Below are 144,179 nucleotides of genomic sequence, written 5' to 3'. Positions count from 1 at the left end.
AATGTATTGGTGTCACTGGGGATGTCAGTGACAGCTAGTCAATTCCCCCCCAGTGTCAGAATGCCCGCTGTAGTCCTGCAGTCCCTCTATAAGTCACTGATCGCCGCCATTACTAGCATATAAAAAAATTCCAGTATATATACCGCCATTTCTACACGCCATAACTTTCATGTAAACCAATTTATTTACACGTAATGGGATTTTTTTTTAGCAAAGACATGTAGCAGAATACATTTTAGCCTAAATTTTGTGACAAAATTAGATTTTTAAAAAAAATTTTACTGGATATATTTTATAGCAAAAAGTCAAAAATATTGTTTTGGTTTTTTTTCAAAATTGTCTGTCTTTTTTTGTTTATAGAGCAAAAAATAAAAAATGCAGTGGTGATCAAATACCACCGAAAGAAATCAATATAAAAGTGTAGTGCTAGACATGTGAAATAGCTAAAATTTTCAATAAATTACACAAATAAAAAAATAAACAGTATACCGGTAATTATTGCAAAATTCCAGGTGAATAAGACGCTTAATCAAGCACAAAAAGAAACGTGATGATAAACAGTTTTATAGATAAGAGGTATTCAAAAGTAGTGCAAGCTTGACTTGGTCAGGTCAGCAAATATGTGCTTCACTTTAAATCTTCATAGGTGCCTCTCATTATGAAACCCGTGTGATTAAAATCTGTGCTCCTACGTATAAAATGCGCACTCACCAGATGCACATAGGTTATGCGCATTAAATCAATATGACTCTGAGGGGAGCCCCTTTAGTTGGAACTGTCAGCCAGCCTGAAACAAGGATCCCTCCTCTGGACACCAGCCCCACCTGCAGCCACACTTCCTCTGGGGGTCTCTGTGGTCTTAGCTCAGATCAGAGCCAAATGATATGAAAGCTTCATAGTGTAGTATAAAAGTATTTCTTTTATTAATCCATAATCATCCAATATAAGTTAAAAATGAATAACAAAAGACTCCAGGTGAAATAAAAATACAAGAACTTCCTCATCAGCACATGTGGCTGATCTGCCAATATCCAAAATGGCTGTCAGACCTGCGTGCGGCTCCAGCAGCATGACGTGCCAGGCTCCTCCCTAATGCGTTTCGTGCCAGTGTACGTTCTCAAAAGGGTTGTGCCTAACGTCGGATGACCATCTATTCCTTTTATACAAGCGGCACGCACGCACATGCGCATTGCGCGGGTGCCATTTTGTTGGAGGTGATAATCACAAGTTCTAAATTCGCATGCGCACGTGCACAGTCAGATCACGGACAGATCCAATGTACCTCCTTAAAAAGTATTTGGGGTGATTGTTCACCAACAAAAGGATGCATAAATATTCATAAAACTATATAATATGCGGAAATCCACACCCATTGTGGGTTCATCTGTATATACTAAGCCATACAATAAGGCAAATTAATTATTAATAATGGTGCTCAGTTAGAATAGGCAAAAGGTCAATTAATATCCAAATAAAAATAATGAAGGGGAAAATATATATATATATACAGTATATATACAGGTGAAACTCGAAAAATTTGAATATCGTGCGAAAGTTCATTTATTTCAGTAATGCAACTTAAAAGGTGAAACTAATATATGAGATAAACTCATTACATGCAAAGCAAGATAGTTCAAGCCGTGATTTGTCATAATTTAATAAAATCTCTTTTCTTATTATCCATAGCTTTTTTAACTTTGGCCGTAAGCCACATAGGTTTGATTTTTAGCCTTTTAAACTTGTTGCCCATGGGAATATATTTTGCAGTGTGTTCACATACAGTCTTTTCGAAGAACTCCCATTTCTGTATTGTGTTCATCGATGCCAATATTCCCTCCCAGTCTAAGTCTTGGAGAGCAGCTCGCAGCCTTGGAAAATTAGCTCTCTTAAATATTGAGTGTTTTTATTTTTCCTGTATGTGCTCGCTGTTTACACCTAACAATAAATGAAATCATGTTATGGTCACTGCTACCCAGATGTTGTTTTATATGGACATTCGTAATAAGCTCTGCATGGTTTGAGATTACCAGGTCCAGCAGAGCATCATTCCTAGTAGGGGCCTCTATGAACTGTACCATACAATTGTCCTGCAGTAGGTTTAAAAATGTTTGCCCTTTAACTGTTCCTGCAGTACCATTACTCCAGTCAATTATCGGGTAATTAAAATCCCCCATTATTATCACTGTTCCAGCCCTTGCAGCCCTTTTGATCTGTGCAAGGAGCTGAGTCTCCACCTCCTCATAACACTGGGAGGCCTATAACAATCTCCAATGAGTGAAAGTCCATTACTGGTGTTCCCTAAAGCTGGTACTGTCCTCCGGAACTCCCGTGTCTTGTGAGGTTACATCAAAGACAAATTCTCCTGCGCTCTAGGACTCAGACAGGTGGCGAATAGATGGAACCAGGCCTGGAGAAATCCTCCACCAATGCATAAAGGGCTGTGTGGCTCCAAAACAAGGCTGGGGAAGCCCGACCAATACTGCAGAATGAAATGAAAATGAGAAGCGCACCAACCTTGCGCATTACCTCAGTAACCAAAATGTATTAATTGTAAAAAATATACTCACAAACAGTGAATGAAATCAGGCATGTAAGTCCTCACAGGGACTTGAAGATAGTGTGAATCCCATCAAGGGAATGGGAGTTCAGTATAACTGACGCGTTTCGAAGTCCTGGAGTATATATAGGAGAGAGCACTCCCAGTTCAGTTAGCTCTGATGAGGAAGGGACTCCCTTCGAAACACGTCAGCTATACTGAACACCCATTCCCTTGATGGGATTCACGCTAATTTCAAGTCCCTGTGAGGACTTACATGCCTGATTTCATTCGCTGTTTGTGAGTATATTTTTTACAATGAATACATTTTGGTTACTGAGGTAATGCGCAAGGTTGGTGCGCTTCTCGTTTTCATTTCATTCTGCAGTTGTGAGGTTACATGCCACAGCAGTTCCTTAGTAGCATCCCATGCGAACTTTCTTTCTCAACTCCCTTCGGGCACTCCAGGGTCTCTCCTTGACCGAGCCTTCCCCCTAATTATGTGTACCATAGGGTGGAAGGTAGGCCCAGAAAAAACTCAAGCAATTGACATCTCAACACTTAACACCCTTTCAGCCTGCGCAGAACCACTATTCTATCTATATACAAAATCCTCCCTGTAGACACCTGGCTACATACGGACACTATCCATGAAACATGTTGAGGATCCGAGAGATAACAGGAACCCCCCCACCCCAACCATTGTTCACATTTTTCTTTCTTCTGGCATTATAGTCTACGTAATCCATCTATCTCTATGTGTGTATTGGTGGGTTTCTCCTGCCTTGATGGAGGGGCAATTTTCTTTTTTTTTTTTTAAATACATGTATGCTAAAGTTATTTTTTTTTATCTGAAATTGCTTATGTAATAAAGTTTGTTCATTTTATTTATTTGTCTGTGAATTTTATGGGGTACCATTAAAGTCCGTATCCTTCCACATCTTTCCACATTTTTCCTTTATTTAGCCTTCTATTACTGGTACCCCAGTACTGATATATGATTTGATGCTGGCCCAATATATCGTATAAAGGGTCAGTAGAGGAGACAAAAATTTTACTGTTACTGGAACAGAAAAGGTAACATTTCCCAATATGGACACCTGTTCTAACCACAAGTCAGAGATGGAATTTCTCTTTACTTTGGGGATACTCTCTGTGGAGACAAGGTTTGAAGACTAATTTCCCCAGTAGGGCCACCAGGAAACCAGGGAAAGTGATGAAAACCTAATAGAGGAACTTACAATCATTCCCGTTTCTACCGAAAGGTGTTTGGTTGTTGTATACTATTATTTCCTGCCCCAGAGACACCAAGTCACGTAGACAAGAAGCAAGAGTAATGAGACCACAAAAATCACCAAAAACCTTGGAGAGATTCTTACTTCCTCTCTCATTCAAAACTATAACAACAGATGTTTTTGAAGGCGTTGGCATTGGTGTCCCAAGCACAACATCAGGTGAATTTGTAATTATTTGTATTCTACTCTCAGTTAGGCTTTGTGCCAGTTGCCTGTTGATCTTTATGTGGGTAGCAATAAAACAGCTGTTAATTAGGGTTACATGATTCTGTTCTAATTATGATAATTAGCATATTAGCTTTTGCAGAGCTCAGAATAAACCAGTTAAACAAGGATCTCCATGTGTTTATAGTGTGCATGTTTTAACATCAGAAAAGTAATGACCGTTAGCCCTGAATTCCTGAGAATGCCACTCAGGCCCATAGGGAGGTAGGGAGGTAAACGCAGTTCTGTAATTTTGTATTTGTCACAGGCATTGTTAAAAAATCAGCAACAGTTATGACTTGATGTCACTGTTGATTGACAAAACAGCAGGGAAGACGATGAAATGGAAGATGAGGGTTGGGCACTAGAGATGGGTTATAGGTGTTCTCCAAACTTTCTTTTGTCCAAACATCAAAGATGCGCTCTTTTTGTCCAATCAGCCATTGGCTGGTTTACTGTCCCACAGCATACATAAACAAAGGAGCAGGTTGTTGCCCTTGTATGGACACATGCCCATATTTAGTCAAAGTTTCAACTAAATATGGGGATGCCAGAGCTTGCCTCTAGTGGTTACTACAGCAAACTCCCTGGTTGTCTGAACTAGCCTTGTTATAGATTCTCCTCCTGATGCTTTCACGCTGCTCTCATATTTACAGTGAGAGAATAAAAAGTAAAGTTAGTGATGGGAAAATGGGAGAAAGGAAAAAGGTTTTGGTCATTGTCGCAACTGCTTTACACCAGAAAAACAGTTAAATACCCAGATAAAATACAATATATTAGAGCTGTTTTACTTGCCAAAAGATTTGTGTAGCCCTGTTCCACAGCTCTGCTCCATCCAGCAGCATGGACTGAGCTGTCACAGTGGATGCTGTTTCTGCCTCCACACTTTCTCTTCCTATCCCAGGCTGCTGGAGAGCTGGAGGAGAGGCTGAGTGTGGAGAGGAGAAAGAGAGCGAGGACACAATGTATGCCTGGAGAGCCCAGTCCACCACCTGGAACAGCAGGGGACATTGCAATTTGCTGCTGTGCAACTTGGGAGAGGACAAAGGCTGCTAGGAACTGCTTGGAATTGTGGGGAATGTAGTCCACAGATACAGATGACAATTAAGTCATTGACCGGATGGGACTACAAGTCTCAGCAGGACAGGGAATGGAGTAGGAGCTAAAAGAGAGAGAAGTCCAGACCTGAGGCAGTCTTATGGGAGACAGTGGGAGGTGACCATCAGAACTACCTGTTGTATTAGAGAGATGCCTGCTGGAATGGTTATCATGGTGTCAGAGGTAGAGAGTGATTATGCTGCCACATCCACATGGAAGTCAGAGCTGTTAGAGATTGCCACAGCCGGGTTCGGAGACTCTGCTGACATAACTGGTTCTGGGAATGATTGTCATTTACCGAGTCCTGAGTTGTAGCCAATGTCACTGGTTTTGGATTCTGAAAAGCAGGAGGAGGCATAAACACAAACTAGTGGTGAGAGCCAACTTATTAGAACTTGCTGCCCAACTCTTAAAGGGACAATGTCATCTTATTTTAGGATATACTGTAGTTTTGATACTTACACCCTGTGTTGTAGGATCCACTCAAACTGAGCACTCCAGCACAAGAACTTTGGGCTTCAATGATTAAAAATACATTGACCAATGGGATTGGTTTGGACAGACTGATGGACCTTTAGTTTCCAGTACTGCTCCTTAGTTAGGACCCCCCTCCCCCCCAATCCCTGGGTGCAGGTACAAAGTTATAAAAACTTTTTATATAATACTTGTGTTATCTAAAACTAGTATGTGTTTTTTTTTCACTGTTATTGTGGTTCTGTTTATTGATTTGCTGAGTGTGTTGCACAAATAAATATTCCCTCTTCAGCCTTGGTGAGAAGGTGGTGCTGCTCAGAGAGTCATTGGCACTGGGAACAGGAGACATGAACAACAGCGGCTTCTTTGGGGGTAAAAGTTACATTTGTATCTCTTTCCATTTAGTCCCCTTCACATCTGGGTGTAACAGAAACGTGTTTCTGGTGTCATTATTTCTTAATGGCACCCCAAACAAAAGGTAGCAATCTCACATTTTGCCACATGTTTTACTACAGCATATGCAGGTTTGTGCCCTTTTCTTAGACTACCCCTTCCAAACTTCAAAGTGAACCTGTACTTTAAGGTACAATAAAGTAACTACTGTCCCTACCAGTTGCACATACTACTTTTTTTTGCTCCCCTGCTACTCCGTGTGGCCACTGAGAACTAATAGGAGACTGTCTTCTAGCTCTTGGATGTACCAAGTACCAAGTGTCAGTGCTGTCATGTTGGAGGATGTTGACTAAGTCACATGCCCTTTTTGTGTCCAGAAGTACCAGGTACTTCCCTTCCATTCTGGTGGCTGAACAAAGCATTGAGTAAGTGAAAGAAAGTATAAGCTGCTAATTGGGCCACCATTAAATTCAACCTGTTGGTTTGCCATTCATAGTGAAATCACAGGTTCATGTTGAAGCAGAACACAGAAAAAAATGGCAGTTGACTAGTGCATTACCGCCTACAAAGTGGTTAATTAAATCCCATGCGGAGTCATATTCACTACAAAAATTTCAATGCAATGTTGTATTTATTAGATCAAATGGATCATAGAAAGGTTGCCATTAACATGGTGAACATGTTGCAATCATAGTAAAATCAAGGAATTAAAATGAAAGAAGCGTTTGGCGTCTTCAAATATGGTTGTGTGGGCAAGAATGGGTCCATATGAGGCAATGGAGTTTCCTTTCTGTATTCATCAACAATAAAGTTCCATATAGTACATCCTAGTGAAGAGAAATTCTTCTTGAACTGTTCCTTCATAAAACACACAGTGAAACTAGATGACCTCCTAGGGATTAAATCATGGAAAAATGATGAATGCTGAGGAAACAAAGGATAGTCACTTTTCATTCACCGAAAAGGATGCACATACTCAAATAGCTATATATAGCTCTCCTTTACCTTCTCATTGGCTGTGCCATCATGAATGTGTAAAAGATGTAAAACCTTCCTGGATAACCACCCCAATTGGAAATGAATCCACAAAAGCAAATGGTTCTAAAAGTGAATAAACGTGAATGGTGAAAACAGAATATCAATGATACTAGATTATATATAATATATAATTATAAAATGAAGTAATGTGAATTACCATAGAGAAGATCAGAAAAAATCCCTCTCACTGAAAATGTGAAAAATTCCTATATTGTGCATAGGGAGGTGAAGATCCAGGGTAGTATACAGTCATGGCCGAAATTGTTGGCACCCTTGATATTTCTCCAGGAAATCATGTATTTCTCACGAAACGTATTGCATTAACACATGTTTTGCTATACACATGTTTATTCCCTTTGTGTGTATTGGGACAAAACAAAAAAAGGGAGGAAAGAAAGCAAATTCGACATAATGTCACACAAACCTCCAAAAATGGGCTGGACAAAAGTATTGGCACCCTTTCACAACTGCGGATAAATAAGAATGTTACAAGCATGTGATGCTCCTGTAAACTCACCTGGGGCAAGTAACAGGTGTGGGCAATATAGAAATCACACCTGAAAGCAGATAAAAAGGAGAGACGTTCACTTAACCTTTGCATTGTGTGTCTGTCTGTGCCACACTAAGCATGGACAACAGAAAGAGGAGACGAGAACTGTCTGAGGACCTGAGAACCAAAATTGTGGCAAAATATCAACAATCTCAAGGTTACAAGTCCATCTCCAGAGAACTAGATTTGCCTTTGTCCACAGTGCGCAACATTATCAAGAAGTTTGCAACCCATGGCACTGTAGCTAATCTCCCTGGTCGTGGACGGATGAGGAAAATTGATGAAAGATTGCAACGCAGAATAGTCCGGATGGTGGATAAGCAGCCCCAAACATGTTCCAAAGACATTCAAGCTGTCCTGCAGGCTCAGGGAGCATCAGTGTCAGCGCGAACTATCCGTCGACATTTAAATGAAATGAAACGCTATGGCAGGAGACCCAGGAGGACCCCACTGCTGACACAGAGACATAAAAAAGCAAGACTACAGTTTGCCAAAATGTACTTGAGTAAGCCAAAAGCCTTCTGGGAAAACGTCTTGTGGACAGATGAGACCAAGATAGAGCTTTTCGGTAAAGCACATCATTCTACTGTTTACCGAAAACGGAATGAGGCCTACAAAGAACAAAACACAGTACCTACGGTAAAATATGGTGGAGGTTCAATGATGTTTTGGGGTTGTTTTGCTGCCTCTGGCACTGGGTGCCTTGACTGTGTGCAAGGCATCATGAAATCTGAGGATTACCAAAGGATTTTGGGTCGCACTGTAGGGCCCAGTGTCAGAAAGCTGGGTTTGCGTCCAAGATCCTGGGTCTTCCAGCAGGACAATGACCCCAAACATACGTCAAAAAGCACTCAGAAATGGATGGCAAAGAAGCGCTGGAGAGTTCTGAAGTGGCCAGCAATGAGCCCAGATCTAAATCCCATTGAACACCTGTGGAGAGATCTTAAAATTGCTGTTGGGAAAAGGTGTCCTTCCAATAAGAGAGACCTGGAGCTGTTTGCAAAGGAAGAGTGGTCCAAAATTCCGGGTGAGAGGTGTCAGAAGCTTATTGATGGTTATAGGAAGCGACTGATTTCAGTTATGTTTTCCAAAGGGTGTGCAACCAAATATTAAGTTAAGGGTGCCAATACTTTTGTCCAGCCCATTTTTGGGGTTTTGTGTGACATTATGTCATATTTGCTTTTCTGCCTCTGTTTTATATTTGTTCCAATACATACAAAGGGAATAAACATGTGTATAGCAAAACATGTGTTAATGCAATACCTTTTTTGTGTGAAATACTTGATTTTCAGGAAAAATATCAAGGGTGCCAACAATTTCGGCCATGACTGTATGTAGGTAGTCCAAAAGGTCATGCAGGCATTACTATACCATATTGTAAATACCCAACTAGGGTTTCCAAAAATTGCTCTTATTAGAGAATTAGTACGGTTCCTAAAGGTGTAGATGAGACTAAAGTCCCATATCACTAACCGTTTGAAATATAGTATATATTATATACCAGCTAGAGTCCAAAAATTTCCCTCAGACTAGGGCTTTAGGCAAAACAATCAGCATTCGGGGTGTAGTTCCCATTAAAATATTGCGGTCTAAAGTGACTCAGCCAAACAGGCTATTACTTGACACCGGTGGAAGTGAGCTGTGTCTCCTAAACCGCCAAAAAGACTCCTTAGAACGGTTGCCTCGTCATATTCTGTATTGCCTCATGCTTATCCAAGATGGAACTGCATTGTTTGCTTCTTCTCCCCTCCTGGATACCGCACCCTATGAAGATGCCAAGCGTGATGATGTCATCACGTTGACACGTTTCGTCCGCCATTCATCTCAGACTTTGTCAGAACTGGGAGGGGACAGAACATCCATTGCCTTATATAGTGCCTTAATTGCGCCTTTTTAAACTGCTTTCGTTGCCCTCTTGTGTTGAAATGTCATCACTACATTAAAATCAAAATCACATAGAAAAACATATGATTGTAGAAGAACATTAAGAAAAAGGCCCAATTTAAATGGAATTACTCAAGATAGTGTTCAAACTGAATTTTTAAATTAAAGTATGTTCCCATATTGTCAAATAGTCTTGTGGACATTTTGAATCAAACAAAGTCTTACTCCTTACTCAATTCAAAAAGACTTTAAAGTTAAGTTCTGTATTTAGGCCATGTGGCAATAATGTACTGAGAGTATAAATCCAATATTTTTCTTTCTGGAGGAGTACTTTATCAAAGTCACCCCACCTTGCAGAGATATTTAACAGGAAAAATCCCTTTACTTTCCGTTCTTCCCATGTGAACATCCCTAAAATGCTGGGCTAAGGGGATTCTCTCTCTCCTTTTCACTTCTATTTTTATTCCCATTTTTAATATCCCTCAGATGTTCACCAATTCTTACTCTTAGTGTCCTTTTAGTCTTTCCTATATAGAGCTTTTTACATGGACATTCAATCATGTAGATCACTTTACTACTGGAGCAACTGATGAAATTTTTTATTTGGAAAGCTTGAGATTTATCCATATTAAAAAATTGGTCCGTTTTGTGTACAAAGGGACAAATTTGGCAATGACCACACGGAAACATACCTACTACCTTATTATTTTTTGTTAACCAATTAGCTCGTGGGAACCTTTTTAAATTCCGACTGAACCGGTAGGTCATTTAGATTGGAAGCTCTTTTTGCTACCATTGATGGCCTTTCCCCTACAATTTGTGCTATTACTGGGTTCAAGGTTAATAGATGCCAGTGTGAATTTAGGACCTCTTTAACCTCATTCTACTGTTGTCCAAATTTTATTATAAATCTCACTGTTGATTCAGTGATTTATCGATTTTCTTGGGATTCACTTTATTAATTAGTTAATTTCTAGTCTTATAGGAAGCTTTTCATTTGGCCCTTCTTAGCACTCTATGTGAATATCCTCTTACCCTGAACCTTTGATAGAGTTGAATTGATTCAACTCTATATTGGTCCTCATCTGAACAGTTCCTCTTGATTCTTTGATATTGACCGATTGGTATACCTTGTTTAAGGCTCTAGGGATGGTAGCTTGTAGCATATAAAAGTGTATTTGCTGCTGTCTCCTTCCTGAATGTTTTAGTGGTCAATTTATTCTCCTGTATTGATATCGAGAGATCGAGAAATGAGATTACTTTACTATCTGCCGTATATATTAATTTTATATTTCTATCATTATGGTTCAGATACATAAGAAAACTCTCCAATTGCTCCATATCACCATCCCAAATAACCAGGACATCATCAATGTATCTCAGCCATTTCACCACATGTTGGTTAAAGGGAATAGATGTATATGTATAACTTTATTGTTGATGAATACAGAAAAGAAACTCCATTGCCTCATACGGACCCATTCTTGCCCACACAACCGTATTTGAAGACGCCGAACGGTTCTTTCATTTATATTCTTTGATTTTACTATGATTGCAACATGTTCACCATGTTAATGTCAACCTTTCTTTGATCCATGTGATCTAATAAATACAACATTGCATTGAATTTTTTGTAGTGAATATTACTCCGCATGGGATTTTATTAACCACTATTTAGGCGGTAATGCACTAGTCAACTGCCATTTTTTTCTGTGTTCCAGTATTTAGGTTTACAACCCACGCTTTTATTTAAGTGAGTCGGAGATATAGTTAAGATACGTTTATCGTATCAACTTGGATGGCATTCTGTTTCTTTTTATGTTGAAGCAGAGCAGTCAATTTAAAACCTGCTAAACTGTCTAGGAGTTAAGTGCCTGCACATACCCTTTGACATATTTGTTAAAGCCCCATGGCCCTCTAATTGGCAAATTCCAACAATTATGATGATTGCTGGCTGGTACAGTGCTGATCTCTCCATCTAGCACAATATTGGTCTATCACTGTGAAGAGTGATCTCTTTGGACAACAAGGAGATGTTTGAAGGGAGAGGGTGCACCTTAGGACTGATGTAGGAAGTATTGGGAAGCACAGGAGCTTGGCTTTTAAGGAGCCAGTGTTCAGAACCCTAGGGACTCTAACAGAGATGTGATTGTACCTAAAGTGTAAATATCAAATCTTTCTTGTGTAGCACTAACCCCCTTGAGGGCCACTGGATTTGGGATTTGTGGATTGGGTCCCCTCAAGCTCTGCACAGCCAGGCAACACACATTTTTCCACATTTCCACACAAAATCATTAAAACAGTCTTTGAGTTTGTTTTTTTTTGTTTATTTATTGAGGGTTAACAACTTGGATAGGGTCTAGGGGTATATGGGATGCCCAAGGAACTATAAAACTTGTGCACAACTTATTAGCTACACTGTAAAAATGTGGGCCAAAAATAGAGTCCCTTTTGGTGTACCTCTTCAGACCCTAGATGAATTTTTCCTTTTTCACCCGGCTGTCCTGAGGGTATCCCTGGGCAAGGGATTCCAAGATCTGCAATTAAGTAGTCCCGGATGAGAACTTGTTGGATATTGCACCTGACCACCCTCTCCATTCTCTGGCCCACAGGGTGTAGAATTACTCACACTGTCCTGTCCTGTTAGCTTGGTGGGTTGCAGCTGCTTTCAGGCCTTATGCGGGGCTAACGCCTTCCCTGCTGACAGGTTGTGCTCCATAGCAGCGGACACAAGGAGGCACCAGCCTGAGTGTAAAGGGTTAATCATTTATTAAAATGCATAAAAGTTGAGAGTGCATCTGTGAGAGTGAGGAGAAACAGTGTATATAAGCCAGCCGCATGTCTGATGGACGCATTCTTTGATAAAATTGTAATGACAAAAACGCGTCAGCAGTGACGTCAGATATAGCCGGAAGTAAAGCGGCGGCCATTTTGGATGAGGTCCGGTGTAAAGAAATATAAAATGCTGATGTACATCTCACGTATGTAAGCTCTTTTTTTACTTAAATAAATCGGATTACTTGGAGTTGTTACGTGATGGTTGTCTATTCTATTTTGGGTTATATATTATCATTGTGGCTGGAGCGATAGGAGCGACACTGCTTGGAGAGGAGTTTATCTGTTTAATGCTTCTGTCCCTTCACAGTCTGGTAAGGTGCATGGACTGAAAGGTGGTGGATTACTCGACTGTCTCACCCAACTGGTGATCACTGGTTTGATTTTAAGGGAGCACTAAGTGGTACGATCTGAAGATTATTTAGTAATATTATTACACTATATGCGATTTAAATTTCTTGGAGGGTTTGATTATCTATGGGAAAGAACTTTTGAAGGAGGAATTCACGAGTCAAGAATTAATTTAGAGCAAGCTATCCATACACTGAGGGTAAGAGTAGGAATTATGGATACTATATGTGGAGTACCACTTGGTTTAATTTCGGGCATATTTTGAACACTATTTTTGTGAGTGCAGTTTAGTTTTGTTAGTCACTAAGTGATAAAGGTAATGCACTATTTGTGGATTGTATATATTTTTGGAGGAATAAAGAGGAAGAGGAGAGTTTCATTTTGAAGATTGGTTGACTGAGAACATAAAGAGCCATGAAGAATTAACAAAGCACTTATGGTGATAAATTGGGACGTTTGGACGCTGAGGAACATTTTATTTTGATTTGGACTTCCTGGGGAGGAAGGAATACCTTGGCGACCAGGGGTACACTATTAATATCATACACATACTGTTTCTTACTTTGGGTTTAGCTGGTTTGGATTTACATGCCTTGCTGATGGTTCACCAGAGGATTGCTTTTACATGCCTTCATACTCCTTTTGTTTGTGAGTAGTTATCAACTTTTATTTTAATGCATTTTAATAAATATATTAACCTTCTACACTCAGATTTGCACCTCCTTTTTTTATCTTCCGCAGAATATTGCTTCGCTCTATGGGGAGCTGCCTTCGCCTGTAACTCTCCCTAGGACTCTTGGGTTTTAATGCCCTTTTTTATCATTTGTATTGTTTGTCACAAACTCCATATGCTCACTATTCTACCAGGATCGCCATAATGTAGGTTTGTGGTACAGTGGATATCCTCCCATCTAGCACCAGCCTCCCTGGGACACTCCAGCACCTTCTCACAGTGAATCTGCCACCTGACCCCCCCCCCCCCGCTTCTCAGGCTATGTCACATTTCCTTACCATTAGCCACTATGCCAGGCCTCCTGCCTGGGATTGGCCAAGTTCCTTTCAGCATGCAAATCTAGGCCTCCACCCCTCTTCTAGAAAGTTCCTCCAGTTTCTAGAAGGGTGGGAGAGCTCCAGAAGCCTTGACCTGTAGAGCCTCCCAGCCTGTCCTGAGGTAACCTCTCTACCTCACTCCCAGGCTTCTAGCAAGTCTCTGACTCACAAAAAAAAATCCTATCTAGCTAAACCTAGAGGGCACTACAATTGTTATCTTGGGTGATCTATAAAGATTGCTGTGTTTACGCTTTCTCTATGGCAACAAGGAGCAAGACAGATTTCTACTATTTACAAAGCTGGTGATTTCATCACTATGCCAATGTCAAAGTGATTAATATAATTTTTATATATACTATAATGGATACACATGGCATCTCGAGGAACAGTTACATTTGTTTTGTAGACACGTTATTAGAGCTATGAAGAATTAAGAAAGCATGTTCTAAAATGTAATTTGTAATAAAATAATAGTGTTTATATGTATCACCTTATATTGTTATACTATTGCAAACTGTCATAAATATAGATCTAATGTCACATGCGATCTGCTCCTCCCAAAACCCACACCCAGAATAAAAGAAGAAGAACCAGATCAGTCATTGCAGTAATAGCCTTTTATTAGCCTATTGTTCATGATCTGTACATATGTGAAGCAACACTACTTATTGCATACAAACACTGGATTGAGTTACCCTGGAATCTTCTGTCCTTTTTCTATACAGGTAAGTTTTTTTTCTTATTGAACTTTTGTGCAGAAGGGTTTTGGGCTCAACTAAGCCTATGCAGAAAGACCACGTTCTATTGACCTAAGTCTGGAACCTATACAAGGCACTCATTTTCTCTATAAGCCAAAGTCAAAAAAGGTCACAAAGGGTTAAAGAGGTCTTAGCACACTACCAATTCAATATAACGTGCCAGAATTCTTGTTGTTTGTGTGGTCACTAGCAAGACATATTATGATCTTTAGCCAATAGTATGTCAACTACCACCAATGTAAACTCTTAGCTCTTGAGGAGCATACCCCTTCACAGGAGGTATGTTTGTTAAGAGATGCTAGGATTTACAAAGAATTCTACAAGCTTCTTCTGAATCCTGTTACCAAGCAATGTCTCCTGATTTTTCTTATTGAATTTGGCTGTATGTCTACCTTCTCCTTATGACCGTCTACCCAAAGCAGTTCAGTTAAGTCTGTTTGAAAGGGAAGGCCTTTTTACTCTACACTGGGCACTTATACTTTTTTTTGCCTGCAGAAACAGTTTTACATATTACCTCTGTTCCCTGCCAAAATATCACTGCACCATTCAGCCCCACCTGCTCCCTAACTTACATCACCAGCACCAATGGCTTTGCATCCTGTGGCACAGCACCAATCAATTACAACCTAAGGCCACATTCATTACACAGTTACTGCTGATGATAAGCACGTTCATGGAGGGTAGAGCTACAGCATTAGCATCTGATTCTCCATGCAGTTCCCCTATACTCCACTGATGAGCCTGAGTGAAAAATTGCCCCCCTATGCAGCAGCACCTAAAACACAGGCTGTGTGACCACTACTACCTGTTTGCTGTCCAGGTATCTAAGAGGCATTGGGAACTTTGAGCTCAGTGGGATTCCCAGTGAGGCTCTGGTTTGCAGGCTTTTGGAAGCTTTCTTAAGAGAAAACTTACTATATCAGATTTCCACAAGTAATTAGTATGGTGGTTCATTATGATTTGATACTTCTTCGGATGATCTCTGGGAAGAAACTATTTTACAGGATCCTTTTAGTTATTTGAGATTGGGCTTCCATGTATAGATAATTTCTCCTCTAAGATCTTCTAAACTATTATAAATATACTAGGTCAATTTATTTATGACAAATTTGACCTATGTGGGGTCTGTTTGCACTTTTGCCACCCTAGTCTGGACTCGCTTCCTGGACTTATTCCTCCAGTCGGGCTTCTTATAACTTCTCCCCCTGTATTGGTGCACAGGGGTGGACTGACAACTCATGGGGCCCCCAGTCAATAGGGGATCATGGGGCCCCTGTGTCCTTGCCCAAACTCAAAAAGCCTATGAAAAAAGTACCAGGGGCATATCATGGGGCCCCCTACTGACCCCGGGCCCTCGGGCAGTGCCCGAGTTTCCAAATGGTCAGTCCAACCCTGTTGGTGCATATTCAGAAATGCTCATCTATCCCATTTATATCTCCTGATGAAGTAGATACATTCCAGGAAACGCATTTAACTTGTGAAATGAAACATGAATGTGCTAATTTGTACATATGTAATGATTAACTAAAAAATGCATTCAATGTAAAGTAGAGATAAGTGATAAAGAAATAACTTGTTCTTATGTGAATAAGATTTTATATGATATGGAATTGAAAATTCCATTAAAAAAATTATTTTGGTATACCATAAACTTTAAGAAATTATTTGGGCTTTAAGTTCTTTTGTGCCTTTAAAGTCCTGCCATGTCAATGCACATTTAGTCTATTTAAATATCAATTTGTTTGTTTATGGTAAGTGAGAGATCTGCTCATCCTATTGCTGAAGGGCCATCTTAATAGCATCATGGGCCCCTTAGCAAAGAAATTCACTAAGGCCCCTACCCGCCTACCCCAATTTACACACCTACTCTCAAGAATTAAAGTATACATACTTGATAGAATTAAACATATATTCATTAGTACTTTCAATCAAATTGAATTTAAACAATAAGAAACATGCCATAAATCGAAGACTAATCAAGGGCACAGTACAGGTGGAGTCAGGAGGGCACCATACTGGGATCAGGAGGGCACAGCATAGGTTCTGGGAATATTCCTAAGCCATCCCAGGAAAGCTTAGTAAAAAGTGTGATTGTCCCAGAAAATCCAACACAGTTGGCAAGCATGATGTACTGGATGGAGCCCCTATGCACCTGGGGCCCCTGGTCAGTGCCCAGGTGTGCCCATGCATTAAGACAGTCCTATATTGCTGAATGTTGCATTGATGAACCTACCATTACTACAGTATTGAACAAGGACACTGAATAACTTTGGGGCACACATGTAAAAAGCATATCTGATAAAAAGTGCTATTTGCCATCAACCCATACAAGCTTTGATTATGGTACAAAGTAGAGGCACTGGTTGAGTAACGTAGAAAAAGTAAGATGTGTATGGCAGCTCTAATGTAGTATTTATTTACAGTCTAGACAGCATAGTATATAAATGCAGGAATGGAGGGTGAAACCAGTTCTACTGGATGTTATATAATTCAACTACCAGCATTACAGAAGCATCAATTTTGGCTTTACTTTTTGTGTCAGTCATTCCATTCACTATAAGATGATTAGAGTATTAAGGTACCATTGCACAGAGGTATTTGGAAATGTCACTCTGCTCTCTAAATCCTTGTATAATAGGTGTGGCTACAATTCTTTATTTTTTAGAAGGGAAGGTTTTTATTGTTGAAACTAACGTTGGGAATTCAACTACCTACATACATTGGAACCCAATAGGAAGATAACCATTGGGTCAAAAATAAATGGTAGGATTTCCACAAATTGTGCATAGGGCCTGTGCAAGGAGGAAGGAGACACACGTTTTCATGATAAACTAGAGGGGAAGGGGAAAGGATAGAGAGAAGGGAAAAAAGAGAAAAAGAATGGCTAGATTTTTGATTGACCTGAATATTTCCATATAGACCTACTTCATGTGATCTGCCAAGAATCAATAAGTATTGAAATCCATGGAATCACAATTTATCATTTATAAAGATAAAATAAACACAAGTCCCTGATGTACCTGGTTTTAAAACTGATTCAAAATTTGCTACCTCTTAGTATGATATTATTATATTATTATAATGTCAGGAATAAGGAAGGATTTATTTCCCTTACTGGAACAAAGGATCATGCTTAATGTATTTTGAGTATATGGAGGTTTGGGTATATGAAGTTTTTTTTTTTTTATGTTTTTTTTTTTCTTTTGGTTGGATTAAATACACTAGTGTCTATTTTCAGTGGAAATATATATCAGTCTCCTGCGCTCAAGAGTTGTGTACGAAGATGTAACTGTGACACATACTCCATGTAATAAAATTCAGCACTGTCCTTGCTGCCCTCTAAGAGTTGGGGGAAACCCACAGGAACCTTCTGCAAAAACAAAGAAAAACAGGGGGTGCACCAGCCTTGTGCATTATCCAGGGTGATAACTTTAATGATCCAAAATAAAATATACTCACAAACATTGTAGAAACAAAAGTGTGTCACATACAATGCAGCCAGTACACAGGATCAGCTCCCAGAATCATTAGGACCCTCTTAAGGATGATGAGTTTCAAGGAGGGATCTCCTCTTCCTCAGAGTTGTTTCTACAACGTTTGTGAGTATATTTTATTTTGGATCATTAAAGTTATCACTCTGGATAATGCACAAGACTGGTGTGCCCCCTGTTTTTCTTTGTTTTTACAGTGTCTATTTTCAACCAGACCAACTATGTAACTATGTAATTATAATACTGGGAAAATTTGCCATTGGGAGTATAACTGAAATAACTCCAGAGAGCAGTCAAGCCAGGATCTCATGAGTAATAAGTTACCAGTTTTTTTGTAGAACAGTACCACAGGGAATAGAAATTGGGAAGGGGGTAGGGGTGAAATAAAAAGTAAAATCACAATTTAGCTTTATTTTATGTGCATTATGCTTCACCCATTTGGAAGATGTGCTTTGCTGGAAACTGGGCCAGACATAGAACAACTGGTTTACTTTCCACACATCCAACTAAATGGCATTTAAATGAATGCAGCCTTATTCATAGAGAGTTCTCCAAATTGTGTTGTCATTTTTTTGGTATCGCATACACTGCGTGATCAAAATCTATTACATTATCATTCTAGGACAAGTTGAGCAATTTACTTTCTCTCTTAAAGGAAATCTTTGAAAGAACTAGATCAGCTGTCATTGCTAAATCCTTTAGAAAAATGTTGCTTGCATGCTCACAGATTCATGGCTTCAAAATGTTCCTTGATGTAAATGTCCTTTAAGCGAAGTAAATATGTATGAACTTTACTACTATTAAACTAAGTGTGCTCTTTAATTTATTTATGACTTGTGTAATTAAAAGGATTATAGTTATACATGATCAAGACTTTATCTAACTGAATTATCTGAGCTAAAATGAAAATTATTTTTTATTATCACATGCTGAAATGCTTTTGCATTTCAGAGGAAACTGTTATAATTATTTTTTCTGTACTTTACAGATATAAGACAACCATGCTGCTGGCTGGCTCTGTGTTGTTCATTGTTCTCAGTTTATCTGCTACCTGTAGTGCAGATAATCCTGGAATAAAGGTCCGAATGACGGAAAATGTATTGGAAGAGGGTAGGTAATAAAAGGTTTTCTTTTGCATGTCAATATTGAAGTGCATCTGGTTCCCTTGACTTTCCCTGCAGGCAAACTACAATTATTTTATAGCAATGTAGTGTTTAAAGTGAACCTTTGGCCAGACTATGGACAATCAAGTGTATATACTTAGCATGCAGTAAATAACCTTTTAAACATGCCCTCACTGGCCTTTGTAGTTGAGGGCACTGTGGAACAATTCATCCTAAACATTCTCAGCAGAAGGACTGATGTTGTTCAAGCTCTTCTCTTATCAGCTCAGCTCCCCCTGCTCCCCTTTCCTGTTATGGCTGGCAGCCATACCATGCCCAATCTGTCTACTGGAGAACACTCCACTGCAGCAGACAGAATCAATCAATGTCCAAGGCCTAGGGAGATTCCAACGAACCCAGACACAGGAAATGGTCAGAGCTCACTACAGCCCAGCTGACAACACTCAATTTAAATTATGGACACTTCAACCTTAAGGTAGTGTCCCTTCAATATCTTTACCAGCAAAATATTGCTACTGTCTTGACCCTCAAAAAGCTGTCCTTGTATCATGTGCAGAGAAAAGGCTCTTAGCTGATTCTCTCCAGGCAAAGCCTGGGAGGTAAGGAAGGTCACTCTGAATATTTATCTACTTCCTTAGCATGCATCACTGGAATAAACCTCTCAGTGATTGGCCAAAGCCAAGGGGCAGGGAGAGGAGTAGAACTGTAGTCCAGCAGCCAGGGCTGACAATGCTGGTTGGGATTTCAGAGCAGAAGGCGCACTGTGTTGTCAGTTCAAACAAGAGGTTGAGGAGGGTCCAAAAAATGTAAGGCTTGCTCAGGCCTAACACTGGCTGTGCTCTCAGTTTACAGTCCTCTAGTCCTCCATTACCCTCGCATACCTGCATGTATGGTGTGCCTAAAACATGATGTGCCCAGTGCACACACTCTCCATACTCCTGGTCCCCTCTGTCACATCATTTCTCTTACACTCAATGCATCAGGATTGATGACATGTATGTGGTTCCAGAATAGGCTTCCACTCCCCTGTCCACTACCATACCCTAGCCCAACCAGGTCTGCTAGTTGGTAACATTGGGAACTACTTCTTTAAGTGAGTACCTCATGAGATGTACAGTCTTGCATACGCTTGATTGACAAAGAAAAAAAAAGGTGTGTACACCCCTTTGAATCTATATCCAAGAAAATGTGCAAAAAGCAAAACGAATAAATAAATACAATACAATTAATAATTCATATTAATATAAATAATTAATATACATATAAGTAAACATTCATAATATCAGTGAAAATTTGGACTTAATAATCGATCAATATTATTGAAAGAGTTATTCAGGACTGGAACCTTGCAATTCACATTATATTTTCAGCCATATAAACCAACAAGGAATAAAGAATAGGAGAATCTTTATAGTGTAGTATGTTTAAAAACAAATTTAATAAAAGGATATTGCACTTACGCCTGTCGGCGTGCATGATGACGTCACAGATACAGCTCCACCTGACAAGTTTCCCCATAACCGGCGTCTTCAGGAAAGGAGGCTCTAAGCACAAGCTTAACAAGACATAATCTCACTTCACAGCAGTCAAGTTACTAAGGATTTATTTCAGACCCATGAAGCGGTCAGAGGCTCCATCCAATTCAACTTTATTTTAACAGTCCAAGAATCCATAGCGTCTCAATTTATTAGGTAACAATTCTATTTTGAGTGCTAGTGTACCTTAGTGTGTTCTATAGTAGGGGTGCCCATCCCTGGGGTTTGGTTGGAAAGAATGATTTCTTATCTCGTGTCCCTTTCTTGGTCTCTTGGCCTCTCTCTTCCCACTAGCCAGGCAGGTCTCCCTGAGCTAAGCTCCACCCCAAATTATTATATGACCCTGCTAGGTGGAAATTAACTCATTCTCCTTCCTGGAAGGATTTTAAAAGCAGCAAATTCCTTAAAGGGTCAACACCTACTTACAAGGCTATAAGCTCCCTGGATTTCTGGCAGATCAGCAGTTATTTTTCTGTACATGGAGCATTTTTAAAAGGAAAGGAGCACCTGTTGGAAAGATGAACTGCCTGCATAATTTTTTCCTTTGTCCTGACATACACTTTAAAGGGGAATCCAGTATGGAAATTGCCCATCCTCTTTTGACTCCTTCACATAGGAGCACCTCTTTTCAACAGCTTTCAGTAGATGGAATAGAAGCTGTATTTCAGGATTTACCACCTATCTGATGTTGTCCTTTAGTCATTACTAATGTCATCACTTTTAACTACTTTAATACTCCTCCTCAAATGTCTACAGCACACTCAGTAACGCTTTTCAATATAAACATTACTTGCTTACAGCAGAACATATAATTCATGCCAACAGAATACTGTCGTGATGGCTATAGACCTCGAGGAATTATTGGATGTGTGCACGGTAAATACACACGTAACATTGTTCATGATGAAATTATAATTTATTTCCTGTAGGTGTGGAATATTTAATTCATACAATGACAACAGAGATCTCTATGTACAATCTCCCAGATGTGAATGGAAGTGCAACAATAGATTCTGATGAAATGGTATATGAACTGACAAAGTAAGCACACTGTCTGTTGGGTCAAATTTACATTTTTTATCTATGTTTTATATGTACTGTATATTAATGCTGAACTCCACGTAGATATAAAAAGACATAAATAAATGCAGCTCTGCAAACATTATTGCATCATTAAATGTTTTATTTCCCCAGCTAGTATGGGAAGGAATGTAATGCAATGCAATGTGCATTGCATTAGATTCAGTGGAGCACAGGGGAGATATCCAGGGTTATTTAGACCCCAGATGTCTCATTAAAGAGAAACTGTCACCAAGAAATCATCACATATGTAGAACTTTTAGTCCCCTGTGTGATGAAAAAAAGTTGAGTAAAAATGTTTTTAAAATTGTAAAAAATTAAAGTTACACCCAAGCATATAAAATCACCCCTCCCCCCCCAGAAAAAAAAAGCAAAATTGAGGCACGGCACCCCCACATATACATATATACATGTAAAGCTTCCTTGCAGTTGTCTGTATATTTAGAGTAAGCCCAGCTTCACTTTAGTTAAAAAGTTAAGGAAATGTTCACTTGGCAAATTGATTTTTCAGTTTAAGTGAACAGTCTCTATGCTTTTAGTAAATCAACTTAATAGAGCAGGGGCGGACTGACCATTGGGGAACTCGGGCACTGCCCGAGGGCCCAGGGTCAGTAGGGGGCCCCATGAGATGTCCCTGGTACCTTTCATAGGCTTTTTTGGGTGTGGTTTGAGTGCGGGTGAGGATACAGGGGCTCCTTGATCCCCTATTGCCCGGGAGCCCCATGAGTTGTCAGTCCGCCCCTGTTATAGAGTGAATATTCTTCCATATTTTTGCATGTTTTCAAGGCTCTTGCAACAGTTTTCTTCATGTTTTATTTTCTTGTAATATCTTGTTTACACAACTTAATAGCTGAAGGTGAACAGGGGAGCACAGTGGGAAGTTGGGAGGGGGGGGTGACACTATGGAACAGAACATCAGTGGAGGTTGGGGACATTATGGAAGGCTGGAAGCATTATGGCTGCAGCTGTGGATATGGGAACATGATACATGTTCCACCCTAAAAATGGGTGGAACATGTAACATGTTCCCAAAGGTGAACTTATCCTTTAAGGAAATTTCAGCTGGCTGGAGGCCAAGGAGAGGGGAAGCCATAGTCTGGTGGTTGAGAACCACTACTCTAGAGAGAGGTCCAAAACCTAGTTGAGCTGCCTGGCAGGGGTGTCTGAAGACTGGCTGAATAGAATTAACAATCCGTTGGCAGATTGAGTTCACATAATTGGGCTGATTTATTAAAATAATTGAATATTCACACAATACATTGTGTGAATATTCACTTCAATCATCCAATCATGTGCAAAACTAAACATAATTTTTTTTCACTTGGTTGGGTGATTGAAGTGAATAATTTCACTATTTATTGTGTGGAGATTCTTAACCCTTTTAGAAAATCAGACTCAGCATATACTGTATGTATTTAACTGTGCATTTTCTCATTTCCCTGGAGCTCAGCTATAGGGTGCATTCACCCAGCTTTCACCTCGGCTATAGGGTGCAGCTCAATGTACCCCCTGTTTCCATGCAGGTTAACCACACTTTCCCATAGACTACTATTAGATTGGACATTTTTGGTGCATTTTCTGAAAGTGCACCAAAGGTCCTGCATGCTACATCTTTTGTGCTTTGTCAGAAAATGCCCCAAAAAATGCCCGATCTAATAGAAATCTATGGGAAACCGTAGGTGATCCACACAAAAACCCTAGATACATTGTGCTGCACCTGTGCTATGGAGAAAAGGCACTATAGCAGTGTAAAAGAGGCCTTAAAGGACCTTGACGTGAGCTCATGCATTATTATTCATATGAGAGAGGGTGGCTATGTTCCTACATGCAGTGGGACCATGGAGAACGAATGTAGCCACCCTCTAACAGGAAGCCAGATCACAGTAGCAAATAAAAGGAATTTGGAGATTTGAAGGAGGCTGAGAGCAATAAGAAAGAATACATACAGGTGAAACTCGAAAAATTAGAATATCGTGCAAAAGTTCATTTATTTCAGTAATGCAACTTAAAAGGTGAAACTAATATATGAGATAGACTCATTACATGCAAAGCAAGATAGTTATTCAAATTTTTCGAGTTTCACCTGTACTTGAATAGATGTTTTCGTTTCTGATATTTTTTTTGAAAAGTGCAGAAAAGAAGTATATTTAACATCATAAAGTGGCTGCGTAGCATTGCCATATCATACAGCTCCATTAATATGTGAGGACAATAAACAACATAACATATGTGGTAAAAACAAGCCTACTAACAGAAACAAGCGCGCTGAGTCTAACCATGTACACAAACGTAGTGAAAGCTTAGTGCCCAGTTCAATGCAAGATTAATGTTCTCGTTGGTTAGAGTGCCTATTCCACCTGTAATATGCGGCTCAGATACGTTCCATCATGTGCCACAGAATTACAATAGAGAATAGTTAAACCATTGAGGAGATATACAGTGCACTAGCAAGAGCTAGATTTCCATCTGCTACTCAGTGGAGGGAGTGACTTCACCTTTCTGAACAAGAGTGGGAATCCCCTAACTCAGGCATAGGAATGTCACTCTCCCCAAAAGATAAACAAATTATCAAGAACAGGGAAAAAAGGAAGGGGGATAAAGAGGGAGGAAAATGAAAGAGTAAAGAGACAGGTGCCAACTCTGTAGGTCCAGGTTGCCATCTAAGCTGAAAGGGTCCAAGCATCCCCTCACAAATACTGGATTAGGTTTGTCATTCAATATAGGAGATATGCGCTCATTAATCATGAGCCAAGTCAATTTATTTTTGACCAAGTCCAGATATATCACTGCCGACCTCCATGATCTAGCTATTGCAAAATAGATTTTTTTTTTAATCCAAAATTTAATGTCACTTTAACTGTACATTTAGCTATCTTTCTGGAGTTCAAATTTAAAAGAACTGTAAGTGAGCCAATGCCTTGTTATTTTCTGCATTTGGAAAATATATCAAACGATAAAAATTTACTGCAAGAATTGGTACCCAATGAAGATCTCAGTCCATATATAAAACCACTGATAAATAGATGTTTAGATAAATATAATGAAGGTAGTTTGGTAATCTTTACCAATTAGTTTGACAAAAGACATGATAAATAAAATAAAAATAGCAATTTCTTCAGAGCAGACAAAAATACAAATCTGCAAATATAAGTGCCTATCGTCTTGTATCTTTACTCTATTGAAGAGCTACAGCCTCTTTCAGACTTCTTAGAATTCAACACTTCCAGGAGTGTCAGATGCCTAAGTTCCCTGCAGCATACTACTGTGTCCTGTTGTGATGTAAGGCCAGAGGATGGAACTGTAGCATGCTGCAGGGGACACAGCCATACTTCTGATTGTGTGAAATACTGAAGAGACTTCAGCTCTTTAACTGAGCGAAGATAGGAGAAATGGCTATCACAGATGGGTGACCCTGCACAATTCTTTTATTTTAGTGACAATTCAAAAGGACACTCAGCCTTTTTAGCTGTAGATTGTAGGCTTCTTTAATTAGCATGCTGTGCATCACATTTCCATTTTTATTCATTTCAGGATACAGATTGTGAATTTCACATTTGAGGACAGTTTCTCAAAGTTTGTCCCAGGAACTGGAGCTGAAATATCACTTCAACGTGGGAATGCTGTAATCAATTGCCAATGCAATTTAGACAGTTGGTTGTTGTAAGTTGTCATTCCTAAAGCTACATTATTTACATTTGCAGCGGACTCCACCCAATATAAGTATTTCTGGTTGGCATGGTTGGCAAGTTGTTTTTCTATGTCCCTGCAATAACAAGACCTCTCCAAATGTATTGCCACTATCTGCAGCACCATCCAACAACCAGAGCCATTACAAAGCCAAATAATGATGCTGTGCCCCTCCCACCTAGATTTCCATAATGGAGAATAAACACTTAATTGGGAGCCCAAACTGCTATGGGAAATCTCAATATTTGAAAAAGAATCACTAGTTCATCCCTTTTTAATTCTTTTAAATATTTGCTTTCAGCTCTGTCTAATTTGTGGAAAGTCATGCCATTTGGGAAATGCAAATTCTTAGCAAATCAGACTGATCTGCATGAATATGTTTAGACAAAAATTGCAAATAGCCATTTGGCCTGCTGTAAACCTAATTTGCTGATAATCTTGCTTTCAAAATGCCAAGAAACAAAAGATGTCTTGGGTTGATTTGACCAATCATTACCTTGCCATGATAGAAATAAAGGGGTTGCTATCACTGACCTCACTCCCCAGGGGGATTTTTGATCATGGGACCACTGTGATTGGCTGTTACAGTGGTCCCATGATCGTAAAGCTCTCGATCACAAGTAGATATTGGGAGCTTTCCATTAGCCACCGGAAACTGTGCTGGCAGCGCTTACAGTGATCGCTCTCAGCACAGCTCTGCTTTTCTTTGGGTACGCATATATGCGGCCTCTCAGCATTAAGGCCCACCCATGAAGAGTCCGCATATATGAGTGTGGCCAGCAGGAAGTAGTTAAAGTGATTCTAAAGAAAAAACAAAAAAAACCAAATATGTTATTCTTAACTGATCTGTGGTTTTGCACAGAGCAGCCCTGATCCTCTTCTTTTTGTGTCCCCCACCAGTGCTCCTGGTTTCTACCCCTTGCCAAGTGCCCCCATAGCAAGCCACTTGCTATGAAGGCACTGATGCAGGCTCGTTCCAGAGCCACGTTCTGTATGTCCTATCACACATAGATCATGGCTCGACCCCACACCCGCTCTCTCTTCATTGGCTCTTTGACTGTGATTGACAGCAGTGGGATCCAATAGTTCCTGCTGCTATACCTAAGTTAATGAGGAGAGCGTGAGACTGGAGAGCCACTGTTTTTGTGCAGATCACTGAATTGAGATGAGGCTCAGGTAAGTATTAGGAGGTCTGGGGGGGGGGGGGGGACTGGCTGAAGAAGGTTTTTTTTTTTACCTTAATGCATTGAATGTGTGGCACTACCCCCTTAAGAGCCACTGGCTTTGGGTCCCCCTTATTTCCTGCACTGCCAGTCAACATGCATTTTCCAACTTGTAGCCACACAGAAAGAAACAGTCCAGACACAAAGAAACAGTTTTTGGTATTTATTAGGGAATTCAACTTTCCATCTTCCACCCGACTCCCCTTCTGGCCAGGCTCTGTCATATTTATGGGCCAGTCTGCCACACTGCCAGACCTCCTGCCTGAGATTGGTAAGACTCCCATAAATATGCAGATCAGCCCCTCCTCAACTCCAGTCACTGACTTCTAGAACCTTCTCCAAGCTTCTAGAGCAGGGGGAGGTACCAGAGGACTGATCTGTAAAGCCCTGCAGCCGGACCTGAGGTAAGCCCTCTGTCTCACACTCAAGCTTCTAGCAAGGCTCTAACTACACTCAACAAACTATCTACACTAGAGGGCGCTACAAATGCGTTAAAGTACAAAGAAACCTTGAGACGTTAGAACCACTTTAAGGACTTTATGTAATTGACCTGGAACAAGTATAGAGATCAGGTAAGTTAGGAAAAAGTAAGAATTCCTCAACTGAATTGACTTAGTGACTCAATGTAGGAAGAAAAAGGGCTGGCATTACAGCCATATTGATAAGCAGAGCAATGCCAGCCATGAATAAAAAGACCAAGTGTGAGTTTTTTCCCTACTAATATGATGATTATTATTTTAATTTCAGAAAAGATAGTGCATTGGCCACGTTAACATTAAAAGAAATATCCATCGTCATGGTCATGGGGGTTCGCCGGATTGATCCTGGAGTGCCATCGTTATTTATGCTCGGCTGCCAATCTGTAATTAAAATGATTGATTTCAAAATGTTCAGTGAAATAAGGTAACTGTTGGCTGTTAGTTACATGTTTATTAGACATTAAAGTATATGTAACTCACATTGTTAAAATAAGCTTTAGAAATGTAAAGTAATTCCAAAAGTCATTATCAGTATTTTAAAATCTGGAGCTTTCATCCTGCCACAAAGATCCTTGTTGGGCTCCTTCCTGGTATAGGCTGACAATACTCTGTCCTTGTCTCCTATTTGTGCTTCTATGTTGCCACTTGTCACAATCTCTCCCAATGGAGGAGGATACAAGTGGTCTTCCTGACACACACACATCACACAGGCTTATTCCACCACTGTCACCTTAAGGAAACCTATCCTGAGAAGTGATGTGCAGCAGTTGCTGCAGTGCATGTAGACAGCAGGTCACTGCAAAGAAGCTGTTGGAAATTAGCAGTGATCATATGCAACTAAGTATAAAAAAAGCTGGAGGCCCACTAAAAATCCCCAATGGGCAGAAAAGCCTGGGAGCTGTAACAGAACTGGGAGGATGTTCCTGAGTCTATTGGAAAAATGCAGACTTTTATAAAATTAGTGTCTGCTGTAGGGTGTTGCCATGCAAGTACACTGAGCAAGAAAAGGTCTAAGGTCAAGTAGTTTCACCACACAGAGTTTTGGAAATTAGAATCCATGACCCGGTCCGTGACAGTGGTTGACACTACAATGTTGTACCATCTTCTAGTGTGGTGGCATAGCTATGGGTTGCCTGTCTGGGTGCAGAAGCAAGACTACCTAACCAACAACTAGCACACGCCAGAATGGGTTGTCTGTCTGGGTACAGGAGCAAGACTACCTACAATGTTGGGGTTACGTTATTGGAAAGAAGTTGTTGTCTCTACCATTCCAGTTCAAGGTCAAGAATACTCATTGTGGATTTGAAAACGTTTGCTTGGTCTTTTGTGTGTTGTGTGTGCCCAGACCTCAAGGACCTCTTCACACGTATGCATTTTTCCCATTTATGTATTTCCCATAATCCATTACAGATAATCTGATCATACACTTAATTAACAAACCATAATTCTACTGAGGTCTTGCCAGTTTGACAACAGTTTCTATTTTTTAGAGATTCAAGAGGCTTGTAAAGCTGGTTTGCCACTTTTGCATTTTTGCTGGATGCGTTTTCACATTTGCAGTCAATGTAGAAACATGTTCATGCTGGACACTTTGTCCTTGTGCATGTTCAGTTCCTGAGCTGCCTAGTGTCTTTGGTTGTTATGGAGCGGGGGCCACCTGTGTAAAAAAAATGGCCACCTAAGGAGGCATCTGCCTAATGCACACCTTTGTTTAGGGCTGTACTCAAGAGTGGAAGAGTTTTGTTGCTTGAAGGCAGATGCATGTGCTCAACTGGAGTAATACAACAGCCTGGAGAGGAAGTCCGGAGAAACCAAGTTCCTCCATGGTGCCCTGGTCTCTGAAGGCAGCATTCTGGTTGGTTATGCTGCATTCAGGTGACCCCCTGGCAGCCATCTTGGGTCAACAGGGCCTTTATAGGTCCCTGCCCCTGGGCTTTGGTGCGCTTTTTGCAAAGTGGTCAGAGTAGGGAAAATTACCCATGTGTCAGGGAAAGTGATTAGCAGTAGAGAAAGGTTTCTGATGGTTAGGGACATGCAATCCTTCATGGTAGCCTCCCCATTGGGACCGGACCAGTCAGGCCCCATTCAGCCCTCTAAAACAGATGACGTTGGTGCATTTTTACCCACTGCCTCTCTGCACTGAACTGTGAGTTTTACCCAATGAAGCTGATATTTTGCAGGTAGAATATTTTATTCAAGGGATTCCTGTAAATGTCTGACACATGGAGTTTTGATGGGAGTTGTTGAATAATGTACTATTGCACAATTAGTTACTTCATGTGTTTTTTTATATTGCATGTTGTTTAGTGAGGGTTTTCTCAGTCAATTACGCCCTGTGTATACAGTATTGTAGCAGCTCTATTGTTTGCTGCTGGTATTACTATGGTCTTATTATTCTCAAGAAAAGAATGTATTGTTACAGTTACACCTGGCTACTGGAGCGGTAACATTTTAATAAGCCGGCTTGTAAACACCCAGCTGCACAATCTTGCCAGCGGGTGTAATAAATAAGTTACACAGTTAATGTACGCAATTTCAGATGAGGCATTACACTATAATTGTGTGGTATGTAGTAATTAGGTAACGTGTGCATGTGATTTGAGCTTTGTGTAAGTTGCACATGCTTCATTGTTGCCTTTTTAATTTTCTGTGGGCTCTTTGGGAGGGATTTACTAAAGTATGTGGAGAAGTGTAGTAAACTTATGTTCACTTCAAAAAGCCAATCTAGTGCATGGGAATTAAAAAAAAGAGAGCTTCCCTTTCAAGATTGGACATTTGAAGTGAATACAGGTTTACTTTGTTGCACGTAGGTTTAATAAAAAGGGTGTTTTATGTTGTGTATGTAACTTATGCAGATTACATAAGAGGCCCTAAGATCTCTTATTGTTAACATCCAAAATTGTGTATGACAGTCTTTTAGTTGAGCTGAAACTCTTTGGTGAGGTTGCTTCCCTAAAACAAAGAACCCCCCCAAACTAAAGAGGAGGTACTGAAGAAAATCTAGTAGATAGCAGTAAGGGTACCATACCAATGGAGATAAAGTCCAGAATAGTTTATTATTAGAAAAATAACAAGATAAGAAAGCCAACACATCTTGGGGGATTCACAAAATTCCCCTTCATCAGTGCTTGTGTTTTATATTATTCCTGAAGGACTTTTGTATATGATAGTCTTATTAACTGAGCTGAATCACTTTGGTGAGGTTACTTCCATAAAATAAAGACCCCCCCCAAAGGAAAGAGGAGGTGCTGATAAAAATCTAGTAGATTGCAGTAAGGGCACCACATCAATGGAGATAAAGTCCAGAATAGTTTATTATTAGAAGGTCATCAAGAAAGCCAACACATTTTGAGGGATTCGCAAAATCCCCCTTTATTTAGGCTTTTATGTTCCGTTATTCCCCAAGCAAATAAAATACAAGACATGAAGGATTTTATGAACCCCCAAAAACGTGTTCGATTTTTAAAAAATCTTGTTAATCTTCTAATAATTTTCTGTACTCTATCTTCACTGGTGTGGCACCCTTAGTGCTACAGTGAAGAAAATAAGTATTTGATCCCCTGCTGATTTTGAATGTTTGCCCACTCACAAAGAAATGATCAGTCTAAAAATCGAATGGAAGGTGTATTGTAAAACTGAGAGACATAATAGCAACAAAAAATTCAAAAGAAATGCATGTCTAACATATTATGCATGTTGCATTTTCATGAGGGAGATAAGTATTAGATCCCCTATCATTCAGCAGGATTTCTGGCTACCAGGGTGTTTTTCCATCCAATGTACCATCCAATCTTGGGTGAGAACCTTCTTCCCTCATCCAGGGCATGGAAAATGGGTCATGGATGGGTGTTCCAGCATGACAATGACCCAAAACACACGGCCAGGGCAACAAAGGAGTGGCTCAAGAAGAAGCACAATAAGGTCCTGGAGTGGCCTAGCCAGGGTCCAGACCTTAATCTGATTGAAAATCTGTGGAGGGAGCTGAAAGTTCAAGTTGCCAAATGTCAGCCACCAAACCTTAATGACTTGGAGAGGATCTGCCAAGAGGAGTGGGCCAAAATCCCTCCTGAGATGTGTGCAAACCTGGTGGCCAACTACAGGAAACGTCTGACCTCTGTGATTGCCAACAAGGGATTTGATACCAAGTACTAAGTCATGTTTTGTGAAGGGGATTAAATACGTATTTCCATCCTGAACATACAAATCAGTGCATAATTTGTTAGACATACATTTCTTTAGAATTTTTTGTTGCTATTCTGTCTCTCAGTGTTACAATACACCTACCATTCGATTTTTAGACTGATCATTTCTTTGTGAGTGGGCAAACATTCAAAATCAGCAGGGGATCAAATACTTCTTTCCTTCACTGTATCTAATATTTTTTGTGCCTCTTGCATAGCACAGACTATGACTAAGACTTTGGCCGAAACACTTTAGTGCATTTTTACTGTATCCTGCTAGGTAGTCAATAAAGAATTGTCACAATGTTACCAAGTAGCTGGCTTCATTGTATCAGAGGATTAATATCCCTCCCCTACCCCTGTAGTTGATATTTACCATCCTGACACACTACTGAAATTAAGTGAAAAAGCCCTATACAAGCTCTATGATAGTCTGGTCACTCAAGCCTCGTGATCGACCACACGTTCTTCCATACCCAGAGGAATCAAACATCACACTTTGCTGCAGCAAGAAAATGGGGTCATTGAGGAACATGAAGAACATATCAATAGGCGTGGGAGGATTTCCAAGTGAACAGGTTACTTAAATGTTAAAAAAGAATAGGTTCACTTTGAGTCAATTACTTCTGATGGAAGGACCCTACTTTTAGCTCTGATATTGCCTTTTCTCAAGTTTGGAGAAGAGTTGGGGCGTTGCCCCAGTTGGGGAGGTTTTAAAAAAGGATGTGGTTGTCATTGTAACAGGAAGACGCTTAACAATAAAATCATTATAAGTTATAAGATAAAATCATTATAAATTAAAAGGGATTCTAACTCCTCTGCACTCTAAACTATACAAATAAAGTTTGGGCTGGAAGTTAACCTATCTTATGCTGTATTTGTATATTGTCAGTAACATTTACTTATTGTACCACAGTATGGTATGAAAATGTATTTTCACTGATCCTATATTTTCTTTTTTTTTAGTTATGTCTATGATACTCTTAAGTCAGAAATAGAGGAGGTTCTTCAAAGAAGTGTTTCTGAGCAGGTACGAGTAAGATTGCACAGTGCTGGTAAAATCTAGAAAATGAATGCATGAAAAGTGCAGCCTCTAAGCCATGGACAATTTTAAAATTGAATTTTGGACAGCCTTTGAAATTACATTCATGTGATCCCAGGACTGGGACAAGGGGTGGGCAGGAGGAACATCTGCGCTGGGCGTGGTGGGGATTTGGGGGTTTGTGCTAGAAGGGGTGATTTTGATGGGAGATTTGTGCTAGTAGGGTGGATTGGTGGGATTTATGCTAGGAGGAGAAATGGGGGGGGGGGTAATGCTAAGAGAGGGGATTTGGGCTGGGAGAGGGGGATGGGGGGGATTTATGGTCAGGAGAGAAATTTGAGGGGTATAGGATTTGTGCTAGGAGGGGATTTTTGGAAGGGAGAGGATTTGAGCTGGGAGGGGGAATTTGTACTTGAAAAGGGGGGATTTTTGCTTGGGGAGAATTTTGGCTTGCAAAGGGAATTCATGCTTAGGGGGTAAGTGTGAATATTAGTGCTTGAATTTTTTTGGGGTGGCAAAAGAGGGTATTTTTGCTGACACATAATGTCCATACATTTTGGGGGGAAGGAGGGGCACCATTTGGTATCATCACCCTGGGTACTACATGACCTAGTCCCAGCACTGTGTGATCTCTCCCATATAGTAAGGATTACATGCTTTTGTATTCTACAGGGGGTATCAAGTAGTGGAATATTTACCTTATTTCTCACTTATTACTCTAGCCCCAGAATGCAGGTGGGCCCTCAACTTCCTAACATACAATGCAGGACCACTGGTCTTGCATTGTATGTCACGATGTCAGCAAACACAATCAGTGAAGAGAAGCTTCTACTTACCTGACAATTCCATCCTGTAATTGGTAGGAAAGAAGTCTTCAGGAGTGAGGAATGAAGTATGAATTCCTCTGCTTTACACCCCCATAAACAAAATGAGCATTTAACCCTTACTATGTGGAGCACACAAAATCCTAGTATCAGTTTTCTGCCCACATCCCTGATTGGCCATTCACAGAACGCTGTGTATTCTGTGAATGGTAATGGGGAGGGGAGATAAGAAAATCGAGTACAGTGCTGCAATCTATTAGAATGCTGACCTTATTTCTTACTTATTGCTAGTCCTGGACTGCAGGTGAGTCCTCAACATCCTAGCGTACAATGCAGGACCGCTGGTCCTGCATTGTATGTAATGATATTAGTGATGTCAACCAGCGAAAGGGAGCAGCTACTTTCCTGCCAATTTCATCTATGAATTGGTAACAAAGAAGCCTGCAGGAGATAGAAATAAGGTAGGAATCCCAATGCTTTACACCCCATAAAATAAATAAGCACCTAACTTTACTATAGGAGTCACACAAATACCCTAGTGTCATTTTTCCACCCCCTCTTACACATTGACCATTCATAGAATGTTGTGTATTCTGTGAATGGCTGAGGGTTAAGTGGAGTAAGAAAAATTACTATAGTTCTGTAATCTATGAGATCTGCAGCTCTCACATCTGGAGCAAAAAGGAAGTACAGCAGGAGCTATTCTATCTGGCATGAAGAAATGTATTGATTTTAAGGTGCAAAGCAATGATCCAACCTTGTAAAACACCTGAGCAGAGGTAGCATTTGTTTACACATCAGAAACTGGCAGCAGCGTTTTGGCCAAAAAAACACCTGACGCTTGTAAAAGTATGTAATGTGTTTAGCTGCATTTACTGCTGTCAAGCATTTGGGCATTAATTAATTTCAATGGCTAGAATAAAAAAATAATTCTGGCTAGGGATGCACTGATACCATTTTTTTTACAACGAGTATGAATACCAATACCTTTTTTGTACTTGCCGATATAATTACTGATACCTGCTGGGAACTGTTTTGTTGACACTTAGCCCAGGTTCACATATATGCGGGCCGCGTTTTGCGCGGGCACAAGAGTACATTCACTTGAATGGACTCCCGTACCCTGGGACACGCAGGGAAGAAGACCCTGCTCTTCTTTGGAAACTGCAGCCCTCACGGGAACCTCAGTTCCCAGTGCAGTTGCGATCTCCAGTGCGGGCTGGGTGCCATTAGAAATAATGGCACCTGCCCTCGGGCCCCCAGTCCTTTGTGCGGCTCTGCAGTGGCACCACCCGCACATATGTGAACCTAGCCTTAAGATGTCAGCTGGGGAATCTCACTAACAGCTGAATGAGTGATTGGTTGTTAAGAACGTGGTTGTTATCCACTTCACCTCTCACACCTGTTCACCCCCTATAGACCAGAGCAATTTTTTATTTCTGCTATGGACCTGCTTATTCAGCGCTAACTTTGCCATTACTTACCATAACAATGTAATACATATGTTGTTTTTTAAGAACAAGACTTTCTTTCTGTGAATATTGCCTTAAAACATGTTTTTTCAGAAACCTTAGACAACAAAATGTATTAAAACTAAAAAATAACTCACATTCTTTTTTTGAGCAGTGGTAGTTTAAAAATAAATAGTGTTACTGCACATAAAAAGTACACATTTTATTCTGTATTATTTCCTTTAAAATTACACTAAAATTATAAGTTTGGTACGATGCATAGAAATAAATGTATTTTTTTCAATTTTGAGCTTTTTTCAATGTGAAACATGTAAATATATGTTAAAGGTGTAAAAATATTAACTAACAAAGCAAACAAAAAAAAGGTTTAATTATTAATAGTTTATCAAATAGAAATTAAACAAAAATCAGCAGGAACATAAAGTTATAGAAAAAGGAGTTAATTAGGGCTGATTAGAGTAAATTAAAGGTTAATAAGGAGTTAAACAGAGGAACATTTAATAAAAAAAAATAAAAAAAAACTTTTTTTCTTACTTGATAAGTTGCTTTTAGCTGACTTCATCTGCAGATGGAAATTCATCCCTGTGATCTGTAGCTAAACAGAAAGATACAAAATGAAACAATGCTTCTTTTTATTTTTCTGTTTTTGTGACTGAGCAATGTTGTTAATAAACATTGTCAAGCTGCTTTTTTTTGACGATTCAATTTGTTTTCACTTCATCTGTGAGCAAGGGAACCCTGCTGACAGCTGGATGAGTCATCGGTTTTTAAGGACACTGCTCCCCTGCTCCTTAACAACTGGGAATTGCTGACTTTTTTTGTTGTTTTTGACAGATTTTTTTTTTAGTTGTCATTTCATCCCTCAGCAGGGAAATCCCTGAAATTATCAGTTTTACATATCAAAGCATTTGCATGGGTATTGATACTCCTGCAAATACTGCAAAAGCTTATTATCAGCACCTATACCGATATCAGTATAGGTGCAACCATAATTCTGGCCACTGAAATACGTTTTTTTATCAAGTTATTTTTATTAAAGTTTTAAGGACATACAAAAGAATGAAAATAAACACAAATCTAAATAGAAAACAATGAAAATCAGATCAACACAAAACACCTAAAGCAGCAACAACACTCATGTCTTGTAAGGAAACAATTACAAGTACATGCATTACATTACACTCTAGCAACACATAATTTCAGGAAAAAAGCAATCCCTGAAAGCATATCTTTTAAATCCAAACAAAATCACAATATAACCCCCAATAAGTAGAGAAAAAAGAAGAAAAAAATGGCAGATAAAAACCACCAGTTTTCAACAATCTCAAACCACTACGCAATAGCCAATATGTACTAGCTTTCCGGTAGGCCGCCATATGGCGTACTCCTGCACATGCGCAGTTTGTGCACTTGCAGAGTATCAGTCCCGTTGCCAGTACTATGTGACCTGCTGTGACCAATCACAGCAGGTCACATGACAGTTGTATACAATGGATGGCTTCATTCATGCCATCCATTGTATACTAGTGTCTAGCTGTGAATGGTCACAGCTAATCACATGCACATGTCATGCTGTGGCCAAATCACAGCTAAGCACAAAAAAAAAAAAACCCTGAATGAATCGATGTCATTCAGGTAAATGCTTGCTTATAGCAAAGTAATTCTTTGCTATAATCAAATTGTGTAAAAAAAAAAAAAAAAAAACACTGAGCACTTCCCCAAACTAGTACAATGTTACTATGGTAACATTGTACTACTTTGGACATAGTGAAATATGAAAAAAAATCTTAAAAAAAAAGAAAAAAAATGTAATAAAAAAATTAAAATAATAAATAAAATTAAAAACAAATTAAAAAAAAATATATATATATTTTTTTTTCACACTGTCACCAGTCAGTGTCCCTGATCACCGCCATGCCAGTTATATGATGACACTGTACTGCACTGGTGACAGTATGTAAAAAAAAAATAGTGAAAATAATTTGTTTTTATTTTTTCATTTTCCGAAAAATTATGACAAAAAAAATACAACTTCAAAAAACTCGCCATGCCTCTTATGAAGTACGTCGGACTGTCTACTCTGCAAAAAGGGGTCATTTGGGGGATATCTGTACTGTTCTGACATTCTTGGACCTCAAGAAATTAGATTGGCTGTCAGTACTTCAGGATTGATCAATATTCAGATCTATACCATAGTTTGTGAACTCTATAACTTTCCTACAAACTAAAAAATACATCCTAATTTGGGTTATTTTCACCACAGACATGTAGCAGAATACATCTTGGCCTAAATTTATGAAGAACAATTATTTATTTGCAAACTTTTATAACAGAAACAAAGAAAAACGTGTGTTTTTTTTTCAAAATTTTCACCCTTTTTTTGTTAATTTAGCAAAAAATAAAAACCTCGGTGGTGAATAAATACCACCAAAAGAAAGCTCTAGTTGTGTGAAGAAAATGATAAAATTTTAGTTTGGGTACAATGTTGTATGACCGTGCAATTGTCATTCAAAGTGTGAGAGCGCTGAAACCTGAAAAATGGCCTGGGCAGGAAGGGGATAAAATGCCCGGTATTGAATTGGTTAAATCAAGTAGAGAGTGATGGAGAGGGACCAAAGGTAGAATCTAATAAGGTAGATGAAAACCAAGGAAACCATACTTTTTGTAATTTAAATTAGCGCTCAAGCGCTAAGCGTGCCCAACATTAACTTACGCTTAGACGCGGTTATACCCGTTTGCATGCATCAAGTTTTTTTCTGCTAAAACTCAGCTACTCCTGGATGCATTGGTAGTGGGTTTTTTTCCTGCCTCTAAACTCTCCTGCCACCAGATACCTCTTAGATTGTATGTGTGTATGGACACATAGGCTAACATGCAGGAGAGTTTAGAGGCAGGAAAAAGAAACGCCAGATGCCCCTAGAAGCAGCTATTACAATATCCAGTATGCACAAGGCCTAACAGTATAAAAACATATATGTATGAACATTTTGTTATTCTTGGTATGAGAATGAAGAGACCATGGCGTGGTGTTTCTTTGCATACGGTCCTAAGTCACTCATATTAAAATAATATATTTTTTTTTAACCATAGTTATGTTCTGCTGTGAGAAGTCAAGTTGCTGGCTGGGACACGTCCTTTAGTAATTTACAAAGTAAGTAATTTGAATACACACTTCACGCACACTGACATGTTGGACATCTTTTAAATGACCAGGTGAGAGGCATTAAAAACAGTCAGTTGAGCAGCAGTTTTATGGCCCTTGACCAAGTTATAAATATAATGACTCTTTCTTTATCCCCTAAAATTATACCTTCTAAAGTGAAAATCTACACATATATAAGATATAAAATTATAACATAATAATACAAGATAAAATATAAATAATGTCCCAAAATGTCTCTAAAGATTCAAATCACTTTCTCTTCCACCTCCACATCATCTCTTGTGATACTGTGTACGAAATTCCAGATATACTGATCCAACGTTGAAAAACCCTATAGAGGTAATAATCCGCTTTTCAAAATAATAGATGCTGGCACCTCCAAACTTCTTGCAATTCCTTTAGGCATACATCCATATCCCTCATAAGGCAAATCAATAGTTAGAGGATCAAAAACTCCAACTTCCAGCTTCTGAGGCAAGTAATCAAACAGTCCTCTGGCAAAAAACACATGTGCCTTAAACAAAGATGGCCGCAATCGCACTTCCGGTAAAACGTAATAGCGTCATACGTCACGTGTCCCGACGCGTTTCGTCACATCCTGGACTTTGTCATCAAAGGGATGTATGCCTAAAGGAATTGCAAGAAGTTTGGAGGTGCCATCATCTATTATTTTGAAAAGCGGATTATTACCTCTATAGGGTTTTTCAACGTTGGATCAGTATATCTGGAATTTCGTACACAGTATCACAAGAGATGATGTGGAGGTGGAAGAGAAAGTGATTTGAATCTTTAGAGACATTTTGGGACATTATTTATATTTTATCTTGTATTATTATGTTATAATTTTATATCTTATATATGTGTAGATTTTCACTTTAAAAGGTATAATTTTAGGGGATAAAGAAAAAGTCATTATATTACTTTCAAGGGTGAAAGTTTTTTTCTCTTTTTTTCTTTTGGGTTGCAGTTATTTAAATTTGGGAGTATTCGCAATATTGGTACCTTGACCAAGTTAATTGCGGTACAGCAAGGGAAAATTTAGACAACAGGCTGTGTTTAGCAGGCAGTAATACCACTAAATGCAACCCATTCAAGTGTATGGGGCCAGACCGCAACCGAGCTGCAGCTGTGCATAATGCCATAAGAAGATGGCATAGCACTTCTGAGCCACCTATCAAATGCCTTTTAAAAGCGATCAACCAAAGGATTGCTCTTCAGAGAGGCAGCAAATATGGGCCCACCTATATGATTTGCTACTACAGATCACTGTGCTATATATTGCACTTTGCTGTTTTAAAGCCTTGTGACCCCTTCTCCTCACCCCTCCATCCCCCCTTTCTCACCCTCCCCACTTGTACCATCTTGCACCACTCTGTGAGGTATTTTTTTTAGGATTCCAACAGCCAATTTTTACTCATTTGATTCTGTCTCTTGCCAGTCCTCTTCCAGGGGTAGAGGCCAGTTATGCAGTACTGAGGTCCTGGTCTGACTGGTCTCCTTGCCACCCCTCAGAATGACCTCATCCAGGGACGGACTGACCATTTGAGCACTCGGGCACTGCACGATGGCCTGGGCTCAGTAGGGGGCCCCATGAGATGCCCCTGGTACCTTTCATTTGCTTTTTCATAGGCTTTTTTGGGGTTTGAGTGAGGACACAGGGGCCCCATGATCCCCTATTGCCCCGGGGGCCCCATGAGTTTTCAGTCCGCCCCTGACCTCATCACATTATGTTATATAGTAAATCGCTGGCCAAACTGTTGACACTATATACATCCTGTATAATAATAATAATAATAATAATCTTCATCTAGGAGTGGGGTATGTTTATCTGAATGCTGAGTGATGATGAACAATCCATTGTACAAACTGCAAATGTACAAAATGTTAGACTTTAGCATAAATTTGGAGGAAACAGCCGCATAGTATGCAAATAGTTATCCTGTAAGTAAAATTGCTTCCCTTATGTCTATGGGGAACCATAGACCCATTCTCAAGGGTTACATTATAACCATAGTAGACCATGTGACAGCAATGGGGCCAGGAAATACAGGAGGCTCAGCACTATCTCCTTTGTAAATGATAGAAGTCAAAATAGCATAGAGAAAAAACATTTAGATACAGTGAATCTACTGTATGTATAATATAAGAGCCTTTACTGGCATAAAAGCAATTGGTATATGGTATCACTAGAGAATTTCCTTTTGGGATGTAAATGACGGCCCCATCATGCATAGTTATGGGCAGTTATAGTTATTTCTCTCAAACAATAGGTGAGGGTAGTCCCATCTCCAAGCACAGTCGCATGTCTCCATCTCCTACCCACCTCCCAGTACTACCCCGTTTAGAGACTACAGAACTAACTATCATTTTGTGGTGCTAAGTAATGTTTTATGAAATGGTTAATGATGCCAAGAAAGACAGCAAAATATATCCTCCCCAGCAACAATAGATGCCCCAGAAAACACAAAACACCCACCAGTTACAATAGATCCACTTAGGCAGCAATCGGCCCTCACTAGCAACAATAGATCCCCCGGCAGCCAGCACCAATAGACCCTCCAGCACCCCTTGCTAACACATACATTCAGCGCTGGAGGTGCCAGAACTGTGTTTCCACTTGTTCTTGCTGAAAATAAAGTCCTGGTTTTGGGCCTTTTTCCATTTGTCTCAGCGTAAACCAGCCTCTCTCAACCAGGGTTACATGCAACACTAGGGTTTCTTCAGGTTATTCTACAGGTTCTTTGAGCAATGAGCAACTTTTATCACTAATGAAACTAATGATGTTTATTGCTATCTGTTAGGGTGGATTCTTCCTACTACAGATGTAAAGAACATTTTTCCCAATTCCCATCATGGTAATGTACCGTACACTTGAGATATAGTACTTAAATTAATTAAATTATTTCAAAGGGTTCCTCCATGTTTAAAAGGTTGGGTAAGGTTGGACCAACCTTTTAAGTTGATGAATCAATCCAGTGAGTAAGTCTATACTGGAACTAAGGTAAAGTACAATAAGTGATGGGCAGTAACATATAAAAAAAGAGTCAAATTTGATCTTTTATCTATGAGTCAATCCATGGTGCTCTTTGTACTTCCCTATGAGAGAAGCCTGTGCTACAAGTACACAATGAGTAAATTGGTGGATTAGTCGTAATACTCCTTCCCATTGGTGTGCATTGCTATATTTTATGTTGTGAAATATTCCTGAACAGCTTGATTTTCTAAAATAGGAAAAACAATAATGCTGTTTCACTCTTTTTGCAGTGAATTTCCCTTTATCTAAAAATATTGAGGCTGATTTGTCACTTACTAATGATCCAGAGATTTCTGAAAAGTATGCTGATCTGAATTTGAAGGTAAGCATTCCAGCACTTCCGAAAAAAACTCATGTGAAGTATACACTATAGTTTTCTGGGTTTCCAAGCAGCATTATTACAGTGCCATATCTGCACTTCAGCCAATACAACTGTCTGTTATCTATCCTACTTCCTGCAGATAAGTGAACAAACCAGTAAAATAACTGGCAAAATAAGGCAGGGAAAAAAACCTACCTTAAACTGAACTCTGGGCAAGCTGTTAAGTACACATTGCAAATATGTACAGTATATGGGACTTGTTTAGCCTGAAAAAGGATTTTTAATTCTGTACAGCCAGTTTTGTGATCCAGGCACTTTAAAACTCCAGCCAGGTCCTTAATCTCTTAAAGCGGAGTTCGTCCCCCCCAATCCCCGAAATTAAGAGCTGCAGTGTAGTGTGAGATACACCAGTAAGTTTAGATGGGCTTTATATACAGTGATTAAAGCAATACTAAACCCAGGACCCTGCATTTACTATATATACTGCATATGTCTCCCACAGTACACAGAACTTGGATACGCAATTATTTTAGTACATATAAACTGCTAAATACCTTTTCTCATCAGCAGTTAGAGCAGTCTTGTGACTTCTATCAGTGTCCAGCAGAGCACTGGTTAAAGCTTGTAGGAGGAGTTTTCATTCTCCCCTGATTGTCCTATAAGGTTGCAGGACCCCTGACCCTCTGTCTGGACACTGCTGATTAGCCCTGTGCTGATCACATGCACTCTCCCAAGAACAAAAAAACTCTCTAGCAATACACACTAAACTAAACATGTGCAGCTTGCCCCCAAGGCTCTGTTCTATCAGCAGATGGATTGAGGACAGTAGAGGAAGGGGAGGATCAGAGAGGACAGGATCAAACAGCCTTTTTACACAATGTAGAGGATTAACTCCTTATGTTCCACAGTGAGTATAACAAGCATGCTTTACTGCATATACAGGTAGAGAAGAGAGACAGCGGCACCACTCTAAGTGTAGAAGGTTTATAATCAGGCAAATTAATGGTAAAATGTACTCACATAGGTAGGTGGCAAGTCAGCATGTCACAAGAATGGAGGTCGGGTGGAGCAGGAAGTCCTTTGCCGAGCTCTGGGAGTATCTCCTCCACTCCGGTGGTGTCCAGAGCTCGGGGAGTAGCAGAGAGGCACAGGGAGGCTCACAGGCATGGCATCACTGCAGGGACCGGGTTTCAAAAATGGCGCACGTTCGGAGCATGCGCGCTCCTTTGTCATTGGCCTGACAAAGGAGCATGCATGCTCCGAACTTGCACCATTTTGGAAACCCGGCCTATGTGGTGACGCCATCCCTTGTGAGCCTCTCTCCTACTCCCTGAGCCCTGGACACCACTGGAGCGGTGAGGATACACCCAGAGCTCAGCAAAGGGCTTCCTGCTCCACCGGACCTCCATTCTTGTGACATGCCGACTTGCCACCTACCTATGTCAGTGCATTTTACCATTAAATTTGCCTGATTTTAAACCTTCTACATTTACAGTGGCGCTTCGGTCTCTCTCTCTACCTGTATCTAGGAGTATCTGCAAGCTCTTACTCCAGGTCGCCTCCTCTCAGAAGCCCAAATATCTACAAGCCCTCCATCAAAGTTGGAATTGGACATTATTTCCACATGGACCTTTCAATAACTCCAACTATCGATGGTCCACCCCCAACCCACACAGGATAGATGTTTTAGTGTTCCCTATCCCCATTTACCTTCGATATTTGCTGCATAGACTGATTTTATTTTTGTGGGTTTAGTAACACTTTAACAATTAATTCCTAACTTCAGCTAAAACTTTTTAAGCTGCTACAGAAACTGTGTTTTTTTTATTTTGGGATAAAGGTTTTACATAAATAAATAAATAAAAGCTGATCATTGTAAGCACCCCTGTCAGTCTTAAATAGTTTGTCTCAACCCTCCAACTGCCACTTTTGCTGGACAGCTTGGTCTGATAAAGGAAGTGGAGAAAAAACAGATCTACTGGCTCGATCAACAGGTCATAAAACTATGTTACAGGGGGGACACAGTAAAAACAAACCCATCGATTTATCAGTTTCAAAATACAATTACAATCAAGGCATGCCGGGAATGATAATGTTCACATTTGCTAGTGTTGTCAACCAAACTCTCCAACCATCAAATGGCTGGTATCATAACTGATTGACAGCTTCCTTGGCTGAAAAGGAGAGGAAGGGTTTGTTTGGCTTTAATGCTAGTGACAGACTGTATCATATATGTAAATTTTGCCCATAGTTCCACTTTAAGGAAAGTTCCTGCTGTTGAGACGGTTGCAAATCTAACACATTTTGTGGCTTTATGCTTTTATGTTACTTTATTTTTGGTGGGCATTTATTTAGAAAACTAGTCTACAAATGTCAATTAAAAATGAATTGCATCCTAATTACAGGGCCAGTTCCGTGTACCTAATACGACTGCGATGAATTATGCTCCAGCTCCATTTACTTTACCAGCCCAGGATTCCTCCAGGTCTTGTGCTGGGATATCAGAGACCTCAGTAAATTCCCTTGTTGAGGCCTTCTACTCAAGTGGATCTATGAATGCCATGCTCTTCGATATCTCAGTAAGTGCAAGTGCCTTTAGACATACCAGCTGGCGGAAATGGACGATAATGTTCTTGACAACTAATGAGATTTTAAATGACTTTTTTTTGGCTTAGGTTAGAAAATGAAAGCCAGAATGTTCAAAGAAAAGCTATTCCTTAATTATCAAAAATCCCTGTATAAGTATTTGTTTAGTAAGCTACCTACACATGCTTCTCCACATATTTAGGCCTCATGCACACTGGTTTAGTCTAAACAATGTTTCTCCCAACAGGAAAAATCAGCATTAAAACCGCACCTAAGTTGCATTTTTTCAAACCCGTTTAGATGTGTTTGTGCATTTATTTATTTAATTGGCCAGAATTTTAATTTATTTTAGCCATTTAAATGAATAATCACTCAAGCATTAAACACACTAGCATTTAAGTGTACCTAGACATGTTGAGATGCATTTACAGTAGGTGCATTTGGCGTATGTTATGCTCAAAAGTTCCTCTTCTGAATGCAATTCTTCTGTGTTCAAGAGAGGAGCTTTGACTGCCTCTAAATGTTGCTGCTCCTAAACTTCTCTAAAAGCCTACGTGTGCATGAACACATAGGGGTTAGACATGTGCATGAACACATAGGGGTTAGACATGTGCATGAACACATAGGGGTTAGACATGTGCATGAACACATAGGGGTTAGACATGTGCAGTTTGTTTTGCTCCAAATCGAAATTCAGACAAATTTTCTGTTATTCAGCGATTCAGATGTATCTGAATACCAAATTACAATAGTAACACATTTAACTGAACCTGAGATAACCAAACAAAAGTTGGCTGAAATTTGAATTGATTCAAATTCGAAAACAAATTCAAATTAGAAAACAAATTCAAATTCCAAAACAAATTTGAAAACCAATTTAAATTTGCAAACAAAGAATAGAATAAAATAGAACAGAAAATAAAGAAATAGAAAATAATAGAATAGAAAATAAAATAATAGAATAGAAGAGAAAAGAATAGATGAAAAAAAACAGAATAGATAATAAAATAATAGAATAGAATACAATAGAAAATAATAGAGTAAAACAGAAAAAAATAGAATAGAAAATAAATATATAGAAAAGAATAGAATCCATCAGAAAAGATTGGAATATAAAATCAAAGAATAGAATAGAAAAGATTAGAATAGAAAAAAAAGAATAGAATAGAAAATAATACAGTAAAACAGCATAAAATATAACAGAAATAAAGGAATAGAATAGAATCAATTAGAATAGAATAGAAAATAATAGAATAGAAAAGAATAGAATAGAGAATCAAATAATAGAATAGAATAGTAAAGAATAGAAAAACAATAGAATAGAATAAAATAGAAAGAATATAATACCTTCTGAAATACAAATTTTTAATGGAATGTATTTGAATTTGAACAGAATACATTAGAATAGAATATAAAATATTAGAAAAGAAGAGAATAGATTAGAAAAGACTAAAATACTTTACAAATCGTAAGCTGCACTATGGTGACATGAGTAGTGATCAACAAAGGCACTGTGAAAATTCTGCTGAAATAGAAATTTCCAGTATGGTCATGCAACTCTTCATATAGCCTATATACCATCAAAAACACATATGGATTGTGGATTATGGATTGTAGCGTTAAAATTATTATCAAATCCATTTGAATTATTTTTGAATCTGTTAGAATTATTTTTGTATTCATTAGAATTGTTTTCAAATCCATTAGAATTATTTTCAAATCCATTTGAAATTTCGAATTCGGTCGAATTTGAATAAACAAAACTAATTTAACGAATCGAACAAAATGAAATTAGTCAAATAATGAATCGAAGCGAAATGAAACAAAGCAAATGACTTAATTTTGCACATGCCTAATAAGGGTTGATTTACTAAAACTGGAGTGTGCAGCTCTGCATTGAAACCAATTAGCTTCCAGTTTTTTTTTTGTCAATGCTTAATAGAGCAAGTTGAAGTTAGAAGCTGATTGGCTGCCATACACAGCTGCACCTGATTTTGCACTGTCCAGTTTTAGTAGGTGAACCCTATAGGCTTTTTTCGAGGGGAGTTCAGGGGCTTAAGCAAAAAAATTCAGAAAGCCCAAAAGATATCAGATATATTTATGCAGTGCTTTACATATATATATATATATATATATATATATATATATATATATATATATATATGGTATATTCACATCAGTCCCTAACCCTCAAGGGGTGTACAATCTAAGGTCCCTAACTCACATTCATTCATACACATACAAGGGCCAATTTAGACAGGAGCCAATTAATCTACCAGCATGTCTTTAGATTGTGGGAGGAAACCAGAGTACTTGGAGGAAACCCACACAGGCACAGGGAGAACATGCAAACTCCAGGCAGGTAGGAGTGCTAGCCATTTAGCCACTGTGCTGTCCCAATATGAAAGGGAGATGTCATACAGAACTTGAAAGATGATATTGTCCTTTAACAAAGTGCAGATAATACAGTAGAACTGCTATTTTATTACAACACTCGCATGTGAACTGATTATAAAAGTTAATACAAAACACTTAAATTATTAGAGAATCACCACTGACTGCTTTATTGTTCCTAAATTACCAATAAGGGCCTCGTAATTTACTCCAAAATGCATACTGAAATACATGGAAAATAGAAACAGAAAACAGAGCACAGCAGATAATGCAAATAAAAACTATTTTAATGAATAAAACAATGGTTAAAATGCACTGCCAATAAAGTGTCTCGATCCAGGTAGCACAAGGAAAACTCATGTGGTGGAAGGCCAGGTCATGTTAACAGTTGTTTAAAGAATTAGTTTGCCTTTACAGAGAAAATGTCAAGATCTAACACCATACACCCCACCTCCCATTCCCCCAGTCTCTGCTGTACTTCCAGGGATGTTGAGCTGTCAGTTCCCAACCAGCAGGTCCAATAATCCAGAGATTTGAAATCCACATTCTTTTCCCTCCTCTCTGACAACCTTTTTGGGTGGGATCAGTGCAATTCTGATTATTCAGCATCGTCACAGAGCATCTGATCAGTCCCGGAGACCATGCACAGAGAAGAAAAAGAGCAGGGATTTCAAATCCCCATATCATTGTGTGGGCACTGACACCTCAGCACCCCCAGAGGTAAGTACAATGGGGATGGGGGGGATGGGAGAGTGTACGTGTTAATTCACCTTTCTTTTTTTTTTGTAAAGGTAAACCAACACTTTAGAGAAGAAGTACTCAAATTGCTTAACACCTATCACTTCCCTGTGGTGGTACATGCACTTTTTCCCATCTTTCTGGGTGCCCTGTAAGGCTAGCTGCTATGTTGGACTGGGCATCCCTCCTCCCAATCACAGCTGACAAGGAGACAGAGGAGACAGGATGCTTTGACAGCCACACTTTTCTCCTAAAATCACAGTTAGCCTTACAAGGCACATAGAAAGTTGGGACAAAATACATGTAGCACTTTGTCCCGTGGCAAGTCAGAGGTGTAAAGAAATTTAGAGTGATACTTCTTCTTCAAAATACTTTCACTAGGTTGCCTGCAAAAGCAGAGATGCAAATAGATATGACAGCTCTGAGGTTTGACATTGCTGGAACCAAAAGAAAACATTGGTGAAAAGCCAATGTAGTACCAATATTAAAAAAGGCTGTGATATACAGTATACCCAGACCCTACAGACCAGTCAGTCTAACATTAATAGTGTGTAAACTATTGAAAGGGATGATAAAGAGCCACATTCAAGAGTTTGCTGACAAAAAATAATGTCATCAGTAGTAACTGTCATGAAAGATCGTTCTTACCGAACTAACCTGTTAATGTTCTTTGAGGAGGTAAGCTGTAATTTGGATAGAGGAAAGCCTGTGGTCGTGGTGTGTCTGGATTTTACCAAAGCAATTGACACAGCTCCCCATATATACTTGTAATAATTATGTAATAATTGAGGTCTGTTAGCACTGACAATAGTGTATATACCTGTATAGAAAACTGGTCAGTCCAAAGGGTCGTGATAAATGGTGTATCTTTTGAATGGCCTGGAGTTGTAAGTGGTGTACCTCAAGGCTCTGCTGTGGGAAAAAATGTAAATTTAATTTATTCATAAATGATATAGAGGTTGATATAAATTAGGCATCACTAAATGGTGGGCCATGGGCCGGATACGGACCAAGCCACTGTCCCATCCGGTTACACCATTTAGGAGCTAGTTCTGTCCCCCAAGTTCTGTTGCTGTGATTATAACAGCAGGGCTGAGATCGCAGAGTAGCGTGCTCTGCCCCTTTACATCCCCCCCAAGTTAGAGCTCTCTGTAAGTTTACAAGCACCCCCTGCTGCTCCATACTTCAGAGACAAGTTTTCTTCTCCTTTCACACTGCTACCTGACAGGTACAGAGCGGTGTTCGGGAGGCAGGACAGATCAAGAGCAAGAGGCACAATAGCTCTGCATGGAGTGCGAGAGCAGGAGTTAATTTTGTAGATTAACTAGCAGGTGATTGGTTTCTAGGACACAGAGTGGTCTTAGCAAACAATCACCAGCTCGGTAATATGCTAAGTTACCTTGGGCAGCTCCCGTTCCTGCATTCCATCCTGTTATCACAAGATCCCGAGTCAGCCTGACCTAGCCTAGAGACTGGCCCCTCCTTGACCTAGGGGACCCTCCCTAGGCACCCACAGTCTCCTCAACACTCCATCTTCCACCCGACTCCTCCATCAGCCTGACTCTCCTATATTTTTGGGGCAGTCCACCACTCTACCAGGACCTCCAGACCTGGGACTGGCCAGGCCCCCGTGAATATGCAGATTAGTTCTCCACCCCTTCCTGCTTACCAACCTCTGGAAGGTTCCATGGTCCTCCAGAGTCAGGAGGCGATAGAGCCACAATCTCTTCAGTCTTCCAGCTGACCTGCAGTAACCTGAACTTAATCACATGACTCACACAACTACCATGAGTCATGCACAATGATTTTGCCCATAACACACTACACTATTTTAGTAGCACACTAGAGGGTGCTACACGTGTATTCCTGCTCCAGTAATGCCAAGTCCCCTAATTGCTTTCTTGGGACAGGAAGAGAGGTGATATATCCAAAGGAGACATAGTGGAAAACAACAACAAAAAAAACACCATTATTTCCAAAACTGAAAATAAAAAAAATTTGCAATGTATGGTCACCCTCTAGTCTAGAGGTCTCCTAACTTTCTAAACAAAGGGCCAACTTGCTGTCCCTGCTGGCTTTAGGGGGGCCATATTGTGGCCAGTGGTAATAGAAAATGCCCCGGTTTCAGTGGGAGTAAACAATGCCCTATCATTGGATTTAATGGCTCATTGTTGGTATGAGTGGGAGGAATAATGCCCTATCGATGGAGTCATTTGGAAGAATAGTGTCCCATGGTCTGGATAAAGGGAAGCAAATGGCCACAGTTTGGAGACCACTGGTGTAGCCTAATAACTGCATGAATAAGTAATAATATTGGTAAAGCCTAAAGTTTAGTAATAGAGAAGCAGAGGTCATGTAAGTACCAGTCAATTAGGTGTAATTACTAATACTTAATTCTAAGGCATTTGCGAGTTAACTAGATTACTGTTTATTTTATATCTTGAACAGAGATCAATGAAATTAACAACAACAGAACTAGCAGCTGCTGTACCAGAGGTGGGCCGCACGTAGATATAACCTTTAAATGATTTTACTGTACATAAGAAATGCATGTCATATACAGCCCAATAGAACCCCAAGTTTATATCACCCAAATACATTCCAGGTGCATCAAAACAAAATGTCTTACAGTTTGTTTTCTTTCTAAAGCAGCTACAGTATACATAAAAATGCCTTGCAACCAGCCACAAAGGGGGACCTTTGCTCTCGGCGAAGAAGCAGTGGTTTCCCTGTAGAGGTCTTAGACCCTTACTGAGTCAGGTCTAAATGAAAGGGATACCAACTGCATGAATCCAGCAGGGATGACCAGATCACTGGGCTACACTTCAAGAAATGTATGGTTAAATAAAGTTTAATAACCTAAATAACACCCTTCCAACACCAACAAACCATAAACAATATAAAAGTGAAAAATATATACGTGATAGTGCAAACCCAGAACAACAACCTAACTAACAAACGCTATGTACAAAATGGAGGGAGCTCATATGAACAGGGCATGATCAGGACTGGGAACAAGGGGAAAAGAGAAGGGTACTGAATGTGGGGAATAGGATATTGGAAACTGGGTGCAGGGCACTGGAAGCAGGTCACAGGATACAAGGCACAGGATCAGGCAGGGTCATAACTCACAGGTAGGACACTGAGGCAACAACATCCATTAAGGCTGTTTTTACACTGATCCGTTTTTCTTCCTCTTTTGCATTAAAAAAGGCAGAAGAAAAATGTGTGGCCTCGTATTTCTATGGAACGCTTCACACTGGTCCTTTGCGGGCCCAGTGAGGTTTTTTTAAATCCTGCTTGCTGTATTTTTGGTGCGGGATTGATGTGGTAAAAAAAACGCACCAAAAACGCATCTTCCCATTGAAATCAATGAAAAACATGCACCCACGTTGCGTTTTTGGTCTGGTTTCTGAGTCACGTGTCCTTTAAAAAAATGCACAGCAAATGCGGCAAAAACACAGCAAACATGCGGAACAAATGTGGCAAAAAAATTGCATATACATTTTTGCTGTAGATCAGCTTGAAAGTAGCCTAAGGAAGGGATTATATACCATCCCAGCAACCAGTATCAGGTGGAGCCTATTAACTAGGCTAAGCTGGTTGCTGGGAGACACCTGCTGGTGGCTACCAGAACTGCTCCCTTTGGCTTTGGGAACAACAGTGCAACCAGCAGGTGATCCAAGTCCTGACAGGAGTCCTGACACTAAAGCTTTGCAATTAGCAAAGTTCATGGTCCCTGCTGATTAGAGCACTGTGACACTGACGTACCAGGGGGTGTGTTGGACCTCTGTTAGGAGATCACTGCTTTCCCACAGAGGTCAAGGATCTAACTATGCAGCTGCAGGCAGCGGACAGGCTTTTCTACTCAGGTTTTGGCTGCTTTGAAAAAAAACAACAAACTGTAAGACCTGGATTACCTTTATGTGCACCTGTAATGCATCTAGATAATTTAAAATTAAGGTTCTTTTGGGCTTTAAGTATTATACAACTTTATTTTCTTTCCTTAAAGATTTCCAAGAATTTCCAAAGTCTAACACCTGCAAAAATCACATGCTATGCTACTAGCTGTCCGAACATAACCCTGAAAGACAAGAACATAACAATGGACTTTCAAGGACTTTTTCAAATTCATGTCAAACCTGCTGAAGGCAGAAGCCAAGTTTTCCTTAAAGCAAACATAGTGAGTGTCTACATTGTTAAAACAAATATTTAAAAGAGAAAAACATGGAAGTTTTGATAATACATTTTCCTTTTCATCATATACAGCTGGCTGTCTTGTATGGTGATGTCACTATGTCAAATACTGAAAGATTCCCAGGTTTAAATGTGAGTGCTTCAATCAGCCTGCACAGGTAATCAACTATGGATCATCTATGTCTGTGATATAGCCATTTGTATTTGTTATTTCCTATAAACGCAAATGAGGTTTAAAGGGAAAATTAGGACAAAAGAGTTAATCTTCTACTAGTGTGTAATATGTACAGTATGTGGGAAGGTGCAGCGTAGTGTGGGCAGCAAACAGTCCGATTGCAACAAAACATGAAACTTGTATTAGGCGGAATGCTGAAGTTACAGACACACTGGCAGGAGAGCCAAACTCACAAGGAAAATAACTCAGTTCAATGTAGTAGAAATGTAGGAGGAGAGGTGCCAACAGTGTCTGTCTCAGAGGGTGAAGGGCAGCCCCAAGCCGGAGGTTCCTTCCAGGATAGTGAGTCCTTAATCTTTCCCTCCTCATCATGATACCTTTCCTACCACTAGTTGCTTTCCTTCACAAGCAGGGTTTCTCTCCCTACACAAGGCACACATCTGAAGCTCGCCAAAACCCAAAGTCAGGGACTTAAATAGACCCTGCTGACCCAAGATGGCTGCCATGGATCACATGGATGCAACTAACCGGAATGCTGCTCTATTGACCCAGGAAACTACAGAGAAACGTTGTTTCTCTTGGACTTTCTCTTCAGGCGGAAGTTCCTCTTGTTGAGTGCCACCTGCAGTGGAGCCAACAAATCGCACCTGCTACATGTATTTAGTATGCCTCCCCTTCTGTAGCACCCTGTTGTTCACATCTTCTGATATGTGAATAAAAGATGATTTTTAAGGTGTACCATATATTTCAGTGGCAGCAATTAAAGTTATCCTGTTATGCATTCTGAATACCCAAAACTAAAAGTGTTGTTTGAAAAGTAACTTCATCTTAGTGAAGTTGCTTTTAAATTAATCTCCCCACCAACTGAGTGTAGTCCATATTTACTATCAGCCCAGAACCAGCCCAATAAGGTTCTCTGTGTGGTTCTGCCCAGCAATGCACAGTCTTTGCAAAGAAAATCTGTGACTGGCTCCTCTTTACACTTTGCATTCATGCTGGAGCACCATTTATTCCTATAGGACGTCTGTAGTAGGACCATTGAAGGCTATCCTATAGGAACAAATGGCTGGATCAAAGCAGAAGGTAAGTATGTTACCGAGTAGGTTGCAGTTATAGGGATAGGGGTATTAACTAAAGAATAGCTGCACCAAAGATGAATTCATCCTTTAAAGAAGGAACTAAGATATGTCTGTTATTACAGACAGTTATATAAAAGCACCTTTGATGGCCCAACATACAATTCTTAGATGATGGCGCTCTAAAATGTCTCCAATTGCAACTTTTTTCAATAGGACATGAACATATAGTAGGCTAGAATCTCTCTTATGCATTTTACATGAAATAATGCTTGACTACACAGTGTCATGTCTTACTAAATCTATAGAGTGCAATATTTTTTTTGTTTTAATTGTGTGGGTTTTTGTAATGTGGACAGGTAAGCACCTCTTTATGCTTCTTGTGAGATACAGACTTTCTATTACTGAGACCAGTGGTGGTCTCTAAATTCTAAATGTCCCATCCAGTGGCATACCTAGCATATTTGACACCAAGAGCAGATTATTGAATAACACCACCAATACAAATGATGAATAATTTAAAATTTATTTCAATAATGCTATAATGCTCACAAAATGAACAAACACTAATAATGGCCAGAAATAAAGTCTGAGACCATACAATGTTTTTTTTTGCAATTTTTTTTATGCTAATAAAAACAATAAAGTTCAGGGTTGAAAATGGGGCTAATAACAGTGACAACTCTAAAGAGGATTCAGTTATGGTAATATGGTTCTCTAAATATCATTGACAATTCTTATAATACATGGGGGTAGATTTACTAAAACTGAAGCGCTCAGAATCTGGTGCAACTGTGCATGGTAGCCAATCAGCTTCTAACTTCAGCTTGTTCAGTTAAGCTTTGGCAATAAAACCTGGAAGCTGATTGGTTTTTATGCAGCGTTGCACCAGATTTTGAACTCTCCAGTGTTAGTAAATAAACCCTGTGATCTCTAAATAATTTACAATACACAAAAACAAACAATCGTTACTATTAATTGGCAACAAATGGGCAATCATATCAACAGGGGGCAGGAAATTGGCTCATCACCAATTAAAATCCCTTTCCTACCAAAGCAAAAATGTCCGCCACCCAGCCTTGTTGAGTACCTGCAAATCACTGTACTCGCTGTGGACAGCTCCCACGTCCCTGCCCTAAGTATGCCACTGGACCCATAAAAGCAAAGAAAAGCCAGCACTTCAGTGTATACTCTGCAATCTTGTGTTTATTGGCGGGTAACAGATGACAGCCACAAGTGTCAATGAGTTTCAGCCAAACTGACTTATTCATGACTCCATTGCCACTGGACCTATCTGAGATTGCGTTACTTTTACTAGGGACACCGTGACTTTGAAGCTAAGCCCTGTCCTTGTTCTAAGTCCCATTCAACCACCAGACTCTGATCTAATAAGAGTGACCCACTATCCAGTGGCAGCATTCTCACTGGACAGATGGCTGACAGGTGGGCAAAGCTTAGAACCAGAAGCATATTGTATTGCATCTCACACCACACTTTGTTTACTATGATTTTGCAAACTCGCCGATATCCCTGGAGTATTTTATGTACATTTTTTTTTATTTTTGAGTAGGGAAAGTTTAAACTATCTATCAGCAGTATACCACTGTGGAGATTTCATTCACTGTCCTGAAGACACAACTGAACGTGAGAGAGATAACTTCCAAAAGTGAGGGAGATACCCTCTCAGACACTTGTCACTAGGATAAATGTCCCCATTACAAAATTTTCCCTCTGTTCCTGTTCTGCTGACAATTCAAAATTTGTGATTTTCCCTCAATTTTAGTCTTTTTAACAGTGGTCACCAGGGCATATAGGGTGGGAGAATCTCCCCAGCAAGGACAGAGACAGCAATATAATCATGACAGGGGTGTCTGCATTTCCACTATTATATCCGAAACTAAGGTTTTAAGCAGTATGCTAGCTTCCCACTGAGCTCACAGGAAATAATTATCTCTTTGCAGATTTCAAATAGACAACATTGAGCCCAAGAGTGAAGAAGGAAAGGTAGGATGAAGAGCTAATTGAGGATTTTCAGAAATACTGACTCGTAATGTCTTGTAGTTGTTCATGACTCACACTACTTGTATCTTTCATATTATGTGTCTTTAAATCCAGTCATAGCTGTGTCATGTGGCTGCAAACCAGCATCTTATTTTAAGCATTGCTATGCCCCGTGAAGTTATTAGGGCTGCCTAGGTGATTGATTTTACACACCTGTAGCCATGAAGGTGATTGGAACACCTGCATCTAATGGTTTGGAGGGGTGTCCCAATACGTTTGGCAATATAGTGTAATCCTAATTGCCCAGCATTAAAAAAAATATGAAAAACACATGAATTAAAAAAAAAAATAAAACAAACATTTGTTAATTTACCATTGTATTATAAAAACAGCTTAGGGTTTTTATTAAAACAGTGTAGCAAATATAGTATTAAAATAATTTCGATTTTCAACCATTTAACCCAGAGAAACCCTTAAAATAATCTTCAAGCCTTACGGAATCCCTGTTTATAATTCTTATATCTACAGCTAACCTATCTATCTACAGCACATGAATAGTGAGTTTAGTTATGAGAATAAACTAACCTCTTAGCATCGGCCGCACGCATATATGCAGCCACTCGGCGTGTGGGCCTTAACACCGCATATATGCGGCCCTGTTATAACTACTTACCATGCTGATAGAGGGCTTCCTGCATGCTCCCAGCACGGTAGTCGGCTGTGATTGATAAGCTTCCAATGTATACTTGCGATCAGGAGCTTTCTGATCAAGTGACAGTTGTGACAGCCAATCACAGAGGTCACATGACCTAAAGGTCCGCTTTCGCCTCCCGGCTTTTAGAACCCTTAAAGGAAACAAAGGGTAAAGAAGCAATGAGGTGTACTTGGGATATTTGACATACAAGGCTATGTGACAAAATTATTTTTGGGAATAATAATGAAAGGAACCAATAATAAAAATAATCATGACTAGAAAAGAAATGCAGACAATGAAAATTGTAGTTTTTCCTCCCATTGTTGCTTACATTGCTTACTTACATTGGCCGTCAGTGTAATGTTTTCTTAGATTGGTGGCCAGTGGAGAGGGGACATCCTTAGATTGCTGTTCCGTGAGAGAAGAGCCCCATTACACTGGTGCTCATTGGAAAAAATGCTCCTTACATTGATGGATAGTGTGGTGTCTACCTACGTTAATGGCCACTGGGAAGAATGGCCCTTACATTGATGGTCAGTGGCCAAAATGGACCTTACATTGGTGGCCATTGGAAAGAATTCCCCTTATATTGGTGTTCAGTGAGAAGAATGCCCCTTTGATTGGTGTTCAGTGGGAACAATGCCCCTTACATTGGTGTTCAGTGGGAACAATGCCCCTTACATTGATGTCCAGTGGGAAGAATATCCCTTACATTGGCAGCCACTGGGATGAATGACCCTCATATTTGTGGTCATAGAAAAGGAAGGTGTTTACATTGGTGGTCAGTGGGAAGAATGGCCCTTCTGTTGGTGGCCAGTAAGAAGTCCACTGTCAGTGGTTGTCTCAGGGAACCCATAGAAAGGTCTAGAGGAACCCTAGGATTAGATTAGTTTAAGAGCTATTTTCAATTAAACCAATGAATGCTGATACTGCTAAATTTGAATCTAGGCATCACTGACCTCTGGTCACGAAAGAGTTGAACACTACCAAAAATGATTCAGACATTGCATTTCCAATTACCTCCAAAGCATCTTCACCACTTCTTTGGAGTCTGATATTTCTCTTTTCTGCAATGAGTATGAGATAAAGAACATGTTCTTAATTTGTGATATGTAAAAGTGTTCTATTCCCCATTGTCTTCTAGGATGCTGCATCAGAGAAGGGCATTCAGGACATTTTTAGTCAGATGTTCTTGCCAAAACTTAATGGTAAGGAAAATACTTCAAGCTCCGATACTCAGATGACTACTCAAACATCCTTCCATGCAATGGAATCATGATTGCATACTTTCTTTTGCAGAAAAGCTGAAGCAAGGAATGCCAATACCTACAGTGATCCTGAAGAATCCCTCTAGTATCAGTAAACCGGTAGGACAGTGTTATTTTATTTATTTATGTGTTTATTTGGTGGGTACCCTCACATTTCTTCTTTGGACAGATATACAGTAGGTGACTGCTTAAAGTGTATGTCCGGCCAAAATAAAAACAACAGTATTATCAGCCCTTCTCAGTTCACTTCTGTGCACCGTAGTGTAGGACATGCTTCCTTTCCTAGGGTGACAACACTTACTCATTGTACTGTATATATAGAAGAACAGTGTTGTCACCATAGGAGAGGAGAGGAAGTGTGTTTCTGGAAGGTACACTTGGTGAAAATAAGAAAAAACAAGCCTTAAAAAAAGAAAACTAAACATCTAAGGACTGGTACACTGCAATCTATTATATTTTTGTTCTTGGGTTTGCATATGTTTTAAAGTAACTGTGAACCTAAGAGTCACAATCTGAGGACCCATACAGTAGGCGCTGGATAACGGCCCTGATGCAGGTAGTCAAACTGTATGGGAGGCTGCCAGTTGCTGTAGCTCGATGGGGAAGTGGTGCGAACATTTAGAACAGTATGCACCCAGGGATGAATGCCTGAAACGCAAACTTCTTGTCTTCTGTACTTTCCTCCCTGATCACATACTGCACTAAATGTTAGTCCCACTAGGTGCACCATCCAGTCCCAGCCACCATAATTTTCAGCCTCTCATAGAGTTTGACAGGCTGGACAGTGCACCTGTGCCCTTCGCTCATACCTAAATACCTGAGCACCATGCACAGAGTTAAAAACACAGTGTACATGGGGCTTAAAAGGCTATCAGATAAAGATATGTTTAACAAAAGCATTCCACCCACCTGGTACTTACCAAGTCCATTAAAGCCTATGGACAGGCGAACTATCTGTAGAGCAGCGGTTCTGGAAGGATAGTTGTCCCAGGGCCAAAAAAGATAATAGCCACTGCTTTGCCCATTATGCTAAAATGTGGAATGAACCTCATATTTATTGGGCTTGAGAGTGAAGATGTCAATGTAGATAATTACTGATTTAAGATGCCAGTACTATGCTCCACACTGGTTTGGATTCTTTGGTTCCATTTATCTCACCTCATCATAATCAGTTTTAGTATACCATCTTCTCATACACATGTAGCAGCCGCATAGATAGATAGGTTTGTAGAATGGTCAGGTGAATTTTGTTTTTGGGCTCCTCTGTAGTCAGTGGAGCAGTGTGTGATTATTTTGGGTTATTCTAGACTTCACTAGCTGCAGGCTTAACTACTTCCCCTGCTTTCGGGTGGAGTGCAATGCTTTGGCCAATCACAATGCACTGTCCGAGCACTGTCAATGCACTGTGGGGCGCAATGGACGGCTAGCCCACCGAACGCCCATACCGTTCGTGTGTTCAATAAACACACGAACGGCCCATGTTTGAGTCGAACTTACATTCAAACATACAGCCCATCACTATCCCACAGCTTCCTGCACCCTATCCCAGTTCAACTTGCAGTAAAGCATCAAAAGATGTGCCTGGCTGCCATTACACTAGCTTCGGGAGAGAACCCAGGACAAATCAGTGGCCAATTTTGGAGGTGTAAATCATAAATAAATAAATATGGTGTAGCGCTAAATACATACTCACATGAGTTGCCAAAACAAAACTCAAATATATAAATGATGAAATGATTACATAATAACATGCCATTTCCTTCTGTACCACCTTCCCCTCCCTCCTAGATTGTAAGCTCGAAAGAGGGCCCTCGAACCCCTCGTGTATTGTATTGTTACTGTATTGTCTCATGTTCTGTCCCCCCCGCTACTGTACAGTGCTGAGCATACCCTGTGGCGCTATATAAATACTGTATAATAATAATAATAATTGCGTCACGATCACCACGTGACTTCTTCACGTCGGTACGTGGTGACAGGACTTCTGGTGCGCGGTGACGTCAGTTCCGGCGTGGGGGCCATCTTGGAACACCCGGAACCATGCATATGCACCCATAGTATGGGGAAAGGCTGGATAATGCTGTTTGACATGTGAGTGGAATTTTTCTGGGTTTATTGGAGCAATAAATTACTGATTTACACTATGGAGGATCTCTATTGGTTTTTGCTATGATCCTGTGTGGGTGAACGACCATTATAAGTACCAGGGGATTGGAGTACTCAGGAGGATTATTAATCTGTGGGATATCCAGGAGGGTCCATCTGATGGTGATGAGGCTATTCCTGGGAAAGCCTGTCTTACCCTAAAGCGAGCTGGCCCTTGTGGTCACTGTAAGGAGGTGAGGGGGCACTTTGGCTGTTTTTGGATTCACGAGTTGTTTGGCACTGGATTCACATTTATTTACATGTGAGTTATTGTTGTGGAGCACTATTCAACATTGTTTGTGCAGCGTGTGGACTTTTACTAGTGGACATTTATATATATATATATATATATATATATAATTTTCACTGAGTGTGTTTTGTGTACACATGCACTGTTATTCTTTAAGGATTATATTGTTCACTTAGTTTGATCCCCTAAATTGGGGGTATCTTTCAATATATATTTATTGTTGTGTGTGCACTATTTCACTTTATATTGATACACATTTATGTTTACATGTTATTATGTATTCATTTCATTATTTATATTTTTGAGTTTTGTGTTGGCAACTCATGTGAGTATTTATTTAGTGCTACACCATATTTATTTATTTATGATTTACACTTTATGGTTGAAGGAAGGTGTTAGCAGCTTAGGGGTAGGGTATTTTCATTTAAGCACAGGGGATTGTTCTCTATTTACAATTTTGGAGGTGAAGGCTACACGCATAACAATTTGACTGTTCAATCTATATTCAATTTCCTTTTAGGTTTGAAAAAAAAAAGGTGAAATCAGAATGTACTTAAGTTAAGTTACGTTTTAGGGCCTCACACGGCATAGTTGTTGATAGATCTAAAGGAGATTGTACAGATTGTAACCTGTGTGGTGAACTTTATTGTAGAGAATAGACAAAAAAATGGAATGCTCCAAAGTAGCTGGGATTTTTAAGGTGTCAATAATGTAATACAATGTGAGATAAAAATTCATAATTTTTATTAATCACTTTTTGCTGAAATGTAACCTTTTTTTCTATATCGCAGGGCTATGAACTGGTGGAAATAGATTTCACCCTGGGCTGATGGAGCATTATCTGAAGAGCTAGCATGCAATGCGTAACCCATGTGCATTTAGGAGAACAAGTCTACAATCTATGAGAATAAGGCCTTCTCTTTTATGTCATTGTGAATATGAAATATATAAAATTTCCAATATCAATATTAACAAAGACTTGTCAATTAGTGAAATGTGTTGGCTGCTATTACTGATGTACTTTGAAAATGTTAGTTGCCTGTCTGGCCCCAGCTTTACTGACCTAGACAAAGCATGTAGCCAGTGAAGGCAGATATTTTTATCTGCATGTTTGGTTTGGGTAAGTGAATTTGAAAATATTGAAGTCTAGAGATTAGAATGCCAGCCAGGCAGATGAAGAGGTCAACAATGGAAGCCTACATATTTCTCCATATACAGGTTTCCTTTGACTTAGGATTTGTGCGGTGCTTTTGTACAAGTAATACCTAAATAGATATTTATAATTTATATGTATATACCTCAGGAATACAGATGATAAGATTTGTTTGTTATTTCAGTTATCTGTATTGTTTATTATGTAAGGTTTCATTTAAAAACTTTTAAGAAATAAAAAAATAATACAACCAAGGCGCCTGTTTGCTGAAGTGACTAATAATACAAAACTGTGTTTTTTAAAGCCTGTCTGCTGTCAGCATGCTGTAGAGAAGGACCTTGTCCAGTCTCTGTGTGAAAGCAGTGGTCTCTCTGAAGAGTTCCAACATATCCCCTCCTGAATCAGAGCCTGGATTCTACATTTAGCAGGGATCATGAGCTTTGCTAATTGCAGAGCTCTAGTTGTGACTATAGCAGCTAGTGAATAATTCATTTCTGCAAAAAGCAAAAATCACATTTTTATTAAATCTGTCAGGCCAGGCATTTTATTGATTAGATTTTAGTGTAATAATAGGCATAGCAGCTAATTTACATTATATGGATCCAAAGATCTATGCACTGTTCTCATGCTAGAAATTTATTATTATTATTATTTAGAAACTTATTTTTTTGGAGAGAGTAGGGAAGGGTTTAAACCTCTGTCAGGTCTGTGTCCCCTCTAACAAGTTTTGCCCTCTATTTACCCTGGTGACCATTGTCACTGATAGAGATGTGATGAAAAATCAAGCATTTTAAAGCAATCCTCCTGTCCTACCTGTCAATTTAGTTCCCAGCAAAAGAAAACAGATAAAAAACCCTTTCTTATAAAAAAAAAAGTCTTTAGATGCGCTTTAAGCTGTTGCTTGTATGGTATTGAATGTGTACTGCAATTATCATATTTTATTACAGTATGTGTTGAGGTACAATGATGTGTACTTTCCATCCGCCCTATAGCATTTTAACTGCTACAGGGCTGCTCTCCTGTGCAAAATCACGTAAAAAGAGTCATTTTGCACTTCTGCCACACGGGGGCGCCAGAGGAGATATTTTGCTATGAGCTGTCAAATGATCTACTGGCCCCAGCAAGCACCTGCAGATTGTCAGTCAGGGAGGAAGAACAGTGCAGTGCTGTTTTGACAGGGAAAAAGTCATGAATTGTTTTCTCTGCACAGCAGAGAAAACGATCCATCATTTCCCATAGTGAAAGCACCACCTAGTGTACACCAAGCGCATAGCTAGGCACACACTTAACCCTTTGATCACCCTAGATGTTAACCCCTTTCCAGCCAGAGTCATTAGTACAGTGTCAGTGCATATTTTTAGCACTGATCACTGTGTAATAGTGCCACTGGTTCCCACAAAGTGTCAATTAGTGTAAAAATGGCCCCTGCAATATCACAGTCCAGCAAAAGTCGCTGATCCCCGCCATTACTAGTATAAAAAAAAAATTCCAGTATATGCACCATGGTTTGTGGACGCTATAACTTTTGCACAAACTAGTCAATATACAATTATTGGGATTTTTTTTTACAAAACTATGTAGCAGAATACATTTTGGTCTAAATTTATGAAGAAATTTGATTTTTAACATTATGTTATTGGATATGTTTTATAGCAGAAAATAAAAAATATTGTGTTTTTTTCAAAACTGTCAGTCTTTTTTTGTTTATAGCGCAAAAATTTTAAACCAGAGGTGATCAAATAGCACCTAAGAAAGCTCTATTTGTGGGGAAAAAAGGACAGAAATGTAATTTGAGTGCAGCATTGCCAGTTAATTGTCAGTTAAAGTAACGCAGCGCCGTAACACAAAATATGGCCTGGTCAGGAAGGGGGGTAATTCTTCTAGAAGGCAAGTGGTTTTAGCAACTAGAGCTACAGCAAATCTTGTTTTATAGCATTCAAGGTTTGGTCAGGACTTAAAGTGGAGTTCCACTGAAAAGTGGAAGCTATGCTTATCGGTCTCCTCCCCCCCCTCCGCTGCCACATTTGGCACCTTCTGGGGGGAAGCAGGTACCCACTCCTACTTCTGGCTCAGTTCACTGTGGTCCACCCCGCACCCCTCTGGAAAAGTCAGCAGGGCCCAGAAGACTGCGGCCCATTCACAAAGCGCAATGTGCTTTGTGCATATGCAGTAGGAATCCGGCTGTCAAGCACCAAGGCTTCACTGACAGTTTTGCACAGTCAAAATGGCGGTGCCAGCACCCAACAGCCAATTGAAGAACTGGCTTGGGGTGAAGATACCGCTGGATCCCTGGACAAGTAAGTGCCCTAATATTATAAGTCAGTAGCTACAGTATTTGTCTTATTATTTTATTATTTATTTATTTTTAAAAAAAAATTGGGGGGGGGGGGGTTGCCAGAGGCCAGAACTCCACTTTAAAGAATAAGTTCACCATTAAAAAAAAAAATAATAAATGCAAATTTTTTGTAGGTAAAAAAATGTGTATTTACTATTTTTTGTTTTGGGAGCCTGTAAAGCATTGCACCAGTGATCAGTAGATTGTTGGTGCCATGCAGGACTCCTGCAGACCTGTCAATTTTCCTTTTGTGCTCGTACCTCGTACAGGTAAGCAGATACACAAAAGGCAAAGGCTGTCGGAACTTGTAGTTTTCCCACACAGCCACATTATTTTTAAATTGTGACAGCTAGATCCCCCGCTAGCTGTCAAAACAGGGGACTGCGGGGGAGGGGAGTTAGGACCGGTCCTTACATCATGTTACATCCTGAATATGGGTGTAACTAGCGTTGCATCAATACTGTTTTTTTATCAAGGAGTATGAGTACTGATACGTTCGGTCAAGTCTTCGGCCAAGCTTGTCCCTGCAGGCATCCAATGCTGAGTGTCAGTGGTAGGAGAGAAGAGAAAGCAGCAGGGTTTCCATTACTTTCTCTCCTACAACGGAGACTCAGCATGGGATGCCTATAGGGAGGTTTGCCGCACTGCTCCATGTAATCTCAGGCTATGACAACCCTGGGTTCACACAGGAGCAGTGGGGAAACTGCAGGCGATTTGGACAGGAATCATTTTCCTGTTAAGATCGCATACTAATCTTTGCTGTGCAATTTGCGTTCATTAACACAAATCACACCGCAAAGTATCAGTTAAAGTATCTAGAGTATTTTCCCAAGCACGAGTACTCATGAAAATACTCAGTATCGGCGCCTATACCAGTATTGGTGCATCCCTAAGTATAACATATAACATGTTATGAAAGGTGAACTTGTTCTTTAAAGCTGTATACTGTAAATCCTCTGGTGAAAAAAGAACAAGAATGACTTTGCCGGCAGTTTTAAAACTGTTCTCCATTGTAAACCCCTTTATAGGCAGGATTAGGGCACTTCCCCCCCCCCCCAAGCATATTATTTAAAGGACTTGGGCATTGTTAATATTTCATTTTAAGCATTTAAATTATTGCTCTTGGCCGAATTAATATTTTTTAAATAAAATTTTGCATTGGCACATGTTGCCCAGGGTACTGTTCACCTCCAGTGCTATTTTTTTGGACACTCCATTGCCTGTTAGTCCAGAAAATAAGCATTTTTAATTTGACAGATTCGGCTCCAGTTGATTTCAATGGGGTTGAGTTTGGCATCCAAACTTCTTTGAAGTTCGCCAAACCCATGCGTGTAGCTTCAGGGGTCAAAATGGTGACCCCCCCCATGCTCCAGGGGACCCGTGCTGCTTTCCTGTCACATGGGTTTCCATCTACTCATCAGGAGTCCCCAATACTCAGCCAGCGTGCCAGATATCAACAAAGCCGATGGGGGTTGCAGCTGGCTACACAGAAGTGTCCCGCCTGCTTCTATTCCCACCCACCTCACTCAGCAAGCAGTGTTGAGGACAGCTGGAACTAGGGAGTGGTGTGCCCCCCCTCCCATGGATGCTGTTCCCTGGTCGGCAAGTTCCTCCCCCCATCCTCGAACTGCAATCACAGAGGACATGCAGCAGTGCTTCGACTACCCACACTGCACACAGCTGAGATTGGGTTCTTGTACAGACAGACAATCTGTACAGTGTGTGGCTGACTGTTGCAGTTCTGAAATTCTCAGATGGGAAAGGAAGCAGAGCTGCAACAGCCAGCTACACACCGTACAGATTGTCTGTACAAGAATCCAATATCAACCGTGTGCAGTGTGGGGAGGAGCAGCACTGCTGAGAGCCCTGCCAGCAGTGACCCCATCCGATGCCCTACTGACCCTTGTCCTATGCCCTACTGACCACATCCTATACCCCGCTGACTCCATCCTCTGCTCTACTGACCCCATCCCATATCCTGCTGACCCCATACTCTGCCATGCAGACCACATCCTCTGCCCTGCTGACCCCTGTTCTATGTCCTGCTACCCCATCCCTTGCCTTGCTGACCCCGTCCTCAGCCTTGCTGACCCTGTCCTCTGCCCAACTGACCCTTGTCCTCTTCCCCGCCGATCGCTGTCCTGTGTCCTGCTGACCACTGTCCTATGACCTGCTGACCATTGGACACCCTGAGCTCACTGCTCTAATTTTGGACTGGTATTTACCCACTATTGGCAACTACTAATTTACAGGTGCAGGAATAGGGACTGATATGAGGTGTGAAGGTACAGGAAATAGGGTGAACTGAGGTGTGAAAGTGTAGGAATTGGGAGTGATCTGAGGTGGGAAGGTGCAGGATTTGGGGTGATGCTTCAAATCCTGTAAAGAGTCAAGAATTTGGGTGATCTGAGGTGTGAAGGTGCAGGAATTGGGCTGGTTTGAGGTATGAAGGTACCCCCCCCCCCCCATCCAGCCCAGTACAGTCCCTCCCTGCCCTGCTTAGCCCTACTCAACCATGCACATGCATGCAAGATGGGGGCAGGCAGGTCACACTCTGAGCTGGTGTTAGAAAGTGGTGGGTGAATCTGGAAGTCAGAGGGCCCGTTGAGTTTCCTTTTTTACCTACAAGCCCACCACTTTCAGTGTGGCCTGCCTGCCCCCATCTTGTGTGCATATGCAGCCAGCAGCAACTTGGAGGATTTTGGAGCATGGTGGGAGTATCTTGGCGCATGGTAGAAGTAGAGGGTGGTGTGGACCTAGATCAACTTTTGCATCGGGGTCCAACAGCTTCAAGTTAAGCCACTGAAACCCAGGGCAGTTCTGTTCTTCCTTAAATGTGATACAGATCTTCAGTAAACAGCCACTCAGTCGGCTTTAGCAGAACCTGGGTCTCAGCATTCAGGCCCTCAGGTCACCTACATGAGGCCTTTACAGCAGCTGTTGTCTGGGAGGGCAGCATGCCCCCTACTGGATGGACCAATCCTATACAGGAAAAGACCCAGAGCTCAGAGTGCTCACTGAATATATACAGTTACCCAGCATGCCATTAGAGCCTGCTTTTCTGTGATATGCCAGAGCTGTATCAATATTTATACTGTCATCTGCATAAATCCACATCTATGATCCAGAAGCTCCTCAAGCTTTCTGGATGCAGAGGGAGCTATCAGCCTGGCTGCTGCTGATCACACTGAGCAGACCTCATTAGCAGAACACAGCAGCAATGATTACAGTGTGAAAACTATACCTTTACCTAATCACAATCACAACTACAGTGTGGCAACTAAATTTACCTATCAAAATACACACTAAATCTTATCTATCTAAAGGTAGGACCTATCTAGGAGGGTGCTTCACCACATTTAGACAAATGGCAGGCAAACTTCATTAAACGGCAGCCCTGGAGGGATGGTTCCTACACCCAGAGGTGTTTTGGAACCTGTGTTACAGATGTCCCATCTGGCATTCAGGTTCAACAACAAACTGGATGGGGAGGTTTGCCTTCAGATGCACTGTGAAAGCTATTTTACAAGTCCATTTTTTTATTTGGTATGAATGGCCTGATAAACACAGTTGTGAATCTGACACTATATTACTCGAGTGGACATATTTTATATGGACTTTGCATAGACATTAACTATTATATGGATGTTTTGGAAGTGAAACTAATGTTGTTATTTGTGACTTTTTATCTACATGTGGAACTAAGAGATGTGTGAAAAAGCTAATATTGTACATTAATATGTGTGATCGTTCTGTGATTTACTGTAAACTACATTTTTCATGTTATACCCTCTTACAACTGGAGTCCAAGTATACAGATCATAGATATTCACTGCAAAAGGAAGAAATAAATATGGCTAAGCAAATAAACTGGTGTAGCACTCACCTCCGAAGGAGCCACTGTTTCCTCAAGTCCCCTGTTCCCAGTGCTCACGTCTCTGAAAGAAGCACCACACGCTCATAAAAAACCTGTAGCTTTAAGTCACCGGTCACACCGCTGCCATTTAAAACTGCGCGATTTGTGTGCAATTTCATCGCAATTTTAGGTGTGATTTCTGAAGACTTTATTGCTACTTATGAAGATTTTCAACGATTTCTTGCAATTTTCAGTGCGATTTCCAGTATATTCTATGTATGTGAAATTGCAACAAAACTGCAGAAAAAGTAATGCAAGAACTTCTTTAGAAATCGTGCTGAAGCAAATCGCACATTTTAAGACACTGACATTCAGTAGATTTTGGTTGTGATTTCAATTCATAAATCGCACGGTTAGGACCGGGCACTAAATGAGCTTTAATGAACAGGCAAAAACTCTGCGGGAAGAAACAAGTGCAGCAACCAACAATGATAATACCACTCAATAGAGCATGAATTCACAGCAGTATTTCTGCACACAGGTCTTGAGGGCCAGAATTCCCACACAACTATGGCAGTAAATCAGTCCTTACACCAAGTTGCACACAGCAGAATGGGGCAACTTGGGCCTCACTACTCAGTGTTTCCCCTCCCTGGGTCCTTTCTCCCCAGTAGCAGCCAGCCAGAAATCCTTTTTGGTTTCTTTCCTCAGTCTGCCGCACATTCCACAACCTGTGTTTACAGCCAGTGTCTCTCCATGTGTGTTTTTCTTTTTCCACCTGGGCTCTCAGTTCTCTTTTTCCTCTTCTTTGCTCTTCCTGCTCTTACTAGGCACCTTGGGAAGTATAGTTCCTACTGCTTCTTTCACAGGACTGTTCTCACAGTGTGAGAAATACATCTCCCATTAGCTCCAGTACTGCCCAGAAGGCTTTTTGTCATTCCCAGAAGGCACGGTAGTCCATATCTAACCTCTCTGTGATCCTGGTTGATGAGCTTACTCTGGCTACACACATAGTTCAGCAGTAGCAGTGATAATAGCCAAGGTATACTGTGTACAATACAGACTTAGTGAATTATCAAGGTTGAGGTTGAGCACTCCCAAGTACTTGGGAGTATATCCAAACGCCAAACCAAACAGATCTGACATTTAGAGTTTAATAGTAAGTAATTAAGTACACATTCATTATTAGTTCTTCAGGTGGCTAAATGTTTGGAGTATTTAAAGTAGAACTAAAGACACAACTTTTTTTTCAGTCTGAATGGAGTAAGGGATGGTTATGTAGGTAGGTACTGGCACAAAGCTGTATGTAAAGACTAAGTGAATTACGTCAAACTGTTGTGGGACTGCAAGTCTTAGCATGTCCACCTATTATAATCCTATTGACTTTCATTAGCCCAGACCAGGTGCCAGGAGGGAAGATATGCTGAAAAGAAGGATCATGGGATATGTAGTTTCATCACATTTAGGTGGAATTGCTCTATGATGGGAAAAAAACTACAGCTCCCAGAGGAGAGAATACCTTTACAAAACTGCCTGAGATGATGAGGGGTACTTGGCACCAGAGCAGGAAAAGAGATGGGGATGGAGTGCTGAGTCTTTTAGCACCTGTTTTCCCGTGCGGTCTAGCCCCAGCTGTTTAGAGACACCGAGCAGAATTGCCAATCTGCCTTCAGCTGTATTATAGATACCGAGCAGATACCCCAATCCAACTTCATCTGTACCAGGGATACAAAGCGGAGTCATCAGTCCAACTTCAGCTGCACTACAGATACAGAGCAGAGACGTTGGTCTATCCCCAGCATTCCAGAGTAACAGCACAATGTAGCCAGTCTGCCCCAGCCAGTCTGCCCCAGCATAGCTGGGTCACATCAGGGTGGTTTGATGGTAGCTTAGTCTATAGAGGTTTTGCTACTATTCTTCTTGCTGCCATCACTGTATCCTTTGTGTCCTTGTTACAGTTTAAGCTGATCTGAGTGGTTAGTGAAATCCGGGCCCAGTTACATAGTTACATAGTGAGTCTTGTTGAAAAAAGGCACAAGTCCATCCAGTTCAACCCCAAAAAACATAGGATCATATAGGCAGTGTTCCTCAAATAACCTATGGAAAAATGGTGCCCGTTCTCGCTCGTGCACACAAGTTCAGATCTTCTCCAAGATGGCGCTGGCGGAATGCGCATGCACCATTTACGATATATATTCAGACGGTGCATGGCATAGCTAACATCCCCTCTGAAGAAGTGTGTGCACACGAAACGCGTTAGAAGGAGCTGGTTACGCCGTGACATCACGCCGCCGGAGCCTCATGGAGGTCCGGCAGCCATCTTGGAACCTGGACGGTCAGTCCTGCATTGCTGTTTTTTTACATGAATCTGATGCATCGATTTTATACTTATTTTATTCTTGATATATGAGATATTATCCCTTAATAAATACTTTATAACATACTACACTATGGGCATCCTCTTGTTTGACTCCCTGGCAGAGTAATTTGTTTGCAGAAGCCCATTCAAGAGCACAGGTCCATTCCAGTACCCAGAGAGGGGATCTCTTGTATAACCAGGAAGCTGCACCCACCAAACCCTATAGAGGACCTCTGGCTGACTTGGATCTTCATAAAGCCCTGGAAATATCTGGTGTGCCACTTACCCTTCAGAGGGAGGATCACCTACCATCTGATCTACCCTGATCTCCTTGAGAGGACATCTTGACCTATATTTATATGCGCATTTAAGTTGCGCATCTGGTGAGTGTACAATTTTACTATTACCATTTGCACAAGCACCGGAATACCTTTGAAGCAGGCACCTTCAGAGCACTATTGTCACTTTTGGAACATTTCTCTTTATACATTTTATAATCATTTATCCATGAACTTTATTATATTTATCATTAAGGCACCTTAAGGGATATATATACACTTTTTAGCGCTGCACTGTACTGTATTAAATGAAATCATGTTATGGTCACTGCTATGCAGATTTTCTTTTATATGAACATTAAGCTCAGCATGTTTGAGACTACCAGGTCCAACAGAGCATAATTTCTAGTTGGGGCCTCTATAAACTGTACCATAAAATTGTCTTGTAATAGGTTTATACATTTTTACCCTTTAACTGTTCTAGTAGTGCCAATACTCCAGTCAATTTCATGTTTTGTTAAAATTCCTCATTATTATCACTGTCCCAGCCCTTGCAGCCCTTTGTATCTGTGCAAGGTGTTGAGTGTCCAACTCATCATTAGCACTGGGTGGCCTATAACAAACTCCAATGGTTGACTTTGAAGTAAGCATGCCCATATGCCGTTCTACCCATTATGCTTCAGCCTCATCACACTCCCCATCAGCTAGGTCCTCTTTCACAGTAGCTTTGTGATCACTTCTCACATAGAGACAGACACCACCACCTTTACATTTTACCCTGTGTCTCCGAAAGAAAGCACAGCCAGGAATATTAATAGCCCAGTCATGTGAAGAATTAAGCCAAGATTCAACAATACCAATTAAATCATATATCTTTTCTTGCACCAAATTTGTACCTGTTTTGCTTGACATACTTCTGGCATCGGTGAATAATCATTTTATTTCATTGCTACATATATATTTTGCATGTTTTTTTTGTGGTACAAATATTACCATTTACAATGGCTGTTTATAATATGGGAATCTTCTCATCGCCTGCCATAGCTCTCTCCCCATCTTCTCTAATTCACCCTCCCCCTTAAATCCTAGTTTAAATACTCTTCCAGCCATCCCATAAATCTCCCTCCACAGCAGAGCAGACTCCCTTCCATTTAGGTGCAAACCATCCTTAACATATAGGTTGTACCCCAATAAAAAGCCAGCCCAATGCTCTAGAAACCAAAATCCTTCCCTCTTACACCAGTTCTTTAGCCATGCAATCAGTTCTCTAAGCTTCCCCTGTCTTTCCTGTGTTGCGCATGACACAGACAATATTTGAGAGAATATCACCTCGAAGGTCCTTCCCTTCAACTGGCAGCCTTATTCTTTAAATTGATTCCAAAGAAGCCTCCACCTTCCAACATGGACCAAGACAGCTGGGTCATGCCCAGCCTTTCCCACTTATTTATCAACCCGGTTCACAACATGCTAAACCCTGGTACTAGGGAGACAGCGAACCATTTGGTTGAGGCGATCCTGGCAACAAATTATTTTATCAGCCCTTCTGATTATAGAATCCCCTATTACCAACAGCTGTTTAGGCCTTCCTGCACTACCCTTCCCACTCCTGCTAGATGGGCTGCTCCCCTGACTTTAAGAGGTGGTAGTGACATCTAGGCCTACCACCTCTGAATTTGCCATCCCTACATCTTCACCCAATTTGGCAAATTTGTTGGACTGCTCAAACCCAGGGCTGGCTTTCCTTTTATGTGAGTCCCTACCACTCCCTCTAACTACAGTAACCAATCTTCCTACATGAAACTCCGGACTTACCCCTCCACCCTCCACATCTACCTCATTAACTACCTGCTCAGTGAGCAGAAGACTCCTTTCAAGATAGTCAGTTCTGCCCACTGTTGCAACTTGCTCCTCCAGATATCTAATATGAGCTTCCAGAAGGGAAACACGATCACTTCTATTCTGGAGCTGTTTCTCTATTAATGAATACATGCGACCCACTGTGCACTGTACAAAACCTTCAACCTTGCTAGCACTCTTTATCCCAGTTACAAAATTACTTATAGGAAATTTCAGATGTTACTTACAGGTTAGAAGACTGCTCCTGCTTTTAACTCACCACTTAGTCAAATTTCTCACTTTGTCAAAGTTTCACCAAGCAAAATGTGGGCAAGCTAAATGTGAGAAAACTCAAAGTGAGCTCTACAGAAAGTTTTATAGTACCTATAGCACCTGTGAACAATTAACCACTCCCCTTAAAGAGGAGTTTTACCCTCCACCATTATATTTTTTTTTCTCCCTCACTTACCTGATGGTTAGATGGTCTAACCTGAGATACTCACCCACACAGAGGAACCAGCTTTGTGCTGCTGGGATCCTCTTTTTTGCAGCCACTGCCGGGTTCCGCACTCCCATGTTCCTTTGTAACATCATCAGGAGGCTGTGTCACCTCTTCTTGTGCAGCCTACCAATAACGCACCGCTGCCGTCCTCTATTAGTGAATGGGGTGATATTTGGATCTTCTGGTGCCTCCTGGGATATCAACATCAGATATTTCAGGAGGCACTGGCTGCACCAACATCATTTGCTTAGGCGAATGACTGAAGATGGAGGATGGGCCAAAATTAAAAAATAACCCCAGAAAACAAAAGAAAAAAAATGGTATATGTGCAGCAGAGGGTGGATAAGTTGCAGAGAAACCAAGTCATAAACATGTATGAGAATCTGCTTTAATTAGCAGACTGAAGGAAGGAAAGAAAAAAAATACTGTTTAAAAAAATTACAAAAAAAAGGTGTTTTAACCACTTCCCGACCACCCTATAGCAGAAATACTGCTACAGGGCAACACAGGTGTGCAAAATGATGTACAGTCAGGTCCATAAATATTGGGACATCGACACAATTCTAACATTTGTGGCTCTATACACCACCACAATGGATTTGAAATGAAACGAACAAGATGTGCTTTAACTGCAGACTGTCAGCTTTAATTTGAGGGTATTTACATCCAAATCAGGTAAACGGTGTAGGAATTACAACAGTTTGCATATTTGCCTCCCACTTGTTAAGGGACCAAAAGTAATGGGACAATTGGCTTCTCAGCTGTTCCATAGCCAGGTGTGTGTTATTCCCTCATTATCCCAATTACAATGAGCAGATAAAAGGTCCAGAGTTCATTTCAAGTGTGCTATTTACATTTGGAATCTGTTGCTGTCAACTCTCAAGATGAGATCCAAAAAGCTGTCACTATCAGTGAAGCAAACCATCATTAGGCTGAAAAAAACAAAACAAACACATCAGAGAGATTGCAAAAACATTAGGCTTGGCCAAAACAACTGTTTGGACCATTCTTAAAAAGAAGGAACGCACCAGTGAGCTCAGCAACACCAAAAGATCCGGAAGACCACGGAAAACAACTGTGGTGGATGACCGAAGAATTCTTTCCCTGGTGAAGAAAACACCCTTCACAACAGTTGGCCAGATCAAGAACACTCTCCAGGAGGTAGGTGTATGTGTGTTAAAGTCAACAATCAAGAGAAGACTTCACCAGAGTGAATACAGAGGGTTCACCACAAGATGTAAATCATTGGTCAGCCTCAAAAACAGGAAGGCCAGATTAGAGTTTGCCAAAGGACATCTAAAAAAGCCTTCACAGTTCTGGAACAACATCCTATGGACAGATGAGACCAAGATCAACTTGTACCAGAGTGATGGGAAGAGAAGAGTATGGAGAAGGAAAGGAACTGCTCATGATCCTAAGCATACCACCTTATCAGTGAAGCATGGTGGTGGTAGTGTCATGGCGTGGGCATGTATGGCTGCCAATGGAACTGGTTCTCTTGTATTTATTGATGATGTGACTGCTGACAAAAGCAGCAGGATGAATTCTGAAGTGTTTGGGGCAATATTATCTGCTCATATTCAGCCAAATGCTTCAGAACTCATTGAACGCCGCTTCACAGTACAGATGGACAATGACCCAAAGCATACTGCAAAAGCAACCAAAGAGTTTTTTAAGGGAAAGAAGTGGAATGTTATGCAATGGTCAAGTCAATCACCTGACCTGAATCCAATTGAGCATGCATTTCACTTGCTGAAGACAAAACTGAAGGGAAAATGCCCCAAGAACAAGCAGGAACTGAAGACAGTTGCAGTAGAGGCCTGGCAGAGCATCACCAGGTATGAAATCCAGCATCTGGTGATGTCTATGCGTTACACACTTCAGGCTGTAATTGACTGCAAAGGATTTGTAACCAAGTATTAAAAAGTGAAAGTTTGATTTATGATTATTTTTCTGTCCCATTGCTTTTGGTCCTTTAACAAGTGGGAGGCACATATGCAAACTGTTGTAATACCTACACCGTTCACCTGATTTGGATGTAAATACCCTCAAATTAAAGCTGACAGTCTGCAGTTAAAGCACATCTTGTTCATTTCATTTCAAATCCATTGTGGTGGTATATAGAGCCAAAAGTGTTAGAATTGTGTTGATGTCACAATATTTATGGACCTGACTGTATATATAAGTGATTTTGCATTTCTGGGTAGGGGGCGCGCGCGCCCTACCTGTGCCACCATTCCCGGCCGCGCCTGTCAATGACCGGGTCCCGGCCAATGATTACTTGCCGGCGCCCAGTGATTACCAAGGATCTCCAACGGGGAGGAGAACTGTTTTGTTTACTAACAGCTCTCCCCCCTGTCAGCTCAGGCACACTGAATTGAAATGACCTGATCAGGAAGGAGGGTAAACCCGCAGGAGAGCAAGTGGTTAAAATGTGTTGCAAAGATCCCAAAGAAGAGAATTAAACAATGGCAACCACAAGCAAATACTGGAAGTCAAAAATCACAACTCCTGTTTTTAACTTTCCACTCAAATTTCCAAATTTTCAGCTTCCAGCCAGCAAAATGTGGCAGATTGTGGTGAAGATGTAGTAAAGGTATGGTAATGATGCAGGGCAGACATGGGTCAAATGCAGAAACAGTTTTGGATAGCTGCAGTATAGGTTTGGTAGAAGTGCTGTATAGTGCTGGTATAGATGCAATACGGATTGGATGCACTTGGTGTCCTGCTCTCAGTGGCTCAATCTCTGCTAACAGTGTCAATCATGGGTGGATAGCCCTCTCACTAATTCTTAAGATGCTTCTGTGGACACTCGCTGTAGAAGGGGCCCCCTCAGTCTCTCCTTGAAAGCCTACGGTAATCAGCGGTGGGAAGCAGAGAGTGAGTGGAAGCTCCAGGCTCTTTGAGGAAGCGGTGCAGAAGCTGTAATACATACATTGCTGCGCTGCTCCCGAATGTCCTCACTCCCAGACTCAGGTTTGCATCCCTGCTGGCAAGTGAATACTCATACATACCCCTCCCTCTTAGATTGTAAGCTCCAAGGAGCAGGGCCCTCCTAACTCTTGTATTGAACTGTATTCTTGCTGTATTGTCTCCCGTTATATTGTAAAGCGCTAAGCAAACTGTTGGCACTATATAAATCCTGTATAATAATAATACTTTGGTCCTCTCTCTCTAACTCCTCGGCAGCAAGAGGAAGAACTTTCCCTGGGCAATTTAAGAAAAATCTGCTCTACTCCCCCTACTGTACAGTATCTATGGGATTTGTAATCTAAAGAATCTATGGGTCCTGTTATACGGCTGCCCTCCCAAACTACGAGTCCCAGAATTCTCAGTGAAGTGTATAGAAGTCTATGAGCTTGCTTGGCTTTAGCTCTCCTCCTGCAGGGCAGAGGAAAATGGTGCAGGATAACATCAGCGTTTCAGTAAAAAGTTAAAGTAAACTGATTGTAAAGAGGGAAATGTCTCCTTCTCCGTGTTTCTGTATTCTAGCAAATGGCTACATGTATGTTTGCACACTGAACCTGGTGTGTTACAGAGGCTGAGGGTTTTTTTTGGAAGAGGTCAAGGCAAAGAACAGAGGATCCATCCTAACCATCGGCTCGGGGTAACTCTAGACTGATTATGACATGTTGGCTTACTGATAAACCTACATTTTCATCTCTAATCACCTTCCTGGCTGCTTTTATATTTAAAGTAAGGTAGGTAAGGTGGAGTTGACATTGGCATGCAGGCTTCAACTGACAGCTTGGCTTCACCTTCTGTATACTGTAAAAGAGACAACATACTGTCACCCAGTGGCAAAATAACTAAGTTGTTATACTTTTGTACGATATTAATAAACGCAACTATTAGAAAAAATCTACAAGAACAGATTTGCGTAGGGTTTTTATTCACTGATTTTGCACCAGTTAGAAATTTGCATGGTGGATAGTTTTGCCAGCAGCTTCTGTAAAATTGGCAAAAGACAGAGCTGTTTTTTAGGTTTTTTTCACTATGTTTTTGTTTTGCTCATTAATATTATTTGCTTGTTCATCTCTGCAGGGGGTGTTAAAAATGATCCACCTCAGGAGTCAAATAAGATGGATACCCCAGTAAACATCTAAGCATAAAGTATAATTGGGAATCATTTCATAATTGCCATAAATGTTCTTAGTGTTCCAGGTCTCTGTTTTTTCTTTCTGTTCTCTTCGTCTACTGTTTTTTCTACATGTACTGTATGCTATGTAAAGTACACAATCTGATTGTGGCTCAATAAATGTAATTATATTATTATCATTTGTATTATCATTATCTCATACAGCTCATGATAACATCAACATGTTTGTTGGGATAATGTCAACTTGCTTGAGCTTCGTAAGCCTCCACACATCATGTGCACCTGGATGCCTGTAGTGACCTGCACTGATCTTTCTTTTTATCTAGTTTACCAGTAGAGGTCATCAAAAGACTTTACATATAGATGAAGTGTGATGGTTTCCATATCTTCCTAGCAGAGTACTGTAATGGTTGAATAGCTGTATTCAGAAGATAGTATAAATGGCCATGAATAAATCCATTACAGTAATTGTAAGAAATAATTATGGTTTCTGTTTATTAAAACACAGTTAATTAGTAATGAATTATAATTTGGGGCCATGCCCTTTTTATGTGAAATTCCAATGAGGACATTAAAGGACTCCTATGACCAGCGTTTAATACTCATACACACAGATACAAATACATGAAATGTATGAAGCACAGCATAAAACTCTCCTTGTTCTGTTTCAAAGATGGGTCCGCTATTGGTGGGAACCCAGCTTACACTACACCATGCCCAGTGATCCAGTGGTGGCAGGAGACTCCATGGATGTGATTTTGAATGTAAGTTGTTGTCGACCATCCTTTCATATCTAAACAAAACCTCACAACAGTGCCTCTACTGTGAAACCTGTGTTCCTAACAAGGAAGGCAGAGGGCAAAGTACTAGTCACCAGTATTGGCTATGGTCTCTCTGCAGGTGATGTTTGTTTCCTCATGTCAGAGCTGCACCCCTGATGACTGGTGGAGTAATATTTGGAAAGTGGTTAGAAATTGGGAAAAACAGAGGTACGCAGAATAAATGAAACAGAAGCAGGGAGGTCCTTGCAGTGCCAGTATAGCTTCCTCTCTAGCATGGAGAATGGCAGGCATCAGGAGTAACTTCACCAGATGTTGCACCAAATGTCATGAGACTGGGAATCAGAGGCAGCAGTGCCTTTGATGATCTCACACTGCAGATATACAGTACAGCTAGGAGGCTGTATGCACAATCACATATCAGGAAGTGAATTGACACATTTTAGGAGAAATTTGAGGCAAAAAGTAATTTTTTCAGGGTACAGCTGTGCCTTGTGATCGCTTATGGCCAATCACAACGATCACAAATGTAAACACTTTCTGTGTTTTCCTTTGCGAGCCCCCCCCCCCCTTCCTCTCACTATGGAGGAAAGTAAAGATGGAGGATTGCATCATGATTGAAGGAAAAGAAGAAGAGAGAAAGTACAGGGAAGACTACAATTTATTCAAGATGAACCATTATTAAAGCAGTTCTAAAGGCTGAAGGTTTTTTACCTTCATGCATTTGATTACCGGCTCTCTTCTCCTCACAAGCTATCAGCGTGACAGCTCGTAAGGAGAGGAATGCCGATAACCGGCATTTACTTCTTTACAAGCGATCAGCTGTGATTGGACACAGCTGATCACATGACAGAGCCAAAGTCATCGGCTCTTTCCACTGATCGGTGATCCGCTGTGTCCCAGAGACACAGTGCACCACTGATCGCCACACTGCACTGTTAGAGTGGAAGGACTTCATATGACGTCCTCCCAGAATGAGAGAACCACTGCCCATGCATCATTTCCTTATATGGCAGGTGGCAGGCGGTTAATATCCAAAGGTCCAGAGAGCAGTCCTATATTATATATACTTTTTTAGTAGATCACTGTCACCTGTGATACATTGTATACAAAACTGCAGCGTTAGCAGAACTGAGCCTGATCTCTTCTAGCACTAGCAGGTAAATTTTATTTGTAGTGGTTCAAGCAGTCCCTGACAGCCAGGAGCTCTTTTTTCCATGAGTCACACTAGGTACCTGTAAATTTAGTGATCAAAATGTTCAAAGAAAGGCACACTAGTGAAGAGGCCTACAGGATTCTGAGAATGATGGATGAGAGCGAAGGGAAAGCCTCACTGACAGAATCAGGCTCAGAATATAAACCTGTAGAAAGCAGCATCACCCTGACAGGTGGAAAAGAGCTCCCTGCTAAGGTCAGGTGTTCCTGATCCCAGAGAGCTGAAGTGCTAGGAAAGCATTAATTGTCTCATATACAGCAGGGTGCCAGTACTAGTGGTACACTATCTTTTGGTGAGCTGGCAAGCACCAGCGGCCTAGTACATCCTGGCATTTTACACAGCAGTACTGCAGTATCAGTGGTGATGCAGCGAGCACCAGAAGTGCAGTCCAAGCTGGTGAGGTGGCTAGCACTATGAGTGTCCTACAGCCACCAAGAATTTGAACACAGACCTGTAGAGCCCATAGTGGCATTCCTGATTGGCAGCCTACAGCAGCACCTAATATTCCCCCATTCATAGCCCAACCCGGAATTCAGGTGGAAACAGCTATTTTAACAACTCCCCTGGATTTTGTTATCTGTTTTTTATGGAAGATCTGCATCAACTGATGCATTGCCTCCAACCCAAATTCAACTCTTACCAGACAATTTGCGTGGAAACCTCTCACGGTCTCCGAATGTAAAACTTTATTGGGCCTAACCCTTAATATGGGCATTACAAAAAGAATTATTTGCAATCATATTTGTTCACCTGATTCATCATATGCCCATGTTTTCTGCTGCAATGGCCAGGAAATGAAATGAAGCGATAATGCGTTTCATTCATTTTAGTGATAACACACTCTGTCATCTGTGGGGTGACCCTGAATAAGATCAGCTCTACAAAATCCAGCCCCTCATAAACTACCTATTTGAGAAATTCACAGATACGTATATGCCCCAGCAAAATATATGCGTAGATGAGTCCCTCATACATTTCACTGGCATTCATGCAGTATCTCCCCAGCAAGCATGCCAGATCTGTGGTCAAAATGTAAAAACTCTGTGAAAGAGCGAGCAGTTATACATACAATTCTAGAGTTTATGAGGGAAAAGGCAGTGAAATAGAGCCCCTTGAATGCGCAGACTACACGGGGAGCAGTGGCAAGATAGTATGGGACTTGGTGTTGTCTTTCCGCCGCAAGGGGTACCATTTGTTTGTGGACAACTTCTATACAAGCATGCCACTTTTTAGACACTTATTCTATCTTGGAATTGGCAGCTGACAACTTGAGCAATGCAGAACATGTTTCAGAGAAGTAGAAGGACAAATGGGATATTTTCATTCTGTCCTCCATTCATGCAGATATGACGGCCCAAAATTGCACGGCATTTGGTGTAGTTGAAAAACCTTTCTGTGTCCACAATTATAATCTTAACATGGGAGGGGTAGACTTAGTTTCCTGCAGAGTTAGACGCTGGTACAAAAAAGTGCTTATTTATTTATTTCAGTTGGCTATATATAACACTTTTGTGCTTTACAAAGCAACTGGAAGAAGTGAACCCTTCCTAAAATTTTAGGAAGTGATCATCACATCCTTTTTGTACACAGAAAGTGCTGTGGCCCAAACTCCAACTCCAGATGCAGTGTGCTGACTACATGAGAGGCATTTTCCTGATGTCCTCCCTGGTACCCCGAACCAAAAGTCACCCCAAAGAAGATGTGTCTTTGAAAGACAGAGAATAAGACAAGACACTAGTTATTTTTGTCCCTCCTGTTCTGTACAACCTGGTCTTTGCATCAAGGACTGCTTCCGTCGCTACCACAAGCTAGTGCAGTATTAGTATAAGGTACAGCTCGCCACAGTCTAGGGCACACAATTCAAACACAAGGGTCTTGAAAGATGTTAGATTGTCAGGAAACAGTCTATCGCATTTTAAGAGACCCTAAAAGCAAAGGCTGAAAAGTTTACAGTTATGGTTCTGATAGTAAGTTGCAAAAAAAGTAAAAAATAATTTAACAAAGTAAAGAAAAAAGTTTAAATAAAAGAAGAAGCAGTTGATCATTGAATTAATGTTATAGTGTTACTGTGTGTTATTGTTAACTATTTTTGTTTGCTTTGCAGGAACACCTATCAGCTGCAGCACTGATCTGTTTATTTTGTCAGCAGCAGGGTGTTGCTCTCAGAATACATACATCTGTGTCTGCAGTGCTGCAGCAGAAGAGTTCTCATCCACAGTTGAAAAAAAATGTGTATGCTCAAGCATGAGGGGCCTGTGGTGGTCAGTGGGTGGATTGCTCCTATGCTTCTGCATTTTTTTTTCTCACTTTTTTCTTCAGAGATTTCCTCATCCACATCAGTTCCTATTTTTGTATGCCCAAACATTAGGAGGATGGGGTGGTCAGTGGGCGGTAGTTCCTACACTTATACGTATATATACGTTTTTAACTTTTTTTCTGGCCGAGATTTATTTATTCACATTGATCAATGTGAATGGAGGAATATGTTAGGTTATTTTTCTCAGTCATGTATGCCCAGTATTAGGAGCGTGGGGTTGTCAGCGGGCAGTAGCTCCTATGCTTTGGCATATACATTTTTAATTTTTTTCTGGCCAAGATTTATTCATTCACATCTATTGATGTGAATGGAGGAATCTGTTAGGTTCTTTTTTTTCTTTCGGCCCACAGGCTGCATGGAAAAAAATCACATTACATACATGTATGCCGACATTAGAAGAGTGGGTGGATATGTGGCAGAAGCTTCTAATGGTTTGCATAAAATGCATGGACACCCCCCACTAACCAAATTACCCCTTTTCAGAAAGTAGACACCCCATCCTCTTTTCTGAGAGGCATTTTGAGTTCGCAGAAAATTTTATTTTTTGCAACAAGTCTTTGGAAAATTACAATTTTTTTTTTTTACACAAAGTTGTAATTTTAATGAGATTTTCTCAAACATGCCATAGCCACTTTAAGGCTTTCAAAGTGCGTATTTCCTAATGTCGCTTCTTCGCTACCTATCACAGTTTTGGAGGCACTGAAATGCCAGGATAGCATAGACACCCCTCCAAGTTACCCCTTTTTGGAAAGTAGACACGCCAAGAACTTTGATAAGAGGCATGATGAGCATTTTGCAGATTTTTTTTTTAAGAGAAAATAAAAAGTACAATTTTGTTTTCTTTCTTTATTTTCCAAAAACTTGTGGCAACAAAAGAGATCTGCAAAATACTGGTCATGCCTGTCAACAAATAGCTTAACTACCTGCCGACCGCAGATAGCCAAATGACGGCTGCACTGCGGCCGGCCAGTTCTGGGTGGACGTCATATGACGTCCCCCCAGAACGCTCTCTCCTGCGCGCCCCAGGGGGCGCGCACCCGGCGATCTCCGTGATCGCTGTGTCCTACGGACACAGCTGATCACGAGATGTGGTAAAAGGCCGATCATACCGGCCTTTTACCACGTGATCAGCGGTGTCCAATGACACGCTGATCACAGGGAAATGCAAGTGCCGGTTCTCGGCTGCACTTTCCTCACTCTGTCAGATCGTGAGGAAAGTACTGCCGAGAACCGGCAGTTGTCAGAGCGGGGATCGGCACCGATCATCAGGGCACTGATGATCAGTGCCCTGATGATCGGTGCCCAGCAGTGAGACCCGCAAGTTCCGCCCAGCAGTGCGCCCACTAGCTCCGCCCACCCGTGCCCAGCAGTGCCCCCACCTGTGCCCAGCAGTGCCCCCACCTGTGCCCAGCAGTGCACCCACCTGTGCCACTCTGCAGTGCCACCTACCTGTGCCCAGAAGTGCCACCTACCTGTGCCCAGAAGTGCCACCTACATGTGCCCAGCAGTGCCACCCACCTGTGCCCACCCACCTGTGCCCACCAGTGCCACCCACCTGTGCCCACCAGTGCCACCCACCTGTGCCCACCCACCAGTGCAGCCCAGCAGTGCTGCCAGTCAGTGCCACCAGTCAGTGCCCAGGGGTTGTGCCAGTCAGTGCCCAGCAGTGATGCCAGTCAGTGCCGTCTATCAGTACCCATAATCAGTGTCACCTATCAGTGCCGCCTATCAGTGCTGCATATCAGTGCCGCCTATCCGTGACCCCTAATTAGTGCTGTCTATCAGTGCCGCCTATCCGTGCCACCTCATTAGTACTGCCTATCAGTGCCCTTTAGTGCTGCCTATCAGTGCCCATCAGTGCCGCCTATCAGTGCCCATCAGTGCCGCCTATCAGTGCCCATCAGTGCTGCCTCATCAACGCACATCAGTGAAGGAGAAAAAATACCTGTTTGAAAAATTTTATAAAAGAAACAAATAAACTTTTTTTTTTTTTCAAATTTTTTGCACTTTTTTTTTTATAGCGCAAAAAGTAAAGCGCCCAGTGGCGATTAAATACCACCAAAAGAAAGCTCTATTTGTGAGAAAAAAATGATCAAAATTTCATATGGGTACAATGTTGCATGACTGCGCAATTGTCAATCAAAGTGCGGCAGCGCTGAAAGCTGAAAATTGGCCTGGTAAGGAAGGGGGTATAAGTGCCTGGTAGGCAAGTGGTTAAGGTGTCAATTTCCTCAAATGGGTTGCTTGGGGAGGTTTTGTTCTATCCTAGCATTTCAGGGCCTCTGAAACTGTGATAGGTAGTCAGGAAGCAAAATGTGGAAACTACGCCCTTTGAAAGCCTGAAGGTGGTCAATGAATTTTGGACCCTGTATACACATAGACTCCCAAAAAGTCTCACACATGTGAAGAAGTAGGAGAATGTGTTTTGGGGTGTAATTCCATTTTGTTTTGTATACTGTATTGCATGACCACGCAATTGCCAGTTAAAGTAGCTCAGTGCGTTATAGCCTGATCAAGAAGAGGGAAAAACCTTATGGAGGGCAAGTGGTTACCCCATCAGCATTGTTATCAGTAGTATCTCTATTTTGATTCCACCATGGGGCTGGGGGGTCACTTTGGGGGAGCAAGCATGTGGTCTCTTCAAGAGTTTTCTTTAAGGGGGGGCCTTGCATACTCTACTAACAGCAAATTAGTAAGCAGTCTTTGGACCACTTCCTACCAAATCATTAACAAATAAGCAAATCAAATATTTGCCAAAAAAGCTCTGGATCACTGGTGGACTAAATTTTCTATATAATTTTCTATATAATTTCTATATAATTGATATGCGTGTAGCACCCCTCAAGTTTAGCTAGGGGGAGCTAGACAGGTTTTTAGTTAGAGGCTGGATAGCAGCTTGGTATGAGACAGCCTAGGATGAGTCCACCAGGTAACTTTAGGTCAGGGCTGAGGGCTCTGCAGGTCAGTACCCTGATACCTTGCCCTACCCTAGAAGCTTGAGTAGTTTCTAGAAGGCAGTGGGTGGAAGTGAGGAGGGACTGATCTGGATATTCAGGGGACTCTGACCAATCCCCAAACAAAAGGCTTGATATGGGGTCAAGGCAGCCCTTAAGTATGGGAGAACCTGATCAGGAGGTGGTCAGTGTTGGGTGGAAGGCGGTGTGAGAAGGCTGGAGTGTGGAGACTGGGAGGGGCCCCAAGGAGGGGCCTACCTGCAGGCAGGAGCTGGGAAGGAGGATTTCTCAGGCTCATTGAACCCTGCAAGAGGACAACCTGGGAAGCAGGGAAGGAGCCAGCCCAATGTAAAGCCTGAAGGCAGCCAATAACCCAAATGCTTACAGGAGAGGACTAAGTGGGTAATCCTGCACCCCTTGGGCCAGACAAAGGGAAAGGGTATTCAGGTGGGAGACCTGACTAGCCCCCATCTGTAACTGCTGATCTTAAGGAGGCAAATTCTGGGTCCTCTTGCTCAGGGATTCCCTCGGGCAGCTGGGTGAAGAGGAGATTTCTTCGGGGTCTGAGGAGGTACATGAGGAGAGGCTGGATAACTCTCCAAGAACAAACAACCCTTCTGAGCACTTGTAAATAGTTCCAGGAGGTTGTGCTCAGTTCAACCATTCCTTGGGCATCCCATGTATCCCTCATCCCCATCCAATTTGGAATCCCCTAATAAAATTAAAAAAAAAACAAGTTCAAGGACTGTTTACTGTCTCTGGATTGCAAAGCTGGAAGGATTATAGGGGGGCCCAAATCTCTAGCGACTCCTAAGGGGGTAATGCTGCATATGATTGATTAGAGAAATAAGTAGTTTGTGTATAGGTAATTTAGACACCTTTGGGTTCAATGCAAAAGAGGGAGGGTGTAGTAGCTAGAACTTGTGAACCAGTGAGGTTTAAGAAAATGGAAACTGGCTCCAGGCCCAAAATATAATGAGTTAGTTCATGTGATCTTTGGTGTACTTTGTGCTCTTGTTATGTAAGAGGAAGGATATGATTTTCTCTTATCTCCTAGAAATCTTCAGAAATTACCAAGGTAATAAGTACAAAATGTATCACCTGACATAAGAATAATCATTTAATCCTTGATCTATCCTTGGTGGAATTTAAAAAATATTATAGTCTACTAAAGAAGATTATGCATCAGTAAATAAACAGAACAGTATGTGTTTAACTGTTCTTTTAAATCAAATTTAAACTATGATCTCATTTTAAATGTATTAATTACTGGATAGGTTGGATTTTAGATTTTATTATTACAATGAAGAGAATAAGACTGTTTTTTGCCAATTTTGACCTGATCTGCTAATCATTATTTTTTTTTTTTATTGTGTTCTGATTAATATACAGACAAAATGAACATAAAATACCGAATTAACATAAATCAGAATTGTACTAACTGTAGACATGTGTGTAATTATAATCCAACATCACCGTATAACAGTCCATCATATAAATATACAGTGAGGAACAGAAGTATTTGAACACCCTGCGATTTTGCAAGTTCTCCCACTTAGAAATCATGGAGGGGTCTGAAATTTACATTGTAGGTGCATTCCCACTCTGAGAGACAGAATTAAAAAAAAAAAAAAATCAGGAAATCACATTGTATGATTTTTAAAGAATTTATTTGTCTTGCACTGCTGAACATAAGTATTTGAACACCTAAGAAACAGCAAGAATTCTGGCTCTCAAAGACCTGTTACTGTGCCTTTAAAAAGTCCACCTCTACACCACTCGTTAATGTAACTTAGTAGCACCTGTCTGAGCTCTTTAAAGACACCTGTCCACCCCACAGTCAGTCAGACACCAACTAATACCATGGGCAAGACTAAAGAGCTGTCAAAAGACACCAGAGAAAAAATTGTGGACCTCCACAAGGCTGGAAAGGGCAACGGGGCAATTGCCAAACAGCTTGGTGAAAATAGATCAACTGTTGGAGCAATTGTTAGAAAATGGAAGAGGCTAAAGACCACTGTCAGTCTCCCTCGGACTGGGGCTCAATGCAAGATCTCACCTCGTGGGGTATCACTGATGATAAGAAAGGTGAGGAATCAGCCCAGAACTACAAGGGAGGAGCTGGTCAATGACATGAAGAGAGCTGGGACCACAGTTTGAAAGATCACTGTTGGTAGAACACTACGCCGTCATGGTTTCAAATCATGCATTGCACGGAAGGTTACCCTGCTTAAGTCATCACATGTCCAGGCCCGTCTGAAGTTTGCCAATGGCCATCTGGATGATCCAGAGGAGGCATGGGAGAAAGTCATGTGGTCAGATGAGACCAAAGTAGAACTTTTTGGTCTAAACTTCACTCGTCGTGTTTGGAGTAGAAAGAAGGATGAGTTGCATCCCAAGAACACCATCCCTACTGTGAAGCATGGGGGTGGTAACATCATGCTTTGGGGGTGCTTTTCTGCGAAGGGGACAGGACGACTGCACTGTATTAAGGAGAGGATGAATGGGGCCATTTATTGTGAGATTTTGAGCAACAACCTCCTTCCCTCAGTCAGAGCATTGAAGATGGGTCGTGGCTGGGTCTTCCAACATGACAACGACCCGAAGCACACAGCAAGGATAACCAAGGAGTGGCTCCGTAAGAAGCATATCAAGGTTCTGGAGTAGCCTAGCCAGTCTCCAGACCTGAATCCAATAGAACATCTTTGGAGGGAGCTGAAACTTCGTGTTGCTCCGAAACCTGACAGATCTAGAGGAAATCTGTGTGGAGGAGTGGGCCAAAATCCCTGTTGCAGTGTGTGCAAACCTGGTCAAGAACTACAGGAAACGTTTGACCTCTGTAATAGCAAACAAAGGCTTCTGTACCAAATATTAACACTGATTTTCTCAGGTGTTCAAATACTTATGTTCAGCAGTGCAAGACAAATAAATTCTTTAAAAATCATACAATGTGATTTCCTGTATTTTTTTTTTTAATTCTGTCTCTCAGAGTGGGAATGCACCTACAATGAGAATTTCAGACCCCTCCATGATTTCTAAGTGGGAGAACTTGCAAAATCGCAGGGTGTTCAAATACTTCTGTTCCTCACTGAATATGTATATATATATATATATATATATATGAATACAATGGTGATACAATCCATCAATCATGATCAAATCCACATAAACAGTTCAATTCAGCAAGATAACATCTGAGTAACATCAGAAATCTACAGATACCTCAGCTGCATGGAAACTTCCCTCTCTTGCACAATGCCACGGCCTATGTGTTTCGATATTCTGACATCATAAGGGACACCAGGAAGAGCCTCGGAGCCCCTGAAGATGTCAGAAAGATGAAGCGCATAGGGAGTGGCTTGGTGGCACTCTGCAAGAGAGAAATTAACATGCAGGAGGAGGTATCTGTAGATTGTCGATGTTTGAGCCATATAGCATTGAAATATGAAAGTAATACTGGCGATTTTATTCAATTATTATGTGAATGCTTTTTTTTTTCTTTTCTTGATAAAAATACAGTGGTAAGCACTATGTCAGTTTTTTTGTATGTGAGTTTTTATCAGAATGCCCTTGGAGTCCTGAACTGGTCAGAAAACATTGTCATATACTGTATATTTGTTTTCACAGAAACAGCAAACCTATCTGTTAGATTAATCCGGCTAAAGTAAAAAATGTTAACACTTTATTACAAAAACTCTAGCTGCATTCAAGAAGGGGGGATCGTTATGAGAAATGGCCCTCCCCAAACAGGATATTGCACTAAAGTTGTAGGTAAATAGAAACCAGAACCTTCACTCATTATGGAAGAGCAAGTATTATAACATAGTTGGCAGTGTCTCCACCTAGGACAGTGGTCGGTAAGCCGCGGCTCGCGAGCCACATGCGGCTCTTTGCATACTTTAATGCGGCTCTTCTGTGTGCCGGGCGCCCGCTCCCCTCCCTCCTCTCGGGCGGCCGCCCCAAAAGTCAGGACTCTGCAGCTAGCCCAGCAATGGGCAAACTACGGCCCGGCGGACCTTTTAATCCGGCCCGCGGAGCGTGGCAAACATTGGCTGTCAGGATGTAGGTGGGGCAGCGTGACGAACTCCTCTCCTCTCACAGTCCGCCCTGAAGACCGGAACGGCGCGGGAACACGGCGAGAGGAACGCGCGGAGCAAAGGTAAGTGAATTGACACAATATGGGGAATGAATTACTATAGGGGGGATGAATTACTATAGGGGATGAATTACTATATGGGGGATTAATTACTATGGGGGATGAATTACTATATGGGGGATGAATTACTATGGGGGATTAATTACTATGGGGGATGAATTACTATATGGGGGATGAATTACTATGGGGGATTAATTACTATATGGGGGATGAATTACTATGGGGGATGAATTACTATATGGGGGATGAATTACTATGGGGGATGAATTACTATATGGGGGATGAATTACTATATGGGGGATGAATTACTATGGGGGATGAATTACTATATGGGGGGTGAATTACTATATGGGGGATGAATTACTATATGGGGGATGAAATACTATGGGGGATGAATTACTATATGGGGGATGTATTTTCAGTTTTAAAAATGTGGCTCTCAAAATAAATTTCAATCGTGGTTTTGGCGAGATTTGGCTCAGTTGAAAAAAAAGGTTGCCCACCACTGACCTAGGACATGTCCTCTGTGAGCAGAGAGAACGTCCTTCCTTGGAAATGTATCAGCAAACTAAACAAAGTAAGTAGGAGCAGAAAATCTACTGCAACCAGCAAATGACATTAACCATAAATATATCGATGAACACCCATATAAAAATAATACAAGCTTTATATAAGAAGAGATTACTAACAGTACAGACAACCAATGTGCAAACATGTATTATCGACAAAGGGCCCATTTGAAGTCATGATGGAATTGGGTACATATATCCTGGTATATATACAGTATATAGTTATTACAACTTGATGGCTGTGCTTTGGAAAACAGTAAGTGCAACAGGGGGGTACCTACAGGAATCGTGGTCTGGTCCTATGCATCAGGGGACCTGTGTGGCCTCCCTGTACGCCTGGAAAATCTCTCCATTTTCCTCCTGCAGCCGCTGAATACCCACTTCTCCTCCTCTCCCTCCCACAGGCATTCAGCAGCTGCAGGAGGAAAATGCAGTGATTGATTCTTGCATATGCAGCCATCCCCGCCGCTCCTCCTATACAGCTTCTTTCTGCTGCTCCCCATGTTCCTTGGCCCTGTGCTCTCAGGCCCCCCCCATGCTCCTGCTTGGCCTCCCCCTCTCCCGATGGCTGTTGGGGGCGATCTGTCAGGATGGACAGTGCAGAAAGGGTCGGTAAATGTGTATTTTACCTGCCCATTCCTTTTCTGAATGGACAGTCAGAATTGGTACCGATCACTGACTCTGTCCATTCACAACTGAAACATAGTAAACTGTGTTTACTATGCTTCAGTTATGAATAAAAAGAAAGCTTTGTACAGAGCTATTCCTGTCCATTCATTCTGTGCAGCTGAGGTTGCTGAGAAGTACTGTATATTGAGGGCTGCGTCCTGAATCTCCTTTCTCTGTCCCAAAGGGTAAACATCAAACATCTGTTTAGACCCCTGATATTTCACCAAAGGCCCCCAACGGGGCTCCAAAATAAATGTAAAAAATAATATTGTAAAAAAAAATGGTAAAAGAAAATAAAAAATAAAATAACAAAAATGAAAAAACTACTAAACACCAGTGGCGGAACTGCCAGGGTCACAAAGGCGGCCCTGGTGTACCCCAACTGGACTCAGAGGGCAGGGCCCCAATCGAGGGTCAGGGGGGTCCTTCATGGTTTCTTGCACCAAAGCCCTTGTAAGGGAATTCCTGTACGGCAACTGGCTAATAGAAATAAGCATAGGCTCAAGCATGCGTGCAAGAATGCACGCACACGGGTGCCCACGCGTGGGAGCGTGCCCACTGTTTCTGGCGCCAGACAGGCTATTTAAAGGAAACACTTGCTCTCTGTCAGTGCTGACTGGTCTTCAGCTAACTTCCTGTTTCCTGCTGTATCCTGTGTGTATCAGTTACTGACCCGGATTGCCATTGACCTGCTCTTCGATCCTGTTTATGCTTCTGCTCATCGGTTTCTGATCCTGGCTTCCTCCTGACCTTGTCCATATCTGATGTTTCGGTACCTCATCTCCTGCTCGTTGCTGACCCTGGCTATTACTCTGACTATGCTTCTGGCTCCAGTTTTGGCTCTACAGTCCTGCCGTGTGCTTGTCCTGTCTGTCATTACATCAGCTCCGGTTGTCACGGTGTGTTCCGGCCTCACACTTATCAGAGGTTCCCACGGAAAGCCACGTACACAGATCTTGAAGTTCCAGTGGAGTGCGTCTTTAACTCCAGCTGGCCGTCCCAGCATCAACTCTGTTCCTGACTGGATGTCCATCACCAGCAGCAAGTTCCACAATCAGGATCCACAGGCACCCGTGTTCCTCCTGTCCCTGGGCACCATTAGTTTCACCTTCAGTGGGGCCTGGGTTGGAGACACAAGAGAGGCTGACCTCGTCAATTCAGACTTCTATCAGGTACGTGACAGCCCTGAAGGTTTTAGCTATGGCACTGGAGTAAAAGAGGTCTGCCACTGTTCATGCTCTTGTATATTTAAGTTATATAAGACTTATGAATGCTAGCTGTTACCAGTTAGCGCTACACCACTTTTATATATTCGGCTTACACATACTCTTCTTGAGTCTGTCATAGGTGCTCAGTAGCAGCCTAATTTTTAAATTCAGGTCACAATGCGCGGATTCCTTATCTCACAAGAGAAAATATTTAGTTTGTACTTTTATGAGGTCATAACATTTAGCAGTGTTTGCTAACGTGGACTACAAGGGCCATTCACTACACAGGATTTCTGATTACTAGAGCCTTTACAAATCCCTAGCTCAAATAGATGGGCAAAAAATTATTTTGCATACCTAAAAAAGATTATTTCCCGTTCCTCATAAACTCCAACTTTAACCACTTCTTGACCGCGCTATAGCCGAATGACGGCTACAGCGTGATCATCCAGTTCTGGAACGGTGGCATATGGCTTCCTCCCAGAACACACCCCCAACGGCACGTACCTGGCGCAGTCTGTGTTTGTTGTGTCCTTTGGACACAGCTGATCACATGACATAGTACAGGGCCAATCACAGCAGCCTTTTACCACATGATCAGCTGTGTCCAATCACACTTGCCGGCTATCGCCAGTACTTTCCTCACACTGTGAGTTGCCGATAACTGGCTTCCAACAGTGCTGCCCATCAGTGCCCAACAGTGCTGCCCATCGGTGCCAAGCATTGCTGCCAATCTGTGCCTGTCAGTGCTGCCAATCTGTGCCCTTCAGTGCCGCCTGTCAATGCTCTTCAGTGCTGCCTATTAGTGCCCATCAGTGCCACATATCAGTGTCCATCATTGGGGACTATCGTGCCCATCAGTGTCGCATATCAGTGCAGCCTCATCAATGCCCAGCAGTACCGCCTCATCATCGTCCATCAGTGATGCCTATCAGTGCAACCTCATCAACGCACATCAGTGAAAGAGAAAAATTACCTGTATGCAAAATTGAATAATAGAAACAAAGAAAATCTATTTGTGTGAAAAAAATTATTCAAATTTCATATGGGTACAGTGTTGCATGACTGCACAATTGTCATTCAAAGGGCAATGCCACTTAAAGCTGAACAGTGGCCTGGGCAGGAAGGGGGTAAGTGCCCAGTAGGCAGGTGGTTAATGGTGATTATTCCACATGTTTCAGCTTGTTTAATAGCAGATCGTAGGAAGTTTTTTGCAAAGCAGCTTTGTGGGTTCATGGAAGCCTTTAAAGCTGTGGTCACCAAATGGTGTACCGCGATCCGAGAATCCCGCTCAAACTGCCAGCCCGCCAGACTGTAATGATAGGTCCGCTGCTCAGCAGAACGGTCGTCCCGGCATCCGATGACATCACGCATGCACCCCGCCCCTTGCAGCTTGCTGTATCTCCCGGCTCCTGCTCCCTGCCTGTCCACAAGCACACCCTTCTTTTGCCTCCCTCTCCTGTCTGTTCTCAAGGTAGGGTGTGTTCTTTCTGGGGAATCTTGATGGGCACATTTATATTAAGGGGTAATGCTGATATGTACATTTAATGTTAAGCGACACTCTGATGCACACAACATAGAATGCGCCCATCAGAGTGCCCTTTAGCATAAAATGTGCCCATCAGAGTGCCCCTTAATGCAAATGTGCTCATCAGAGTGCCCCTTAATATAAATGTGCTCATCAAAGTGGAAAGGGGCACTCTGATGAGCACATGTGATGGAAAGGGGCACTCTGATGGAGAATATAATATAAAGGGGCACTCCTATGGGGAAATATGATGGAAAGGGGTACTTTGAGTGTAAGGGGGGCACTCTAACAGCAGTACCTGATGTAAGGTGGCAATGTGATGGGGATACCTCATGTAAAGGGGCACTCTGATGGGGACAACTGATGTAAATGAGCACTCTGATGGGCACACCTGATGTGATGGGGATACATGATGTAAAGTTGCACTCTGTTGGTGACATCTAATGCAAGGGGGCACGCTGATGGACACACCCTATGTAAGGTGTCACCATGATGGAGGAACCTCATATAATGGGGCACTATAATGGGAACAACTAATGTAAGGGGGCACACTGATGGGAGACACCAAATGTAAGGGGGCCTTCTGATGCAGAAATCTAAAGTTAGGGGGTAGTCTGATGGGAATGCCTGATGTAAGGGGTACTCTTATGGAAATGCCTGATGTATGAGGGCACTCATACATCAGGCCTGATGATGGGACCACCATACTGAAGAGGGTGCTATGATGGGAACGCCTGATATGGGGGCACTCTGACAGTAGCAACTGATTTATGGGGGAATCTGATGGTGGCATCCAATGTAATAAATTACTCTGGAGGGGAACCTGATGTAAGGGGAACACTAATGGGGACATTTATTTTTGGACCTTGGCCAGAAGAAGAGTTTAGTTACTGGACCTCCTTGAATTTTAATTACTCCTGCTTTAAAGCATCACGTAGCTCCAGTATAGGGAAGCTAAACACAAACCTAAATGGAAGTGTTGATTATGATTATTAACTAGTGATAATTAGAGTGGCATAAATCCAATTCAAAAGGAGCTTTTGCAACAGATCAAATCTAGATCCATTAGGTTATAGTTACCTTTGAGTCCATTCAAGCCCTTATTTCTTTTTTCTAAACCAGTGGTTTCCAAACTGTGGCTCGCAGGGACTTTATTTGCCTTTATCCAGCCCTCGGGGCACCATTTCTCCCACTGACACCAGCAATGGGGCACTATTCCTCCCAATTATACCAACGGTGGACCGCTTTTCCTCTCAATAACACCAGCAATGGGGCACTATTCCTCCTAATGACACAAACAATGGAGCACACTTCCTTCTAATGACACCAAAAATGGGGCACTATTCCCGCTTCTACTGACCAGAGGTAGTATGTCTCTTTTTCTTTTACTCTCACTGACCACCAAGTTAGAGGCATTGTGTGATCCCACTGATGCTGAGGTAATTTCTACTCCTGAGGGACCGCAGTCCAGCCCCCTTATGTCTGAGGGACACTAAACTGGCCCATTGTGTAGAAAGTTCTGAGACCCCTGTCCTAAACACTAATGAGAGGGAAGTTTTGTTGCCCCCAAGACACACTGGCTGCTTTCATGTGATGCTTTCTGTTCTGTTTCAAATGCTACTTTGTGCATTGACATCCTTAGACCTAGTCTGTCTGGACAGTATGGTCACCTGCTGACTTGGCAATATCCACAGGCAGCCTAACTCTTCAATAAGACACAGAAGATTACTTCAGCTAATTGCAGCACAGAGAATAGGTTCCAATATTTTCATGTGAAAGGAGACAGTGACTTTCCTGGACCCTGTCTCTGCAAATAACTAACACTAACACTGAGGGAATATGGAAGAAGTGTGTACTGTTTATCCCAGACTACACCGATTGACACTAATCATATTATTCACATTAGTAAATAAGTTGTAGTGGCCTGAAACTGCCACTAGATGTTCAGCATATTACAGAAAAATATTATCATGCAGTTCGATTTTGCATATTTTACAATTTCCAAAATTTTGACAAAACTGAGTTTTATAGAACATTTGTGTCCTGCCTTCTCTGCAGTTATGAAAGGGTTACAGAGGATTACAGGCAGTATAACCTTTGATGTCCACACAGTAAAGAGTCGATGATTGATAACCGATGATCTTTTACTGATAACATGTGACATAATGAGAATGCGCGTGAATAAATGCGCGAATGTGAACAAATGCGGTAAAACTGAAATACAAACAGAATAAACAAACATAAGTACATATCTAACTTCCTAGCTATGTGCATAACATTCCACAGTACATAGGAAGGGTACTTACAGACTTTGGGGGTCTAATCAAGCCCATATATGAAGAGGGAACAGCATCCCACATGTACTTGCATTGTAGAATTTCTTCAGTCTGAAGAGATGAGGTCACTTCCTCCCAAGTTAGCAAACAGGAAGTCTCAGGCCTTAAGGGGACAGACACTGCTGAATGCTAAAGAATACCTTGTGTAATACAAGGCAGCACACTCCCCACCTGGCATAATAATGATATGCCACTATTAAACTCTTGGAAGGAGTAAAACGACTTCCGCGATGGGCCTAAGGTACACCTTAGGGGTGCCCTGTTTTACTACTCTGACCTCTACTTTCCTGACTCTGCTATCACTACTAGCATCAGTCCCCACAATGAGTCCAATTGGCCACTCGTTCCTGTGGGCCTGAGAGTCTTTTAGTAGAACAACATCTCCAACTTGTAAGTTGGGCTTGTCGGCTTGCCATTTTTTGCGTGGTTGAAGGGTCATCAGGTACTCCTGTCTCCATCTCTTCCAGAAGATATCACATCTGATAATGGTAACATTGGCTTGCTCAAGATAGTCATTGTTACCCTGGTCAACACTGGCTGTTTTGCTGAAGGATCTGGCCAAGCAGATGAGTTTCCCTATGGCACGGATGAGTGACTTCCAGCTGGAAAACTTTTCGAACCTACATGAGCCAAGACCTTCTCTGGTGGTTAGAGTCTTGTAAACTGCAACTAGAGGTCTTACCTCTTTGTCTTGGTCTGGTTCTACAAGCTGAAAAGTTCCTTTCTGATCAGTCTCTTCAGTTTCTGGTCCAGTCAAGAAGGATGGACCTGTGAACCAGTTAGTCTGTTTGAGGACAGCAGCTGGTACCAGTCTAGTCCCATGGTCAGCAGGGTTCTTGTCTGTACTGATGTGATGCCACTGTTCTGGACTTGTACACTTTCTGATACGTGTTACTCTGTTTGACACGTATGTGTAGAATCTTCTTGAAGCGTTGTGGATATAACCTAAAACAATGTTGCTGTCTGTGTAGAAGTTCACTGCATGGATCTCGATGTCCAGTTCTGCAATGAGTAAGTCTGCTATCTCCACAGCTAGGACAGCAGCACAAAGTTCTAAGCGTGGAACCGTGTGAGCAGGTCTTGGAGCCAGTTTGGACTTTCCCAGGATGAATCCTGCATGGCTTTGTCCCTGAGTGTCTATGACTCTAAGGTAGGCTACAGCTGCTATAGCCACGGTGGATGCATCTGAAAACACGTGTATCTCTCTTCGTTTTGTAACAGACAAAGAAACAGAGACGTATGGTCTTTGGATGCTAAATCGCTCAAGCTCCAGCAAAGAGTCTTTCCACAACTTCCACTGCATTTCTTTCTTTTCAGGTAGAGGTGTGTCCCAATCACTTTGTTCTAGCTCAGTTGTAATCTCTCTCAAAAGAGCTTTGCCTTGCATGGTGATGGGTGCTACGAACCCCAAGGGATCGTAAAGACTGTTGACCGTAGACAAGACACCTCGCTTTGTGAAAGGCTTCTCTTCCCTTGATACTCGGAAGGTGAAGCTGTCAGTTTTCAAGTCCCAACTAAGCCCTAAGCTTCTTTGAAGGGGTGGTGAATCTGTACCTAGATCTAGGTCTTTGAGGTCTTTTGCACGGTCTTCTGCTGGGAATGCTTCCATGACTTTGCTGTTGTTGGAAGCCACTTTGTGCAGTCTTATGTTAGATTCTGCTAGCAAGTCTCTAGTGCTTTTCAAAATGTCAATGGCTTCTCCACTACTGGAGAAGGAAGCAAGTCCATCATCTACATAAAAGTTTTTCATAACAAATTGTTTGGCTTCGGGGTTGTGTCTGTCACCTTGCTGCGCTGCTCGTCTCAAGTTATAGATAGCGACAGCTGGTGAGGGACTGTTCCCAAACACATGTACTTTCATCCTATACTCTATGATACCTTTGTTGAGGTCGTTGTCTTCATACCATAGGAACCTCAGGTAGTCTCTGTGGTCTTCACGGACAAGGAAGCAGTAGAACATCTGCTGTACATCTGCTGTTACTGCAACAAGTTCTCTTCGGAATCTGATAAGGACTCCAAGAAGTGTGTTGTTCAGGTCTGGTCCGCTGAGAAGTACATCATTAAGGGAAATACCTTCATGCTTTGCACTGGAATCAAATACTACACGTATCTGACCTGGTTTTTGAGGATGGTACACTCCGAATATTGGCAAGTACCAGCGTTCTTGTTTTTCATGCAGTGCTGGTGCTTTTTCAGCTTGATCTTTGTCAAAGATTTTCCGCATGAATTCTTGGAAGTGTTCTTTCATGTCTGGCTTTCTTTCAAGAGTGCGCTGCAATAGCGCAAGGCGTTTCTCTGCTTGCACTCTGTTGTTGGGAAGACGATGCCATGGTGTACGGAATGGTAGTGGGGCTACCCAACTGCCTGCTTTGTCTTTGAAGACTTCTCTGTCCATGATCTCAAGGAAGAGGTTATCTTCAACAGATGGTGCTAGTTTGTCATCATCTTGAGTTCTCTCAAACACTTTGTGGCCTAGCTGATCTGAATCTTCAGCTGAGGCTGTATCTTCCAGGAACCTCTGGATGTTCTGGGGATGTGTTGGGTTCGATAGTTTCTCTTTAATCTGCATGCTGTTGTTACATGGGCAAAGACATGACGTGCGACCGCTCTGCAGCAGATTTGTTCTGTAGACATTCACCTTTGCGGGTTTGTGAAGTCCGTCCAGACATACATTTCCAACGATAACCCATCCAAGATCAAGACGTTGAGCAAATGGTGCATTGTGCGGCCCATTGTATTGTTCTCTGACCTTGTGCACTCTCAGTATGTCTCTTCCTAGTAGAAGGACGATTGCAGCATCTGGGTTGAGTGCTGGGATCTTGTCTGCTATTCGCATGAGATGAGGGTAGTGACGTGCCACTTCAGGTGTGGGAATCTCTGACCTGTCATCTGGTATCATGTCACATTCTATGAGGGTAGGAAGAGTCAGCTGTGTCTTTCCATCTAATGACTCAATGGTGTAGTTGTTTGCTCTTCTCCCTGCAGTCTCTATAACTCCAGAACATGTCTTCAAGGTGTATGGAGTTGGACTTCCTTTGTCACCGAAGAGGTCGAAGAACTCTGTCTTTGCTAGAGACCTGTTGCTTTGTTCGTCTAGGACTGTATACATCTTCACTGCCTTTTCTCTGAGACCGTTGGGATACACTTTGACTAAGCATATCTTGGAGCATGATCTAGAGAGTCCTGGTTCTGTACAGATCTCAGTACACTTTGAAGTTATCGCTGGTGTTGCACTTTCTTTTTGCTCCCCACCATGATCTTCTTGAGTTGCTGGAACTTCTGATCTCCATGGTGGTGGTCCTGGGTGCAGTGCTGACAGATGTCGGTCATTGTTGCATTCTGTGCACCGTATTTCTCTCTTACAGTCTTTTGCAAGATGTTGCATTGAGGCGCAGCATCTGAAACAAATGTGATTGTCTTTAAGGTAAGCCTTGCGCTCCTCTAATGTCTTACTTCTGAAACTGCGACATTTTCTTAGTGGATGAGGCTTGTTGTGTATTGGGCACTGTTTGTCTGGATCCTCAACTTCCTTGCTTGTGTTGTCTTCCTGATTGGCTGCAGCCTCAGGCGGGACTTCTGTCTTCCGCACAGACACTGTTGCTCTGCGTTCTTTGTAGTGTACTGGCGGCTGCTTCTCTGTCCTTGGGGCGCTTGCAACTCTCTTGTTCAGGAAGGCGAAGCTTGGGTCATTGCGTGTCTTAGCTTGGTCTACAACGAATTCAGCGAGGAAGACAAATGGTGGAAATGCAACTCGATAGTCTTTCTTGTATCTGGATGCTTGAGAGACCCACCTTTCTTGCAGGTTGAAAGGGAGCTTCTCGATTATGGGCTCTACTCCACGTGCTGTGTCTAAGTATAAAAGACCTGGCAGAGTTCCACTAGTCTTTGCTGCTTCTATCTCTAGGAGTAGGTCTCCGAGCTCTCTCAGCTTCTGATTGTCTTTGTTTGTCATTTTCGGGCAAGTTTCTATTTTCTTTAAAAGTGCTTCTTCAATTACTTCAGGTGACCCATAGCAGTCTTCCATTCTCTGCCAGACCATCGCAAGTCCTGCTGTTGCATCATGGACATGCACTGACCTGATTCTTTTGGCCTGCTCTGAGGACTCTGGTCCTAGGTATTTGGCGAGTAGGTCGAGCTTCTCTCTGTCTGTCAGCTCTAAGTTTTGGGTGCTGCTTAGGAAGGATGACCTCCAGGCCCAGTAGTTTTCAGGACGATCGTCGAACTTCAAGAGACCAGTGCTCACCATCTCACGGCGCATCAGGTATTTCGACACGTCTGTAATCCTTGCTGTGTCAGGTGCGTTTGTTCTGGGTACAAACGCGGGACTACTGGCTGATAGTGACTGATGGGTTCGTTGAGGTATTTGACTAAGTCTATTTTGGTCAGATGGTTGCTCTCCTCTATTGTAGTCTAGATCTGGTTTTGCACGAGGAGAGGTTATATCGCCATCTACTTGGTTTCTTAGCGTGTTGGCGGTTTGGTATCTGAGCCCGTGATTGGTTGACTTATCACGTGGCGGTTCAGGTTCAGTCTTGTAGTGATGCGTAACATCAAAGCTGTCTGCTCCCAACTGGGTCCTTGATGGTTTCGGTGCATCACTAGGCTGTTTATCAGGGTACAGGGTTGCTTGTGATTGCACGTACTCACGGGTGCGTTGGAATGTACTGCGAGGTGTTATCAGGGTTTCCAGTACATCGCTCTCTACAAACTGAATATCTGCAGCTCTCGCGAGAACTTCGGCTTCAGCTATGGCTGCTGCAGCTATTTTCTGTTGCTTAAGTATGTGTAAAGAGGCTCGTACTTCTGCCTTTCTCCTAAGCATTTCTGCTTCCCCTTCGGCTTGTCTCTTCTTCTGCTCTTCATCTAGGTAGCCTTGCTCTTTCATAAGCTCTGCTTCCTGTATGGCATAGGAGGCCATGGCGCATGCGGCCTCGGCCTTGGCTTGTGCCCTGGCGGCGATAGCGCTGACTGAAGACAAGTTTGTGACGCTAGAATGTCTGGAACTTGTATGCTTACTCCTGGCTGCCCCAGCACTGACTGACGATAGGTCTGTGACGTTTGAATGCCTGGAACTTGAACGCTTAGATCTGGCGGTTTCTGCTTTGGATGACGACAGATCCGATTTGTTATAAGTTCTCGGCGTGCTGCATTGTGACCTAGTTTCCAGTGTACTGTGCATATTTTCTTCCTGTTTGCACGAGATTTTAGGAAGGGTTAATTTAGTGATATCTTTCATATCTTTCATAAAGCTGAGTTAGTTTCACTTTGCTATGCCTTAGACTGGCTGTGCTGTGGGGATTTCACACACACGTGCTGCTGCACCAACAGTTAAGAGTCTCCTCTGTGTTGTGGGGCCTGCTGTAGATTTTTCACACAATGTGCTCTGAAGTAACCGTGTAAGTCTTTTTACTGTCCTGCCTTCTCTGCAGTTATGAAAGGGTTACAGAGGATTACAGGCAGTATAACCTTTGATGTCCACACAGTAAAGAGTCGATGATTGATAACCGATGATCTTTTACTGATAACATGTGACATAATGAGAATGCGCGTGAATAAATGCGCGAATGTGAACAAATGCGGTAAAACTGAAATACAAACAGAATAAACAAACATAAGTACATATCTAACTTCCTAGCTATGTGCATAACATTCCACAGTACATAGGAAGGGTACTTACAGACTTTGGGGGTCTAATCAAGCCCATATATGAAGAGGGAACAGCATCCCACATGTACTTGCATTGTAGAATTTCTTCAGTCTGAAGAGATGAGGTCACTTCCTCCCAAGTTAGCAAACAGGAAGTCTCAGGCCTTAAGGGGACAGACACTGCTGAATGCTAAAGAATACCTTGTGTAATACAAGGCAGCACAATTTGTTTAGCTCATTACATGAAAGTAAGCTTAACCTCCCTGGCGGTATTCCCGAGTGTAGCTCGGGGTAACATTTCAGTACCAAAAGCGGTAACCCCGAGCTACACTCGGGAATACCATGCGGCACTGCTCCGGCAAGTGTTCTTCACTTACCTTACCCTGCGCTCCCACGATGTGTCCCCTGCAGCGTCCCCGGCCATCTCCTCCGGCCGATGCCGGCATCCGGCTTCTGTGTCCTGTCCCTGTGACGTCGGGACGTACGGGCGCCGCCGCCGCCGGCGGCGGGAAATTTAAAAATTTTAAAAAATGTCATTTTTTTTTTTTTTACATTTTACATAGTAAAACATTGCTGTCTCAACCAATTTCACATACATATTGTCCCTAGTGCTTTGTCCTGCGCCCTGCCTGCATTTTGTCTGTTCTTTCTGCCTGGAAACTGAGAAATGTCCACGGCGTCCAAAAAGTGTCCCTTTAGGTCAAAAGCGGTTTAGATCAGCTAGAGAACAGCGATAGTAAATCAGAACCACTTGCAGAATTGAGTGATAATGATTCGTGGGGGAAATTCCTCATCAGACACTGAAAACGATTTTGCGACTGAGCTCAGCAATGTGCGAACTTGGAGCTATATTTCACATTTCAGTGTTTTTGGTTTGATTATATTATTGAATTAAATTTTTTATTATTTTTATATTATTTTTATGATTATTTATTAAATTATAATTTATGATTTTGTGTTTCAAATTTTATCATACCCGGGATGCTTACTAGACTCTTGTTCGGACAGATTTCAGTGAGTTTTTCCTAAAAATTACAGCCTACAATAAAAAAAATACATATTTCCATGCAAAAAAATGGTACCGCTTTCAGCACCAAAAATCTGAAATAATCATACCGCCAGGGAGGTTAATAATATAACTTAGATTACAAAATCTTCAGTTTTACTGAAATTATTTGATGCAAAAATTAACACACCCGACAACAAAAACTACTACATCTAGTATTTTGTATGACCTCCATGATTTGTAAGGACAGCACCAAGTCTTCTAGGCATGGAATGAACAAGTTGGTGACATATTGCAATATCTATCTTTTTCCATCCTTCAAGAACGACCTCTTTTAGGGCCTGAATGCTGGATGGAGAATGATGTTCAACTTGTCTCTTCGGAATTCCCCATAGGTGTTCCACCAGGATCAGGTCAGGAGACATACTTGGCCACTGAATCACTTTCACCCTGTTCTTCTTCAGAATGCAACAGTGGCTTTAGAGGTGTGCTTTGGATCATTGTCATGTTGGAAAAGGTCACGAGTGATAGTAGCATCTTCTCTTTCAATATAGAGCAGCACATCTTTTTTGTGCATGGGCTTTAGGAGAGGCTTCCTTCGTGGACGACACCCATGCATGCCATTCCTCTTCAGTGTACGCCATATTGTGTCATGAAAAACAATCACCTCAGTTTGGCTTTCTATATCTTTAGCTAACTGCTGTGAACTTGCATGGCGATTTTCTTCAACCCTTCTCATCAGAAGATGCTCCTGTCGAGGAATTAACTTCCATGGACGGCCTGGACATCTGTGAGATGAATGCAGTTCCATCTTTGTTAAATTTTTGTATCACTTTTACTCCAGTATTCTGACTGATAAGTAAAGCTTTGCTGATTTTCTTGTAGCCTTCACCTTTCTTGTGTAAATAAATTATTTTCTTTCTTAGGCCATGTGACATTTCTCTTCCATGTGGTGCCATTGCTGACAGCATGAAATGGGAAGGGGTTTTCTTTGTTAAGCAACACCCTTTTATAATCAGCTGTCTGCTGGACACCTGTTTAATGAATAGTTAGACTCACCTGTAGTTGAATTCTTATAAATTAGTATTTTGTTGTCTAAAATTTAGCTTTGCTCTGCCAGTGGTTAGTGGCAGAGGTTCCGAGGGTGGTGGATTGGATAGATAGAGTGGAAGGAATTTTCAGAATGGAAGAACTGAGAAGTTTAGAAGAGGATAAGATGGGAATATTTAAAAGAATATGGAGTGTTTGGTTAAATTTTAAAACCGCAGAATCTAATACAGAACTAATTAAAGGAGGTAGCCTAAGAAATTACGATGAGATTGGTCGGAATAACAATAATAATAATAATAAGTTATGGAGAAATGGATACAGATAGAGAAAGATAAAACAATGATGGGGGGATGGGCGGGAATGGGTGGGAGATGGAGGGGTTATAGAATGTATTTATTCATTTAGGGGAGAAAAGAAAAAAGTATATTTTGGAAGATGGAATGTTTTAATGTTGTTTGTATAAGTATGAAATAAAAAGTACAATAATAAAAAAAAAAAACATTTAGCTTTGCTCCTAAGACCTGCATTTTTGGGAGTAATTTGTAGTATTGCGCAAATAAAATCCTACTTACAAGCTGTAGTCCCTGGCAGATGTCTTTTGATGATGAAACGTGTCAGCAGAGCCTCCCTCTGACGTCATTGCATTGTTGGCCATCTTGGAAGCTTTTTTTTGAATGCTTGTCAGTACCTTACAGCTTGTAAGTAGGATTTTATTTGCGCAAATAAAGGATAGTCAAACCTATTGCACTATGAGAGGTATGTTTTTTCTTTCATGATATTATTTGGCATCGTATTGGAGTTCACATATTGGTTTGTGAGGCTTGGGAAATCCTTGATCCGGGCATGGCATTGAGAATTGTATGACACCCTATATCACAATGCGGGTTGAGACCCCTTATAATTAGGTAGTCTCTGTTTCTGGTAAGCCTCCATTTATTCACTTGGTGGTGGTGCACACACTGGCAAACAATCGGAAAATAGGATTCACAGCATCAATTTTATATTTACAGTATTGGAACATGGTTTTCGCCATTGGTTGTGGAGCTTCATATCCACATGGACTTAACTGTGTTTTTGTCTGGACTACATGTCACTATATATTTGTTTTTTATTGATTTGATCACTTTTTATAGGTATATGTGATCTCATAGTGAATATGTATTGACTAGTGGAGTTTGTTAAAATGCTATACATTAACATGCTTACATTTAGCCTTTTTTTATCCTTTGTTGTATCTCAGCACTGCTGAATTTCTGCAGCATCTTATCAACCACTTCCGATCTACATTCACTCATGGCTTTTCTCATGAAAGATTTCCTGAGGGGGGCAATAGTGGACCAGACCTGCTTATTGTGTGTTGAATCCACTATTTGCAGCCTGTATGAGAAGCCCATGTAACAGGGGGATGATGCAGGGGCACAACCTGTAAAAGGAAGTGCCTGAACATAGAGTTTTATGGCAGAATTAGTTTAATGAAAGCTGCAAATGTAAAAATATTGAAAATGACTGAAATAATGTATCTGTATATGAGATATCTGTATATGAGATTGTGTTTACATATACTTAAAATCCATATACCCCTATTAATCCTAGTAAATATAAATCTTAAGCCTAAGGAATATATCCAAAAGCCAATCCAAACAGATTTGACATGTAGAGTTTATTAGTACAGAATTAAGTACACAGTCATTGCTAGTTGTTAAGGTGGCTAAAAGTTTGAAATATTTAATTAAACAATATCCTCCCTGTATGAAATCAAACATTTGTTTAATTAAGGAACAGCCACCATTTACCTTTGGTGTTGATAAGTACAATTTTACTAGTTCAACTTGGGATATTTAGTAGAGGGTGTTATATACAGTTTAGATTATTTACTTTACTTATTAGCTGGTTGGATTTGCATTTAAATACAGATGTGATATGGAATTGTATTGTAAAATAATTGATGTAAGAATTATATTGAAAACAAAAAAAATAAAAAAAGGAAGGCTAAAATGCCGCTCACAAAAGAGCAAAAATGAGCTTTCATATACAACGTAATAATTGTTACTGGGATTAAATCGTGCTTGTGGCATTTCAGTTTATTAAGTTTTTTTCCTCTAATTATTAATGTTTTCTTAAACATTTTAACAAAAATGTTTACATGTGAATTACACCCTGCAGTTATACTGGTTGCAAGATGTTAAATGGACACAAGATGGCAGTGTTCTTCAGCTCAGTTGTGTAGACTCTGTTGAAGAAAAGCTTTGCTGGACTTGTAGGCTGATAGAAGGACTTTGCTGTTTAATAACCAGCAAACAAACTACATTTCCCAGAGGGACTGGCTAAGGGGTGAAGGCAGATGGGGTGAAGGCAGATAAATACAGAAGCCTGGGAACCAGAGGACAGGAAGTGAATGGTGAGAGCAGGTGTGAGGAGAAGGCTGCATGGGACGCTGGAGATCCAGGCTGGGCCAGACCGCAGAGGGTGAAAAAGTGGGGAGGAATCGCAGACTGCTGACACCACTGACATGCCAGGATGATAATCCTGCAATTGCTGTCATCTGCATTGCTCTTTGATGGAGAAATCAAGGGAACACAGGGGCCCGCCTGCAGAGAGACTATCTGCTTTATGACCACGGCTACTGATCGGGTAAGAGAGCTCCATACTGAAATCATCTAAGTTTCAAGTAACATTGCTAAGTTCATTTGCTTTCTTATCAGTTCAGCAAACTTTGTTTACAAGTTACTTGTGCTAAGGGCCCAGATTGCCTGGCCTATCCTGCCCTGTGCCCTTCTGATTATTACACTCTCAACATTCTGAATCACAGGACTTTGCTGCAATATACTGTATGCACCCTGCAGATCAAGTTACATTAGTGTTTCAGTTCCAGTCTGTTCTACTAATCAAGGAACTTCCATATCACCCTAGTTGCCATCTAATCTCAGATTTTACTCTGTGTGTTAAAGACATATCATCCAAATTCAACATCACTTAAAGGAGAAGTTCCCCTTACTTGGCCTTTACACCAAGAAAGATTTAGACCCTCATGTGCACCAACTAGAGCCCCATCAAGTGCGCAGAAAATTGGACACCTCCGTGTTAAAGGAACAAAACAGACAAAAAGAGACATTGATATATCTAATTAAAGAACCCCTTTTTAGGAATTAAATGCAGCTTCCAGTAACTGAGAGCCCAAACGTGAGTTAGTCTGGCATTTTGATAGTTTCCTTCCAGCTCACTTGGGGAAAAAAAATCTCAGAACTGGGGCTACCGTTTACATTCTGATTTGCAGGACATTTAAGAATTGATTGAAGTGGTACTGTGTTGCAACTCTTATTTGATTCTAAGAGTGTTAGCTGTTATTCTATGCACATATTCACTTGTTATTTTATTGTGGTTGCATTCTGACCTCAGTATAGCAAAAATATCAATTCATTTTAAACTGTGTGTGAGTGTATTTTATGGTTTTGTCTGGTCAAAGGTCCAAGGTGGTGTCAGCAGGGGTTTGGCTTCCAAAGCAGGCTCAGGACAGACATGGAACATGAAAAATACTTAGCGGCACTCGAAAGATAGTGCTACATGTGGCAGGTCTATACGTGGAACTTGCTCTCCTGAGATCGCTCAATTCCCACACCCAAATCTCAGTTTCTTTGCCCAAAACCCCTCTATATCATCATCTTCCTGTATGGACTTAGACACCCTTCTTACCTGATGCTCATGAAACGCACTGAGCTTTCCCTCTCTTCTTGCCCCCTCTTACTTTGTTTGTACTTCCTTTTGTCCCAAAACCAGATCTCCCCCTTACGTAGGGATGAAGCCAAATTGACTCATTAATGTCTATGTATAACCAAATGGTTTATATCTGTTATATCTTGAATACGATCCTTGTACTGTACTGTTTGAACTTGGGTCATATTTGATGTTTGTATCATTTTCACTTCCCTTGAGAAAAAAAAAATAGAGACTCTGTTGAAAAACTCTACTTCTGTTACCAGTTATAACTATTGGAGATTGAGATTCTTTTCTGGCAATGCACCCACCCCCCTTAGGGAGGATGATTTTGACACTTGGGTTGATCAGGCCCTAAAGGCCATAGAAGAGTGGGAAGTAGCAGATGCCATGAAGAGACAGTGAGTAGTAGAGAGCTTATGGACTCCTGCCTCTGACATTGTACAGAATCTAGAACAAGAAAAGCCGGACTGTGCCGCACACAAGTGCCTTGAAGTTTTATGAGAAGCAGGAGTTGAGAACTATACAGATTTGACATACCTGTTCAAACACACATACCAACAGGAAGAGGAAAGGCTATCTGACTACGTGCAAAGGCTGGACAAGATCTTGCATCAGGTGGTCTTACAGGGAAGAGTGAGAGCAGAAGGTGCCAGCAAAGCCCTCAGGGCCCAAGTGCAGAAAGTGGCTCAACCCCCAGATCCAATTGTACAGGGTCTACATAGTACCCCTACTCACTGACCAAAAAACCACAAGGTAAATAAAAACACACAGACAGTTTTTGACAAGTCCTGTATTCAAAAAAATGTCCCCCTAAGTAGATCCAACATTAGTCATGATGAACTCTGGCTGCGACCCAAATGGGAAAAAAAAACCTGACCCACATCGATGCTTAACTCCCTCTGGTGGACAGCTCTGCTGCCTCCAGCAGCAAAATAAATTAAGGGGCAGGGCCACCCATCTAGTGACCTCACCCCTTATGATGTCATTGTCCCATAATGCCCCAGTCGGTGGGGTCATGAGAGGATGGGGTTACCCGGTGACATCATAGTCAAAGGAGGCTTCCATATTCTGTTAAGTCACCCCTTGCACCCCCACAACCACCAGGCCAGGGTTGTTGGTAGGAGACCCTTGTCCTCATCAACAAGTGCTTGCCTGTCCCAAAGTCTTGTATGGTTTGGGGGGAGGGAGGTAGGGGGGCACTAGCTCATGCCCTCCTTTCCTGGCTGCATGCTTGAATAATAGTCTGGTATGGATTTTGGGGGGAACAACATGCCATTTTGTTCTCATTTTGGTGTGGGGTTCCCCTCAAAATCCATACCAGAAATTAAGGGCCCGGTATAGATTGGGGGTGACTCCCAAGCTTTTTTCTTTTTTTACTTTTTTTTATGCCAGCAATTCATTTGTTTACATTCTGCTGTCAGCAGGGAATCCTGCTAACAACAGATAAGTTGTTACACCATTTCATAAAAATAACCTTTTTAAAAATGGTATGATCTTAAAGTGGCACATAGCACTTTTGAATGGAGCACACTGTCCTACAGCTATAAACTGCCCATCCCTCCCCAAATCAGGACAGGCAAGATCAAAATTAAAGGTAATGTCACATAGAGGTAGTTGGTGACACAATTAACTAATGTGACCTCTTTCTCCTCCTCCCCTTCCACCGATACCTCTTCCTACTCCCCCCTCCTCTTCCTACTCCCCCTCCCCGTCCTTCTCCAATGGTTATGACACAAGGAGAGGCTCTGGAGAGCTGTAATTATATGAGTATTATTGCTGGCACAATCACACATGGTTTAAAGACAGCCCATTTCCTCTAGTTCATGGCCTGGTAAGTCCCACATAAATATATTTCTGCCTGCCATAACAATTGTTTTGTATGTATTTGAATTTTTGTTTAAATATTTGGTGAATACTCTTTTTGTTAGAAATGGTAATTATTTTGTTAATTTTTTTTCCCCATGAGGCCATTCCTGCCCTAGTCAAGCAAACACAAGAAGAGGCAGCAATGCAGACTGGGTAAGGATAACTGGAAATTGGAACAGTTGGAAAGTGGAACTCAAGTAGAATTTTTGGGGCCACCAAATTTGGAGGGATACTCATTTCAATCCTCCTTGGCCCTTGTTGGCCTTTTCCTGTGAGGCTTTTTTCAGGGACAAGAGGAGAAGGCCAGGCAGCAGCAGAAATTAGTCATTCAATCCTATGGGGTTGAATTCCCTCCCTTTCCTAGACCAAAGCCTTGAAACACAAAGCAGCACTTACCAAGACCCACCTCACCCTTTCCAGTAACAACCTTCCCATGTAAGGTCTTGGCTAAAACAGGCTATGTGTGTGGAATGAGTAGCACCAAATGATGGGATTATATATTTATCCACTCTAGTTTGCAATGGTTTAAGCAGTATATACATACCGTACTTGTATCTCTAACATTGCTTCATGAGAAAAATTTGGTATTGGGTAAATATACTGTAGCTTAAGAAGTTACACCCATGAGTGCACCTTAGGGTCTGTGTAGTCAACTATTTTCAAAATCTTTTAAAACAATAAATATATTAGTCACACCCACACTGTGCTTTGGCTCTCTGTAGCTAGCTGTTTACTTAATACATTGTAAACATTCTATCAAATATAAAACACTATTCATACCGTCATTTACCCCACAGTCATCAGCCACAGGAGAGAAGTCAGGGCCATACAGAATTACAGGTAAGAGTCATGTAACGTTTTACTGGGGGACAAAATTAGCTTCTCCATAGACACAGTGAGGCAAGTGAGTGTAGCCACACTAGGACAGGAAGTGTGTTATATGCAGGATGAACAGAAGAAAATAAAGGAAATCCTGAAAAAAAGAAAACAAATGCACCTAAAGGAATAATAAGCTGCAATACAGAACATTTTTGTTTTGGGGTTTAGATATGCTGCACTTTAAAGCGCACCTTGCACTAAAATGCACCCTAATTAGGTAGTTACACTGATCTTTCCTTCTGTATGTTCTCAGACAGCAAAGTTCAATATATACAAACTTGATACAAACTTGAGGTCTGAGTGTTGCTGTGCTGGAGATTACAGCAGACTGATATCAAGACAGGTCTAAGTCTTTATGCTAGTAGTACCCCATATGGAAGAAAAATATATTTGAAATATATTTTAAAAATATCCTTCTCAAATTGACATATAATTGAAATGCTACAATTTTGGCCATATTCAATATATTAAAAAAATAAGTATATATATATATATATATATATATATATATATATATATATATATATATACACTGCATGTTGAAATTAAAATGCGTTTTTATTACATAATATAGGAAAAATATTTTTAAAAATACATTTCAAATATACTGTGTCTCTTTAAAAATACAAATCTACATTTTTAGAATGCATTTACAAATATATGTAAAAATATATTTTAAAATGACTTTTTTATATGTAAAAAAAATCTGAAGAATATATTATATATAATACATTCTATATTATATACTGCATGTTGAAATGTGTTTTTATATATTACAAAATATAAGAAAAATATTTAAAAAAATATATTTTTCTTAAATATATTCTTCAGATTAATATATCAGGGATAGAAATCCAGGCATTCCTATAATTACAGCTTTGTATCTGTGAAGTTGACCAAAATGTCTTTTATATATTAAAAATATTTCACTTCTGGTTTAGGGGTCCTTTAGCTTTAGAAAGCAACTTGAGTGTATTATAGTATAAAACTAAGTCTGACTTATTTGACCCATCCTGCTATAACCTAAGTTGCTTGATGTTCACTAAACATTACAGAAGTTCAGATGCTGAATGTGAAAAAGCAGCAATGGACATTTTCTAGGCTAATAGGTAATGACATGGGGGGGGGGGGATGGATGCGGGCTGGGCACTGGCCTGGAGAACGTGTACCAAAGCAAAAAAAATTTGTCAGGTTGTCAGGGAACAGGTAAAGGTAAACATAAAATTGTAAATTTTCCTCAAATAACACTTCTGAGGGTTGCCCTTAACCTGCTTGTGAAGCGACGCATCTGTACAATATATACAACCAGAACGGACATTTAGCCCTGGTTCACACTGATGTGGTGCGGAATTAGCAGCGTTTTCTGTGCGAATTCCGCACCGCATCAGAATCGCACTCCGTTCATGTGAACCGCTGTGGGTGTGTATGTTAAGTTAACAACACCCCGAAAGCGGTCCACAAAACGTGGTGCGATGTGCAGAATTGGATCGCATAGGTGTGAATACACATGCGATCGGATTCTAGTGCAGACCCAAAAAAGGGTCCTGCACCTTTTTGGTGCAGGTGCGGTGAGATCCAAATCCATATATGCGGCACAGTATATTGCATGTGATTTGCACAGGAATGCGGTGAGGTTCCTGTGCTAATCACATGCAATATACTGTGCCGCATATATGTGAACCTGGGCTTACAAAAGAAAAAATTCAGTTTAAATTGTTGGTAAATGACATCTCCCATCTGAATACTTCTGTTTATGAAACAAGGCAGTTAGGAAGTTCCTTCATCTATGTAAGGTCAATCCTAGATGAAGGTCTAGAATAAATGTAAAAGGAGAAGTTCACCTGGAACATGTTCCCACTCCTACAGCGTCTTCCCGATCCGCTGCATCTAGCAACAGCAAGCTGGGGATCATTTATTCATTTATGGGAAACTCCTAGTACTGGCAATCTTTGTGGCTGTCGGCTTGTAGCTCTCAATGAACTACCAGGGTGCTGTTGAACACTGTGGTAGTTCATTGCCTCTTCCTGAAGGTGTGTATCTGCCTGTCCGTAAGAGGTATGAGCAGACAGATACACTGACAAGGCTGCAGGAGTCCTGCATGGCACCTGATATCTGCTGATTGTGGGTGCAATGCTTTCCAGGCTCCTAGCAAAAAAAAGAATACACATTGTTTCTACCTAAAAAAGATGTGCATTTATTATTTTTTTGTGGGACCCACAAAAAAAACAAGAAAAAAAAGTGTGCCCCCCCCCCCCATATCAGACCCTCTTTTTGAGCATGTAGCCTAGCAGGGGGACAAACATGTAGCTTCTGAATCATTCTAGGCCACATACCCTCAACATGGGCACCCCCGGAAAAGCACTTTGTTTCCATGTTGATCAGGAAAGTGACCTCTTCCCCCCAACCCTGTCCCAGTAGTTGTGGGGGTCTATGAGATATGAAATATGGAAGCCCCTTTAAAAATAAGAGGGACCCAGATACCCAGATTTTTTTTGATGAATGGGTATTACTCATTCACATGGGGGAAGCATCTGTGGTCCCTCTTTTTTTAAAGGGGTTTTTCTTTGCATGGGGTTCCTTATTAAAATCAATTCTAGACCTAAAGGTTTAAATGTGGGGGGGCCCGGACTATCACATTCACATTTCACATTTAGTAATTCTAGAAATATCTGCTGCAACCAGAGGTTACGCCCATTCATTGAACCTCCAAACAAGCAAATTTTGGTCCAAACATGAGTTTGAACCAAAGCAGTAGGTGATCGATAGTGCCTTCCCCAAGCAATGGTCACAAGACCTCTGCCAGAGGAAGACTTTTTAGGCAGGACTGGACAATTGCCAGCTCTGCCTAAACACTACCAATGCCATGGCAAGGGGAGTATCAGTGTTCAGGCGGAGCTGCTGGTTCATCAGAAGAAGCCAGGAATATTAGATTTTTTGGAAAATGTAAATGAGACTTATTGCAATGCATCTGCTTTATTGCATCTTTTAATTATAACTAATATGTTATATAATATTAATTTAATCAAAATGTTGCTCTTCCTTAAAAGCCAAAGAGCCCCCACTCTAGACATCATGAAGCTGCTATTTATTGCTGCGCTGATGGTTGTGTGGGTCTCTCCACTGAGAAGCACACCTTGCAAAACTGTCCTACGTGTAAAACATGAAGCTATAGAGTATGGTGAGTAAAGTTTATCTATTGCACTCTCTTGTTCGGTGAAGGGATAGTTTGTATAAGGAGGCATCTTCATTCTAGATGTGCGCTGTACCTAGATCAGCATGATAACTAAATACAATGCTGTCTATGCAGATTCTGGTTATCTCTTGCAGTATATCCACAGGCTTTGGTACTCTTCTGTATATAATGTGCAGCCTTTGGTGACATCAGGGGCCACATATGAGACCTCCTATATTTAGTAAGTTGAATGTCACTGCTCTTGGGGTTATTTACTAAAATTAGAGAGTGCAAAATCTGGTGCAGCTCTGCATAGAGAAACCAACTAGCTTCCAGGTTGTATTACCAAAGCTTAATTGTACAATCTGAAGTTACCATGCACAGCTGCACCAGATTCTGAGCTCACCAATTCTAATAACCCCCTCCCCCCCCCGTTTTCTGCTTTTGAACCAGTTTCACTTCACTGCCAATAAAATAAACGTGTTGTTTAGACTGGAAAGAAAGGATTTCTGACTTTGCTTGAACTCTCTTGATCCCCATACTTGTTCCAGGTTAGTGACTCAGAAAGTATTGAAGCCAGAGAGTTTCACCAGCCAGGCAACTGTTTTCAGAAGCAGATCAGCAATGACAGCCCCCATTTCTCTTGGTAAAGGTTTACTCTTATGTGTTCTATGAACTTTGTGTTTATGCAGCTTGCCAGACTCAAAAAAGACCTCTCCAACGTGCATTTGGAATCATTCCCATTCCTTCTGTTATCAATGGAGGAAACAGAGGTATCCTTGGACTAGGATTGGGACTTGTGGACAATGTTGTCAAGCTTGCGGGGTAAGTGCAGTATATTTGTAAGGCAATGTTGTCTATTTTTATATTTATTCATTTAGGGATACAACTTATCCCCATTTTGTGTTATAATTATTTTTGCATAGAACAAATTGTTAAATAAGTTGGGACAAAAGAGGAGTATAGCCAAAATTAAAAAAAAATATTTTTTAATTTTATGACTGTTGAAATCTCTGAAAGCTTTCTGAGCACCATACCTTGCAGAATATAATATCACAAAAAGGGACTTGTTCATAAATACTTGCAATGTTTACCACTACATTTGATTATTACTGAAATAATTATCAAATAATCACTACATTTCAATATTTGGTAAATTACTGAAATAAGAAACAAAATAGGCCACTTTTTGACCCTATCTAAAGTAATCTGAAGATTTGGATTCCCCACACAGGGGTAACACAGGGATAGCTACTGCAAATTATTATTATTATTATTATTTTTATACAGGATTTATATAGTGCCAACAGTTTGCTCAGTGCTTTACGATATAAAGGGAGACAGTACAATTACAATACATTTCAGGACAAAAGGAATAGGAGGACCTTGTTCGTGGAGCTTACAATCTAAAGGAAGGGAGGTGGTACAAAAGGTGATAGCTGCAGATCCTAAACAGCATCATTATTTCATTTTGGCTAGAGTAGGGAAAGATTTTTATTACTGTCTGTGAATCTATTGGAGAAAATGTGGTAATTTAGTAAAGGCAAATAGGCTGTTCACTTTGCCAAAGGGATTTTTTTCGAGAGCATAGTGAATGTGGTCAAGCTCTACTAACTTCATCATCCAATCATGTGCAAGAAAAATTGCTGGTTTTTTTCTATGTACATGTTTGGGTATTCATTGCAAAGTGAAACTTCACCACATTCCTTAAGCTCAGAGGCCAATTCCCTTGCAAAGTGCAACCCCAACGTCTCTGTTTTCCTTCAGTTGAAGACATTGTTCACTTGCTGCTGTGTTTCCAGGGAAGGAAGTAGTGAGACATCTCCACAATGGCGTCCAGCGTTACAAAAAAAAAGAAGAAACAAAAAAATAAATAAATAAATAAATGCGGGGAAGAGGGGAGGGGGTAATTATTCCCTTTTATATACAAACCATAAAAAAAATGATTACATCTACTAATGTCTGGAAGTTGCAGGATATACCACATTCACCTGTAAGGTAATGGGAGGTTTTAATACTGATACAGCTTGGGTGAACATAGCAGTATATTGCAGAGTGTAGAGCCTGCGTGTACCTGCCCCCTGTTCTCCCAGTCTATGCATTGTAAGTTGCACTTATCATCTGGGTGAATGCAAAATTCATACTTGCTCTAAACCACAAAGAATCACTGGACAGGCAAAGCTCAGAGATCTGGGGGTTAATTTACTAAAGGCAAATAGACTATTCACTTTGGAAGAGAATTTTCCTCAGAGCTTAGTAATTGTGATGAAATTTCATTTTGCAAAATGTGGTGAAATTTAATCTCTTGCAAAGTGAACAGTCTATTTGCCTTTCGTAAATCAACCCAATGATCTTGTATCTCTTGCAATACCCTTTATCAGGAAAAATTGTTGTATTTTATTAAAGCATATTTCCTTTCCCTCCTTGTAACTGTGTATAAATATGTGAGTCCCAAATTCATTTTTCAGAAATGTATACAATTTGACAAATGGATTTGAGTTATCCCTAAAGCTTGCATCTTTAGAAGGTGCAGTTAGCCAATAAAAGGTGTCACTTACTCTCCAACGTTTCTGCATTACTCAATGACTAACTTGGTACAAAATTCCACTACTTCTAGATGGAAGACTTTTATTACTGTTATATGACCTAGCTGATATTACTAAAACTAAAAAATGACATAAAATCTAATATTCTTTGTTTCACAAATACAGGGTACAAATTCTGGAGGTCAGATTGCCTGAGCTCAATGTGAAAATGATGCCCAATGTTGGTATTCAAGTTTCTATAGATACCGGTTTTCAGATCACTGGGAGTATGTAAGTTATTGTTGCTAATTAAAGCATTATTATTCATGTAAAAAATTGTTTATTATACCATATTAACATATTTTACAACTTACTGATAAATCAATTTTAACTTAAGATGAAAATATATTTCTATATTTTTCATGTTTGGAACATTGAAGCTAGATATAACTTTAAAGTATATCTATAAAAAATGTATTTTTGAGTTTTGGATAAAGTAGGAAATGGGCAGGACCTCTGTAATTGTTTTGCTTTTTTTGCTGTTTCTGTCCATAATGAGGAGAAATTACTCAAAAGCTGACCATATACTACTCAATGTGATGGAAATCAGTACATATAACAAAAGTCAACTTTTGTTGCAAAGGCATCAGAACAGTATAAGCCTTAATTAGCTTCAGTTCTTCAAAGGACTCCTAATGAGGCCCTGTTATAACTGGTCATGTTGTAAATGGTCTCTCCTTTTTTGAACACTCAATATCTACACATTCTATGGTGATGGGATTCAGGTGTCTGTGCTACCTGTATAGATAAAAATCCTGTGATATCTTCCTGACACTCTACTGTAATGGAAAGTAGATTCATTAATGTAGTAGAAAATACAACTCAGTTAGATGCCAAACACAACTATATTACAGGGTCAAGAAAACTATTAAGGCACTTTACACCTCTTTGGAGAAATGTAGATCATATACATGTCATGTTTGGTCTCAAACACTTCATAATTTAACTCTGATACCTGACATGCTAGTTTGGAGATCGTGAAGCCATGTCCTAGGGCAATATAAATGTACCCAGGAGAATTGGCTTTAACCTCTTGGAGCAGGCACCTCCAAGCCCTTTTAAGGGGTGACGCTGAGCAGAGCAGGGTTTTGGGTCATATGACTGCCGTGATTGACTGTCATGGCGGTCACATGATCGGAAAGCTCCTGACCACAAGTAGCAATCAGGACCTTTCCATGAGGCTCTGTTGAATGTCCGGGAGCAGGCAGGGCGCACACTCTTGGTATATCCTTTGTTTACAAATATGCTGCCCCTCGGTGCCAAGGTCCAGCCGCAGAGAAGCCGCACATTTGCGTTCACTCACCAACAAGTGGTTAGTTGTGTTTTCATTGGCCATTATAAAACACTCCAAAACACATCTCTCAGACCTTTTGATTCGGTGGGAAGCTTTGTATCACCTCAACATGAGGACAAGAAAAGGTAGTTGCATAGTAGCTGGGAGTTCTCGTTTAACAAATGGAACTACTAAAGATTACTAAGAGTCACTTTATGAGGGCCAGTGACTCTTACAACAGATCGGGTTGGATTCAAACTTTAAGTGACCTGAACTCTGCACTGTACCAAAAACCAAGTGGACTCTAAGTACTACTTAAGTATTTTACAGTTTTATATCCTTTCTGTAAACGTTTCTTGACAGGTTTTGTTTTAAAAAAAAAATATTTTTTCTTTAAAACACATTATTTATTTAAAAATCATTAAACTGATTCTCTGAAATTCCCTAACTAGAAATTAAGGAACTTTGCCTCTCTGCAGAAGGTAGTGTAATATAAAATCTTTACGTTCCTGTCTAGGCATTGCGACCAGTTATACAGACATTTGTAACTGCCTCCCACCCACCATATAAGGAAATGACGGGCGCAAAGCGGTTCTATATGACGTTCCTTCCACTCTTACTGTGCGTGCGCGCCCCCCAAGGCCGCCGATTGGTGGTGTGCTGTGACCCTGGGACAAAGCGGATCACCGATCAACGGAAAAAGCAGAAGACATGAGCTCTGTCATATGATCAGCTGTGTCCAATCACAGCTGATCGCATGTAAATAAGGAAATGCCAGTTATCGGCATTCTTCTCCACACCAGCTGTCATGCTGATCAGTGTGCCCTGATGATCAGTGTAGCCCCATCAGTGCCACCTGTCAGTGCCCATCAATGCCAGCTGTCAGTGCTCATCAATGCCACCTGTCAGTGCCCATCAGTGCCACATCAATGCCACTTATCAGTTCCTACCAGTGCACATCAATGCACACATATCAGTGCCCATCTGAGCTGCCTTTCAGTGCCAACTATCAGTGCCAGTCAGTGCCACCTATCAGTGCTGCCAATCAGTGCCACCTATCAGTGCCAGTCAGTGCCACCTATCAGTGCCAGTCAGTGCTGCTGGTATCCTCACTGGGGAGACATATCCCTCGTTTATTCTGATGATCATTGTAAGAGATATAAAGTGAGGAGGAAAAATTTACAGTACTTATCATCAGAGCAAGAGGGAAAATCCTTCAATAGGGACTCTGGTTTCCTATGATAACTCTTTAAGATTTGAATTCTGTTCACTTTTCAAGCATTTTCTGTCAGTTCCTGTTGTGTCTCCAGGACAGGAAGTGAATAGAATACCACCCCAAAGGGGAAAAATAACCTGATAGAGAATTTAACCCTTCAACAATGTATAAAAGCATACACTTTAACTCTTTCCTGTCGGGCGCACACGTATATGTGGCCTCTCGGTGGGTGGGTCTTAATGCTGAGAGGCGCATATATGTGTACACAAAAAAAAAAAGGAACTGCGCAGAGAGAGCATACCATGCACACTCCCAGCACAGTTCTGGTGGCTAACGGAAAGCCCCCGATCTTTACTTGCTATCAGGAGCTTTCCAATCATGTGACTGCTGTGAGAGCCAATCATGGTGGTCACATGATCGCAAACCCCATCTCCCAGCATCTGAAACCCCTTAAAGGGTTGGGAGGCACTGGCGCCAAGGGGTTAAGGACTCATCCTAAGACAATACAATACAAGCCAATGCATGAATACATACATTTTTTCCATGCTGTTCTGAACTGTGTTGAGCTTTGGAGTTTTAGGGTATGGTTATGGCTAGCTATCTGGGATTGATCTTTGAACTTGGTAATATAACATTTCAGATTTGTCAATGCGGTTATAATTGTCTTTATCACTTAGGATATTTTGCCCGTGTCTTGGAAAATGTTGTTTCTTGATAATGGTGACTTGTTCATCCATGAAATGTGACACTATTTTTTAAGACACACGTATCTCATATGCATTGAATATACAAATCTGTAGAACAAATGTAATTCTCGATTGGGAGACATGTTTTTTGTAAAAACACACCTTTGTGTTTGGGTATTTTCTAATCATCTCATTCCTATGATTAATGGATTATCTCCTTTTTTTAGAGCCCTTGTTGGAAAAATTGATGTCAAAGCAAATGCCGGTGTTCTTGCAGATCTGAGATTCACCAGGACAGATAGAGGTTTCCCTATACTTAGTGTTTCAGCTTGCAAGTCCATACTGGGAGACACAAGAATCACAGGACCCTTTGGGTATGAATGCTATTATACATAGTTACATAGCATAGTGATAGCTTTTAAACTTACTTTTGGTCATTGTCTATATATAACATATTCTGTTTCAGTCACAATTTCCCTTAAAATAAATGTAATAAATGCAAATATAGGAAAATATTAAAATACCAAGAAGAAGGTGTGAAATGCCTTTGACTTCTGAACTGTTCAGTCAGTAGAGCTGATGCCTAGAGGTCTTAGAAAATCTGAGTCCCTGCACTGAGCCTATACAGCAGCTAGGCGACCCTCTAGAATAGCCACAAGGCACATAGTTTTGCAAGTGAGCATGCATGCAATGTTTTTAACTTTCAGCTTCAGTGTTTTTGCAAAAAAAAAATAAGCACAAAATACGTTACTTACAGTTTATGCAAGAGTCCCTTGTGCTGCTGGATCCTGCTTTAGTTGAACTCTCTCTTCCTCCTCCAATCACGTCCTAGCTCTGCTGCCATATTCTTCCACTGCAGTGTGGGTTAATAGAGCCAAGGGACCTGACATATGCACCTATCAAAAGTGCTGACTATGCTTTCCCTTTGTGTAAATCTCCTCCATTCGTAGAAGCTGTACTATAGCTTCTATAAATTTATTTATTTCAGGTACTTCTATAGCGCCATCAATTTACGCAGTGCTTTACATATATATTGTATATTCACATCAGTCCCTAACCCTCAAGGGGCGTACAATCTAAGGTCCCTAACTCACATTCATACACACACATACTAGGGTCAATTTAGACAGGAGCCAATTCACCTCCCATCATGTCTTTGGAGTGTGGGAGGAAACCGGAGTACCCAGAGCAAAACCACGCAGGCACAGGGAGAACATGCAAACTCCAAGCAGGTGGTGCCGTGGTCATTAAATGAAAAATGGTGTATGCATGGAGGAGGAAGACTTTTCATTCATAGACCCATCCTCCATTCATAGATTGAATTGCATTGATAGATGCTATTGTAGATCTTCCATGAATGGAAAGAGGTGGATGGAAAGGGCAGGCATAGTCGGCACTCCTATCAAGAGCCCATCTAGCCATACCCTCTGTAAATTATTGGAATGGACATTAATGTATCCTTTTTTAGTTGTAAATAAACCTATGCAAGCTAAATTGGCAGCACAGACAGGCCAAGGGACGCCTTCCAGCTCTGCTTATTTTCCGTCCTAAGCAAAGTCACAGAAATAGATATGCAATCAGACCAACTTTGTACTAACAACCTCCATTTTTACCATCTTTCCTCCATTTTCTTGTTACAGCAATTGTGCAGTGTGTTTCAAAAAAAGACTTTAACGGGCACCAAAAAAACCTCCTGCTCTCAGTAATTCACACAGACCCGCTCAGACACACACCTTACCCTTTTCTGCAATATACGTTCCTTTAGAGGATTCTTGTGCTAAGGGGTGTGGTTAGAATCTTTCCATAAACTAATATCTAATATCTGCTTATTAACAGTACTAACATATGTATGAATGTGTTGGATCTTAATAGAATAATTGTTATATTTCTATTTGTTCTAGATTGGGAAAAGTGAGTTAAATAGACTTTATAGTCTATGTGAATATACATATATATATCTTGTTTTTTTCTCTACATTCAAGCAACATGTGGTAGCAATTAGTCTAGCTTTCCCCCTCCCCATCTCCGTGGGTAGGAGCTAACGTTTCACTAATAAGAGAATTGTAAGAATCTATTTCATACATGTTAAGCTTTCAAAATGTATACTGTAATATTTCTTGATTAAGATATTTATATATGATATAATTTTATATCAAGATTACTTTTGGGAGAATACATATATATATATAAATAAATCTAGTGTATATTTGTAACACATCATCCCCCTGATTGATGGAATGTCGGTGGAGTTTTCACTGGATGTTCCAGGGATTGGATTTCGGACTCTCTCCTAGGGGAGGGGAGAAGACTGGGGGTTTGTTGTATACATCTGTTGCCAAATATCACTGTAGGACTACAAGAGACAGAAAAGAAAATCAGCCAACTTTTAGGAGAAGGTGGGGGCTGAATTTCTCCTTATAGAGCAGAACAAAGACTTTTTAGGCACACTTTTTTAGGAGCAAAGCTAAGGGAGTCTACAAAATCACACCACACACATACAGTGTTTATCTCCAGAACATAACTATATTTTTTGGACATTATCTAAACATTTTGTATTCCAATATTTTATTTCTAATTTTATGCAATATTGTTATTAAATCAATTTTTGAGTTTATTCAAGAGTTGGAAGGACTTTCTCTTTTGGACTTTTCTCACCAATACAAGTTAACAAAATATCGAGACAATACGGTATTTTACAGGTGTGGTTATTACTCAGCTCTGCCAGCACACATCACTGCAAAGAAGCAGCATTATTACTAAAGAAAAAGATAATTTTTAGTAATGAAGTAGAACGTACAAATACTTAAGGGGGGATTTGCTAAAACTGGTGCACACAGAATCTAGCACAACTGTGCATATTAACTAATCAGCTTCTAACTTCAGCTTGTATAATTAAGCTTTGACAATAAAACCTAGAAGCTGATTGGTTACTAAGCACAGCTTCACCGGATTCTCTAAATCTCCCCCCTCCTCTTTTCTTTTGTCTTATTCTTCATCACTAGTATTAGAAGCAGAATATGTTGAATATCATTGACTTTGATCTATTTCAGCATTATTTACTACTTACGTTGCTTAAAATATTTACTGACATATTTTTGTTTTTCACTAGTATACTTCCTGCATTAACTAACATAATAAAAGGTCATTTTGAAGCTGTCCTTAGTGATATGGTAAGTGCATGCTAAAACATGTTATTATTATTATTATTTATTTCAAGTACTTATATAGTGCTGACAATTTATGCAACGCTTAATATATATTGTACATTCACATCAGTCCCTAACCCTCAAGGGGTGTACAATCTAAGGTCTCTAACTTACATTCATACATACACATACTAGGGCAAATTTAGAAAGGAGCCAATTAACCTACCGGCACAGGGAGAACATGTAAACTTCAGGCAGGTGGTGCCATGGTTGGGATTCAAACCAATGACCCTAGTACTGACAGGCGGAAATGCTAACCATGTGGCCACTGTGCTGCCCATGTTTTGATTTGTTGCGTTAAATAGTGTTGTAAGAAATGCAATAAACAGCAGAAGTACAGATCGACAAAATTGTTCATTTTTGGTCTTATAGCCAAACTAACAATGTAAGGATGCTTTCATACTGATGCAATGAATCAGAAAGCTCACCCAAACTGCAGGATAGTGATGGGCTCAAACACTGGCCATTCATGTGTTCGGCGAACACACAAACAGTAAGGGCATTCGCCGGGCTGTTCGCCCGCCGCACTCCACAATGCACTTCATTCTGACAGTGCATTGTGATTGGCCAAAGCAATGCACCTGACCATAGGTCAGGTGCAAAGCTTTGGCTAATCACAGCACAATTTGGCGGAGATAGCAGGGACGTCACCACTAGCTCCACCCAATTGTTTACATCTGCCCGGCAAATGTCAGATAATGGCAAGTGCTTGGTGGGTGCTGACGGGTTGGCGGGCGTGGGTTTTTTTTTTTGCCGTGATTGACAATAGATTACAATGATGGAACCATTTCATCAACATGGGGACAAGTTGCTTTGGGGGGGGAACCCCCCCTCGCCAAACCACCCACCCCATGTTGAGAGCATGTGGCCTGGTGTGGTTCCCCCCCCTTTCTTTGCCCACCAGGATGCTTGGATCAAGGGTCTGGTAGAAATTTAGGGGGGACGCCACGCTTATTCCCATTTTTTGGAGTGGGGTTGGGTTGGGAGTGGGAAACCTCACACACTTTAAAAAAATGTTTTTTACTGTGGGGTCCCTCCTAACTTTCTTACCAGACCTAAAGGATCTGGTAGGGATTATGTGGGACCCCATGCTGTTTTTTTTATGTTTTTTGGGTTTTTTTTAACAAAAATTTAATAAAAAAAAAAGTCAGTTCTTTACATTGTACAGATGTGCAACTTTGCAGGTAATTTAAGGGGACCCCCACCCTTGGGCATAATAATTAAAGAAATTTTCCTTTTTTTTCTTTTTTACTTTAAGCAATGAAAAATGACTGCCCCTTTAAAAACAGTACTTTTTGAAAAAATATTTTTCACTGATTCATGTCCCTAAGGGCAGTACCCAAGTCCCCATACCCCTTTTATGGACAATAACTTGCACATAAGCCTTCAAAATTGGCACTTTTGAATTTGCAAGTTCAAGTCGCATAGACTTGCATTATGTTCGAAAGTTCACGGTTGAACTTTAGTTAGGTTTTCAGCCCATCATTACTGTAGAACATAATAGAAATCTATGGCAAATGCAGATAACCCGCACGAAAAGCTAGGGTACGCTGCACTGCACCTGGGAAAACCGCACCACATCAGTGTGAAAGCACCCTAAAATATAAATAAAGTCAAACTTTTTTTGGCTATGATTCTCTTTTTTACATTTACTGTGCCCTAAAGTGAGTCAATAGTTTACTATTGCTGAACAGTGGCTGATGGGGCAGAGCCAAAGCATATTTCCAAAATCATCCTGACAATACTGTCAAGATCCACCCCCACTGTCTGACTACCAGAGCCAGCAGCAGCCCCCCTTCTTGGTTGCTACAGTCAGCACTGAAACATCAAAGAGGGAAGGGAGAAATCCCATCAGAGGTGCCGCTAGAAGCAATAGCTGTTATATGGTCAGTCTTAGAGTGGGGCAGCTACAGCAACAGTAGAGAGTAGAGAGGTGGGTATATATGTTATTGTTTATTTACCTGGGCCGGTCAGGTCAAGTAGCGGCAATCCTTTCCTTTGAAATATGAGTTGTTACCTGCTGAGAAGCATAAATTAGTATAATTCCTATCACATCACCTCTAAAGTTCATTAAATTTTTACAATTATGTACAATGAACAATTATGTACAATGAACAATTATGTACAATGAACGATTCCTTTAAATACTCCAGAATTAAATGTAAAAAATGTCTGGGGTTTTTTTCTTACAGCTTTGCGTATCAGTATCAAACGTTTTCCTGGGATTTAATACAAACCTGGGCATGTTGGTTGGTAAGCAATATCCACTATCTAACACAAGAGCAATGCAAACTGAACAATGGTCCAGTACTGCTTTATTGATGTATTTATATTTTGCATATTGTATAAATAATAAACCTTGGTAAATATTATATTGATATATTCCAAAGTTTACATCATCGCGTCCCTGGAATGCAATACCATGAAATACAGCATACAATAAATAATAATATTAAATAATATTAAATAATATTAAATAATATTGGAGCTGCTATTATACAACAATACTTCAAATACTAATCAAAAATGTGAAAATAAAATATGAAAATATAATATAACCACAAATAATAGCGCTCACAAAAATAAATAAATAATAAGCATACTATTAAAGTGATACCACCAACAAAAAAATTGTGTGTATAAATAAATATATATAAATAAATAAATATTCATTCATTGGATCATCTTAAAGTCCATTCAATAAAGAATTTATGGAATATTTATTCATTTATATATATTTATTTATACACACAATTTTTTTGGTGGTGGTATCAATTTAATAGTATGCGTATTATTTACTTATTTTTGTGAGCGCTATTATTTGTGGTTATATTATATTTTCATATTTTATTTTCACATTTTTGATTTATATTTTGCATATACCGTATATTTTGTCTCTACTCTTGCACCTTGTAGTTTTGGTAAAATATCATATTTTTTGTTGCATATGATGCTTAGCATACAGCAGAAGTAACAATAATGAACCAATGCCAAGATAAGGTACACTAGCATTATTGATTCCATCCTCATACATTCCTCCTATCCTCTACAGCCAAGAAAGCTGCTTTCTTAAGTTTTGTTGGTCTGCAGTTGTCATGGTATTGCACATGTGATCAGTTATGACACCAGCCATTTGATGGCTTAATAGTTCAGTTGAAAGAACCAGCAACAGTGGGAGTTTTCATTTATGGCATTTTGGGAAACAGTTACATCGATGAGTTTACTAATCATTTTTAGTGGAACTATAGCCAAAACTTTTTTTTTATTGAATGTAAGTGTTTTAACCCCTGCCAGTTTTTATGACTGTCTCTGTCCCTGTTGGTGAGCATGCAGGAAATAAAGGGGTTATTTCGCAAACAGGAACCCACAAAGCAAAACTCCTGACAAGGGTCCCAAATTAAGGGAGGAGAGGGAAGATATATTTTATAATGTTATTGTAGCGATACCCCTGAAGGGGCTGCTTAATCACTTGCCTACAGGGCACTTATACTCCCTTCCTGTCCAGGCCAATTTTCAGCTTCCAGCGCTGTCACACTTTGAATGACAATTGTGTGGTTATGCAACACTGTACCCATATGAAATTTTTATAATGTTTTTGAGACAGATAGAGCTTTCTTTTGGTGGTATTTAATCACCTCTGGGTTTTTTTATTTTTTGCTAAACAAACCAAAAACAACAGAAAATTTTGAAAAAAACATTTTTTTCCTTTAGATATTGTTTTACAATTTTGTAAATAAGTGATTTTTCTCCTTCACTGATGTGCGTTAATGAGGCTGCAGTGATGGGCACTGATAGGCTGCACTGATGGGCACTGATAGGTGGCACTGATGGGCACTGATGAGGAGGCACTGGTAGGTGGCACTGATGGGCATTGACAGGCATCACTGATGGGCACTGAAAGGCAGCACTCGTATATGGCACTGATAGGCGGCACTGATAGGCGGCACTGATAGGCTGCACTGACTGGCACTGATAGATGGCACTGTTAGGTGGCACTGACTGGCACTGTTAGGTGGCACTGATAGACAGCACTGACGGGCACTGATAGGTGGCACTGACTGGCACTGATAGGCAGCACTGATAGGTGGCACTGAGAGGCATTGATAGGTGGCACTGACTGACACTTATAGGTAGCACTGAGAGGCAGATGGGCACTGATATGTGGCATTGATGTGACACTGATGGGCACTGGCAGGTGGCACTGATGAGCACTGACAGCTGGCATTGATGGACACTGACAGGTGGCACTGCTGGGGCTACACTGATCATCAGGGCACACTGATCATCAGTGCCCTAATGATCAGTGTACATATCCACTCCGAGGAATGCCGATTACTTGCTCTCCTCTCCTCTCAAGCTGTCAGTGTGACAGCTCATGAGGAGAGAAATGCCGATAACCGGCATTTCCCTATTTACATGCGATCAGCTGTGATTGGACACAGATGATCACATGACCGAGCCGACATCTTCGACATTCTTTCTGTTGATCGGTGATCCGCTGTGTCCGAGGGACACAGCGCATCGCCGATTGCCGCGCACTCCCGGAGCCACGCATGGGCGGTTAGAGTGGGAGGACGTCATATGACATCCTCCCAGAACGAGAGAACCGCCTTAAGCCCGTCCTTACCTTATATGGCGGGCGGGAGGTGGTTAAGTTTGTTCACTCCGCCACTCTGCCTCTCAACCCCAAGAACTGACTAATGAGAGTTCTTTTAGATTGTGAGCATTAACGCAACAGTCTTTTTCAATTTGTGCAGCTGTTTCATATGCTCTCCTCCTTTCCACAAAATGTGAAGTCTAGGAAAACTAAATAGTACTATCACCGATATCCACATTATGTCAAAAGTTGATAGCTAAGGCCTAATTCCCATCTCTAACCACCACCCTGGCTGCTTTCAAATCCAGAGAGTAGTGACATAGAACTGTCAAAGTAAATGCAGATTTGTTGTTGACGTGCAGGCTTCAACTTTTCTGTACTGTAGAGGCGAAAAGATGGTGCCACCCAGTGGAGGTATAACGGAGTCTCCATTAACAGAGTTGAGTAGAGTTTTTGTTCAGATTTTGCACCAGTGAGATTTATATGATGGGTAGTTTTGTCAGTAGTTTCTGAAAAATTGTCATAAGACAGGAATATTTTAAAAGATAACTTTATTTTTGTAAATGTTTTTGCTCCAGAGTTTTTATGGTCTACAGTACATTTTTTTTTTCTCCATAATATCCTAAAATAATTCTGTAGTGAGGAGGGGTAGTGTAAATAATGATCCACCCCAGGAGTCAAATAAGCTAGGTACCCCCACTAAGTTCAGTGCTTACAGTATGTATAAAAGCATAAATGTGCTAAGTTTCATGATTGTCATAAATGTTCTTAGTGTTCCAGGTCTCTGTTTTTTCCTTTCTACTCTTATCCTAATCTACTCTTTTTTGTGCACTCATGATTTGTAAAGTACACAACTTGATTCTGGCCCAGTAAATGTAATTATATTATGTCATTATCACAAACAGAGCATAATAACATTATCATGTTTGTTGGAAAAATGTCAACTTACATGGGCTTCATACATGGGGGCCATACATCATCAACGTGGAACGCTTTTGGTGACCTGCACTCTTAATCTCGTAGACCAGTAGGGGTCACCAGAAGCCTTTGTTTGTATGTGATATGTGATGGTTTTCAAATCCAGAGAGTAAATAACATACCAGTAATGTACAATAATGGTCAAATGTATGTATTCAGCAAGGCAGTATAAATGGCCTTGAATATATCAGTTATAGTATTTGCAAGCGACCAATAGGGTTTCTATATATTAAAGTGAAATAAATGAGTAATGAATTACAGTTGGTGCCCATGCCCTCTGTCTTGTTGAAAAACCTTTTTATGGGAGATCCACATAATCACATTAAGAGACCCACTTTGACCAGCATTAAATACTAACAAAGATACAAATACAGTATGTGAAAAGTATGAAGCACAACATAAATCTTTCATTGTTCTATTTCAAAGGTGGATCCATTATTGGTGGTAACCTTGGCTTACAGTACACCATGCCCAGTGCTCCAGTGGTGACAGAAGACTACATGGATGTGATTATGGATGTAAGTTGGCACACATATATTGGTAAGACCACTGCATCCTTGAATGTTTAAACAGAACCTAGCTATATTTTTTAAAAGGTTGACATGCAAAACTTTTAATATCTTCTTGAAAAGGACCTGTGCTTTGGAAGCCATGCTTAAAAAAAACAGGGGGCAAAATCTCATTAGTATTGTTGTGGTCTCCCTGCAGCTTATCTTTGCTTCCTTAAGTCAGAGCTGCACACCCAATGACTGGTGAAGTATTATTCAGAAAACAGTAGGAGAGGTGGGAAATGCACAGATACAGCAAATAAATGAAACATAAGCAGGGAGATACTTGCACTGCAGGTACAGCTTTCTTTCCAGCAAGGAGAACAATGAGCAGCATAGTAGTGCATAACTAGATCTCAATCCAAATCCCATAAGATTGGGAGTCAGAGGTAGCAGTGCCTTAGATGATCTCACACTGCACATATTTAGTTATTCAAATATTCAAAGACTTTTGAACAGACAAACACATACCACGAAGGGCACTGATATTTTTAAGGAGGAATTTGAGGCAAAAGGTATTCTTTTCAGGACACTGCCAAGTCAAAGTTAACATTTCTAAATTTTTGCCCTGTGATCGATATATTCCTTCTCACATACATTATCCAGACCTGAGAACAATATTTTGGAATTATTTTAGGTAGTTTAAAGGATAAGTTCATCTTTGGGAACATGTTACATGTTCCACTCGTTTTTAGGGTGGAACATGTTACATGTTCCTTATCCTGCAACTGCTGCCTGCTGCCCCCTCTCCCTATGACAAAAGTACGGGAAGAAGTTTCCCGTACTAGCTGTCACTTTTCAAAAACATCCTCTGTGAATGAATGGACTACATGTCCCGACAGTCTTTGCGGCTCTCGGCTTGCAGTTCTCAATTATCTACCACGGCATTGTGAGCGCTGTGGTACTTCATTAATTCTTCCTGTCAGAAGTATCGGCTTGCTCGTACGGGATGTATGAGCAAGCAGATACATTGACAGTCTGCTGGAGACCTGCATGGCATCAGTGATCTGCTGATCTCTGGTGCAACGCTTTAGAGGCTCCTAACCCCGCAAAAATGAATAAATGTGCATTTTTTTAGCTGCAAAACATTTACATTTATTATTTTTTTGTGTAAAGGTGAACTTATCCTTTAAAAAGCCAACAACCACCAAAAATAGGATGGTACATTTTTCAAATGCCACTGACTGCAAATAATTGTGGGTTTGTTTTGGGAGACCTGGTTAAATTAGTCACCAATGATGGGGGTTAAATTTCCACTAACCACTAATAATTGTGGGATTGTTTAGGGCAGTGGTCGGCAAGCCGCGGCTCGCGAGCCACATGGGGCTCTTTACACGCTTTAATGCGGCTCTTGTGCGCCGGGCGCCCGCTCCCCTCCCTCCTCTCGGGTGGCAGGGACTCTGCAGCGTGATCCAAAAAAAAAACAGCCAGGGCAGCGCGCTCAAATGCAATGATTGGCCAGTCTCGCTGCCACTCACATCCTGATAGCCAGTGATTGGCTGTCAGGATGTGTGTAGGCGGAGCAGCGTGACGAACGTGAGAGGAGCTAGGCTCCTCTCACAGTCCGCCCTGAAGACCGGAACGGCGCGGGAACACGGCGAGAGGAACGCGCGGAGCAAAGGTAAGTGAATTGACACAGGGGGGACTTGGCTTACTACTTGCTACTTACTTACTACTACTATATGAGGGATGAATTAATATGGGGGATGAATTACTATAGGGGGGATGAATTACTATGGGGGATGAATTACTATAGGGGGGATGAATTACTATGGGGGATGAATTACTATAGGGGGGATGAATTACTATAGGGGGGATGAATTACTATGGGGGATGAATTACTATGGGGGATGAATTACTATATGGGGGATGAATTACTATATGGGGATGAATTACTATGGGGGATGAATTACCATATGGGGGATGAATAACCATATGGGGGATGAATTACTATATGGGGGATTAATTACTATGGGGGATGAATTACCATATGGGGGATGAATTACCATATGGGGGATGAATTACTATATGGGGGATGAATTACTATATGGGGGATGAATTACTATGGGGGATGAATTACTATATGGGGGATGAATTACTATGGGGGATGAATTACTATATGGGGGATGAATTACTATGGGGGATGAATTACTATATGGGGGATGAATTACTATGGGGGATGAATTACTATATGGGGGATGAATTACTATGGGGGATGAATTACTATATGGGGGATGAATTACTATGGGGGATGAATTACTATATGGGGATGAATTACTATATGGGGGATGAATTACTATATGGGGGATGAATTACTATATGGGGGATGAATTACTATGGGGGATGAATTACTATAAAAACTTATTGAAACTAAAAACAGTGTACCATCCTATGTATTTTCAGTTTTAAAAATGTGGCTCTCAAAATAAATTTCAATCGTGGTTTTGGCGAGATTTGGCTCAGTTGAAAAAAAAGGTTGCCCACCACTGGTTTAGGGGATTTTAAAGCGTTTGGAGCTGAACATTGAAGCAAAAGCATTATATTAAAGCTGAAAAAATAAAGTCAGCAGCTACAAAATCTGTAGCTGTTGACTTTTAAAATACAGCCACTTACCTGTCCCTTGGTCCAGCGGTATGCTCACCACCACTGGTTTCACTGGCCGTTATCTCTCCCTGGCGCCGACATCTTTAGTGTGGGCACCCGGCTGTGACAGCTTGCGGCTTCACAGCCAGGTGCTAATGCGCATGCTGGAGAAGCGCTGGCGCTTTGTGAATGACCTAGGTGATCGCAGCGGAAGTGGGATCGAGTACCTGTCAAATCCAGGTATCCGCCAACCCCCCCCCCCCCGCTCCCCAAAGTTGCCAATCCTTAATGGGGAGCAGGGGACAAAGCATTAAAGTGGAACTTCCCCTTTGGGGTAGAACTCCGCTTTAATTGATATTTTAAAAAGTCATTGGTTTGTATTTTGTTGTTTTTGGATTGAGTTTCGCTTTAATTTGAATGGCACCCAATGCATTAAAGTAACACACCTATGTTGTTGTGCACTGTGTTGGAAAAAAGCGGAGATGCATTATTGGTGTTTTTGTTGGTGCTTTTGCCATAAGTCTATCAATGTGTGTGCATTTTAACTAACCACACAAGTGTTACTGAAGCCTTAAAACCAGTATACAGGGCTTCCGTCATAAATGACTGCTCCTTAAAGTGTAAAGTGTTTCTTCAGCCAAAAGTTTTTTTTTTAGTTTAGGATACAGCAGAGAAGGTTTAGAACCCCTGACAAATTTTACTGCTATCTAGAGCTCTATTATGGAGATTTCACTTTCAGTGTGTGTGACAACATGTTACTAGAGAAATGGAGTAAAATCTGCAACACTAATTAGCTAAAAAGGGTTTTAGCCTTCCAGTGCTGGATTAAAAAAACATTTTTGCTGTATATGTTGCTGTCAGAGATGTATCTGCACTTTCTCTGTGGTGAAACTTTTTACTGAATAGCAGTAAAAATTTTTTTGCAAAGGTTCAAATCTTTCTCCTCTAAAAAAATTGTTTTCGCTGGACTTGTCACAATCTTTCATTATACAGCAGATAGAAACTCAATTTATAAATGTAATCTGTTTCTTTCAGGTGGAATATGAAGTGGATAAGAAGGTTGTTGAAATACCAAATGGTGTCAAAGACTTTACTCTTCCTCCTGGTGCTGGTAATAAAGACGCAATGATCAACCTTGGCCTCTCACAAGATTTCTTCAACTCCATGTTTACAGCTTTTCAGAGTTCTGGGGGTTTAAACTTGGAAATCTCATCAACTTCTGTAAGTCTATGGTCTACTCTGTTGAAATTAGTGGCCTTTGCTTTATTCACAGATGAGTCCCACCTTCATAATCCTTTGAAGTGCTCCATCCAAAGACAACAGAATGTCCTCATCATCATTTTCAAAAAGCGTAGAACTGTAGGACTTCCTTTGACTATTACATTTAGACTATTCCTGGGTATTTAAAGGCAATTTTCAACAAGAAGGAAATGTTCCATTCAACCATCTCCTAGTGTATCATAGCTGGCTCTACCAGAGCTTCTCAAGAAACATCAAAAAAGGTGCCCAGACAACTTTATCCATCACCTCTTTTTTTGAGTGAGCTTGGAGCTGTTTCTGGATAATCCCCGATTGCCACACTCCTAAATCTTGGAAGGATAGCCTACCACTCATGTGGAAGGACCTCATTTCCACCACCTCCACCCGTGAGCTCCTGCTTACAGCCATTATTCAAAGCTTATTATCATAGGCGAAGTCACAGACTCTGTTCAAATCCTAGCTTATGCTTCCACTCCACATGCTGATAAAATGTCTTCAGGACTACAGTTGTGAACTCTGTTTATTTATCAACCAATGCTCAACAGCGGAGTGGTTGTATACCACTCCTCCTGAAGACATTGGGGGTTATTTACTAAAACTGGAGAGTGCAAAATCTGGTGCAGGTCTGCATAGAATTCAATCAGCTTCCAGGTTTTATTGCCAAAGCTTAATTGAACAAGCTGAAGTTAGAAGCTGATTGGCTACCATGCACAGCTGCACCAGATTCTGAGTGAACCAGTTTTAGTAAATCTCCCCCATTGGTTTTGATTTACTAAAGCAAATGTTCAGCTAGCAAAGTAAATGTAGGTAAATAATATGGAACTCATTTTAGACAAACATATTTGGTTGATTGATGTGACCAGGAATTCATCTTATTTCTGAATCTTAATGAACATGCACTTTGATAAGTTAAAGTATAACTAAAGGCAAACTTTTTTTTTAGTTTTGGAAAAAGTGGGCATGAATTAGAACACCTATTAGGTTTTTATTGCCACCTCTACACCGTTAGGGGGATTCACCCTATTTGTCCTCTTTACCATTATCATCAACAGTGAAAGTAAAAGAAAACCCCAATTTTAGGTTGTCCCCAGAAAAGTAATATTCCAATGGGGACACGTGTTCTGTTGACCAGGGGGTCTCAAAGGAATTCCCTTAATTTGCAGAGATTTCCTCTCACTTCCTGTTTTAGCAAAGGGACAGGAAGTAAAGGTAAATCTCTCACATGGGATGCAGACAGGAAAAAATAAACTGACAGGGTTATAACTGTCCCTTACTCTATCCAAAATGAAAAATAAAGTTTTGCCTAAATGTATACTTTAATATGTTTCTGTTACCTAAACCAACCCCATTGTCTTAATAGTGCCTAATATTTGAATGGTTTCTAAACTGAAGAGCAATATATTGCAACTACCAGTCCTTAAATAAGGTGGCTACATTAGTTTTTTTTGTCAGGCTTTTTTCTTTTATTTTCACTTAGTGATCCCACCAGTAACCTACTTCCTGTCCTAGATTGATAACACTCAGCCACTATACAGTATCTATGGATGAGAAGTGGTATTACCCTAGCACCCAAGTGTTTAGTACTACAGAACACCTTTCCCTCTCCTTTTCTACATGACATAGTGCGGAATTGTTTTGTGCTACACAGAGAGAACTGGAAACAATTAACCCGATAACAGACAGAGGAGACAGAAAGCACAAAAAGTTATCAGCTCAAAATTTTCTGTCAGGATCAACAGAAAGCGAAAAACAAAATACTTTCAATTGCATATTTAATAGACCAAAAATTAAAAAAAGAACAAAAAGTTAATTGTTCGGGTTTATATTTACTTAAATAGGGCCCACATTTTTCCACGTTCATTGAGGGGGTAGAAAATCCTTTCAGCTTCGAAGCAAGGTAAGGCAGGTTCATCTTCTGCCCTACTGTTTCTTTGATTTGTTCACAAAATTAGAATAGCCCTTTAAGGTATGCGGCAATGCATTTCCCACTATGCCATTTTCACCCATACTGTTATTCACATGTTTCACTGGCTTTCTTCTCTACATATTCCAAGACAATTAATATATCACCTGGATTTATCTTATTTCTAGGCTTCTGTTAGGAACTATCTGACAACATCTGTACTGGGCTCCCACATTCCCGAGGTATGTATTATATTTGCTCCATCTGGATTATACATATATTTTGATCACGTTATTACTGATACTTTAGCATAACATGCCATAAGGAAGAGGCAGAATCAGTTAAGCCTGTCATCAAATAAAATAGATTTTCTATAGTAAAACCAATCAAAACATAACCAGAAACTATAACAGGGTTACAGTGGGTAGAAGTAATCCTATTTTAATTAAGAGACTTAGCTAGTATTTGAAAGCTTGAACTTAAAGCCCTGCAGTAAATATTACTTTTAATTCATGGTGATCTGGATAGTCATTAAAAAAGTTTACGATTTATGACTTATAGTTGTGCCCCCCCCCCATTCCTGATCATGATCAGTAATATAACTTCATATTACTATGCTTATTATTTCTTTTAGGCTCCATAATGTATCTGCTGTTATAATTACATACCCTGCACAGAGATTTTGAAGCTTACTTGCAAATTTTACAATTTGCTTACAGCAAAGAACCAGTAGACTGAGAGTGGTCATTACTGGGGAGATTAACTACACACATGGTAATCACCACCATGTGTTTATATGGAAATGCGTATCATTCATGGAATTCTTTATTGCAAATCTGACCTTTAAAAACCGCTTTGAGCACAGAAATATGGACATAATCAGACCGCTAGAGAGGTTAAAAACTGTCTGTTTCACTTGCTGCCACGTCCAGACAGAAATGTGTTAGAGCTTACAATACAAGAGCTTCTTCACACAGGCAAAGTTCTGTGATTTCTAATTAAAGTATTCAGAGTTTCAGAATACCAGTGATTAAATATTGATTAAATCAAAAGAAAAACAGTGAAAAAATATTTACTAGATATAAAAAAACAAACGTAAGCATCAACAAAATAATAGGGCTTAAATGTGAAAACACTACAGTAGAGTTCTTCTGGTATTTTGTTCACTGCAGAGTTTGAGTCACTTGCAAAGTCCAATCTGAATCTTTGCAAGAGTCACTGGCCCTAAGAAAAGTGACTTGGTATCTGATTTCCTTGTACCTGGGAAGGTTGTTGCTGAGAGAACACACAATCAAATGGTCAATAGCATTCTCTACTGTGATATTATTATTATACAGTATTTATAAAGCGCCAATAGTTCGCTCAGCGCTGTACATTACAAAGGGGGACAGAACATGTGACAGAACAATAACAATACAATGCAAAACATGAGGGGATTGAGGACCCTGCTCTTTCGAGCTTACAATCTAGGAGGGAGGGGATGGTGGCACAGGAGGAGATAGCTGTGGGGGATGGAGTGGTAGGAAGAGTGGAGGAGTTCGGCAAGTTAGCAGGGGGTGGGGTAGGCTTCCCTGAAGAGATGGGTTTTCAGGGTGCGCCTAAAGGAGAGGAGAGTAGGTGATAATCTGATGGGTTGGGGCAGGGAGTTCCAGAGGATGGGTGACACCCTGGAGAAGTCCTGGAGGCGGGCATGGGAGGAGGAGACCAGGGAACTAGAGAGAAGGAGGTCTTGTGAGGAGCGGAGTGTGCGAGCTGGGTGGTACTTGGATATTAGGTCAGTGATGTAGTTCGGGGCAGTGTGGTGGACGGCTTTGTACGTCAGTGTTAGGATTTGGATATAGTGATATGGGTGTGCTGGAGAGTATGTTATTATGCTCAGCAGACACACTCTCCATTTTACCAGGTTTCACAACCTGGCCAGCAGAATGTGATTTCTCAGAATGCAATTACAGTTTGTCAGATGACAAATATGATATGGCTGTTAAGTGTCTACTTAATGTGTCTTATTATCCTTCACCAGTGCTTGGTTTCTAACTGGTTTCTAAATTGGTTTCTAAATTATTCTAACTGTAGTGGTAACTTCTTACCCATGTATGAAAGTTCAACTTTAGGTTAATATACCAGACTAACAGATGTGTATTATTTAAAGTGCTCCCCAAACAGTTTAGGAATTGACCATTTATGACAGGTCCTCATAAGAGGTTTTTGAAACCCTATTAAGTAAGATTTACGATGCTCAGAAGCTCTGCATTTCTTTGTTTTGAACTCGCCCCCTGTACTCCCGGAGTCTACGGGAGGCTATTCTAACAGATAACCTTCTCTGCACACACAATAATAGACAGTTTTAACTTGTCTGTACTTTATTGGCATGTTACAGATAAATTGTAAAACTATAACAAGAAAGATAATATGCAATCACTATACGATAAACATAACAAATAAAATAACACTCAGTATAGCTAAGATCCTCTTCTATACAATCCTAGCTACCTATAGCAGAGAAAAAGGGAAATGAATTACCTCCAATGCCGTCAGATGGAAAGAGATAGAGTTTGGTTGCTTCTCTCATGTAGAGAATCATGATTTCCTATGAGGCGGTTTACTTCCTGTAGTTCACTTCCTGTATTGTGGGAGAAGTGATGACCTTTACATCACATCCTGGCCTAGCTAAATAACACAGCTCTACATATACCGATGCTTAGCCAGTAGGTGACATAAGAGAACAGATAACTAATCTGTAAATAAAACATGACTACAAATCAAATGCAAAACAACATATAATTATTATACAGGTCAATTTTTATCTTGAAGTCCTCAGAAGGGAATGTATTCTGGGGACAGAACACTCTAGTTTGGACTATGTTTTGTCAAGTGTGTCTATGTACATGCATGCCTAGCACAGAGATATTAATCTGATTAATCTTGTTGCTGGCTTGAGAATTCCATGGAAAATAAAAAGACGGTGCTCAGTACTCCTCCTCTATTCCTTCACACAGTTTGGGGATCATCAGACCTTATTATTGTCACTGGCGTCTCTATAAATCAGCACCAGATTGTTTCAAAAACTGGTACTGGTACTAAGGCATTGGCTCCAAAAATTCAAGTGATACTTTACTTTTGAAGTTGACTATGTTAAGGGTCAGAGGCTAAGGGGTTAAATTTTAGGGTTACATTAAATTACAAATAAAGTTGGTTGTAAATATTAGGTAGTTGTAAAGGGTTACTTTTTAGCATCAGGTGTTAGGGACTTAATTGCAAGGCTATGGTTGAGGGCTGATTGTTAAGGTAGGTTAAGGGTTCATATTTATGGCTATGTTAAATGTCTTGTTTAGCTGGAGGAGGTTAAGCATCGGGGGTACACTTTAAGGGAAAGAGCAGCCTAATTGCTATTGTAATGATATCTAAGTGATAGGTAATAGTATGGGGCCAACATCAGCTAAACAATGTAGGATAGGATAGGATAGAACAAGACAATGTAGGATAGGATAAGGAAATGGAAGAACCCATCTCGGATTTACTTACCTGCCTACATAATTGTGAGATTTCCTCCAGGAAGTGGGGGTAAATATTTCTAGTGGGGACACAGCAAATGTAAAACCCCAACACAAGGTCTGACTCTTCCCTACTCATGTAGAACCTAAAAAAAGTTTGTCAGGAGTTTGCTGGGCTTAATAAAGAATATAAACTGTTTTCTCTGACTGCAGATCAGCTGGAAATACAAGGAGTCTCTTCCTGTGAACATGAAGATACTGCTCACTCAAACACCACTTGTTACTCTCGACGCCAATGTTGTGTTAGTTCAGATTTCCCCAGTTGTGGAGATGTTCGTGGTGACAGGTACCATGCGCAATCAACACCTAATGACTCTCAATGTGGTGAGTAGACACACCTTTGGCTACAATGGCCTCGGGAAGGCAGTTAAATATTTTTTAACTTATGTGTATGGCCAATAAGAACCTACAGGGTTCATAATCCTGTATGCAAAACAAAACAAAATAAGTTTTGGCCTTAATTACTGGTTCCCGTGTCTTTATTAAACCAAAGATACATTTGTAAGGATTTATCAAGCAACACTTTTGAGCATTTACTTTTTCTTTGTTTGCACAGGGAGCCAATTTAATGGCCAAGTTGGATGTATCTAGAGGGAAGATCACAACATCAGTAGGACTGCAAGGGTAGGCCATTTGTTCTTCTAATTTTATTAACAGTACTGATTCCCAAATTCAGTTATTCATGGGTTTCTATTTTTCTTTTTCTATAGAGATCTTAAAATCACAATGGCTTCAAGCTCTTTTGGAAAGTGCAAGACAAGTGTAAGCTATTTAGTCATCTAGCTCACTTCAGAGTATTGCTAGACATGCCATTGAATGAAATATCACCCACAAGCTCATTTTTACCCTCATTAAAGCACATCTAAACCTTATGTGTTTAAAAAGCATTAGATGCTCCTTTACCAAGCATTAGTTTTAACCTGGCAATTTCTTGTATGAGGGTGAGAGCAGTGACAGTGGTGCCCAAACATCTCCCTAGGAAAGAACAGTTTTGTCACCTTCAGAATGCAGACCCCCCCGCACCCCCACTGGGTATGGGTAGATGACGTGCCAATGCACCATGGAGGAAATTAACAAACAGCATCTGAGATAAGTACTTAACTGATGCCTTTGCCTAAAGCAACCAATCAACTTATATCTTCCATTTTTTTTCTCCAAAGCTTGGAAAATTAAAATGTTAAAGCTGATTGGCTGTGCTCCAGTTGAAACAAAGTTTGTCTCAGACAACTTTTGTTTTTTCCTGTCAGTGTGTCAGTACATTATTACGCAGTGGGGTGTACCAAAAGATTTACTTGCTTCCTCAGTACTGCCCACCCTGCTGTGTTGGACAGGCTCCCTAGCAGTCTTTCAATTCTTTTCAAAAATGTACACAAGAGATACAAATTGATAATTAGGATTTTTTTTTTTTACTTTTTTTAAAAAAGTAAATCTATTTATACAAACCTACAGTACCTCCACTGTAGACAAGGTTTTGGAGCAGTGCCATGGACGTACTACAGGGTGTGAAATTGTCACTCTCATCAACTATGAGAATAGCTGGGGTGGGTGGATCATAGGAATGTTTACATTAAACCACATGTCTTTAAGCAAGTAAAACAGTTCCTAAATGTACTGCATGTATTGGAATTGATTTAATAAAGGTAAATAGGGTGTTCACATTGCAAGGGATTTTTCACTTTGTAAGAACGAAGTGAAGCTCTGCTAACTTCCATCATTCAATCATGTGCAAGTAGAAATACTGTTTTTTATATATTCCTTGGATCTGACTGAGTACTCTTTCAAAGTGAATTTTACTATATTCGCTAAACTCTGAGGAAAATTCTCTTGCCTTTCCACTTTATTTTTTTTTACTAAAATTTGAAGATAGCAGTCACAATCCAGCTTATTTTTTATATATTCAAAAAAATTTGGGATAATTTAAAATGCCTTTGAGCTTCCTTGAACTTTACCCTTAGCCAAATGGGGATCATAGAGTGAACCCTAAAATTGGAGGCACTGGTGCTAATACAATTTTAGACAATGCAGTTTGAGCAAACACAGGTAATTCTATGTCATATTGTAAGTTAGGTCAACCTGGAGAGCAGATAGAGTTCATTGTTTTTGTTCATTTGAATATTGCTCTATAAAGTTTAAAAAAAACTAATTGAAATGTTTAACACAACCATGAATTTATTGTTTCATTTACATCACCTTTTTCTGTTTCTCTGATAGCCATCAGTGCTGATGGGGTACATGCGTGACATCTTCAACAAGGCTTACCTGGTTCAGCTTAATGGTAAAAACACGTATTCATGAACTGTGTAATATATTAAGACAAAGACATCTAAAATCAATTTGGCCTCGGATCCAGACATCGAGTCTTAAAGTATGTGCTGCAATCAGTTGGTGGTCAACTATAAATGTTACAAATGTAAACTGAAAAAAAACTAGAAAAATCAAATCAAATAAACTATTTATTAAACAATTAACTTTAGAAACCATAGTCCATATCCACATCACACTGCCCTTATTCAGGAGAAGTGACAATCTGTAAGGTCCTAGCTGGACCCCCCTTCCTTCATCAAAAAATGAAAATAGCATTCCAGATATGTTTGTCGAGGTTCTCACTTATCTAGGTCACTATATAGTTAGAAGTAGTTACATTCAACTGGACGTGTTCTAAAACATTGAATATTTTGTTATGTTTCATCACTTATTCAAATAGCTCCCTCAGAAAACTTTTTGGATGAGTGATGAAATGCCATCAAGTCCAATTTAGTGTATTTAACTAGGACTACTAGCAATGACATTTGATCTTGGATTCAAATTATGATTAGCTGCTAGTCTGAAGCGCCACTTGCTCTAGTCTGAAGTCTTTCAAATTTACTTGTTTTGATGAAGGGACATTTATTTTTTAATTTGACATTTTATAATGCTGCATACTTTGTGTGTGTGTGTATATATATATATATATATATATATATATATATATATAAAAAATTTTTCAAATGTACTGACTTGTGCCATTTTTACAGCTGACCTGAGTGTTGGAGTATCTTTACCATCATTGCCAAATGTTGACCTTATTCATGAAGTCATAGAAGTGAAAAAGGTAAGCAATGCATGTTAAAAGCTACTTCTAGTGTAAATATTCTTCTGCATCACCAGGAGGTTAGTAACATTTGTTGTGAGTTTAGTCCTTGTCTGGGGTGAGCTTAGTCCTTGTCTGGTTGTCTGGGGTGTGCTTAATCCTTGTCTGGGGTGTGTAGTTTTAGTTGAGATGACCAATCAGAACTTGACTTGAAGTTCATCCCTGGGATGCAACATTTTAGTGATGGATGATACTTGGCAAGTTCCCTCATTCTTGTTTCCATGACATCTCTTCCTCTCTTTGTGGAATGGGCAGCTAGATACAAGAGAAGACATTGATGCAGAACACACTGACTTATTTTCAGTACAATTAGGGCATGTCACAGCTTTTATTGCTGTAGTGACATAACTAATTTCAGAGATTAGGGCCTCATACACACTGGGTGTTAAGCTCCTGTGCATGAGACGCTGTGCTTTAGCTGCAGCTGGAAGGCACAGGCACACCTTCCAGCCCCACTGCCAGCAAAGATTCTTCCAGCTGATATGGCTGGAGGGGCTGAGTGGTGCACCTAGCGGTACAGTATGTACTTTGATGGTAGTATGTGCCCAGAATCGAATGTCTGGAATGCAAGCCTGCGTTTCAGGTATTAGTTTCTGGGGGCATACTGCTCTAAATGAAAGAACCATTAACCTTCCTAGCAGTATGATTATGTCCATATTTCTGTGCTGTAAGCGGTACATTTTTTTGCATGGAAATATGTATTTTTTTTATTGTAGGCCTGTAATTTTAGGAATAACTCACTGAAATCTGTCCGAACAAGAGTCTAGTAAACATCCCGGGTAGGATAAAATGTGAAACACAAAATCATAAATTATAATATAAGAAATAATCATAAAAAATAATAATATAATAATAATAAATTTAATTCAATAATATAATCAAACCCAAAACACTGAAATGTGAAATATAGCGCCAAGTTCGCACATTTCTAAGCTTAGTCGCAAAATTGTTTTCAGTGTCTGACGAATTTCCCCACGAATCATTATCACTCAATTCTGCAAGTGGTTCTGATTTACTATTGCTGTATTATAGCTGATCTAAACCCGCTTTTGACCTAAAGGGACGCTTTTTGGACGCCATGGACTTTTCTAAGTTTCCAAGCAGAAAGAACAGTAAAAATGCAGGCAGGGCACAGGACAAAGCAGTAGGGACAAAATGTATGTGAAATGGTTTGAAACAGTAAAGTTTTACTATGTGATTTTAGTGTATTAGTGAATGTCAGTTATTATAATTTTCAAATTTCCCGCTGGTTCCGGCCCCTGTACGTCCCGTATATCCCGACGCTCGCAGGGACTGGAACCCGGAAGATGGATGCCGGCATCGGCCGTAGGAAATGGCCAGGGACGCTGCAGGGGACACATCGCGGGAGCGCAGGACAGGGTAAGTGCTGTAGGGAATCCCTGAGCAACGCTGCATGGTATTCCCGATTGTAGCTCGGGGTTACCGCTTTTGGTACTGAAACTTTACCCTGAGCTACACTCGGGAATACTGCCAGGGAGGTTAAGTGAATCCAGCTGCAGCAGCTATCAGTATCTCTCCTGGCAGAGGGACTGAATGATGCACCTGTTCCCTCCAGTTGCAGTTAAACATTGAAGCCTCATGCCCTGGGACTGAATGCCCAGTGTGCATGAGGCCTAAGAGGATGAATTCTTGTTTAAAGAGGTTCCCTAATTTCTAAGTTTTAGGTGAGCCTGCACTATTGTCCTAGTCATTTGGTTGTGCAACACAAAGATACACTATATTGCCAAAAGTATTGGGACGCCTGTTTTTACACACACATGAACTTTAATGGCATCCCAGTCTTAGTCCGTAGGGTTTAATATTGAGTTGGAACATCCTTTGCAGCTATAACAACTTCAACTCTTCTGGGAAGGCTGTCTACAAGGTTTGGGAGTGTGTCTATGGGAAAGTTTGACGATTCTTCCAGAAGAGCATTTGTGAGGTCAGGCAATGATGTCGGATGAGAAGGCCTGGCTCGCAGTCTCCACTCTAATTCATCCCAAAGGTGTTCTATCAGGTTGAGATCAGGACTCTGTGCAGACCAGTCAAGTCCCTTCACCCCAAACTCGCTCATCCATGTCTTTCTGGACCTTGCTTTGTGCACTGGTGCGCAGTCATGTAGGAACAGGAAGGGCCCATCCCCAAATTGTTCCCACAAAGTTGGGAGAATTAAATTGTCCAAAAATGTCTTGGTATGCTGACGCTTTAAGAGTTCCCTTCACTGGAACTAAGGGGCCAAGCCCAACCCCAGAAAAACAACCCCACACCATAATCCCCCCTCCACCAAAATCTACACTTGGCACAATTCAGTCAGGCAAATACCGTTCTCCTGGAATTTGACAAAGCCAGACATGTCCATCGAACTGCCAGACAGAGAAACATGATTAATCACTCCAGAGAACAAGTTTCCACTGGTCTAGAGTCCAGTGGTGGCATGCTTTACACCACTGTTCCCGACACTTTGCATTGCACTTGCTGATGTAAGTGTTGAATGCAGCTGCTTGACCATGGAAACCCATTCCATGAAGCTCTCTATGCACTATTGTTGCGCTAATCTGAAGGCCACGTAAAGTTTGGAGGTCTTTAACTATTGGCTCTGCATACAGTTGGTGACTTGTGTGCATGCTCTGACTCTGCTCTGGTATTTTACATGGCTTACCACTTCGTGGCTGAGTTGCTGTTGTTACCAGTTGCTTCCACTTTGTTATAATACCACTAACACCACTAACAGTTGACTGGAATATTTAGTAGCAAGGAAACTTCATGGATTGACTTATTGCACAGGTGGCAACCTATCACGGTACCACGCTTGAATTCACTGAGCTCCTGAGAGCGACCCATTCTTTCACAAATGTTTGTAGAAGCAGTCTGCATGCCTAGGTGCTTGATTATATGCACCTGTGGTCATGGAGGTGTATGGAACACCTGAATCCAGTAATTTGGAGGAGTGTCCCAATACTTCTGGCAATATATTATACTTATATAGCATTAACTATCAAGAGATACGTGTCTGGGTATACTGTATACATAAAAATATATGTCTTCAGGTAACAACAAAAATCAGGTGATCCATATTTATTGTCTCAAACATGCTTTTTCATAAGTTGTAGCTTATGTCCAATTACATATAAATGTTGAGTTGTTGTACACATACCTTCTAACAGCTGCAGCTTGGAACTGTCCTGATCTTTGGTTACTAAAAGAGATGTATGCAGTTTTCTAAAGCTGGGCATGATACGTTCAAATATGGGCAAATCTGGGGCAGGATTTCAGATGATTAGAGGGTTAGTGTGTTCTTTTTAAGTTTTGAAAGTTGTGGTAGTCTGCTTCATAAAGATACACAAAGAAACACAGCGCCTCTAAGTGTGTACTGTGAAGGTATTTAATAGAAAGATCAGTAGTAACTCACATCTTAGAATTTAAAAACAGGCTCATGGGTAAGTGGGTGAGACTTCTGTAGCCAGATGATGTTGTGTGTCTGATTCAGAGAGGAGATTGATTGGGTCTGTCAGCAGGTGGTACTGTGCATGTGCAACATGGATGGTAAGCCTGGTGGAATCTCCAAGGTGTCTGCCAGCAGATGGTGCTGTGCATATGCAGCATAGATGGTGGAGCCTGGCAGAGTCTCCAAGATGTCTGGGATCAGCACACGTGGCGTCTGACGTCAGATGCCACATTTGCTGATTCCACCAGGCTTACCATCCATGTTGCACATGCACAGCACCACCTGCTGACGGACTCAATTGATCTCCTCTTTGCACACTTTGCACACTGTACAGATAGTGAACTGATAAGTAGGATCTTTAGGACCTTTTCCTACCAATTCATTAACAAATAGGAAAATCAAATATTTGCCTGAAAGCTCTGGATCAGGAGACTATATTTTCTATTACTCGTCATCTCTACTTTCAAAATCACCCAAAATACTTGTATACTAATATTCTCTGAAAATCTTTGATTGCTTTCTGTGATGTTTTTTACAGGAATATGCAGTTGTGTCATTTGATCCCCAGTATGTCAAGTAAGATCAAGGTGAATTATTGCCACTGTTTATTCTATCAGAATAACGGATGAAGAGCCTTACATCCATGAAAAGGACAATCAATAACCATTAATTCAAATAAAAAAAATTAAAGTATTTAATTCTTTTTGCATACTTTCATTCTCGAGAACTGTTTTCAATATTCTTACATAAAACTACCTGCACTTGTTTTTTCCTCCTTTTTAGATGTATGTCTTCGTAGGTACTAATTTACAATATGTGATACTGGTGTCCTGTGATGATCTTAGGGTTCAGTAACTGGGCCAGGATCCCACACAGAGCTTTCTACAAGATTATGTTTATTAATAAGGAAGTGGAAAAAGAAGGCGACCACAGAGAACAATTTAGGTTTTGTTGATAAGCTTAGTATAAGATAAAATATAAACTGGGTGATATGGGTTATTGCACTTTCTATCAGGCATTGTACATTGCACTCCTTATGAAATTAGCCATACAACTTTCAATTAAGGTCTGAAGCCTTTGCACATCATATGTATGGAATGAAGGTAAAGTACCCACAGGCAAGAGATGACTGTGCCAAATCTGATTACAGTGAGATTGTGAGATGAAACCTGTTGCTACATTTCAACATTCATAGACATTTTGGAAGATTGACCTCATCAGGATAATCAGTTCTCTAATATGAAATTTACCAGATGACCACAAAATTCCCCTGAGATAAGGCCAGTGTGTCAGCTGTGTTTGTTCTGAGCACAGCCAAATTGACCATACATTACTGTGTCATTGTCATTTCAAAGAACTATTGTGAGGCAGTCAGAAGTTCCACTGCAAGCACAAAATCCATTAATACAGATTTCAGCATCAACATCCCATATTGAGGTAAAATTCTAATTTTATCCTAAAATTCTCTCATCTCATTTGTTTGGCAGTCAAAAGATTTGACTTGTGTCTATCAGTAGCCATACAACTAAGGAAACACCAAGAACCTTGGCATTCTTAGGATTCCACCTCACTTTTGGAGACTAGGCTAGAGACAAAATAGGCCAATCGCTTTGCAAGAAAAGTTGCACTTTGCAAGGGAATTTTCTCCCAGAGGCTTCTGAATGCGGTGAAGTTTCACTTTACAGAGAAACACCCAATCATGTGCACAGGAAAATTAGAAAAAAAGCTTTCCTTTTGCTTGCACATAATTAGATGATAGAAGTGAGCAGACCTTAATCTCATTCACTAAGCTCTGCCTTTAGTAAATCAACCCATTGGTTTATGAATGTCCACAATATTTCTTCAACCCCAGAAGGAGGAATGGAAGCCTTTTTTCTATAACAGTGGGTATTATATAAAAAAAAAATAACAATTGTGCAAAGAAGATGATTTCTGATTAATAGCATATTATTGTGTTTTGGTTTTTCCCCTATTTAATTGAAAACTTACTACAGAGAACCAGCCACAAATGGGCTTATGAAATAGAATGAATAATCATTAAACTAAACGCTAGTCAGCACTAAAAAATGAGTATGAAGCCCACCTCCACACACACACGCCTCACAAAGCACAGTGCTAATGTATTCCTACTTATTCTACACCCTTTATATTTTCTTTATGATTCTTAGGTCCATGACACATTAGTAATTCAACAGATACATCAACCATCACTGCTCCCACAGTAGTGAACAAGATTCTGCATATTTCAGCCAACAAAGCAGAGGCTTCCATTAAGTAAAATATCAGCTGAGTGCTGGAGATTGTGTTTATGGCCAAGTGTCACCAGCAAAAGGACTGGTCTTATGGCCTATGTCAAAAAGCTTTGATGGGTAAATGCAGCCTACTTGTAACATCAGTTTAGGTTACTCCTGAGATTGTTTCAAATTCAGTGCAGGTGCATTTGGCCTACTTCAGTTGGTTTGCATTCAAGGGGATTCATTCAAGGGATTCAAATAATATATGCTCTTTATTCAAAGTAAAATCATACAAAGGAATACAGTCACAGCACCTCCCCCTTGTAAAACGTAACAAAACGATTACACCAATTAACCACTTCCTGACCGCCCTATAGCAGAAATACTGCTAAAGGGCAGCACGGGTGCGCAGAATCATGTATATATATTTATATGACTTTGCATTTCCCGGGTAGGGGGTGCGCGCGAGGCGCACGCATGCCCTACCTGTGCCGTCATTCATGGCTGCGGCTGTCAATCACCAGGTCCCGGCCAGTGATTACCTGCCGACACCCGAAGATTACCGACAATCATCGACGGAGAGGAGGGCTGCTTTGTTTACCAACAGCCTTCGTCCCTGTCAGCTCGGGCACAATGTTCTGGATGGCTGTGCACAGCACAACCATCCAGAGCTGTATGCACAGTGAACCACCAATACACCCCCTATTAAAACACTCCCTGCACACAGTGAACCCTTTGATTGCCTCTTGTGTTAACCCCTTCCTGCCCAGTGCCATTAGTACAGTGTTAGTGCTTTTTTTTAGCACTGATCACTGTATTCGTTTCACTGGGGATGTCAGTGACACTAAGTCAGT

General features: G+C 40.7%; 3 protein-coding genes across 4 annotated transcripts; 2 read left to right on the top strand and 1 right to left on the bottom strand.

Moving 5' to 3' along the window:
- Positions 1 to 14,321: 14,321 nt before the first annotated feature.
- LOC149465846 (BPI fold-containing family C protein-like) lies at positions 14,322 to 60,054 on the top strand. The gene is made up of 16 exons (XM_089673447.1): positions 14,322 to 14,433; positions 18,946 to 19,067; positions 21,546 to 21,657; positions 25,228 to 25,356; positions 27,354 to 27,509; positions 32,233 to 32,296; positions 37,695 to 37,755; positions 41,032 to 41,123; positions 43,529 to 43,702; positions 49,290 to 49,337; positions 50,854 to 51,024; positions 51,111 to 51,196; positions 54,251 to 54,293; positions 56,129 to 56,192; positions 56,284 to 56,351; positions 59,439 to 60,054. The coding sequence occupies exons 2-16, from the start codon at positions 18,959 to 18,961 to the stop codon at positions 59,475 to 59,477; spliced, it is 1,416 nt and encodes a 471-aa protein (XP_089529573.1). The 5' UTR covers positions 14,322 to 14,433; positions 18,946 to 18,958; the 3' UTR covers positions 59,478 to 60,054.
- A 32,533-nt stretch (positions 60,055 to 92,587) lies between these two features.
- LOC149465845 (uncharacterized) lies at positions 92,588 to 98,661 on the bottom strand. 2 transcript variants are annotated; one of them, XR_016312209.1, is made up of 2 exons: positions 92,768 to 98,661; positions 92,588 to 92,675 (listed from the first exon to the last, which is right to left on the bottom strand). XR_016312209.1 is itself a non-coding variant. In XM_089673377.1 (2 exons), exon 2 carries the CDS (start codon positions 98,040 to 98,042, stop codon positions 92,994 to 92,996), a length of 5,049 nt encoding a protein of 1,682 aa, XP_089529503.1. In that variant the 5' UTR covers positions 98,043 to 98,382; positions 98,475 to 98,661; the 3' UTR covers positions 92,588 to 92,993. The 2 variants fall into 2 exon arrangements, 1 of the variants encoding a protein (XP_089529503.1); XM_089673377.1 differs by having other exon boundaries at positions 92,588 to 98,382; positions 98,475 to 98,661.
- An 8,220-nt stretch (positions 98,662 to 106,881) lies between these two features.
- Positions 106,882 to 141,789, top strand: BPIFB2 (BPI fold containing family B member 2). The gene is made up of 16 exons (XM_089673446.1): positions 106,882 to 106,919; positions 110,006 to 110,136; positions 110,823 to 110,955; positions 112,842 to 112,946; positions 116,118 to 116,264; positions 119,000 to 119,060; positions 121,289 to 121,349; positions 125,098 to 125,189; positions 128,838 to 129,023; positions 131,154 to 131,207; positions 134,670 to 134,840; positions 135,073 to 135,140; positions 135,227 to 135,278; positions 136,728 to 136,791; positions 137,531 to 137,607; positions 141,630 to 141,789. Exons 2-16 carry the CDS (start codon positions 110,031 to 110,033, stop codon positions 141,669 to 141,671), a joined length of 1,419 nt encoding a protein of 472 aa, XP_089529572.1. The 5' UTR covers positions 106,882 to 106,919; positions 110,006 to 110,030; the 3' UTR covers positions 141,672 to 141,789.
- Positions 141,790 to 144,179: the final 2,390 nt, after the last annotated feature.

The sequence above is a fragment of the Staurois parvus genome, unplaced genomic scaffold (assembly GCF_062004578.1).
Source record: "Staurois parvus isolate SC_StPar_1 unplaced genomic scaffold, SC_StPar_1.0 ptg000137l, whole genome shotgun sequence".
NCBI lineage: Eukaryota > Metazoa > Chordata > Amphibia > Anura > Ranidae > Staurois > Staurois parvus.
This window is presented reverse-complemented; position numbering and strand designations above follow the sequence as displayed.

Excerpts from the sequence above, each read along its gene's own strand:
- BPIFB2 (XM_089673446.1), top strand. The coding sequence starts at position 110,031 with ATGAAGCTGCTATTTATTGCTGCGCTGATGGTTGTGTGGGTCTCTCCA. Across the intron at positions 136,792-137,530 it reads TTACCTGGTTCAGCTTAATG|CTGACCTGAGTGTTGGAGTA; the intron begins GTAAAAACACGT and ends CCATTTTTACAG. Across the intron at positions 137,608-141,629 it reads AAGTCATAGAAGTGAAAAAG|GAATATGCAGTTGTGTCATT; the intron begins GTAAGCAATGCA and ends TGTTTTTTACAG.
- LOC149465845 (XM_089673377.1), bottom strand. The coding sequence starts at position 98,042 with ATGAAAGATATGAAAGATATCACTAAATTAACCCTTCCTAAAATCTCG.
- LOC149465846 (XM_089673447.1), top strand. The coding sequence starts at position 18,959 with ATGCTGCTGGCTGGCTCTGTGTTGTTCATTGTTCTCAGTTTATCTGCT. Across the intron at positions 51,025-51,110 it reads TTTTCCTTAAAGCAAACATA|CTGGCTGTCTTGTATGGTGA; the intron begins GTGAGTGTCTAC and ends CATCATATACAG. Across the intron at positions 54,294-56,128 it reads CCAAGAGTGAAGAAGGAAAG|GATGCTGCATCAGAGAAGGG; the intron begins GTAGGATGAAGA and ends ATTGTCTTCTAG.